Below are 144,179 nucleotides of genomic sequence, written 5' to 3'. Positions count from 1 at the left end.
ATTGTGTTGGGTGTGTGGGAGTGGTGTTTGTATGTGTATCAGGTGTGTGTATTTGGAATTGTCCAATGTGGCGGTGTTTTGGAGATGTGTGTGTATTTTAAGCGTGGCGGTGTGTACCGCCAATGGAATACCGCGGTTGAAAGACCGCTGCGTGGATTCGTGTGTCGTAATAGCATGGGCGTGTTTCTGTTGGTGTGGAGGTGGAGGATTTGTTTCCACCAGTTTATCACTGACCTTTGGTGTGGCGGTGTTGTGTGGGTGTCTGAAATTCGGCAGATTCCAAGATGTGGGTCATAATAGCTGTGGCGGAATACCGCCGCCGCGGCGGTGTATTGGCGGTCTTCTGCACGGCGGTAAGCGCCTTTTACCGCCAATGTTGTAATGACCCCCATAATGTGCTACTGATGAACATTGAGCAACTAATATGCGCAGTGGTGAAACACAAAGTCATTGGTCAAACACAATTAATAGCATCACACCATGGTTGTGATACAGGCCGCAAACAATGACCTGGACCAGGTACTGGCTGCATCCATTCCTTTCACTCAGGTGGGCATGAACATCTTCAACTAACTCCAACAATGGAAGGAGATAACACCAGAAAAATGGGTGTTGGACTAAGTAAACTACTGTCATACATTGGAGTTTGTGCAGAGACCACCAAACCATCCTCTGGAAGGACCGCACCCACCCTGTCTCCACTTACTGTTGAAAGAGTTATTTCTCATGCTTTCCAAGAGTGTGATAGAGAAGGTTCCCCCTTATCAATGAGGATTAGGATTGTACTCCAGTTTTTTTTACTGGTGAGAAACAAGACAGGGGAATGGAGGCACATACTGGACCTCAGAAAATTCAACACATTTCTGCGCAAACAATCTTTCCATATGATTACTTCGTCAGGCATCCTTCATCTTCTAGACAGCGGAGATTTCATGACATCAGTGGATTTACAGGATGCTTACTTCCACATCCCCATTTGCCCTAAGCATCGCAAATACCTCAGTTTCACTATAGCCGTTACCCATTTTCAGTTCAAGGTTCTTCCTTTCAGACTATAGTCAGCCTCCTGAATTTTTATGAAATGTCTTACTCCAGTGTGGCTACACTTCACAAATAAGGTCAACAGGTATTTCCCAACCTAGATGATCAGCTGCTGAAAGCCTCATCACCGCAACAAGCATCCCAATCCACCACGGCCTGCCTTTCACTATTTCGCAGACAAGACCTCACTGTAAACTACCAAAAATCCTCCATCATGCCAACACAAAGGCTGACCTTCCTGGGTGCCAACTTCAAATCAATTGAAGACAGACAGTGAAGACTATCCAATCTGGCTTTACAAATCTCTAAAATAAAGTCAGTTTCTGTAAGACTATTCAGGTAGCTCCTGAGGATGATCTCCTCTGCAATAAACCTATTCCTCCAGCAAGACTAAAGATCAGACTGTTACAAGAGGAGCTACAGAAGCAATGGATCCAGTCTCAAGACTCCTTCGAAGACTTGATCAACATTATCCCCAGGATGGTGGAAACGCTAGCATGGTGGTCTCGCAAAAATAATTTCTCTCAAGGCTTGACATTCCTGACCCCAGTTTCAGACTTAGTCATCACGACCGATGCATCCCTAAAGGTTTGGGGTGGCCATTTACAGGACCTGCAGATCCAAGGGAAATGGTCCAGGCATCAAAAACGAATGTACATCAATCACCTGGAACTGAAAGCGATATAGGAACCAGGGCCAAGTCCTACATGCGGAGGCAGCCTCTCTCCAGTTGCACGCATGGCTCTTGAGTTCTATGAGTTATGAAACGTAACCATCAATCAGGAATGCAGAGATACATTATCCAGAGCAGGGGTGGAGAGTAAGAACAAAATTTACAGGCTAAAGTGGAAACAATCCTGTTCTTGGTGCCATCAGAATGACCTGCACCCATTTAAATCCTCTCCCAAACAGATCATACCTTATCTTCTTTCACAAGCGAAGTCAGGTCTTGTGCATGCATCAATTAAAGTTCACCTTGCTGCAATCTCAAGGTACAGGAGAGCCACACAAACCACATCTCTCTGCTCCACAAGACTCATTAAACAATTCATGAAGGGACTGTTCAGAACTTTCCCTCTAGTGCTAGCACCTCTCAGGAATGGCATCTCATTCTCATTGGTGTGGTTCTCTCACAATTAATGAAATCCCCTTTCGAATCACTTCATAAGGCTGAACTGAAGTTCCTCACGTGGAAGGCCGCTATACTACTCGCCCTCACATCTACCAGAAGAGTCAGTGAGTTATAGGCCTTCACGATCCTAGAGCCCTTCCTACGCTTCACAGACAAATTTGTCCTTCTTAGAGCAAATCCCAGGTTCATTTCAAAGGTTCCTTCCCAATTTCACCTCAATGAACCTATCATACTGCAGAAATGTTTTCCCAATCCCACCACACCGGCTGAAAGGACTGTCCACACTTCACAGACATCAAACAGTGTCTCAAGTTCTGCCTCCACCGTCTAAATAGATTCACAAAATGGATCAACTACTAGTCTCCTACAGTTACGGGCGTCAGGGGACTGCAGTGACGAAAGCCACAATATCACGGTTGATCTCAGCACAAATTCAGTTTTGCCTTTCTAAGGCTAACAAACCACTGAGGAGTAAAGCTAAGGCACTTCAACTGCTCTTTTAGCAGGCATCCCACTGGAGAAGATCTGCCAAACTGACACATGGAAAAGCACCCACTTGTTCACCAGCTCTACCACCGAGAGTCAACACAATGGAGTGACTCCGTCGTGGGACAGGCTGTGTTACGCCATCTATTCCAATAAGGTGAGCCTCTTTAAATAGATGTGTTTCTTCATATTGATTTTAATGTTTTTTTCACTCAACTGTATATTGCTGCTTTCTTGTTCCATTGACGTTTATTGATATACATGTTCAGACATGAATGCTTACATTTTCAAATGTATGTCTAGATACATAAAAATGGGTATGTTGTCTTGGCTATTATGAAGATGTTTTGCTTTTACCCACCATCCTCTAAGGGTACTTCAGTTATCTACAGTACTGCTTGCTATTATGATTCAAGCATGTGAATCAATAAAAGATTCAATATTTGATAATAAAACGAGTTACTTACCTGTAAATGCAGTTATCTAGAATTGGTATTTTTCATAGATTCACATGTGACCCACCCTCCTCCACTGAGAGGCTCTCCTTATAATTAAGGATGTGGGTTCCACTTGTTCTCGAAAATCTGAGGGAATCATCCTCTCTATTGGGAGTGTTCTAGAGGGTGCTAGCATCTGCCATTATGGTCTATTATAGTTCTTGCGTACTGCTTTAATATGGATTTTATAACAATGTATTTTGTTAATTGTTTTATGAGAAACCTAGTTGTACTATCAGCGCACAAGACCCCCAACCACTGAAATGGCATACATCCCCAAAGGGTCTCACTGAACCAAAGTGTCCTGTTATGGTGGGGGCCTCCATTGTGTGGCGCTTGTTGGAAATATTTTAAAATCATTTGAATGGTTCTTCAGGAAAATTTTGTTTATGAGGATCCTTCTTACAGACAATGCCACTGGAATTATACTAATCTGCTTTTTTGTATAATTATGGATTTTGCCTCATTTCCCACATATTTCATCACATGCTGCATAATCTACATAATTTAACAGAAAATTTGTTTGTAGCTCAAATGGATCAAAAGTTACTAAAAGCGTGGCAATGTGTTGGCACACATTGGAAGGCCCTTCACAAAGGTTAACTGGTCATCTTTCATTTGCTGTTCTATATTTAGTTGTTACACTGACGCTAATGAGGTGAAATCTTTGCAAAGACAGTATTACAATGTGTAAAAATGACAATAACAAACTTATGAATTAATACTGTTAAAAATGTTCTGCATGATGCCACATAATTTACCTTTTATTGCTGCATAATTTACTCAACTCTGTTGCATACTTTGGTGCTCCCTTGCCACATAATTTCAGTTCCTCTGCATATAGAGCTGTTAACATTATCTGTAGGTACACTCAGATTATTTTTGTGGTATTGCATTTAGTTATTGGGATGTTAAAGTTGTCAGTTGCCCCTCTCATTCCCAGGTCAACATGATTGAGCCATCCACTGCGAGCCCCATACAGTCTTTATCAGGACTGTCCCTAAAGTGACCACTCCTATACTACTACTCTTTCTCTAACTAGTGTATGGAAGTATGGGTACATGCGAACCAATATGAATACAAAAAATAACTCTCAAGTATTGGATCTTTCATAGATTTAAATGCTTGAATAATTCCTCTTTGTCGAAGTGAGAGTCCCACGGTACCATAATGAAGCAGTATATATATATATATATATATATATATATATATATATATATATGTCACTGCTATAGGCTATAATGGCAATGAAAAGTCAGTTTACTTGCATATTTATGTCCTTTTAGAAAGAAAAAATGACCAAACTTGAGCTATAACCAATCAGGCAACAGCACCCCTTAGAACACTCCCCACAAAGGCTGATTCCCCCAGATTTTCTACCGCACCTCATGTGATGGGAGTCTTCTTGAGCTCTGCTCATACTACTTGTTTCCTCACAGCTTTTTCAAAGGAATTTAGTTCCAGATTATCATCATTTCGTCTGCCTAACTGTGACTGGGCACTATGGGCCTCATTCTGACTTTGGCGGGCGGCAGAGGCCGCCCGCCAAAGTACCGCCGTCAGAATACCGCTGCACAGTCAAAAGACCACCGCAATAATTCTGAGTTTCCCGCTGGGCTGGCGGGCGACCGCCAGAAGGCCGCCCGCCAGCCCAGCGGGAAACCCCCTTCCATGAGGGTGCCGGCTCCGAATGGAGCCGGCGGAGTGGAAGGGGTGCGACGGGTGCAGTTTCACCCGTCGTGATTTTCAGTGTCTGCAGACACTGAAAATCTTGATGGGGCCCTGTTAGGGGGCCCCTGCAGTGCCCATGCCATTGGCATGGGCACTGCAGGGGCCCCCAGGGGCCCCACAACACCCGTTACCGCCAGCCAGGTTCTGGCGGTCAAAACCGCCAGAACCAGGCTGGCGGTAAGGGGGTTGGAATCCCCATGGCGGCGCTGCCTGCAGCGCCGCCATGGAGGATTCCCTAGGGCAGCGGGAAACCGGCGGGAAACCGGCGGGAAACCGGCGGGACATCGCCGGTTTCCCGTTTCTGACCGCGGCTTTACCGCCGTGGTCAGAATGCCCATGGATGCACCGCCAGCCTGTTGGCAGTGCATCCGCGGTCGCCGGCCCGGCGGTAGTCAACCGCCAGGGTCGGAATGACCCCCTATGTGCCAAAACACTAAACAAATGACTTTTCAGGGCCTCTAACACCTGTGGCAAGAAAAGACTTCATTCAGAGGACCCACACAAGGAATGCATATATTGCCTCCATCCAGAGCATAAGGTGAGGGAATGTAAAATCTGTTGCACCTTTTCACAGAAAGCTCTAAAGGACAGGGAAGATAGACTTTAACTGTGGCAGCAAAAGCTAAAAACCAGGGAGTACCCTTTATCTGAGAAAGAGAGTGATGACTCGTTGCAGACGTCATCTGCCCTTAAAAGACTTAAAACTGGGGAAACAATTACCTCAGAACCATATGCAAAGGTCATTAGGAAATTAAATCATGCTGAGATTGGGCACAAAAGGAGGCAGACGGACCATCCTCCATTCTCCAAGAAAGATAAAACTGCCCCACAAAGGACTCGCTCTGAGCCTACCACTTCTTCCCTGAAAGCAACACTTCCAAAGCATGTTTCACAATCTGTACCGTTGACCAAAATCCAAGAAAGATGTACCCTCGTCGACGAAGAAACCGTCGACGATGTACTCTGGCTGAAAAGGGGTGATACCCCAAAACCAGTCCCAGGTTGCTTGTTTCTGGTCCAGGGAGGACCTGGCCTGGCATTTCGGGCTGGAGTGTTCCCATGGGGAAGAGGGTGAAGACTGATTTGCATACAGCTGGGTCCAAACTGGAATGGCATGGTGGGCAAACAAACTGATGGATTATACCCAGATCTGTGACTGAGGGTGAATGTTTGATTTGGTCTACATTCTGTTCATCAACTGTTCTTTTTGCTACAGTCTATCAAGGCTGGCATTGATACAGCAAAATCCCTTGGTACAGTCCAGTTTCGAAAGCAGCCCTTTTAAGGAGCTAGAGGAAGAGGAAATTATTCCTTTAGAGGCAGTTACCAGCCCTACAGACAGTATCAGTCAGGTCAGACACTATACCACCCAAAATATGTTCAACAGCAGCATACATGCAACCTCCTAGTGGCTGCATATAAGCACTCTACCAGAGGAAAGTTGCTAGAGATACAGGAAAACAATGACCACATTGTGATACCGACTACCTCATCCTCCCTCACATCTCAGACTGGAGATCCAAAAACACACCATTTCCATCAAATAACATCACACAGGTGGGTTCTAGATGTCATCTCCAGAGGGCATTCCCTGGAATTTCTCTAAACACCCCACCGTCACTACCACCCTTGATTAAAACAACTCTTCAAGGAAATATCCAAAGTGATGTGAAAAGGAGTGATAGAACCAGTTCCAAAAGTCCAAAAGGGAATAGGGTTCTGCTCCCACTTCTTTCTCATCAAGAAACCCTCAGGGGACTGGCGTTCTATTCTTGACCTTCGAAGATTGAACAACTTTCTAAAGAAACAGTCTTTTTGCATGGTGACACTTCAGGATGTACTACAACTCTTGAACAGAAAAGATCATATGTCACTCGATCTCCAGGAGGCATACTTCCATATCCCAGTACACCCAAAACATCGCAAATTCCTCTGCTTCCAGGTAGCCAGTATCCATTTACAATTCATGGTACTACCATTTGGACTAAAATCAGCCCCCAGAATTTTTTATCAAGATGCTGGCCCCAGTAGCAGCTCATCTCAGTTAACAAGGAATCCAAGGTTCCCCATACTTGGACGATTGGCTCATAAAAGCTTCCACATCTCATCAAAAACAACAGCCACAGCCGTCTGCCTCTCGCTGTTCAACAAACTGGGTCTAACGCTCAACTACCAGAAATCTCACTTAGAACTGACAAAAAGGTTAACATTCTTGGGGACTATTCTAGACAAAGTAAAAAAACAAAGTTTTCCCTCCAAAGACAGGCAAAGGAAGATTCAACAACTTGCTCAGAGGCTATCCACAAAAAGGTCAGTTTCTGTTCAGATATACAAATCATTGATGGGAATGAGCTTGTCTTGTATCCCTCTGTCTCAAAAAATCGATTACATCTGTGTCTGCTTGAAGAAGAACTTGACAAGCAATTGCTGCAGACACAAAGTTCAAACAACACCAGCAATGAAAACAGCCATGTATTGGAAGACACAACCTTCAAATCTACCAGAAGGGCTCGGGCAGCTACAACACATTCCCAGCTTTATAATAACAGATGCTTCACTAGGAGGTTGGGGTGCCCACCTCCAAGACCTACAAATCAGCAGCAAGTGGAGCCTAGACGAAACAGAGCTTCACATCAATCAACTGGAGCTCAGGGCTATCGCCTCAGCACTGAAGGCTTACCCCCCAAGATTACACAATCATCGGTCCTCATATGAAAAGACAAGACCACCAACAAGCAAGGAGGAACACGTTCACCAGCACTCTCTGCTCAAGCACAGGACATCTGGAACTGGGCGCTTCAACATCAAAAATGGCTTAGAGCAGAACTCTCCTTGCAGACTCAATAAGCAGGATCACCATTCCGTACCACAAATGGGAAGTGAATCAACAGGTTATGGATGAACTCTTCCACCAGTGGGCCAGACTGAACCTAGATCTTTTTGCTGTGAGGGAGAACAAGAAATGCCCTTTCTTTGCAAGGTGGTATCCCCAAAAGGGGTTGTGGTTCGAATGCATTTTCAAATCGATGGTCAGGAATCTATGCCTATGCTTTTCCCCTGATCCCATTGATCCCAAAGGTAATCAACAAACTGAAGAGGGAATCTACCAGTATTTAGTGCCTGTAGCCAGCCGTGTTGATCCTTTCGTATAAAAAAAAAAAATGATCTTTGTGCAATTGTTTTGTAACTGGGGTCTCGGGGATTACCTGTCAGTATTGCCAAAATTATTTTGCTATCGATATGGGATCATATTCGAATCTACACATCTATACTAGCCTGCCTCATGGCCTATAGTACGAAACACAGATGAAGAGTTTGTGAATTTGTTATGCTTGCTTTAGCTGCAGCTTCTAAGGACGGTGCTGGTGTTACCAGAGTAAATTTCTGTCCTCGGTCTGGGGATCGGCCTTTAGTAATTGCAATCTGCAAGCAGTGAATATTTTTTCTGTATCTTAACCTCTTAAATGCGTGTGTCAGCCACTGGCCGAAGCCCACACTGCCTTCTTGGTGCGGGTCACGACCAGTGGTCGAAACCAGGAAGGGGTTTAAAAAATCCTCCGGTGTGTTGCACTGGAGGATTTGTTTTTATTTAAATACCCGTTGGGAGACACGTAAGAGCTTCCGTGTCTCTCACCTGCTCCCACCGCCTCTTTCTGACGTCAACGTGCCCGATGCAAGCTGACGTCACAATCTGTTTTCACCACCGCAGCAGGAAGCAGAGGTAAGGCCTGGTGTGGAAAACAGGCCCAAACGGGCCTCCCCACCATTCAGGAAGGCCTTGTATGAAAGTGGAGAGTCTCCCCTTTCAAACGAGGCCTTTCTGAAACGGTTTCCTGGCGCTGGATCGCAGTGCAGCTGTGATTCAAGGCCAGGAAACCCCACTGGACACCAGCAAATTCACGTTGGGGGGAGGGAGCCCCCCTCTGAAAACTGCCCGCCCACCCCCACAGGGGCATATTTTAAAAGAATAATGTAAGTTTACCCCGAGGGTTTAAAAAATAAAACAATAAAAATAAAAAAAAATAAAAAAAAAAATTGACAGGGGGTTGTCCATGAGCAGTAGTAATAAATAGTATACATATATATATATATATATATATATATATAAATATATATATGTATATATATGTATATATATATTTATTTATAGCGATTACTTTTGTCAGTGTGTGTGTGGTTTCACTGGGTGGTGCGAGTGGCCCCCAGGAAAACTACACTCACATATAAAAGTGATCTATTCACATAGATATATATATATATAGTCGCCACCAGTTCTCTTGCAGTTGCATCTTGTTTCTTCAAAGCAATGCACATACTTCAACTGTAGCTTTTAGGCAGTAATAAAAAAGTAAAGTAACTCTTGTGATTATGTTTCTGCTACAAATGGATCTAACTTTTGTCTAGTGGCACTTTTGATGCCATAAAGTAGCGCAGAAGGTTTATATGCCTACTGCAAAGATCAAATCTGTATTTTATGTAAATAGGTGAGTAGATTAATAAAGCCAGCCATTACCTGCGCTAAATTACAAATTAAATGTATGCGCGAGGGGGGCTATGGAGAGATGAAGGGCACTTTTGCTGGGTGGTAGTGAGGGAATCCATGGAGGAGGTCATGGGAGCATCAATAATGATTGTTGGACTGGGCGCCAGAGGCGCTAAGGCCCGTATTTATACTTTTTTTGCGCCGCATTTGCGTCGTTTTTTGACGCAAAAACGGCGCAAACTTGCAAAATGCCATTGTATTTTGTAGGTTTGCGCCGTTTTGCGTCAAAAAGCGGCGCAAAAAAAAGTATAAATACGGGCCTAAATACTGTGACGATTGTTAAGTGACAAGGTGAAGTAATAGTGTGTCTTTTTTGTTTTGTTTTTTGAGTTTCTTGAGAGAACGTGCTGATTGAGGGGAGAAGCGAAGGTAAGGTGACTGACTTTACTGTTACACGCATCACACACACACCCACCAGCAATTTTGTGACTGTCTACGTAGGCTAGTGTTTTAGAGCGAGAGATTAGTCAGTAGCAGAGATGGCGTCTAGTTGGATGTCTGCTGCTCAAGCCCTAACTCGGGTTATAGAGGACAGCTCTGACGTAGGATCGGAGACTGAGACAGCAGATACTGAGACAGCATCTGAGGGATAGGACAATGGCGCAGACTCTGGGAGTTATTTTTCCGACAACTCCTCTTCCAGTGATTCGGAGGGAGGTGATGAGGACAGTCCTGCTGTCCCTTCGCAAGCACAGTGTGTGCAGCGGGACAATACTGGGTTAGCCCAACCCAGAGAGCAGGTGCATGAGGCAGCAAGCACAGAGAGAGTGCTCTCTTGGGAGCTCCCCAATTTAGTTCAGTCCCAAATTCCACCACCCAAATCGTATTGTGGAGACATCAAAATTATCTATCACAAAACAACCTGGTTTTGTAAGGCAGGCACCTACGTTTTTGGTCCAGGGCTCAGCTGCCACATAGGGAAACCTCTCAAACCCACACATTTCTGAAAACTAGACACCTGGAGGAGTCTACAGAGGTGTGACTTGTGTGGATTCCCCAAAGTTTTCTTACCCAGAATACTCTTCAAAAGTGAAATTAATAACAACTCTATTTTTTCTTGCATTTCTGTCACACAAACTATAGGAATATACTAGGATCCACAAAATTCCTACCAAACAGTCTTTCCCCACTGATCCTGATAAAGACGCTACCCTACTTGAGTGCCTGTACCTAGTGCCTGCGTTAGGAATGGATCACCCCAGGGTCAACAGTTCCCTCATGTAAGGACTAACATTGACTGTTGTGTGATCTATTCCTGACACGGGCACTAGGCCTACCCACACAAGGGGGGATTGCTGGGTGGAAGGCAATTTGTGGCTCCTCTCAGATTCCTGAGCTTTCTAGCACCGAAATGTGAGGAAAAAGTGTTTTTTTGCCACATTTTGAGGTTTGCAAAGGATTCCGGATAACAGAACCTGGTGAGAGCGCCACAAGTTACCCCATCCTGGGTTCCCCTTGGTGCCTAGTTTTAAAAAATGCACAGATTTGGTAGGTTTTCCTAGGTACCAGCTGAGCAAGGGGCCAAAATCCACAGCTAGGCACTTTGCAAAAAACAGGTCAGTTTTCAATGTAAAAATGTAATGTCTCCATGTTGCGTTTTGGGGTGTTTCCTGTCCCTTGCACTAGGCCTACCAACATAAGCGAGGTACCAATTGTATCAGGAGACTTAGGGGAATGTTGGGTGGAAGGAATTGTGTGGCTCCTCTCAGATTCCCAAACTTTGCAGCACCGAAATTTAAGGAAAAAGTGTTTCTTTTGCCAAAGTTTGAGGTTTGCAAAGGATTCTGGTTAACAGAACATGGTGAGAGCCCCACAAGTCACCCCATCCTGGATTTCCCTAGGTATCTAGTTTTCACAAATGCTCAGGTTTGGTAGGTTTCCCTGGGTGCTGGCTGAGCTAGAGGCCAAAATCCACAACTAGACACTTTCCAAAAAACACGTCAGATTTTAATGTACAAATGTGATGTGTCCATGTTGTGTTTCCTGCTGCGGGTACTAGGCCTACCCACGCAAGTGAGGTACTATTTTTATCGGGAGACCTGGGGGACACAGAATAGAAGTGTTGTTGCCCCTTGTCTTTCTCTACATTTTTTCCTTCCAAAAGTAAGACAGTGTGTAATAAAGACGTCTATTTGAGAAATGCCCTGTAATTCACATGCTAGTATGGAGACCCCAGAATACAGAGATGTGCAAATAACCACTGCTTCTCAACACCTTATCTTGGCCCATTTTGGAAATACAAAGGTTTCCTTGATACCTAATTTTGACCCTTCATATTCCAGCAAATGAATTGCTATATACCCGGTATACAATAAAAACCCATTGCAAGGTGCAGCTCATTTATTGGCTCTGGGTACCTAAGGTTTTTGATGAATCCACAAGCCCTATATATCCCCACAACCACAACCAGAAGAGTCCAGCAGACGTAACAATATATTGCCTTAAAAAATCTTTCATAGATGGAAAAAGTCATAGAAGAAAAGAAGAAAACGTGGATAGAAATGGCTCTTTTTTTTCACCTCAATTTCAATATTTTTTTATTTTAGCTATTACTTTCTGTAGGAAAACCTTCAAGGGTCTACACAAATGGCCCCTTGCTGAGTTCAGAATTTGTCACCCATTTTTGTCACTAACTGGAAGGAGGTTGAAAGCACAAAAAATAGTACAAATGGGGTATGTCCCAGTAAAATGCCAAAATTGTGTTAGAAAATGTGTTTTCTGATTCAAGTCTGCCTGTTCCTGAAAGCTGGAAGATGGTGATTTTAGCACCGTAAAGCCTTTGTTGATGCCATTTTCAGTGAAAAAACACATGCTTTCTTCTGCTGCCCTTTTCTCCCATTTTTGTGAACAAAACACAATTTTAGCTGTATTTGGGCTAATTTCTTGGTCTCTTCCTGGGGAACCCACAAACTCTAGGTACCTTTAGAATCCCTATGATGTTGGGAAAAAAGGACGCAAATTTGGCATGGATAGCTTATGTGGACAAAAAGTTATGAAGGACTAAGTGCAAACTACCCCAAATAGCCAAAAAGGGCTCAGCACGTGGGGAGGACTGGGGGTGGGGGGGAGGTTGGAAGCCCAGCAGCTAAGGGGTTAACAACTCACCCTTCTGCTGTTGTATACAAGTATGATCTTTAGACAATGGGTACAGTCTGTCCTTCGTTGTATTAGATATAAGTGTATGCCAGACTACTGTGTACTTTCCTGATTAATAAATCAAGTATTATCTCATTTTTGTAAACGCACAGTTGTGAGCCTTTATGTAACTCTCTAAGAGTTTGTGTATGCTAATTTTTCAAGTCCTTCCTTCTAAATGTAGGAGTGGTCAACGGATACAGGGGATCTACCTTTTCTGCATAGTGTGGTAAATATGCTCTGCCAAAACTAAGGAATCCCATTAATACTTTTAGTTCTCTAAGAGAACTGGGTGGCTTAAGTGACACAAACATTTGTGAGAACCCAGGAGGAAGCCCTTTTCCTCCACTGGAAAATTCAAATCTTAAAAATATTACTGGCCTGCTTCAGCAAGCACTGTGACTAGTTAGGCTACTTATTGTAAATGCATTCAACTGTTATTTATGTGCTTTAAAATATGATAGTACACTCTGATCGCTCTGTAACAGTTCAGTCATTCTTGCTGAGAAATCCCCAGGGCCTTTATCACACCCCTGAGGTAACCCTGTAAATCTTAATTGGATTTTGCCTAATGAGAAGGATGTTAAATAATATGATTCTGGGGCTAAACTTTGTGTAAAAAAGACAAAATATTTCGATGTAATATGATCTTGTTTTTTTGCCTGTTAGTTGTATCAGTAATCAGTGATATAAATGCATTCTGTGCTGCATATGTTTTACAATGCAAGTTCAAGTTGCAATAGTCCTATACAATTCTCCAAGACTTATCAGAATTATCAGGTTTTAAAACTAGGGTAAACTGGAGTGTTCATTGTTGATGGTCAGGGGATGATTCTTCTGATGGAAACTTATACTTGCAGATTCCTCACCTGTTGATCAATCTCCAGGAATCAGACTGGATCCAGAAAACTTCAAAGATATGATGGCATCAGTAGAGGGCACTAGACTCATTCATCGTTGAAAGCAACATCAGGTGACACCTCCAAGGCCATAAGGCACTAGCTCTGGTGCATCGGCGACAGTTCCCTTTTTCTTGCCTTCGACATAGATTCAGTTCTTTGATCTCAGAGGACATTCCTCACACAGAAAACTTAACCAAACAGTACCGAAACGTCTCCTCCCAAAATATTGGGTTTTAAACCTTGTCAGGATTGTGAGGGACAGATGTCCATCATGGACCGCTACTCAATCAGTTTGTGATGTCTGGGGTCTGACCATGATTCGAAGGCCTGTTCCTCGTGTCTCAGCATAAACCCAAGGTCATTAAGGAGCAGGAGGCAAACCTCTTTGTGGCCAGGCCGAAGGATGACTTCCAGCAAAAAAAGCATTCCTGTCTGCCTCATCCACAAAGAGGTGGAAGCATCACAAAAAAAATGAAGAAGCACTCACAGTGCAAGTCACTCAGATATTCTCTGAGTCCCACAAGACCTTCATTCTCGAAGCCAGAGCTAGTTGAAATTCTGACTGAGGATCCTCCGTGCAGTCCTGCTCCCCTGAGTCCTGCTCCAGATCGACCTCTGCAAGGGCCCTTGATGGCCTGTGACGGCATTGATATCTTAATTCTGACTGAAGATCCTCAGCGCAGTCCTGCTCCTCTGAGTCCTGCTCCAGATCGACCTTTGTGTGCCCTTGACGGCACTGATATCTCATCCTTTGGTGCTGAAACTCCCTGAATTTTCAGCTCTGGGCTCAGATCCGCCAGGGTTCCTCAACACCTGTGTAGTATCTTTGCTAAGGCATCAACACTTTATGGAGCCCCTTTGGGTCCATTAGCTCCACCTCGACTTTCAATGTTCTTGCCATTCCATCCAAAGCCGATTAGTGCCATACTTTTAGATTTTATCTGGTGCTTCACTTTTTGGTGCCAATAATGGCTGTGGATGGTGCTGCCTATGCTGCCACTTCCACCATCACCTCCACCACTACCTTCATATACAGAGCCACCACTGCTGTAGTCCAATACTTCCTGGAAGAGGAAGCTTTTAGAACACACCTCCATAAAATTGTAAGCACACTACTCTGATCCAGTGGAGTGTCTATCTTATGATGACCTAGACAAGGACCCTGTTGAAGAATTTGAGGGTCTGTCATTGGCAAGTGGCCTGGGTACCACCCCAGATCCTGCCATGGAGTTCCTGAATGGATTCCCATCACCTGAGGTAGTGTTCCACATAGGATTATGCTAAAGGCTGCAGAGACGCTGGCATTGCAGCTCCCTTCAGCAGAGTGAAAACCAATGTTCTAACTGAGGTCATGTGCCATCATCAGCAACAGCAGAATGCTTGCTTCCCTTTAATGAGGCTTTACTAACACTTGTCCCGTGGCTTGGGAGAAGCCTTCCTCTGTGCCACTAGTGGACAGACTTATGGGCCGCCACTACCATTCGGCACCAGTTGACCCGCTGTTCCTTTACACACATCAGTTGCTGCTGTCCCATTTTCTTCTGGCAAGGAAGGCTGTTACTTCAGACCAGTGGGTCCTTCAGATCATAAAAAAGTATATCCTTCTCTTTCCTCAGGTTCCTCCCCATCCCAACTCCCCCCTCTTTCCCTCCTTAATCATTGAACCATCTTACAGAAGGAAACAGCAGTTTTCCTTCTGAAGGGAGCAGTGGAGTTGGTGCCAGGCAAGGAAATAGGCAAAGGATAATATGCACATTCATTCTTAGTGCCCAAAAAGGATGGCAGCCAGGTCCCAATTCAGACCTCAGGAGCCTGAATTTCTTCAAGAAGGAGACATTCAAGATGCTGATCTTAGCTCAAGTTCTACTGGCGTTGGAGCTTGGAGACTGGATGGTGCCACTGGACCTGCAGGATAAATATTTCCATTTTCCTATCCTTCAGTCCCATCAAACGTATGTGCAGTTGTGGTGGGTTCTAGTCACTGTCAATTTGCAGTACTACCCTTTGGATGGACCACCTCGAGTCTTCGAGAAGTTGATGGCAGTTGCGGCAGCCTATCTCCGCAGGTCATGGGTCCCCATTTTCCCGTACCTGGAGAACTGGCTCATTAAAGCCAGCTCTCAGGGGATGATGTTGCATCAACGGCATCTTTGCTCTTCGACCTGGGCTTTTTAATCAACAAGCCCAAATCTCACCTTCGATCCTCCCAACGACCAGTTCATAGGGTCAGTAATGGACATCACCCTCCTCCCAGACTTTCCTCCTCCACAGAGGATTGCAGACATCCAGGCAATGGTTCTGTTGCTTCAACCAGGTACAAGAACTCCAGTTCTGAGAGTCTAAAATTCCTGGGACCTCTAGCTTCCATGCATTCTCCTTGTCACACTTGTATGTTGACAAATGAGGTCCCTGCAGTGGTGCCGCTGCGTGTTGTAGCTCCAATATGAAGGGAATCTGTCAGACTTCATTACCATCTCTCCCAGATGTGCAGAAGTGGCTTGGTGGGGAACATGGCAAACCTGAACTACGGGATGGTCTTCACTTCCCCTCTGGCCTTGACAATGGTGGTGTCAGATCCCAGGTGGGGAGCTCACCTGGATGATCTGGAGATCGGAGGCCTCTGGTCTCTGAAGGAGCATGTTGTTAACATCAATCTACTGGGAGCGATTCGTCAGGTTCTCAAGGCCTTTGTCCCCTCCATTGTAGTGTGGTCTGTACACATCTTGACAGACAACACGACTGCCATGTGGTACGTGAACAAGGAAGAGGGTGTCAATTTTGTCTGGAAGGAATGAGGCTGTGTCTTGCTGCCAAGGGTTCTGGCACACCGCCAATCACCTAGTGGTGTCTCTGAATGTCTGAGCTGACAGACAGAGCCGGCATTATCATGCAGATCACATGTGGCGTCTTCTACTGGAGGTAGCCCAGAACATCTTTGCTTAGAGTGGACTCCTCAGGTGGGCTTATTTGCCTCCTTGGAAAATGCTCTCCAGTATCTGTTGAGGAGAGCGTTGGGGCAAGCGTGAAGGGCTATTTATCCACCTTCTCTGCTTTCTTCGTCTGCCCGATCAGCCAGTCCCTTATTGCCATATGTTTTCTTAAGGGCCTGACTAATTGCTTTCCTCCCTCTCTCTTCGTAGGGCCTCATTGGGACTTCCATATGGTTCTTAAGTTTTCGATGGGAGCTCGTTTGAGCCCCTACACAGTTGTACCATGCATATGTTGACCCTCAAAACAGTGTTTTGGGTTGCTTATGGAACCTCAAACTCTTGGTAAAGCCATCAAACAAAATCCCCCACTGGTCATGTGGACATTGGTTGACCACTTTAAGAGTTAAGAGGGTGCTAATATTGAAAATACATTTTCAATACCATAAAACCAATGTGACTTCACAGTATAAACAGAGAGGATGGTATTCAACTGTCAAGGTTTATTTCCCAAATGTTTGTCAAATCACAATGAAATTGGCAATCAAATATAAACACATTTCGGTATTATTAATCATTTCAATCGGATGATCATCATTAAAACTTAAATATTCAGTAAATGCGGTTGCAATTGTCATTATTCAACTGCATGTGATTTCTTAACAAGCTCAAGTGTTGTTACAAACTATAATTTTTATTAAAATGAAAAACATAGATTAATTAATTATGGCACACGTTGAATATATAGGTTACATGTAAATGCATATAAGTGATGTATAGAGGGTAGAGCCTAAAATTACGCTGCTCCATTGCCATCTTGTCTGCTACAAGGGTCAGTGAATTGCAGCCCGTTAGCTGTCGCCCTCGTTCACTACCTTCTTCCCAGACAAGATGTTATTGTAAACCAGAGCTGCTTCCCTTCCTAAGGTAGTCACTCCCTTCTACATTACCCAATCCATTACCTTTCCAACCTTTTACCCTCCAGCTCATCCAATAAAGAAGGAGGGACGTTTGCATCGGTTGGATCCTAGGAGGGCGGTCAAATACTAACCAGACCACACCAAGGAATACAGGTCAGATGATCAGCTCTTCGTGGGTTATTGTGGAGCCAAGAAGGGGAAGGCAGTTGAAGGAGTACCCTACTCCAGTGAGTCATCCTCTGCATTAAGATCTGCTACACCCTGGCCAAGAAGGTGCTGCCTGGTGGGGTCATGACTGGTTCCACTAAGATTAAATCCATCATTTCTGATCTATCTTGGGGTGTCCTGATTGTGGACATTTGTAAGGCAGCAATGTAGGCCTCCTTCCATATCTCTGCTAAGCATCAGTTTATTGATACGAAGGAGTGCAGTGACAGACACTTCACCAGATCCATCTTGCAGGAAGTTTTTGGTCTAAAATCTTCCATCAACCCTCCTCTTAGGCAGGGTACTGCTGAGAAATATGTTCTACAGGTGAGGAATCTGCAGGTAGAAGTATCTATCAGAATTCAAATTTGCTTATTTGTGGTAATGATCTTTCTGGTGGATACTCTATCTACATGCAGATTCTTCACCGACCCGCCTGCATTGCTGTTTGATGGATGTTTATAGGGAAAGTCAATAAGGTCCCAGTTACAACTTTATTGGTACTGCAATTTCTCACAAGTTTATTCTCCGGCTTGCCTAGAAGGCTTGGAAAAAATGGAGGGAAACTGACTTCGATGCACCAGGCCGGGCACTTTATGACCTTATAGTAATTGCCTGATGTCACTTCTGGCGCTGACTAAGTCCAGGGTCCTCTACTGGCATCACCATGTCTTCCAGATCTAGTCTAATGCCTGAGGATTGTTTTATAAGGGAAGAATCTGTAGGTAGGTAGAGTCTACCAGAAAGATCGTTACGACACTCAGATACGTTTTTCTTCCCTGGCAGTGTAATTCATTGACAATTTGTTTGAGCCTCTGGCTTTATTAGATATTGTTTCTGAATCTGTGGTTCATCACTAAAAGGAATCACATGTTGTGCTGCGCCTTTTATCATACACTTCCTAGTTTTTTGTATAATACTGCCAACTTTGCAGCATACCATTCCTTCTGTGGATGGGGTACAAGCAAAGAGAATAATTCCATTAAAACTTCCTCCCATTAATTATAACTGGGGGGAGGGTGATGCACTCTTGTTCCACAGGTATTATGTCAGTTGAGTCTACAAAATCACTGAGATTGTTCTTTGAGTACCCCCTTCGGTCACAAACTAAGTACAGACTATTCAGATGCCCATCTATATGTATGTAGTTATTAGTCTTCTCCACTGCTCAGGTGGTGTTTAAGTTCCTGGTGGGCTATAGTTATTTCCGCAGGACTATCTAGTACAGCCACTGCTTATGCTCCATTCATAACTACAAGCCTTTTTGGAGGCATCCTGCTTTCTTGCCAGAGGCTCACTTTTCATCTGAAAAAGCTGCTTTAGGTGTCCTGATCACTGATTATCTCCCTCCTGTATCATCATTTTCCCTGCTGGCATTTTGCCCCTTGTCAGGTCCTGGGGAAGATTAGACATCCTTTGCTTGACTAAAAATTCTTATCTCTTTGGACCTGTGAAGAATAAGAATATAGTCCTTCAAAGGACTGATATCTCTCTCCATCGCTCTTATTTCTCTCCTATTTTTTACATTATGATCTCCCACCTCTTCATCTTTCTCCTAGTTTTTTATAGGGGTTTGTGAGTTTCCCCTAAGCTCTCTCTCCAAGGAGATATTAATTTGAGATATTATTTGTAGTTGCTCCCCTTCTTTCTGATCTTGTAGATTTGTTGGGGGAAAACTGGAGTAAAGAGAGACAGGACTTCCCTTGCAAGGCAAAAGTAGTTTTAATCACAACGGTCGGGAGACCAGTCACCTCTGTAGAGCTGAAAAGCTGATCTCGACTGCTTGCAAGCAGCACTTTATATAGTCACAAAAATGCTGACTTCATACATATTCTCTTGAAATCCCAATAACAGGTCACAGAATAAAAAGTTAGTATACGTTCAAATTAACACCACACCACTTGCATCCCTAAACTTGTGACCTCTTCTCTAGAGTCCCCTTCTTGTGATCCTAACAGAGCTTTGATAAAACATTAACCTTTCTTCCCCGAGTATGTACGTGTTTATTGCTCTGTTCCCAAGACTTCTTATCTGACTCAGTACACTCTTGACTAAAGTTACCTTTGACCAATTGTAGGAAGTTGGCTCTGTATATACTATCTCAAAGTGAGAGACAGTGTGCACAGAGTCCAAGAGTTCCCCTTAGAGTTTGATAGTGGCAAAATTAGATAATACTAATGCTCTATTTTGTGGTAGTGTGGTCGAGCAGTAGGCTTGTCAGAGGGTAGTGTTAAGCATGTGTTGTACACACACAGGCAATAAATGAGGAACACACACTCAAAGACTTAATTCCAGGCCAATAGGTTTTATATAGAAACATGTATTTTCTTAATTTATTTTAGAACCACAAGATTCAGGATTTGAGGTAAGTACATAAAATGCAAGGTACTTCATACAGGTAAGTATAGAACTTTGATTTAAAACAGTAGTATAGACAGTTTTGGTTAAAATGGCAATAAGCTATTTTAAAAGTGGACACAGTGCAAAAATCAACAGTTCCTGGGGGAAATTAGTTTGATTAGGTTTATCAGGTAAGTAAAGCACTTACTCAGTCAGTCTCCTGGGCGTAGGCAGCCCACAGTTGGGGGTTCAAGGCAACCCCAAAGCCACAGCACCAGCAACGACCGTATCAACAACAACGCATGCAGCCACAAGGAGCTCTTCAACATCGTGAAGGAACTCTCCAACACCAGCTCCAACACCAACGACATCCTGCCATCTCAAGACCTCTGCGACTCCCGAGCCTCCTACTTCCACTGCAAGATTGCAGACATCCACGACAGCTTCAGCACCCAGACCCCCCCCGGCACCCACCAACACTACAGATTCACCTCTGACCAACCTCTTGCTCTCCTGGACCCTCATCAACGACAACAACACCATCGAAATCATGAACACCATCCACTCCGGCTCACCATCTGACCTCTGCCCTCACCACATCCTCAACAAAGCAAGCTCCGTCATTGCACCCCAACTACCGAAGATTATTAACAGCTCCTTTGAGTCCGCCACCTTCCCAGAGAGCTGGAAACACGCTGAGATCAACGCCCTCCTCAAAAAACCCAAGGCGGACCCAAAGGACCTCAAGAACTTCTGGCCTATCTCCCTGCTCCCCTTCCAAGCAAAAGTCATTGAGAAGGCCGTCAACAGACAACTAACCTGCTTCCTTGAGGAGAACTGCACCCTGGACCCTTCCCATTCCGGGTTCCGCAGCAACCACAGTACCGAAACTGCCCTCATTGCCGCCATCGACGTCATCAGAACCATACAGGACAACGGCGAAACCGCGGCCCTCATCCTCCTGGACCTCTCGTCCGCGTTCGACACCATCTGCCACCACAACCTATGCTCACGCATCAGCAATGCAGGAATCTGCGACAGGTCACCTCCTTTATCACAGGCAGAACCCAGAGAGTCCACCTCCCCCTATTCTGCTCGGAGGCCACCTAAATCACCTGCGGCGTACCCCAGGGTTTGTCTCTCAGCCCGACCCTCTTCAACGTCTACATGGCCCGCTCGCTAACACCGCCCGGTCCCACAACCTCAACATCATCTTATACGCCGACGACACCCTCCGCCAAGACCAACCTCCACTAAGAAATGAAGGCCATCACCGAATGGATGAAATACAGCTGCCTCAAACTTGATTTCGACAAGACGGAAGTCCTCAACTTTGGCTCTACTCCCTCTGCGTGGAGTGACTCCTGGTGGCCTGCCTCTCTCGGAGCCACTCCGACTCACACCGACCACGCACACAACCTAGGATTCATCTTGGAGTCCTCATTATCCATCATCCAGCAAGTCAACACGATCGCCTCCTCCTGCTTCAACACCCTCCGCATGCTCTGAAAGATCTACAAATGGATCCCCACCGAAACCAGAAGAACAGTCACTCAAGCCCTCGTAAGCAGCAAACTGGACTACAGCAATGCCTTCTACGCAGGAACCCTGGCCAAACTCCAGAAGAGGCTCCAACGCATCCAGAACGCCTCCATACGCCTCATCCTGGACATCCCCCGACACTGCCACATCACTGGCTCTGAGAGACCTGCACTGGCTTACAGTCAACAAGAAAATCACTTTCAAACTCCTCCCCCACGCTCACAAAGCACTGCACAACACAGGACCAGAATACCTCAACAGACGGCTCTCCTTCCACACCACCAACCCGACATCTCTGCTCCGCCGACCTCGCAACTGTAGAACTACAATCGGCGGCAGATCATTCTTGCATCTCGTCACCAAGACGTGGGACACTCTTCCCACCCACCTGTGTCAGACCAAAGACCTCCTTACCTTCAGGAAACTCCTCAAGACTTGGCTGTTCGAGTAGTAGCAGCACTCCCCTCCAGCCACCCAACTCAGCGCCTTGAGACCCTCACGGGTGAGTAGTGCGCTTTACAAATTTCTGATTGATTGATTATTCATACATAATTCTTTTGTTCCAGAATGATAGTAATTATTATGGTAATCTCTGCAGTCATAATATAAAACAAGGTGCAAATTAGAAATAGTGTGAAGACTTTATATCACACATTCATACTTCCTCTTTTAGATTAGTCTAGTCCCTACTATATATATACATGTATGTTATCAGCCTCATGGTTATTGCATTGGTGGTGTGGAAAGTAGAATAACCAATGTATGTCAAGCATTGCAAGTACACCTGCATATCTCCGAAGTCATTGGGTCTGCAGTCATATAGCACTTTGGCATGTCCCCTTCGCAATAGGTCATAGTGTCTGCCCACCCAAATCCTAGATACTCTTTATACCTTCTTCCCCAGTGATTCTATATGGAGTGGGGAGTCCAGAGCAGATTCTTAAATCATCAGAAGCATCTGGAAGGTAAGCTAATGTTGCCATTTGTATTTCCTTCTATGCCTGATCTGCGTGAGGCTACGTGCCTTGCAGCTCTAATCATATAACCCTGCTGCTGAATGGAATATTTCTGTTCTCTGTATTGTTAGCACAACCAATGTCAACTGTGGAAATAATGCTCGAAAATAATATGGTGCTCTCTCACGCACTATTAGAACTGCAATTCAGAATATTAGTTTGCTAGGTCCTTAGTTTGATGCACACACATAGAGAATACTTTCTTTTAACTAAAAGAAAAGCGCTGGGCTTTTGATTGACTTGAGTTCTGAGCTCTTTTCTACCACACTGCCTCTGTAAGAAGTATGTGCATGCTCGCCCGCTAACCTGAGACAATGCAGAAGGGGTGTACTTGGCTTGGCCCATTTCGCTGATCTGAGGTAGGGTGGATTCCAGGGCACCATTGGCAAAAGACCGTAACCAACATAATGAGGGCCCAGTAGCTCTTCTCTGCCCTTTAATTCCCCTGAATAGGATCCAACAAAGCTCATAACTAGGATTCAAGAACGCAGCAGTCCGCACAACGTCGAGTGACTTCGATTCATTTAGTTGAATTCGTTAGCATGAAGGAGAACTGTGGGTGTGCACACTGGCTATCCCGATAATCAATTCAGATTTGAAAAAAAACACATTTTGCGAGACAGTAGATTCCACAGATTTTTATAATTAGTGTGAGATGGTTTTCCTTAATGCTTTTCTCATACCACAATCCATAAATGACTATGCCTACTTCTGATGGAACTCTTTAGGAGAGTTGCTGCTTTGTGGTCCTTTGAGCTAATCATGATTAACGCCATTGCTGAATAAAAAATATTCCTTACTTCAAAACTGATGCTTAGAATGTAGATGACATTAAAATATATATCACTGCCATTTGAAGGCACTGCCAAAGCATCAATTTCTGGACTTCAAACTTTTTTTCCCCAGAAAAGCTAATTACGAATGACTGGTATTAGAAAGAGTATTTGATTTTGGCTTTCACCTCAAAACACTTTACCATTAATACGAGTATAATAAAATGAAAGCTAAATTCCACATTTTACCCCAGTTGCCGTGAGGTAGTTGCAATTATCACATTCCACTTTATGCTGCTTCATATATATTTATATATATATATATATATATATATATATATATATATATATATATATATATATATATATATATATATATATATAATGTAGTACATTTGGACCCTTAATAAAAGGAGATGGGCAGACGGCTTGGAAAATAATTAAAGACTGTAGGTCTGGTCTAGTACCCCAATTTTCACCAATAGATACGTAATGTTTCCTAATGGCGAAAATACAATACGCACGCCCTCATCTTTAATGTCAAAACTTCAGTGGAGTACTTGCGCCATCTAGTGGTGTCATCTGATCATTGGAAATATATTGTCTGCTGAAACACAAACAAGCATTTACAATTCAATGGGCCTCGCGTTTGCTCCAGTTAGAGCTATTCGCGGTGTGAATTCTTAACTGGAGTTTTCTTGCCACATTGCCACATAAATTAAAAATGTAAAGTAAAACAATTGACATAAGCAAGTCAATTCAAAGCGCCACAGCCTTCATGAGCGTGAGCGCAAAGGAGAGACACAAAAAGTAAAAGAAGTTCGCTCGCAGTCAAACGTATGGACAAAAGTGCAATTATCCATGTGACAGGATCGATGACCGAGGTGGTAACCAAACCGCCCCAGGGAGGGACAAACTTAAAGTATTTGTCAATGATAACAAAGGATTTTTGAAAGGTAAGCCCATGAACGAGTGAAAGTGATGGGCGTGGTTAAAAGCCCACATAGATACCAACAGTTAGAAAAGCAGCGCTTGTGCATTGCTATGCTCGACCGAAAAAGGGTACCATTGAGAAATTACTTATACCATACATGTCAACTGTTCTGTTCTGTAATTTATGCGTGCTCCGCGCAGCAATGAAAAAATAACCAAATAGCCTTGATCGCTTTCACATCGGAGCCGGGGGTCTAAAACTCGAAACTCCAGCGCTCTGCTCTTTATTTAAATTCCCTTTTTCCCCGGAAGTCCTTTCCCTTCCGGGTCCGTGTTCCGTGGTCGGTCTCGGAACAACTAGACTGTCACGGAACACTACATCCCTTCCCCACTGGATCAAAAGTTATGGTGCACACAAAGGCTTTCAGCTTCTGACTGGGTGGCGGATTGGGTCTCATACTTTACCTCCCCGTCTGGGATCTGGCCTCCCCGCGCTGGGTCGCTGGGGTAGCACTTACCGGTTGTCTCGAACAGCTTGGTCAAGCCGCCGGTGGCAGTTCACTCTCCCGATCTCGTTCAGGGCTCTCAGTGGTCAAACAGTCAGGGAATTGTTCCTCTGCTGCCTGATCCTCAGGAGGTTCCACAAACGTTGCTTTTTTAAACCACAAGATGTTTCGCGTCACCTGATCACTCCCTTTCTCTGCTGTCACCATGGTCCCGGACACCCCAGTCTCTGTCCATACTCCGGGTTCATAGGGTGTGCGGAATTTCCATCCAGGTTTTCGATCTTTGATGATTACTTGGTTGCCGATTCGAATGTCTCTTGCTCTGGCCCGCCTCACTCTGCTCACCTTGTCATTGGCTTCTTTCCTCTTGGCTTGTGTCTGCTCCGGGTGATAGGGAGTGGGTTTCCACCCGGGGGCAGTTGGAATAGTATCTCGCCTCGGTCCGGCAAGCATGAGCGACCAAGGAGTCTGGCTGGTTGTACAGTGAGGGGTTCCTCTATATTCTCGTAGAAATTGGTGAAGGCTGAGTTCCGGGTCAGTGGCTTCTAATACGGCGATTCGAAGGGCCTTGTTAAGTGTGCGCATGAACTGTTCGACCTCTCCATTGGCTTAAGGCCACAGTGGCGTGATTTTCCTGTGCCGGATGCCCAGACGCCTCATCATGTCCTGAAACTCATTCCCGTGGAAGGGTGGCCCATTGTCCGTCTTGATCTCCTCCGGGAGACCGAACATGGCAGAAATCCTTTTGAGAGCTGGACCCACCTGTGTAAAAGCAGTGGATGCAATGACCTCAACAACTGGATACTTAGAATACCCATCTATGAGCGCCAGGGTGGTCCTGCCGTCCGGAAAACATCCAAAGTCTAGGCTGACCTGGGCCCGGGGTTTTGTGCAGGCTTTGTCTGTAAGGATTGGGGCCGGTGCCTCCAGGCTAGCGGTTAACTGGCATACTGAGCATTGTCGCACACACTGGTCCACTCCCTCTTCGAGTCCAGGGAACCACACAATTTTTCTCTCATCCGTGCCTTCATTTTCGTCATTCCTTGATGCCCTCCATGGGCTAACAGGGTCACACGGTCTTGCAGTTGGCGTGGTATTATTGGCCGGTGCCCCCGAAGAAGGAGACCATCTGCTGTCGAGCTTAGCTCATTCCGGACTCTCCATAGTTTAGTTAAACGCTCCTGCTCAGCTGTGGTCTAATTGTCCGTATTCCGGAGGAAGTGGTGCCATGACCCGCCTTCCAGTGTCTGCTTCACGCACAGCAGCACTGCATCTTCAAGGATCGCTTCTGAGATCTCCTTCGTGTTCATAGTTTTGGGGCAACTCCTCTGGGCGACTGTTTCAGCCTCGTCTTGATTGGGAACCTGAGCCTGGCCTGGAGGGTTTCGAGATAGGAAGTCCACGGGGTTCTTGGCTCCTGGTCGGTACACCACCTCCATGCCATAGTGTTGCAGCTGGATGGCCCTTCTTTCGATCCGCGGAGGTGGATGTGGGGCACTCACCTTGAACAGGGGGACAAGTGGTTGATGGTCTGTGACCACCCAGAAGGGTCTCCCTTGAAGGTATAGGTGGAAATGCCTGCACGGCCACTTGATTGCCAGGGCCTCCCTCTCAGTCTGGGAGTACCGTTGCTCTGTTGGAGTCAAGACATTACTGGCATATGCTAAGGGAGCCCAACGGCCTGGTTCGCTTTCTTGGGCCAGCACTGCCCGAGGCCTACTGGACTCGCATCAACAGTTAGTTCGGTCTTTCTTTCCGGGTTGAAGTATGCCATCGTAGTGTCACACAGGAGAGCCTTCTTGAGTTCTTAGAACACTTCCTCTTCTCAGCTCCCCCAGGCCCACAGTGCGTCCGCTTTCGTGAGGGCTTGTAGTGGCTCTGACAGCGTGGCCAGTCGGGAGATAAATCTGCCACAATATGTTACCATTCCCAGGAAACTCCTCACTTCAGTCACTGTTTTCGGGGCACAGCTTTCCTGATGGAGCTGGGTTTTCAGGGATCTACTTGGATGCCTTCCTGGTTGAAAACATATCCGAAGAACTCGATTTCTGTTTGAAAAAAATGCACTTGTCCCGGTGGAGAGTCAGACCATGTTCCGACAATCTTTTGAGGGTGTCTCTCACTTGCCGATGGTGATCTTCAGCTGTTGTGGAGTATATCAGTATATTGAGGCAGCCAAGACCTGTGAACAGTTCCGGGAATTCTTTTAGCAGGTCATCAATTTGGCACGACCGTATACTTCTTGCGAATGTCACCAGACCCAGCTCCTCTGCAGCTTGGCTGCCAAGCAGAGTGTCCGCCTCTCTGTCGACCACATGGAACGTGGTGTCTGTTGTCCTTCCCTCCGCCTGCACTGTCACCGCCATGCGTCCCTTTAGCGGTAAAGGCGTGCGACTCCCGTAGGTGAATATCTTGGTGCTTGAAGGCGTCAATGGTGGAAGGGGCTGGAATCGGCGATATTGTTGCACTCCCATCACATTGACTGAGGCTCCAGTGTCTATGAGGGCTTTGACAGGGGACCCTGGCACTTCAATCATACACGTGGGCTGAGGTCACCGGTGCCTTTTTAACTCATTTGTAAACGATATTAGAAACACTTCTTCCTCTTCGTCTTCTTCTGGGGATGAGTCCTCTAATGTATGACGCGATGACGGGTAATTTGCCCCTCGAGTCATCTGGTCATCTAGTGATAGTAGGAGTGTGCCTCCCTCTTGATCCTCTTCTCTCTCACTCCTCCTTTGCAGACAGCTGCGAAGTGATTCAATTTTCCGCAGTTGGAACATGTCCTCCCTTGCGCCGGACAGTCTCTTGGGTTGTGTTCATCTCTCCCATAGTACTCACATCGTCGTCCTGACTTGGCAGGGGCGTATGGCCTAGTTTTCCTCCTCGTCTGTGACAGCTGGACCGCGTCGGCACGTTCTGTCTTGACCACCGGAGTGCTCTCTGGTGTATGTGATATTGCCATGTCCATCTCAGCCGCTCTTGCTGCTGATAGATCATGGGACCGTGCCATGATTAATATCTCCTCCAGAGTGATTTTGGTTGTCTCAGTATTAGCCCTCTTAATGTCTTATTTCTGCATCCCTGTATTATTTGTGCCCGTACCTCTTTCTGTTGATCATCGTCGGTGCATGTACTTGCTAGTTCCCGGAGACAAGCATAAAACTGGTCGATGGACTCTCCTTCTCTCTGTCTTGCTTTTCGCAGTTTGAATCGTTCGAAATCTGGGTTCAGCTGCGGATCAAAGTGTGCATTCAAGGCCCTTACCGCCGCCTCGTAGGCGTCATGGGCACCTGTGTTTGGTAGGTGTCTGAAAAGTTTGTATATTTCATCTCCTACAAAGTGTAGGAGCAGCGACCTCTTAACTTCTCCATACTTCTCACGGGTGGCCACAAAGTAGTTCTCCAGGCGCCCAACCCACACCTTCCATCTAGGTGCTGCTGTGGCGGGATCTGCAAGTTCACTGAACGGCGGTAGTGCACCTGTCATTGTGTGTTGTGGCAGTGGATGGGTGTCTGGCGCTGGTTCATTGGCCATGCTGGGTGCTCTATTTGTGCTCGTTGTCTCAGACTCACCTCTCTCAGTCTGTTGTGTCGCGGTGCGCCCCTCCTGCACTCACGTCGTGGTCCATCACGGGCTGTTGACGTTCTCATTGGCGCAGTGTCACTTTATGGTCTGCTGGACTATGATGTTCGCTTTGCTTCCTCCTCCTGGATTTTGTGTTGGTTTGTCACACTGATGTGGGTCCTGACACGCCCTCTGGCCTCTCCCTGGCAGTCATTCATGCACAGCACATGATTTCGAACCTGGGCGTCCTGCACCCTATCTGGATACTTGCCTGGGCAGCTGGCTCACAGTTTCACTGCATGTAGCCCAACGAGCAGCAGCAGGTTCCCTTGTGGGTGGTCTGGCCTTCTCTCAGTCCCTATGCCTCAGCGCTCGTCCAGCGCATGTGGGCAGTTGTGCCAGAGACCACCCTCGTCGCCAGTGTTCTGTTCTGTAATTTATGCACGCTCCGCGCAGCAATGAAAAAATAACTAAATAGCCTTGATCGTTTTCACATCTGAGCCGCGGGTCTAAAACTCGAAACTCTCGTGCTCCACTCTTTATTTAAATTCCCTTTTTCCCCGGAAGTCCTTTACCTTCCGGGTCCGTGTTCCGTGGTCGGTCTCGGAACAACTAGACCGTCATGGAACACTACATCAACATTTCAGACGAGGATAGTGGAAATTAAAAAATAAATAATCTGGAGAATGTATTTCACCAATTGACTTCATTTGAAGCGAGGCAATTTCAAGCGGGAGACAACCTTAAATAATGCCATTTTTGTCTTCAGAAATCGGGAGTCCCCTGCCTGAACTGGGTCTGTTGGCATGCATACTTACATCTATAAGCGTGGGGCCTAATTGTGTGACCCTGCATGATATCACTATTTCAGTAAAAGAAGCTGTTGGCTCCGAGGCCTCAGGCAATAAGTCACAGTAGTTGTCTTGGCCATCTGCGTGCCTTGTACACCACAGTGATGGCCAGATAGGCATTTTTGTCAAACCCCGCCTGGGCCTAGCAGCCTCCACACACACCTTCCCTTCTGTCCTTCGCATGGTTATAGCCCCTCTCTTGGAGCCAGGAGTGTTTGTTCCAATGGCCATGAGGAAATCTCTCTCAGTAGATATAGACCTGCACCTCCCTGCCCTAATGATGGCCTACTTGTGTGCCTGCATAGACTTAAATGTGGGGCACTCCAACTGGCACCTGCCCACTTGAAATTAGTGGTGCTGTTTTCACGCCACTGATGTTCTGTGACACTGGTGACCTCCTGTCTGCCCCTGCACCGTATAACCGGGCTCCCCCAGCAACATGACTAGGCCGCTTTCACCCTGAAAAACTATTCCCGTCTGCTGCCAATTTGCGTGCGCTGAGGGCAGGACATAATTTGCTAGCAAGCATGCTGACACATGCACAGCCCTGATGAACACCATTTACAAATGCTGCTTACCAATGCAAAGCCTGGCCATCCCCGTCGTCGAACCTTTGGCACCCCTTAATGTGTGGACCATTCCTTCCTTTCCGCCCATCAAGCCATTATCCCTTACAGGGTCTCCGTCCACGCAAGCTGCCCGGTGGAATCCTTGGGTAGAATGCCTGGAGACCTATTTTCCGGCCTTGGCCATTGATGACAGCAGCAAATGTCAGCTGCTCCTCCACCTGGAGGGGAAGAGGTATACAGCTTCACCAAGAACGTCATGGAGACAGGACTGCTGTTCACCTACAACACCCTGAAAGCAGTCCTCAAAGCCCACTTCAAGCCATTTGACAACTCTGACTATGAGAGGTTCCTCCTATGACAAGGTTACCAGGGTCCCAAAGAGTCGGTGGATGCATTCTATGCTTGTCTCTGTGAGATGTGCAGCACATGTATGCTACCAAATAAGGAAGATGATATCGCTGCAAATCACAGAGGGCTGGGCATCGATGAAGGTGCGAAAGGGAATCCTGGGTTCCCCAGGCAGTCCATGCAAAACATACTTAATTTCGGACAATCAAAGGCACTCAAGAAAGTGTGATCATCCCATATGAAGGCAGCTCTGTTATGCCCAGTCAAGACAGAGTCGGTCAACCTCGTATCCAGAGGACCTCGAGAGGAAAAAAGAGATAACAAGGAGACTCAAACCACCGACAAAACTTGCAGATGATGCGCTCGGCAGTTCCCCCACACAGGACAATACCCAGCATTCAGAAATAAATGTTCCGTGTGTGGCAAGCTCAAGCATTTCTCAAATGTCTGTCAGTCAATCCTGGCCCCAAGGAAGCCCTCAAAGAAAGGTGTAAACAGCATCAACATCCCACCTACAGCCCTGCAGGAGAGTGACATGGATGATGACTAACGGACAGGGCCATCCGTATCACCCAAACAGTGGAGCCCCGGAAGCGCCAAAGTTTTAAATTCCGGGTCAAGGGAAGTCACTAACAGCCTTGACAGACACAGGGGCATCAAACAACCTCATATCCCAGGAACTGCACCACTCCCTGTCTGGCCCACAAAAGCTGAAAAAAAACAGGTCTGGGTGTGTGCCTTTGGTAATCACACACCGCTGATACTCACTGGAGTCTTCACAGCGGATGTCCACTATCAAAGTCACGTGGTGCGTGCCAGGATCTAGTCACAGAGGAAGGATCAGGCTTCTTTCTCACTTGCTACATGGTGTAAGAGCTAATTTCAGTCCACTTTACACTCAGCATCCACATGACAGGGGTAGAAACACTGGTGGAAGAATTTGTGCCTCTTTGCTAGAGAATTAGCTGCCTAAAAAGTAAAATGGTACGTCTCCATATCAACTAGTCGATAAAACATGTTGCCTTGTGTCACCGGTAGGATGCATTCCATCTCTGCCCTAAAGTGAAGAAATAACTCAGAAAGTCAGAGGAAGCTGATATAATTGAGAAAGTTGATGAGCCCACATCCTGAGTGTCCCTAAACCTAACAGTGAGAAAACTAAAACACCCAGAGAAGTCAGGATTTGCTTTGACATGTACATCCCACACCTCAGCATCAAGCGGGTGCGCCACCTAACCCCCATGGTGGATGGCATTGTGAATGAACCGGCCAGATCCCAGGGGTTCTCAAAAATGGACCTGAGGTAGGGGTATCACCAAATCCTGCTTGACAGAGCATCACAATATGTCAGAACATTGTCAATGCACACTGAGCTCTGCCATTATTAACAGCTCATTTTTAGCATTTCCAGTGCCACGGAAATCTTCCAGAACATCTTGTGGGAAATTTTGCCAATGCTCCCTAGTATTCTAAATTTCGGCGACAACATCCTAGTGCAGTCCTCAAACTTGGAAGAACACTTCAACATGCTCAGAGCCATCTTTAACAAACTAGATAGTGGGCTAACCCTGCACTGCAAGAAGTGCAAGTTCAAAAAATATATTGTTTTTTTTGGGTACAATTTTTTCCTGCAAGGAGTCGCACCGACCCAGCAGAGGTAAAGAACATCCAATCCTCTCATATCACTGCAACTATAACCACAGTCATAAGCTTCATAGGGATGGCTACCTATTGCGGATGATTAACCAAGAACCTGACCAATGTTACAGCCCCCTTGCAAAAACTCACAGAGCGTACACACTGTGAGCCTGGGACCCCAAGCAAGAGCAATCATTACAGGACACACAAAAAGCTCTGCCTGAAGCTCTGTCTGGCATATGCTGATCCCTGTAAAGAGTCAGAACTGTCACTTTGCACACGCCCTTCAGATCTTGGAGCTGTGCTGTTACAGAAATAAGCCTGTGGAGAATGGGCACTCATTGCATACACCAGCTGAGCCCTCATACCAATGGAATAAAGATACTCACACATAGACGAAGAAGCAATTGGCGATACACTGGGGAAGCAGACACTTCCATCTTTATCTGTTTGGCCATCTGTCCACCGTGCAAACTGACCACAAGCCTCTCATACTGCTCTTTTGATGGCCGGCTTCCAGACCATCTCAGTGGATAGAGCAGTGGATCCTGCAACTCCAAGTATACCATTTCACCATAGAATACAAATCAGGATCACAGAACCTGGCATGTTACTTCTCCTGGCATGCACAACCAGCAACCCACAGAGTAACAGGAGACTGCTCAAGACAAAGAAGAGCATGTGTGCCTGATCCTGGACCGAGCCTGACCGCTACTGAAGTTATTGTCTGAAAACGTAGAGGCCACCAAAACAGATGACTGTCTACAGCTAGCCATCTCCATAGTCACATCCAGTGACTGAAAGACTCACTCAACATATGCTTCCCACAGGGCTGACGTGGCATGGAAAATGCTGCAATAACTGTACCAAGTACGGCACAAGCTCTCTTTCACAGAACAAGTCTGGTACTTCCTCAAAGCTTGACATGATAGGCTGTACAGCTAGCTCACAGATCCCACTAAGGCATGGTCAGAACCAAAAGCAGGAGCAAAGTGCTGTTCCCTTGACTAGATGACCTCGTAGAAGAGACCACCAGGAGCTGCAAACCATGCCAAGTGACTGGAGCCCTGAGCCCTCAGCTCCAATCAGGGAGGTGATTTTGAGACCCCATGGCACCGGGCCAGCCCAGACTTTGTCAGTCTCCCAGATTGGCAGCATATGCTTGTCATTATTGACAACTACAAATTTCCCTATGTCAAGACTGTAACATCTACAGTGACCTCAGGGGTCCTACCAAAGTTCTAAAACATAATAGTGACCCTTGGCCTCATTAAAGAAATCTGCACAGACAACAGGTCCTGAGTCAGCTGCCAAATGTGATCAGAATACAGTGCACCAAGCACTGCTGAATCGCACCAAGATGGTCTCAATCAAACAGGGAGGCTGAAAAGTTCATGAGTACACTGGCAAAAGTCAACCTAATTGCTGATGCATCAGTGGAGAGTGGAGACTGAGCCATCTACAATTTTCTAAGAGAGGACAGTCTCCCCATGTGACCACCAGAGTGGTCTCAGTCGGCTCTTTCTAAGCCGAGCCATACATGACACCATCCCACATCATCCTGTTTGGGCTGAGAAAATCTTTGACTCGTCAGGCGGTCTCACCAGAATGCCTCAACAAGCTGATACCAACGTGCCAGACCACAACAGTTCCCAGTTGGAGATAGGGTGCTAGTAAAGAACTACCAGCTCAGTGGGAAATTCCGACTCCTTTTTGAACTTCGACCCGAGGGTTGTCACTGGCATCAAGGGCATGATGATAACTGCCGGAAAGAAGGGGAAGTGTTTACATGAGACATCTCGTTCTTCAAACAATTCCACAATTCTTCCCTTGACCACTTACCCACGTCTGATGATCTTAGTCCACAAAGAAGTGAAGACCAAAGAGAGTATTCTGATGGCTGCTTGTCTGATGTCCCGAGCCTGGATAGCCAGCTAACACTCAAACCTAAGGGTCAACACATGGTGGTGGGGGAAGTGTCCAATCTGACCAACGGTCCACTGAGACAGGCTTCACATCTGTTGACCTAGTGATGTGGCACCACAAGATACCAGCTACAATCCAACCCCACCTCATTACAGCAATTCCGAGACTTTGTGCTGTAGTGATGAGAGACAAATATGGATCAATAGCTCCTTCAAGATTCTGTGTTAAATATGTTTCTGTCAGTGTCTATGCATGTCTTGTTTAATCGTCTCTTTGTCCCTTTACCTACCCCCACTGTTTGGTTTGTTCGCAGATAAGGAGGAATGTAATGTTGTGTGATGGATAGTCCACGAGGGGCAAGAGGGGACGCCCGTCTTACTCCTAGAAGCTTGGGGCCAGATGGCATGGACCTGTGAAACATCACACCATCAATTAAAGAGCCTGTCAGCCATGATAAGTAACCCTCAATAATTGTCCCAGCTCTCATTTGCTGTCTGTGGCTTTGCCTTATAGAGGGACCTCTAACAATATTCTGCATGGAGGCTCCATCATTTTGTTTTATACCACTGCCACTGTCCACACAAAAAAAAAATATTGAACCATGCTTAGATTGGCAATAATTGAAAACTCTAACTTGCACGAAAAAATAAATTATTGGAAAAGAAAAAAAGGAAGGCAAACTGGGAAACACTTCAATAAAAGCTTTATTGCAAAGCAAGGCCAGCACATACTTTTAACATCTCTGTGTAGTGGTGATGCCCATCCTTGAGTTGGTAGCATAATGTAAAATGATAGGACATTCCTCCAGAATATGATTAGGTCCCCCTGAGTCACCCATATTGTCTCATAGATGCTCACAAGTTGTAGGAAGTTGGCTCCGTATGCACTATGTCAAAGTAAGGGATAGTATGCACAGAGTCCAAGGGTTCCCCTTAGAGGTAAGATAGTGGCAAAAAGAGATAATTCCAATGCTCTATTTTGTGGTAGTGTGGTCGAGCAATAGGCATATCAGAGGGTAGTGTTAGGCATTTGTTGAACACACACAGGCAATAAATGAGGAACACACACTCAGAGACAATTCCAGGCCAATAGGTTTTTGTGTAGAAAAATATATTTTCTTAGTTTATTTTAAGAACCACAGGTTCAAGATTTACAAGTAATACTTCAAATGAAAGGTATTTCACTTAGGAACTTTAGGAACTTTGAATTAGCAAAATAGCATATACAGTTTTCACACAAAGGGCATATAGCTATTTTTAAAACTAGACACACTGCAATTTTCAACAGTTCCTGGGGGAGGTAAGTGTTTGTTTGTTTTTGCAGGTAAGTAAACCACCTACGGGGTTCAAGTATGGGTCCAAGGTAGCCCACCGTTGGGGGTTCAGAGCAACCCCAAAGTTACCATACCAGCAGCTCAGGGCCGGTCAGGTGCAGAGGTCAAAGTGGTGCCCAAAACACATAGGCTTCAATGGAGAAGGGGGTGCCCCGGTTCCAGTCTGCCAGCAGGTAAGTACCCGCGTCTTCGGAGGGCAGACCAGGGGGGTTTTGTAGGGCACCGGGGGGGACACAAGTCAGCACAGAAAGTACACCCTCAGAGGCACGGGGGCGGCCGGGTGCAGTGTGCAAACAGGCGTCGGGTTCGCAATAGGATTCAAAGGGAGACCAAGGGGTCTCTTCAGCGATGCAGGCAGGCAAGGGGGGTGCTCCTCGGGGTAGCCACCACCTGGGCAAGGGAGAGGGCCACCTGGGGGTCGCTCCTGCACTGGAGGTCAGATCCTTCAGGTCCTGGGGGCTGCGGGTGCAGTGTCTTTACCAGGCGTCGGGTCTTTGAAGCAGGCAGTCGCGGTTAGGGGGAGCCTCGGGATTCCCTCTGCAGGCGTCGCTGTGGGGGCTCAGGGGGGTCAACTCTGGCTACTCACGGTCTCGTAGTCACCGAGGAGTCCTCCCTGTGGTGTTTGATCTCCACAAGTCGAGCCGGGGGCGTCGGGTGGAGAGTGCAAAGTCTCACGCTTCCGGCGGGAAACGTGTGTTGTTTCAAAGTTGCTTCTTTGTTGCAAAGTTGCAGTCTTTGGGGAACAGAGCCGCTGTCCTTGGGAGTTCTTGGTCCTTCTAGATGCAGGGTAGTCCTCTGAGGCTTCAGAGGTTGCTGGACCCTGGGAACGCGTCGCTGGAGCAGTGTCTTTAGAAGTGGGGAAACAGGCCGGTAGAGCTGGGGCCAAAGCAGTTGGTGTCTCCGTCTTCTCTGCAGGTTTTTCAGTTCAGCAGTCCTTTTCTTCTTAGGTTGCAGGAATCTGAGTTCCTAGGTTCTGGGGAACCCCTAAATACTGAATTTAGGGGTGTGTTTAGGTCTGGGGGAGTTAGTAGCCAATGGCTACTAGCCCTGAGGGTGGCTACACCCTCTTTGTGCCTCCTCCCTGAGGGGAGGGGGGCACATTCCTATCCCTATTGGGGGAATCCTCCATCTGCAAGATGGAGGATTTCTAAAAGTCAGAGTCACCTCAGCTCAGGACACCTTAGGGGCTGTCCTGGCTGGCCAGTGACTCCTCCTTGTTTTTCTCATTATCTCCTCCGGCCTTGCTGCCAAAAGTGGGGCCGTGGCCGGAGGGGGCGGGCAACTCCACTAGCTGGAGTAGCCTGGGGTGCTGTAACAAAGGGGGTGAGCCTTTCAGGCTCACCGCCAGGTGTTACAGTTCCTGCAGGGGGAGGTGAGAAGGACCTCCACCCAGTACAGGCTTTGATACTAGCCACAGAGTGACAAAGGCACTCTCCCCATGTGGCCAGCAACATGTCTGGTGTGTGGCAGGCTGCTAAAACTAGTCAGCCTACACGGATAGTCGGTTAAGGTTTCAGGGGGCACCTCTAAGGTGCCCTCTGGGGTGTATGTTACAATAAAATGTACACTGGCATCAGTGTGCATTTATTGTGCTGAGAAGTTTGATACCAAACTTCCCAGTTTTCAGTGTAGCCATTATGGTGCTGTGGAGTTCGTGCATGACAGACTCCCAGACCATATACTCTTATGGCTACCCTGCACTTACAATGTCTAAGGTTTTGCTTAGACGCTGTAGGAGCATAGTGTTCATGCACTTATGCCCTCACCTATGGTATAGTGCACCCTGCCTTAGGGCTGTAAGGCCTGCTAGAGGGGTGACTTATCTATACTTCATAGGCAGTGTGAGGTTGGCATGGCACCCTAAGGGGAGGGCCATGTCGACTTACTTGTTTTATCCGCACTAGCACACACAAGCTGCCTAACAGTGTGTCTGTGCTGAGTGAGGGGTTCCCAGGGTGGCATAAGACATGCTGCAGCCCTTAGAGACCTTCCCTGGCATCAGGCCCTTGGTACCAGAGGTACCAGTTACAAGGGACTTACCTGGATGTCAGGGTGTGCCAATTGTGGAAACAAAAGTACAGGTTAGGGAAAGAACACTGGTGCTGGGGCCTGGTTAGCAGGCCTCAGCACACTTTCAAATCATAACTTGGCATCAGCAAAGGCAAAAAGTCAGGGGGTAACCATGCCAAGGAGGCATTTCCTTACACAAGTCTTTTGCTTGAAAGGGGCCATCTAAAGGGATGAAGTCCCCTGAAGGGTTGGAAGCACCCCATGTGCCTCAGCGGCTTGCGTTATGCTCCTGCCACTAGTCCCAGTAGTTATGATGAGGACGTGAAATAGTTTGCAAGGACATGGGGTCCAACTTCTCACAATGATGTGTTGAGTGTGCTCCCTGAAGCTAGGATCCATCGAATGATTTGTAATGGGAACATGATGTAACTGGTGCTCTGACTTCCCTATCCCCCTTAGCCTCCTCACAAACATGTAAGTTGACAAGCTGTGATTGATTTAACTTTTCACCTAAGTCCTTCTTTCTGATGACTTTTTGATCATCTTATTTCATAAGCTCACTCTCCCCCATCAATGGCCCTAGTTGGTTCACCCATTACCTTAGTTGCTTTCCAGTTTGATGTCTTAAGCTTGTCTTCCCCGTCCTGCCTCATCCTCTCAATGTTTTGTTAACATTTTTGGACCTGGAACAATTTCTTTTTTTACCTCCATTATCCCTAAGATTTGTAGAAAATTGAGATACAATTATTCATTTTTAAGGCATTCTTCAAAACACATGAATACAGAATTGTAAGAAATCGGAGTATTAGTTGATGGGGCTGAGAATTCACCACAAATAATAATCACAATTGTTGTCAAGTTGAATCTTAAAAGTCACTAAATAAACCCGTTGTGAGGATTGGGGTGTGCTATATGATATGGCTGGGAGGTCGTATCGTGCAGTACGCTCACAAATACTATCTTGAGTTCAGTCAGGTACATTTACTTAACCTTAAGGTCAACCCTGGGCAGCTGTGACTGGAAGCAGTAAGGCTTAGCAAAGAAACAACCTGTAAAGCATTTAAAAGCACCAACAACAGAATGAGAATGTCACACAACACAAAGGAAACAAGACATAAACTTATTAAAATAGATAATATTTTTATGAATTTTGAGATACCTTAAGCATCAAAATCCAGTGTAGGGTTCCAAAAACACAAATTTTAGAAGTAATAAATAACTTTTATATCAACTGCAAGCAAGCATTGGCCAGCAAAAAGTTTGGAAACTTTTGAAAAGTTTTTAAAAGTTAGTTTGGCAACTCTGGCCAACTAAGTCTGACAGGAAAGAGGTCGGTGGGGGCAGAAAGGATACCTGGCCATCAGAGTGTTTTTAAGGCAAGATCCAAACTTTACAGGACGAGCACCATAGACATCAATGGAGTGCCCCTGATGCTGAGGGATGTAGGCAAAAATATGCTCAAAGGATGCTCCGGTAGTGGTGCGATCGACAGTGGGAGGGAGGGGGAGCTTTGTGGGTGTTCCTCGGTCCATGGGTGAAGTAGGGAAAACTTGGACACAGAGGTTGGGATCTCTTGAAGTCCTCTTTGTTGCAGGTGCAGGCCAACCGATGCTACACATCAACAATGAATGTAATATATATGTATATATATATATATATATATATATATATATATATATATAGATATATAGTGACTACGTATTCATGCATGCACACCACAAAGCTAAAAATAAGAATTAAAAATACATCACCATGGGGCTTGAATCCAACATCATCCCTTGTGTGCTAACTTCAGATTGTAGAACCCTGGACAACCAAGACAAAAGAGAACCACCCTGATGGGATTACTCTCTGGGCAATGCATCCATTCCGAGAGATGGGTTCCTTCTTCTCCCAGTTGTCAAGCTTCTCCACATTCTGGCCCTCATTCCGACCCTGGCTGTTTCAAACCGCCAGGGTGGAGGGCAGAGGAAGCACCGCCAACAGGCTGGCGGTGCTTCCTGGGCCATTCTGACCACGGCGGTAAAGCCGCAGTCAGAAAAGGGGAACCGGCGGTTTCCTGCCGGTTTTCCCCTGGCCCAGGGAATCCTCCATGGGGATTCCGACCCCCTTCCCGCCAGCCTGTTTCTGGCGGTTTACACCGCCAGGAAGAGGCTGGCGGGAACGGGTGTCGTGGGGCCCCTGGGGGCCCCTGCACTGCCCATGCCACTGGCATGGGCATGGGCAGTGCAGGGGCCCCCTAACAGGGCCCCACAAAGATTTTCACTGTCTGCTTAGCAGACAGTGAAAATCGCGACGGGTGCCACTGCACCCGTCGCACCCCTGCAAATCCGCCGGCTCCATTCGGAGCCGGCTTCCTCTTTGCAGGGGCTTTCCCGCTGGGCCGGCGGGTGATCTTTTGGAGATGGGCAGTGTGCTGATGTGAAGTGGATGGCTGTTGGGTGTGTGAGTGCCTGCATTTGTGTCCTTTAGGAGGAGGCGACAGACAGGGTGGGAGAGGACACAGAGGACGTGTGGATGGATGTTGTGGAGGTGTCTGTTAGTGAGGTGTGTGTGCTGCTTGATATGGTGATGCTTGTGGTGGATGTTGAAGCAGTACATCCAGGTGTGAGTGTGGACGTGACTGTGAGGGAGGTGGAGGAGAAGGAGGGGGAGACAGTGGAGGCAGTGGATATAGTTGTGTGTGCAACTGTCTGGTGTTTGCGTGAGTGCTTGTGGACTGAAGTGTGCTGCCTGTGTTTGACTGTGCCACTCTTGTGTGATGTCTTGTGTGCATGCTTGACTGTATGTGTGCATGGGATGCGTTGGGGTTGAGGAGACTGGGACTGGAAAGTGGTAGTTGGAGAGGGGACGGTAGGAACAGGTACAATGGCTGCCATCAGAGAGGAGTCCAGAGCCTGAATTGATCTCTGTTGGGCCGCCAAACCACTGTGGATGCCCTCCAGGAATGCATTGCATTGCTGCATCTGGGATGCCAGCCCCTGGATGGCATTCACAATAGCTGACCGCCCAACAGAGATGGATCTCAGAAGGGCAATAGCCTCCTCCCTCAGGGCAGCAGGGCTCACTGGGCAGGGCCTGAGGTGCCTGGGGCGAAGGAGGTGTCCACCCTCCTGGGTGAGTGGGCGCAGGCAATTCGCTGAGGGGCTACTCAGAGGGCAGTGCTGGTATGGGGTGGCAGCTGTACCTGCAGCTGGGGTGGTCACAGAAGTATCCACCACCACACGGGAGCTTCCATCGGAGGAGGTATCTTAGTTAGTGTTGTCACCTCCTGTTTCCGCCGTGGTGCTCCCCTCGCCCTCCATCCCTCTGGTTCCCTCGGCGTCGGTGGACTTTGCCTCCTGGGTCCTGTGGGATGCAGCTCCCTCTGTCGCCGGTGCCCCTGCTCCTCTGCCAGATGATACTAATGTACACATGAACAACATGAAAGAAGGAGAAAGAGGGGAGGTAGAAAAAGGGATCACTGGGTCGATTACAGCACCAACACCACAGTTGGCATACACAGTACCGTCACACACAGGGATCAAGATTGAGCACTAAGCATTGCACTGGCATTCAACTGGCTACATGCCACAGCAAGATGAGTGCCAAACACCGCCAACTGCACCCACCCTGGGACCCACTAAGCCCTATCTGACATGGAATGTGACCTAGCTTAGTTACCTTGTTTTGCTATACACGCATTACCCTTGAGCTGCATCACGCTGCAATGTCTGACCTGGCATTAAGTGGCACCGACTAACTCACACCCACCATCTGGATCCCATGCCACCTACCAATTATTGTTGTAATGCCCACAGTACTCACCCCCTTGTGGCTGCTGTGATGCCCTAAGAGCCCATCCAGATCTGGGTAGGCCACCGCCAGTATGCGGGCCATCAAGGAGGTCAGGTTCCGACAGGCACCTCTTCCTCATGGCCATCCCCAGCTTGGCCTCCGCAGTCTTCCGGGACCAGCGTCTCAGGTCCTCCCCCCTTTTCCGACAGTGGGTGCTCCGCCTGCTGTAGACCCCTAGGCCACACAAGTCCTTGGTGATTGCATGCCGAAATCCCTTCTTTTGATGGGCGCTGACCTACAGAGGTGATGCAGAGGCGCGGATACCATTACACATACAATCCAGCCTGTCACACTTATGCCCCACCAATCCCATTTTCATCTCCACTGCCACACACATCGCCCGGTGCCCACCATATACACTACCACCAGACATCCCCCATGACAAGATGTTTATACACATATCTCCATGCATCCTTTCCACATGCATCGTGCCCAAGGTGTACTCACCTGTTGGTCTGGAGGCCCATACAGCAGTCCATACTGGGGTAGGAGCCCATCCACCAGTCGGTCCCACTCCACGAAGTGAAGGCAGGGGCCCTTTCCCCGGTCACACAGGCCAGGGTAGGTTTCAGACACAGGTCACAGCAGCACAGTTGTTGTCCTGTGGAAAGTCAGGAAACAAGTGAGGATTTAAATAGGAAATGGCGGTCACGTCCACGGCGGTGTACACGGGCACCGCCGGCGCTGATCCCCATTGGCCACCACGCCCAACGTTGGCGGAGTTACCTCACTTCCACCTGTCCAAAGTTACAAGACAGGCGGTCGCCATTTCATGGTGGTGGACAACGATCAGATTATCAATAACTTAGAACAATGGTAGTGCACCACCACCAATAATATAAAATGTCAAATTCTTTGATTTGAAATTATACAAGTCTTCTTTTTATTCTTTTTTTTCTTATCCAATAGTACATGAATTAATAGCAGCAACAGCCAACGCGTTTCGTCCTTTCACATAGGACTTCTTCAGGGCTGTAATGCAACACCTATGACACACATTCATTAAAACACATAACACAACAAAATGTCCACAAATACACTATTACATAAAAGGACAATAGACCACAATAATATAATAAATACATTGTACCCTACCTTGAAAGTGAAGAAACTGAGAAGGGACTGTTGTAATTATCCTAAAAGACACTAATATCCAAATATAATAACTACATATAAAAAAATACATATAAAAACACACATACATTGACAAATATACAAATTGTTATGACATCATCACAAATTATCACAAATAACATCAATACAAAAATGTATATTTATAAGATATATAAAACATATATATATATAAAAAAAAAAAACATCATCATTCTAAGTGTTACCAATGACAACCAACATTAGTGTGGCACAATCCATTTGCCAAGATAACTTAAAACCAATTGTCTAAACCTTATAATTATATAATTATATAATTGTGAAAGCACTACCCCTATAATAACCATATCATAAGCCATTGGTACTTCCAAGGTAAGCATCTAGTGTGAGGGAGAAAACATTATGGTGGTCATTCCGACCTAGGCGGGCGGCGGTTGCCGCCCGCCCGTCGGAAGCCGCCTGAATACCGCCCCGCGGTCAATAGACCGCGAGGGGTATTCTGACTTTCCCGCTGGGCCGGCGGGCGATCTGAATCAGATCGCCCGCCGGCCCAGCGGGAAAGCGCCTTCCACAAGGAAGCCGGCTCGGAATCGAGCCGGCGGTGTGGAAGGCGTGCGACGGGTGCAGCAGCACCCGTCGCGCTTTTCAGTGTCTGCATCGCAGACACTGAAAAGCCTAGTTGGGCCCTGTTAGGGGGCCCCTGCAGTGCCCATGCCATGGGCATGGGCACTGCAGGGGCCCCCAGGGGCCCCAAGACGCCCGTTCCCGCCGGCCAGGTTCTGGCGGTAAGAACCGCCAGAGCCAGGCCGGCGGGAAGGGGGTCGGAATCCCCATGGCGGCGCAGCATGCTGCGCCGCCATGGAGGATTCCCCAGGGCAGCGGGAAACTGGCGGGAGACCGCCAGTTTTCCCTGTCTGACCGCGGCGTTAGCGCCGCGGTCAGAATGCCCTTAGGGGCACCGCCGGCCTGTCGGCGGTGCTCCCACGCCCCTTGGCCCTGGCGGATTGTATCCGCCAGGGTCAGAATGAGGGCCTATGTCACCTATCTGGATAAAACAATCCTCATTCCCAAATGTTACCCAAACGTATTTCAATTATAACACCCAATGATACCATTATCAGTAAAAATGCAAATGAAAGGACCTTCGGCCTCCTGAAGGTCAGGTTCAGGTGCCTCCATCTGATGGTGGATCCCTGTGCTACACACCCGGGAAGGTCTGCCAGATAGTAGTGGCATGCTGCATGTTGCACAACCTGGCCCTCAGAAGACATGTGCCTTTTCTGCAGGAGGAGGAGACTAGGGATGCCCCTGTGGAAGCAGTGGACCCTGAGGACAGTGAGGACGAGACGAGGATGTGGACAACAGGACATCATTTATACATCAATACTTCCAATGTCACACAAGTGACACAGTGGAACTGATCATTCCTCTGACTACTGATTTCATCTGTGTGACTTTAGCATGATGGCATTCACTTCCTTTGCATCTCAACTTACTGTCACATGTGGCTTGTTATCTTACAGGTGTTCATGATATGACAACCGTGTCCTGATGTGATTACTACAGACAGATACAGGCCATGCTATCACAGTGTTCAGATCATTTGCACTAGATGTAACTGTTCCCCTAAATGCACATTCTCAACACATAAAATACTAACAGTCAAGTTGTGTTCAAGGGTATTGTAGTGCTATAAAATTGAGGGAAAAGTGCAAAGCAATGGGGTGATGGTAGAGGAAAGTCCAGGGTATTGTTCCAGTCTGTTTGTAGCACAGGTCCAGTGTCCAAGGGGCCATAGGAAGGGGAGCAAAGGCAGTTCAAAGTGGACAAAGTGGCATGGTGGGACACAAGGGGGACAATCATTAAAGTCTCATTTCCTGGTGGTGGTCATGGTCTTGGCAAGTGTCTCTGGCTTCTGTCTGGGTTGCAGGAAACATTTACAGGGTGGTTCACCTTCTGCATGGGGAGGGGTGCTGGTGGACTGTGGGTCCTGTGGCGGGGCCTCCAGTCCACTAGCTGCAGTGGAAGTGGAGGGCTGGTCAATAGACTGGCTAGTGTTAGGGGCCCGCTGCTGTGCTGTTGATTCCCTCATGATGTTGGCCAGGTCTGCCAGCACCCCTACTATGGAGATGAGGGTGGTGTTGATGGCCTGCAATTCCTCCCTGATCTCCTGATGGTGGTCCTCCTGCAGCCGCTTGTTCTCCTACATGTTGTCAAGGATCTGGCCCATCATGTTCTGGGATTGTTGGTAGGACCCCAGGATCTTGGTGAGTGCCTCCTGGAGAGTCGGTTCCCTGGGCCTGCCCTCCCACTGGTGCACAGCGGTCCTCCCAGTGTCCCTGTTCCCCCGTGCCCCTGTCCCCTGAATGGTGTGCCCACTGCCACTGACCCCATGTCCCAGATTGTCTTGGGGGCGAGTTGTGGACTGGGGTCCCTGTACAGGTGGGCACACTGCTGATTGACGTGTCCTGGGGACAAAGGTGTGGGAACGCTTGGTGGGTGCTGTGGTGTTGGATACTGATGGGGAAGGCTCTGTGGTGGACTGGGAGTGGGCTGGGGTGACCGACTGTCTAGTGGTCCCTGATGGGCCAGGTTGTTGATCCAGATATAGAAGTTCAGAGTTACTGTCATCACTGGGGGCATCTTCTGTTGAGGGACTGGATAGTCGTGGCACCTCCTCTCCGCTGACATTGGCAGGGGCACCTGCGGGGATGTAAGTGATGTATTATGCGTCATGCCTGTGACATATTGTACATCCCTAGCTTCCCTTCTATTGTTGTGTTGCATAGCCATTTTAGTTCTATATTCATACACGTTATTTTAGCGAGCTAGGCCTGCCTCAGTGTACTTGAACCTAGATATATTTTATTCAGCTTTGTTTAATATTTTACCAATAACCACATTTGCGGTCTTGTTTTATTTCTCTCTATCTATCTGTTCTTTGCATAGGCCAGCACTGCGTTCTCAAACAAGACATTCCTTTCCCTCTGTGCTTTCCTCAAGGCTGCAATAAGATAGGTTGCAGGTAAACGTGGTAACGCTTTGTCTCTGGTGTTCATAGAAACATACACATCCTTTTGTAGGGGCATTTTCTTAGAACATCTGCTGTTTTATTATAAAGACACTTATTTGTCCCATACAAGTTTGAGGGAGATTCCAGCCAGATGACCACGACTGTATGCTGATTGATGAACGCTTTGCTACAGCTGCTTATGCTGACTACAGGCCTCTTGCTCAGGTATGAGGGATGATGTCTTCCCAGGGGAACCGGAAGGGCAGAACTAGAGCTAAACATGCTGTGCTCTAACATTGCTTAGGTAGGAATTATTTCATAGCTTCTAGTGACAATATGGTAGCGTTATTTTTATGCTTTACTCTCCTCCTCACTATTTTAATCCTGTCATGCTTCATCATCCTGGTTATTGCAGTTCATGCTTTATTATCTAAGATGCAGGTGCTTCATTAAACTCTTATTGAAACATATGCTGCCTCTGATTGTCCTTGTATATGTGAGACTAATGTAATGGAGAGAAATGGATGCGATCTGAGTGACCACGATTTTCTGAGGAATCAATTGTGTCATGCTCTTGGCTGCCCAATCATCCCTGCTCTTGGGTGGAGAGGAGGCACTGCTAGTTATCTGGAGCAAAACCCAGATTAGGCCGACAGGTGTCACCTGTAGTGGGTTAGGCTCAGTCCCCCACACTGCAGGCGATTCTGCCGCTCAAATCCAGTAGTCTCATTAGAATAATGAGAGCCTACGTGACTGTTGCTGTTGTCCTGCCACCTTTGATTGTGTATAGTGATGTATTGTTGGATTGTTAGCTCCCCTATGCTGTGCATGCTTTGGTGATGGGTGTCCAGTCAGGGGTGAGAGGGCTGTCCATGCATTGATATAGCGTGCAGGGCTTGGCTCTAGGATTAGTCATATGTGTAGGTGCAGTGTGTGGGATGGAGTGGAGTGATGGGAGTGAGGGTGAGGGTGTGAGATGGCATGCAGGTAGGGGAGTGATAAGTAGTAAATGTTGACTTACCAGTGTCCAGTCCTCCGGCAACTTCAGTGAGTCCCTCAGGATGCAGAAATGCCAAGACTTATTCCTCCCATGATGTGAGCTGTTGGGGAGGAGTTGGGGCCTACTGCCAGTCCTTTGTATGGTGAGCTGGTGCCTTGCTGCCATGGAACGTACCTTCCCCCGTAAGTCGTTTCACCTCTTCTTGATGTCATCCCTTGTTCTTGGATGCTGTCCCACGGCGTTCACCCTGTCCATGATTCTCCACCATAGCTCTATCTTCCTGGCAACAGATATTTGCTGTACATGTGCTCCAAACAGCTGTGGCTCTACCCTGACTACTTCCTCCACCAAGACCTGCGACTCCTCATCTGTGAAACGGGGGTGCCTTTGTGGGGACATGGGTGTTGTGTGGTGTGTGTAAGTGTGTAAGTGTGTGGGTATTGGGTACTGTGGGTGGGTGTGCATAGTGGGATGCATGAGGGATGTATGGGTGTGTGTGTCTAGTTGTCGCAGTGGTCTTGATGTCAGTCAGATGGCAATAATTTGTATTTGTAAAGGTTTGTGGGTGATGTGGGTGTGTGTTTTTTAGTGCTGTGGGTGGGTGTGGTGTGTGTATCAATGTCAGGTGTGTGTTTTTGGTGTTGGCCATTGTTGTGTGGTGTCCATTCTGAGCACGGCGGTGTGTACCGCCAATGGTTTACCACCATTGAATGTCCGCCTTGGTGATTCGTGGGTCATGATGTAGTGGGCGTTGTTGGCATAACGGTATGGGTGTTGGTACTGCCAGTTTAACACTGACATTTGGGCTGGCATATTTGGGTATGTGGCAGTATTCTGTCGGATTGGTGTGTGTGTCATTCGCCACCGTGGTGGTATATTGGCGGCTGTCACCGTGGCGGTAAGTGGGATTTACCGCCAATGTTATGATGAGGGCCAAAGTCTCGTTCAACAATGAAAAGGCATCTCTCTCCGCCCAAGACCACAGCTATGCCTAAAAGACACGTAAGACATCAGTAACTCCATTCTTGATGCCGAGAGTCACTCAAATACACATTTCTCCTTCTCACTGGTCAGAATCATTACAATGGTCAGAACCTCCATCTCCTGTACAAGACACAGGTCTCCCACCAATCTGTCCCATAATTCCAGCTATTGACCCTGTGCAGGTTCATTTGCAATCTACATCTGTCTCCACTGCAACAGTTATCCAGGGCAACACCTATGTCACCAATCCGGAAGTGAAAGGCTCCTTCCCCAGCTAGAATTCATTCCCCCAGTAAATCCTTGACTCATTCAACAAGACCAAGATCTCTGGCTACTTCTTATGACACATTTACCCTGATGTCTACAGCTCAGTCTCCAACTAGGGTTTCCCCAATGGATGATATTATCACCTTCTAGGATCCACTAGTCAGAGGAGCTCCTTAACTTAACATCCCTGTTGACATTCCAACTTTCAGTGCCTGTAATCTTGGAGACCTTACAGCCTAGAGCAACCCGAGACCTCTTCTTCCTCTCCTTCTAAGTCTCATGGACTTTGTCCAAGAAAAACTCTTGACTCCAGTCACAGTAAAATCTGTGACACCTACGCTGTTGAAAAAATATACCCCTGCCCAAACAGGATTCTGAGTTTCCTAAATCTGATCCAAAACCCGATTCCATCATAGTTACAGTGCGGTGTGATGGAAACATGCATCAGCTTTGGAAACCATAGTGCCGCCCACCGGACGGAGATAGAAAAAGGATAGTTGCCATTGGAAAGAAAATGTGTGGCACTGCGTCACATTTACAGGATGCAAATACAGCAGCACTATTGGGCAAGTATCTTCGTGAACTTTGGGAAGGCATGAAATCATTCATGGATGATCTACCATCTCATAGGCAGCAAGATTACCTTGAGATGATTAATGAGGGTACCCTGATCTCAAACCAATCAATCAGTGCTACAGTGAACTCGTTAGAGCTTTCGGCCACTGCCTTTTCTCATAGTATTTCACATTGATGTACCGCTTGGCTAAGACTTTCATCTTTGAAGCCAGAAGTGCAATTGAAGATTGCAAATTTACCTTCTTCTGCTTCCTCTTTTTTAAGGCAACACAGAAGAAGAAATGCTTTGTATGAAGAATGAAGCTGAAACACTTACAGCTGTTGGCCTGGAGGAAGAAAAGAAGGCCTCTAAGCAGCAATACAAGCCCAGAATCTGAAGATACTACTACCATAGGGTTCAAAACCATAGGTGGCCTTACCAGTATTAGTAACAACACAGACAGTCTCAAACCAGAACATCTTCCCACAAAAGCCCTCGTAGACTAAGGGCAAAAGCTCTTCTCTAGCAAAAGAATGAGATAAACACACCCTCTTGGAAGAGTGGAAAAGCATAACTATGAATTAAATGGGCCTTAAACATTATTCTAAGTGGATATGCGCTCTGCTTCACAAACATTCCACCATCAGTCCCTCCACAACAAGTCACGTCCGCCCATTTAAATAACCTCAAGCAGGAAACATTCAATGTAGTTTAGAAGAAGGCAATAGAAAAAGTTCAACTACATCAACAGAACCAATGGGTCTACTCGAGATACTTTCTTGTCCAAGAGAAAAATAACTCCAATCAATTTTTGTCAATGCTGGATCTCTGGCTCCTCAACAAATTTATAAAGAAAGAAAAATTCAGAATGCTGTCAGTGCACCTAATATTCCTGCAGATAAGAAAGAGCGATTGATTTTGTGTAGTAGACCTCCAAGACGGGTACTTTCACATTCCTATAATTTGCCGTCACAAGTAGTTCCTGAGATTTGTAGTAGGAACTCACTACTGTACTGCTGTACTGCCTTTCGGACTAAATTCAGATCCCCAAACATTTTCCAAATGCATGTCAGTGGTAGCGGCACAGCTAAAGAAAAAAGGTATGTTCGTATCTATCCATACCTCGGAAACTTGCTAATAAGAGCAGACTCTTTAGACAATTTGAAGAAGGACTATGCTAGCACAACATCTCTTCTGTCAAAACTGGGTCTACAGATCAATTCAGAAAAGTCAGTTTCCACACCAGTACAGTCTCAATTTCCTAGGAGCAACTTCTGCAGCACAAAAGGCCAACAGTTTGCAAGGTACCATCTCTTCTAGGATCAATGGCATCCTGCTTATCCATACTTCCACATGCTTGTCTTTATATAAGACTTCTCCAAATGTGCCTAACGTATCAGTGGTAACAAAGAACGGATCTCTGGGAAGATCGGATTCTCCTAACAGACAAGATACATCAGTCATCCTCCTGGTGGACCAACCCCCAGAATCTTCTTACAAAAGTTCCTTTTCAGATGGTAACACCATCTCAAACCATTATCACAGATGTCTCAATGACCGGATGGTTTTCTTATATGGACCACCTGACCATCCAAGTTCTTTGGTTGTGAAAGGAACAATCCTATCATATCAACTTGTTAGAACTGAAAGCTGTACACCTGGCTCTCAAAACCTTCCTACCGTCGCTCAAATCTCATGATTAAAATAGAACACCACTACAATATATTACATAAACAAACAAGGTGGAACAAGTTCAAGACAATTGTCTCTCCAAGCTCAAGCAATGTGGCATTGGACTTTAGCAAGAGGGATTTTCATCACAGCTTTTCATATTCCAGGAGCTCAGAACATAGAGACAGATTTTCTAAATCATTTCCATAAGGAAAATCACAACTGGGTCCTCAACGAAGAAGTAGTCGACTACATCTTCAAAGAATGGGGCACTTGAACAGTAGACTTGTTTGCCATTACCCAATACAAAAAATGCTGAGACTACGCATCCAGTGGTCCAGAGCCATAGTTTCTGGGCAATGCCCTTTTGATGGACTGGTCGACTCCATTTTTGTTGCTTTTCCACCAATCCCACTCATTCTGCGAGTGATTCAGAAACTGATAAGGTCACACATCACACTGATACTGATTGCTTAAGATTGTCCAAGACAGTGGTGGTACACAGATCTCCTTCACCTGTCTATAGTCCATCACAAGCTTCTGCCACCTAGCCCGGATCTCCGCTGCAGGCTTCCGGGGAGAATATTACATCCAACGATCCAATTGTTGAATTTGGCAGCATGGCTTCTGAGGTCACCCAGTAAGGTCATTTGAACCTTCCAGAAGAGGGCATGAATATTTTAAAAGAAGCTAAGAAACCATCCACATGAGCTTGTTCTGCTTTTAAGTGGAAATGTTTCTGCGTATGGTGTTGTGCTAAAACAATGGCCCATATTTATACTTTTTTAGCGCTGCAGTTGCCTAATTTTTTTACGCAAAAGCGGTGCAAACTTCCAAAATACAATTTTATTTTGTAAGTTTGCGCTGCCTTTGCGTTAAAAAGTGGTGCAAATGCGGTGCTAAATAAGTATAAATATGGGCCTACATCTCAGTTACTGTGCAAGAAAATGTTAATCTCCCTTACTTGTTGCATCTCATTAAGCGAGGCCTGCAATTATCTTCTATCAAAACACATTTAGCAACGATTACTGTATATCAGAAGTCACTAATGCAACAATCATTTTTCAAGATTCCCGTAGTGAAGGACTTTTTAGAAGGACTAAAGAAGGTACTCCCCCTCTTTAGGAATTTAACTTAGTATTATCAAAATTGCTAGGCCCTCCTTTTGAGCCTATCCATAAGGCAAAGCTGCAGCACTTGTTATGGAAAACAGAATTGTATAGGATTTACTTTGGTTCGTAGTTAGTGAATTGCAGGCTGTATCGCCAGTAGAACATTTCACTGCTTTTCACCATAATAAGGTTGTTTTATGTATGCACCCTTCTTTTCTGCCCAAAGTGGTATCAGAGTTCCATATCAACTAATCTATTTCTCTACTCACTTTTTTCCAAAACCAACTTCTGCAGCAGAGAAAACATTACATTCTCTTGACGTCAAAAGAGTACTATGTTTCTATTTAGATAAATCCAAATCAATTCGAAAATCTATACACTTGTTCATAAACTATGATTCTTTGAGACAGAGATTAAAAACCTTCAAACCATCCATAGCTAGATGGATAGTATTTTGTATTTCTTTATGTTGCCAGATTGCAAACAAGCCTTTACGAGGCAGGACTAGGGCCCATTCTATACAAGGAAAAGCTGCAACTACAGATTAGATTAGACAAGTACCTATCCTAAACATTTGTAAAGCAGACACTTGGAGGTTTCTTCACATGTTCACAAGACACTACTGCCTAGAAGCTGATACTCATGCCGAATCTAGATTCGGGCAAGAAACACTAAGAAATATATTCAAATAGTTAATTTTATCCCCCTGGGCCTGAACTCCTTAACTTTTCATGTCTTAAATCAGGCACATTGAGCATTCACAGGAGATAGATGACTGACAGCCACTGTAAGGTGTTTTTTCTCTTAGCTTGCTACTCTATTCAAGGATTATGATTATCAATGAAGATCCTACTATGTAGAAAGAAAAGTCACATACCTGTAGACAGCGTTCTGCGTCGTAGGTATCTTCATTGAAGTCCTAAACACACTTCCTCCTCTCCGGCTGTCAGGTTCCTGACCTGTGACCTGCGCATCATGTAAATAAGAACTGACCCTCTCTGACAAACTGCCACTGCAGTGCATTGTGGGATGGGATCTCTCTAGGGTCCTTAAAGGTACAGATCCTTTTTTCTGAGCTATCCAGTGCAGCCTATAATGCTGTCTTTTTCTCATCATGATGTCTTTAGTATTGGGCAGCCCTTTCTATGACAATGTCTTGCAAGTGTCAAAAGAAAGGCCTTTTTAGTATATACAACCTGCTTTTCTGCTCCAGTATTCTCCAGAAAAATACATCTCTGACAGTCTAACCCGTGACTATGTGGAAAATGACTTCCAGTGATGAACACTATGCAGTTATTTTCCTGACCTCTGTAGGAAGCTGGCCCCATGTATGGTGGACACCTATGGTGTTACACCTTATACAGGGTCCAAGTGAACCCCTATTAGTTAGAGTTACAGTGTCTAGCTGGCCAGGGCTCTCTAGGGTAGCTGTGGTGAGCAGCCAAGACTTAACTAGAAGGCATGTGATGCACTTGCAATACCACAGTGGTCACACAGTAACTTATCATACATGAAAGGAACCACACAGTGTTGCAAAAATAAAGGTACTTTATTATAGGCACACAAACTAGACTACCATTGGTATACCTCCCTCTCGAGGTATGAACACACGGGATATACAAAGGTGAGTACTTGGGAAAAGCCTAAATCAGCAAGGGCCCTATGGGGGGGCCAAACCATATACAAAAAAAAATGGAATGTGAACACATGTCCCCCACCAGAGTGTATAGAGAAGTTAGACAAGTGCTGGGGGAAAGTGGAAACCCAAAAGGTAAGTACCTAAAAGGCCCCCAGCGACCCAGTGCAGAGAGATAATTTACCCAGGTTGTCCATAGGTTAACTTGGGGACATCGCGATTGAAGAATGCAGAAGCAGGACTGGACCAGTGAAACCCAGGGGCTGATTCTGGGTGAAGAAGACCTGCAAAAGAAGAAGACAGAGACCAGTCCACGCAGGAGTGTCCAGGTGGAGCAGGAGCCCATTTCCATCCTTCTCCAGCTGAAGATCCAGGTTGATGTTGATGGACAGAGTCCAGCTACGGGGTTCAGAGGCTGCAGAGGAGTCCCTGAAGTCACCTACGAGCTGTTCCTCGACGGTCGCCTGATTGCAGATGGGTCAGTGGTCAGGAGTACCATTAACAAGCACAAGCAAATGCAAGAGGCGTTGTTGGTCATTTTGCAGAGCTGTGGAGGACCAGCAAAACCCTGGGGACTCAAACCTTGGAGGGGAGTCCAGGCTGACACCCGGAAGACAGGAGAACCAGCAGAAGCATTTGGAGCCCCCACAGGCAACCCACTGGCAACAGGCACAGTAAGTTGCGGTCAGCACACCTGAAAAGAAGTCCCATGTCGTTGGATCAGCAGAGAGGAGACTGTCCTTGCGGAGGTAGAGTGCTGGGGTTTGGGGCTACTAGGACCCTGAAGATCCCAACAAGCCTTTGTTGGTGCAGCAGTGCGGTGCACAGGGATTCTGTCCCAGTGGTAGAGACAAGGGCTTACTGTCTCCAGCATTGGACAGAAGGCAGAGAGGACCCAGGGAATCCCTCAGAACCACCAACTGTGTTGGAGAATCTTCACAGATCTGGAGGGCAGAAGATCCCACCAGCCGGACGTCATTGCCTTAGGTGCCTGTGGATGCAGGGGAGTGACTCCTTCACTCAAGGGAGATTTCTTCTTGCTTCTTGGTGCAGCTGAAGTCTTGCTGACCCCAGGGGATGCACAGACGTAGAAATGTTGAAGAATGCTGACAGGAGCCACAGAAACAATGTTGTAAGGAGAAGTCTTCTCAGGCATTGCAGTCTTGTTCGGTTCCTGTGTTGCCCCATAGCTGTTCAGGAGGCCAGAAGCAGAGGATGTCTTTGCAGAGAGGTCCAAGTGGAGTCTTGCGGGATGAATCTGGGGACCCACCATTAAGTGATTCCCTAAATAAACCAAAAAGTGGGTTTGATCAACCTCTGGAGTGACCACCTATCAGGAGGGGCCTCTGACATCAGCAACTGGCCTACCCAGTCAGATGCTCCCAGAGGCCTTTCTTGGTTTCAAGATGGCAGAACCAAGTGGCCACCTGGAGGAGTTTTGGGCACCACATAGGAGTGGAGCTGGACAGGGGACTGGACACTCCTTTATCCTTTGTGTGTTTCTCGCCAGAGCAGGGACCAGTGGTCCCTGGACTGATGCAAACTGAGTTATGCAAGGAGGACACCAAATGTGCCCTTTCAAGCAGTTCAGTGACGTGGGGAGGCTACCCCTCCCCAGCCCAGTAGCACCTTTTCCAAAAAGAGAGGAGGTTGCACCACTCTCTTACATTAAATCCTTTGTTCTGCTGTACCCTTTTTGAGCTGGTCAAGCAGCAGGAGCGCAGAATCATGTCTGAGAGGCTCCAGCAGCACAGGCTGCCTGCAGTCCCTGGAAGACTGGTAGGAGCTGATCTGGGGATCCTCTAAGGAACCCCCAGGGTGCATGGAATGATGCCACCAATACTGGCATCAGTATTGGGGTATGATTCTGACATGTTTGATACCAAACATGCCAGGGTCGGAATTACCATTATGTAGCTGGATCACAGGTTGTGACCAGTAGCCAGTACATAGCTAAAATGGCTTAGCCGCACTTACGAAGAATTGGAACTGGAGTTTGTAGGGGGACCTCTGCTCATGCAGGGGTGCCCACACACCCTGGGACCTGCACACTGCCCTTTGGGCTGAAAGGGCCTATCATAGGGGAGACTTACAGTGACCTGGTGTAGTGACCCATAGTGTAAGGGTGCATGCACCTTTTCACACAGGCTGCAAACGGCAGGCCCGCAGACACAGTTTGCGTGGGCTTCCTTGGGTGGCATAATACATACTGCAGCCCATCAGGGACCCCTGGTGTACCAATGCCCTTGATACCTAAGTACCATCTACCAGTGACTTGGAGGAGTACACCAGTATGCCAATTGTGAGATGTAAGAAGTGCCAAGTCAACCAAATTTAGAGGAGAGAGCACAATCACTGGGGTCCTGATTAGAGGGATCCCACTGAAAATAGTCTAAGCACACTGACATCAGGCACAAAGTGGGGGTAACCATGCCAGAAAGAGGGGACTTTACTACAACCTCTAATATATATATATATATTGAAGAAGGTGTTCCAGGGTCTCTGAAAGCAGCACAGAATTATTCAAGGTTTTTAACTTCAAGGAAGATTCCTACAATGCAGAACTATGTCTACAGGTATGTAATTTTTTCTTTTACTTAACAAAATACAGCTCCCTGCTATACAACTCCATAGTCCTTCTTTAGGGGAGACCTATATATAGTGTTAGGGAATGGGTGGGGGGGGGGGCTTTGCCAGTAGTTTCAATGGCAATGCCAAACTGTCAGTAAACCACTGCCCTTCCAGCCTGCGGTGGCAGGCTGGGACCCATTTTGTACCTTATTACATGAAGGGTGGCACAAGCTGCAGCCCTGAGTGGATACTCTGTCTTTCATGCCCTGGGTTGCCTGGGTGCCACACACTAGGGACTTATAAGTACATCAGGCCCTGCCAATTGGGTATAACCAATTCAACACATAATTTGTATAGGGTTAATACACTGGCATTGGGATCTGGTTAGCAGGCCTCAGTGCACTCTCAGAGTTTAAAAACAAGCAGCATCAGTCCAAAAATGTGAGGGTGAACATGCAAAAAAGAGGCATATCCTTACACCTGTGTTCAACCCCATTGTAGCTATGGCACAGAGAAGCCAGGCTTAAGTTAGAGGCAGTGTATAAAGTATTTATGCAATACTCAAACTTTAATGAAGCAAAAATACAACACAATTAAAATCACAAGCCAATTTAGAAAAATGGAGAATATTTGAATAAATAAAATGACAAAAGACCAATTAGTAGAATTGAAGTTATGATTTTTTAAAGTTTGTATTTAAGAATAACACCAAAAAACACTAAGCTCCAACTGCGGGCAACTAGACGCATGGGAGTGGGAAAAGTGTAAGACCTAAGGCCTACTATGATGGAGCACGGTTCAGCTACAAGGAATAGGTCCCATCATATAGGTACTTTTTCACCCAGACACTTTTAAAAAGTCTTAAGCGGGTTAAGACAGCTAACTGGATTCAAGGAAGGGCTCAACGATGATGAAAAGTCGTTGCAAAGCTGTTCGTTGTCAGGCCCGGTGAAGCCATAGAGGATGATTGCCAGTGTTGTTTGGGAACTGCTCGTCATCGATTGTTGGATGCTGCTCTGCATTGAGTTTGGGGATGCCATTAATTAGGGGCTGCACGGTGTTAAATAAAGTCAGGCTATCAACAAAAGTTATTTTGAGAGGGGTACTAGGATGCCACATTAATGCCCATTGCCAGGCTGTGCCAGTTCCCAGAGGTGACCCTACTTGCTTTTTCAGCATGTCCCGTGTGTTTGATTGTGAAGTATCTCACAGTGCCAATCTCTGCCTAAATCCAACATGGCAAGATCTTCTTTCTCTTAGTCAGAGCTCCCTTGGCACACCCAGAGGTGTGGCCAGGGCAATGAGCAGACCCACCATTGTGGTCCCTCCAAACAAGTTCAAGGGCAGTTCCCCTCCCACTGATTTTAGAGTCAAGCCGACTACAGGGACAAAGGAAGGGGGAAGGCCTGGCGTCAGGTTCATCTGCTTCTGAAAGATTAGACCTCTTTGAAGTGTAATTAGCTCTTGGGCACAGCCTCTAGGCCATCATGTCAACGGAAGACCAACCCCTTACCATACTCATGCTGTTTGTCCTCTGTCTGGAAGCAATTGACATCTCACAGCAACTAACCTTTCCCCAGAGTAAAGGGCTTTTTTGGCCTTTTAATTGTCAGGGCAGTGTAACATTAATTTCTGCATGTCCTACCATTTAATAACATGCACCCAACCTTATTAAGCAATACGGCCTACCTTAGGGGTGACAAAAATATTTAAAGGGAGGTTGAGGTCTGTCAAAAGAATAATTGTTACAGGTCGAATTGGCAGTTTAAAAACTTCACAGCCAGGCTGCAGTGGCTTGCATAGAAATATGTTTTACAGTGCCTCTGTAGAGGGTGGCACAAGGAGTCCTGCAGCCCACTAGCAGTATTTAATTTACAAGCCCTGGGTACAAGTAGTGCTGTGTACTAGTGACTTATAAGTAACTTAAACGTGCCAATCAGGTGTTCCCCCATGTCAGTATGTTTTAAGGAACAGAATACTACTTTGCTACTGGTTAAGGGATAAAGTGGGCAGAATCCTAAAGCCAATAAAGTGCATGCAAAAGATGATCATTTAAAAAACGCTTGGAATGGTATGCTCTCCATCTACACAGATCTGATGATGTATAATATTTTGGCAGAAGTTGGGAACTACAATGTATAGTGTAGTGCCATTTTTTGAAAATAATGGGGCATATTTATACTCTGTAGGCGCCGGATTTGCGTCATTTTGTTTATGCAAATCCGGTGCAAACTTAACTCCATATTTATACTTTGGCGCAAGACCCATCTAGCGCCAAATTTATGGAGTTTGAGTCATTTTCTTACTGTGGAAACCTATCTTGCGTTAATGAGATGCAAGGTAGGCGTTCCAGGGCCAAAAATGACTCTAAGGCCTTTGCGCCTTATTTATACTCCTGTGAAAAAATGACGCATGGGAGGGGGAGGGCCTTAAAAAATTACTCTAAACCAGTTTAGAGTCATTTTTTAACACCTGGATCAGGACAGGCGTTAAGGGACCTGTGGGCTCATTTCCATGGTCTCTGACCATGGAAGCAGTCCACAGGTGCCCTTCCCTGCCACCAGGGACGCCACGCTCGGCCACCCCTGGAGGACACCCATGGATGGGGGGGGACCCATCTACGGTAAGTAGAGGTAAGTATTTTTATTTTTATTTTTTAAAGTGGCATGGGGGCCTCATTTGGGCCCCCCTACATGCCATGGTGTCCAATGGCCATGTCCAGGGGACAGAAGTCTCCTGGGCCTGGCCATTGGGCAGGGGGGCAAGACTCTTGTCATTGCTAAGACAGGAGTTATTTCCATGGGGTTGTGCACCGAAAAATGATGCTAGTCAGGTTTGAATCAATATTTTTTAGTCTAACCTGACTTGCACCATTCTTTGACGCACAACCCCCATTCTTCCCTACACCTCTGCTGCCCGGTTAGAGTAATTTATTTTGATGCTAACCCGGCCGCAGCGCCGGCTAACGTCATTTTATAAATAAGGCACCCGGCTGGTGCATTGGAATGGCGTTAGCCGGTGGAAAACTTTTTGACGCAAATCTGCGCTAGCACTGATTTGCGTCAAAAAGTATAAATATGGGCCAGTGTTTATTAACAAGAGATTGTATTGGCATTTCTGAAGGGATATTAATGAATTCTGCCAATATATAGAAAGTTGTGTTAAATAAATTGTATCTTTGCCATGAGAGCGTGGGATGGGTGATTTACCCTGTGAAACCTTCAGTGGCAGTTGGTGAACCTGATAAGATGGCTGTTAGAAATGATATATCCACCAGTTAATTCCTTAGGACATGTTGAACCAGGAAATATCTTTATTGCATGTATCGGAAACGAAAAACCATAGCGACAAGACATATACAACAATGCTTTTTAAAACCTAATGTACACTGTGACAAACACATTAAATGCTCCAATGTCCTGAAGGTAAAACTACTGCCCAAAAACATTAGTGAGCGATAAATAAAAACAACAAATATCGATAATACCAATGTGAAGTCAAGCATTACATTTTACGGTTACAGGCCTGTTACTTTACCAGTTACTCAACTATAGAAAGGAACTTATCGATAAATCATTTGGAGGTATGTTCTGTAACAGAAGACTTTGGCCAATTTTTGCTGGACAACGTTAAGTGATCTATTAATGGCAGCAGTTCTCTTTTACGAAGAGGTGAAGATTTGTGGCAGAAAATCATAAAGTGTAGTGTAGTCTCTTTCGTACCTTGGCCACAGTCACAAAGCCCACTCTGGTACTTAAATGGATAACACTTAAACCGGTATTTCTGTGTTGGTAAACTGCTGAGGTGACATTTTAAATAACCAGCATGTCTGATTTCTGCCCGGATGTTATCCAAATAAATTTCACAGCTTCTCTGTGCTTTATGTTTCAAAGAGTTTGATGTCAAGGGAACCTATGTCAATGGGTGCTAAAATGCGCTTATGTGCTGACATGTTTTTCTGTTGTCCCTAGCAAAATGCTCAAAATCTTGTGTAAATCTTTGCTGGTCATGTTAACCACAGGCTAGTCATCTGTGCAATATTTTCTGGACGTGTTCTACATCATAGATTCCATATTATTTTTCAAAGCTTTCAATGCTTTTGATTGGACTTTAACATTAAGTGTAATTGTCTGTTTCATACAGTATCTGAATTCTAAACACTCTGCTGCTTTCTGGAGTAAACATTGATTGTTCGACGCATTGCTCTCAGTGAATCAAATGGACAAAGGGAGTAACTTTAATATCCAATCGGAGTGGAAATGTACCTGAAGCCCTAAGACACCATTGGTAAAGTACTGAACCCTTAATTCACCAACTACGCCATGAGCAAAGCCTACCAGAGTTGTGGATCATACTAGATTATCTAGTAAGGAGGTGTTGTGAGCCTTTTGTAGAAATTGAAGTAGGCTTCCTCAATTCTCAGATATACAAAGAAACATTTCAGAAGCGAACACAGGGGGCAGGGCCCCCTGTGCTAAATATTTTATTTATCTTTGTACTGTTAGCAAGTGTAGTAACGTTGATGTTGCCATTTTTTTCCAATGCTTACTGTCCTCTCCGGCTTCTTCCAGTGGTGGTAATGTTGGCACTTTTGGTTATTTCCCAAAACCTTTGCTGACCAGTGTGTTCCCTAGGCTTGCACATTTGAACCCTGCAAATAGTTGGGACCTTGTCATTCAAGAAGAAGTCTACGGGTGAGTTGTAGGACTTACGTTTGTGAAGACTAGCTTAAAACTTGTCCCTTATGAGCCCTGAATTACCCTCTTATCTACCCAGTCACCTTACTGTTGTGTCTTGCATTATTTAGAATGGAACCTTCTCCAGTATTGGATCTTTCAGAGGTTTACATGCTTGAATCATTCCCTGTCATCGAAGTGGGAGTGCCATGGTACCATAGAAAGTAGTAGAGAAAATTCTACATCGAGTTAATGTTAAACATTCACTTTAATAGCTTATTGGTGTCGTTTAAAAAGACCCAAAGTCCAGCCAGTCAGGCAACAGCACCCATTAGAACTCTCACCAAAGAGGCTCTAGTCTCTCAGATTTTCTACAGCAAGTTGTGTGATTGGAGCCTCCCTGAGCTCTGCTCAGTTTCTCTTTCACAGAAGCTACTTCAGGAAGATTTCTCCTCAGGTCAGAGCTATCTCTGTATATTTATATGGCCTTAGATTTCCTGACCATGTCAGATAAACCTAAAAAGAGTTTATTGAGGCCATGTGGTACTTGTGGCAAAAAGAGATTGCACTCAGATGACCCTGATAAACAGTACATTTACTGTCTTCACCCTGGACATACTGTGAATGACTGCAAATTTTGCAGCACTTTCACTCACAAAACTCTCAAAGACAGAGAGGGGAGATTAATATTTTAGTGGCAGAGGCTAAAATCTAAAGAAGATCCTCTTTCTGAGAGAGAAAGTGATGACTCTCCTATAGTTGTTAATTCCTGCAAGAGGGATGGACCTCATGAAAAAGACACTTCTGAACCACCTAAAAAACCTTCAAAGAAAACTCATCATGAGTCCTCTAGGCACTATAAAATAATCTGAAGAACACCTACCACTGGCGAAAACAGAAAAAAATTCCTTTAAGGTTCTATCTGAACCTTCAACTCCATCTATTAGGGAAGTTTCGGTCAGGAGACCTTCAAAATGTCTACTAGCATCTGCAGAAACCTTTTCTGATCCTAAATTCAAAATTTCGTCAACATTCTCACCGTCGTTGAGAGTGTCGTCAATGACATATACTACTACAATGTTGACATTTACCCCAGCACTGTCTCCAGTGATAATGTCTTCCTACGCAGCAATGTCGACGACCATTATTTCTTGCACATTATTGTCGATGACAGCACAATTTTCAAAGAAGGTGCCTCAGAAACTACAATCATCAGCCATGCTGTTGCTATCACCTTTGACAAAGACAAAGATACCATCGATGATGACACTGTCAAAGTCAACCCAGTCAACTAGGACACCATCGACGAAGACACTGCCGCCGACGACCACCTCAACATCGACACCACCAGCCAAGGTAACATGGTCTAATGCAACTAAATTCAAAGAAGCATTACCACAACCTACAGAGGCACCATTAACATCATTGATGCCTGTTCCTATAATACAAGTGGATGAACCATCGGATAAGGATGTAATTCTTCCCACTCACACATCTCCAAGCAAAGTTTTACCATTCCCACCGGCCCATTTTCTTGATAAAAACAACTCAGATGAAATCAGATGAGAAAGGTCCTTTTGGGGTAGCTCTATGCCTTTAGGGCTGGAAGGGCCTACCATAGGGGTGACTTACAGTGACTTAGTGGAGTGACCAGCAGTGAAAGGGTGCATGCACCTTTTCACGCAGGCTGCAAACAGCAGGCCTGTAGACACAGTGTGCATGGGCTCCCGTGGGTGGCATAATACATGCTACAGCCCATGGGGGACCCCTGGTGTACTAATGCCCTGGGTACCTAGGTTTCATGTACTAGGGATGTAAAAGGGTATACCAGTATGCTAATTGAAGAGTTTAAAGGGTACCAAGCCAACCAAATTTAGAGGACAGAGCACAATCACTGGTGTCCTAGTTAACAGCATCCCAGTGAAAACAGTCTAAGCACACTGCCAACAGGCAAAAAGTGGGGGTAACCATGCCGAAAAGAGTGACTTTCCTACAACTACCATCAATGGTCTTGAGTACATCTATCTGACTTTTCTGTTCCCACGGAATACCATAGCAAGAAGCGAAGGCTCGATCCATAAAGTTCCAAGCAGCCCCAGAATCTACAAGTACTGGAATTCTACCGAGCCCCCATTCCAGGTCAAAAAACAGATGACAGTAATGTTGTATATAAGATGTATGAGCTAGTGTTTTTGAGGTCAAATCAATCTGTAATCTTGGAACACTTGCTTTCACAGGTTTCAAGTACCTTAGTTTCCAAATTCTGCCTTTTTCTTGGGTTTCACAGGGCAATCACGTAAAAAATGGCCTTTGTTGCCACAATAAAGACAAAGTTTGAAAGCCCTACATCTCTGTTTTTCGTCTTCACTCAGTCGTCATCCACGGCTCACTATCTGCATGTGCTCAGGTTCTTTAGGTTCTTCAGTTTTTTCTGCTTCTGGTCTTTTTTCTCTGTGAGCCACCAACTTAGGGGGTCATTCCAACCCTGGCGGTCGGTGTTAAAGCGGCGGTCAAACCGCCAACAGGCTGGCGGTAAAGAAAATGCAATTCCGACCCTGGCGGAAACCGCCAACAGAGACCCCCACTTTAACACACCGCCCGCCACGGCGGGACAAACAAACAGCGCAGCAGTCACCGCCAACAGACAGGCGGGAGATAATGTACCACCCACCCTATCACAACCCACCAATCCGCCACCTTTTCCAGGGCAGTAGCCCCGCCGATAAAAACACGGCGGAAACAGCCATTTCAAATGGAAAATGCTCACCTCCATACACCCCACGAGGAATCTGGACAGCATGGAACCCGAACTACACATCCTACCAGCCATTGTCTTCCTGCTCCTCTACCAGGAGCACGAACGCCGGCGCAGAAGACAACGGTGAGTACTGCACCTACAACACAGGGGAGGGGGAGGCAAAAAATTACGGGGACACACATATGCGACACACCCACCCTCACCCTCAACCACTACAACACACACATCAATGCATAGCAACACATCACAGTTACACCCCCAAACCCCCCGGAAGAATGCAAAGGCAAAAGGAAATGATTATAAATATAGAATTATATTGTAAGACCGAGTATAAAATATATCACACATCTATAACTTTATATACATAAATTGTCCAGTCCGATATGTCTATCAGCCATTGTTCGTGGGCCACTGGGCCAAAACACATGGGCAAAGCCCACACAGGATACCTGCCTCCAACGGAGAGAACACTGCAGGGGCATCAGTTAGGAAAACTACAGGCACCTCAGGGGGAAGGGAATGGGGGGCACCTCAGCCAGATGAGTCCACGACGCCAGATCCACGAGGGGCCTCCATGGCCACTGTGCCATCCTGGGGAGTGCAAAGCCACAGTCTCTCAAGTCTCTACAGTGGGTGGCTTGCCCACTGCCATATCCTGGGGAGTGCAAAGCCACAGTCTCTCAAGTCTCTACAGTGGGTGGCTTGCCCACTGTGCCATCCTGGGGAGTGCAAAGCCACAGTCTTTCAAGTGGATAACAGTCTCCACTGGTACTGGAGGGGGACTAGTGCCCAGAGTGCTTCGTGCAGCCCTGCCCGACACAGATGTGGGCCTGCCCCTTCCGCCAATGGGCCAGCGGTGCTTGAGATGAAGGGCCCAGTTCAGCGGTGCTTGAGATGAAGGGCCCAGTTCAGCGGTGCTTGAGACGGTGGTGCCCAGCGGAGCAGTGCTTGAGATGAAGGGCCCAGCGGAGCGGTGCTTGAGATGAAGGGCCCTGTTCAGCGGTGCTTGAGACGGCGGTGCCCTGTTCAGCGGTGCTTGAGACGGCGGTGCCCAGCGGAGCAGTGCTTGAGATGAAGGGCCCAGTTCAGCGGTGCTTGAGACGGCGGTGCCCAGCGGAGCAGTGCTTGAGATGAAGGGCCCAGTTCAGCGGTGCTTGAGACGGCGGTGCCCTGTTCAGCGGTGCTTGAGATGAAGGGCCCAGTTCAGCGGTGCTTGAGACGGCGGTGCCCTGTTCAGCGGTGCTTGAGATGAAGGGCCCAGTTCAGCGGTGCTTGAGACGGCGGTGCCCTGTTCAGCGGTGCTTGAGATGGCGGTGCCCTGTTCAGCAGTGCTTGAGACGGCGATGCCCTGTTCAGCGGTGCTTGAGACGGCGGTGCCCTGTTCAGCGGTGCTTGAGACGGCGGTGCCCTGTTCAGCGGTGCTTGAGACGGCGGTGCCCTGTTCATCGGTGCTTGGGATGAAGGGCCCAGTTCAGCGGTGCTTGAGATGGCGGTGCCCTGTTCAGCGGTGCTTGAGACGGCGGTGCCCTGTTCAGCGGTGCTTGAGACGGCGGTGCCCTGTTCAGCGGTGCTTGAGACGGCAGTGCCCAGTTCAGCGGTGCTTGAGATGAAGGGCCCAGTTCAGCGGTGCTTGAGACGGCGGTGCCCTGTTCAGCGGTGCTTGAGATGAAGGGCCCAGTTCAGCAGTGCTTGAGATGGCGGTGCCCTGTTCAGCGGTGCTTGAGATGAAGGGCCCAGTTCAGCGGTTCCTGAGACGGCGGTGCCCTGTTCAGCGGTGCTTGAGATGAAGGGCCCAGTTCAGCGGTGCTTGAGATGAAGGGCCCAGTTCAGTGGTTCTTGAGACGGCGGTGCCCTGTTCAGCGGTGCTTGAGATGAAGGGCCCAGTTCAGCGGTGCTTGAGACGGCGGTGCCCTGTTCAGCGGTGCTTGAGATGAAGGGCCCAGTTCAGCGGTGCTTGAGACGGCGGTGCCCTGTTCAGCGGTGCTTGAGACGGTGGTGCCCTGTTCATCGGTGCTTGAGATGAAGGGCCCAGTTCAGCGGTGCTTGAGACGGCGGTGCCCTGTTCAGCGGTGCTTGAGACGGCGGTGCCCTGTTCAGCGGTTCTTGAGATGGCGGTGCCCTGTTCAGCGGTGCTTGAGATGAAGGGTCCAGTTCAGCGGTTCTTGAGACGGCGGTGCCCAGCGGAGCGGTGCTTGAGATTAAGGGCCCTGTTCAGCGGTGCTTGAGACGGCAGTGCCCTGTTTAGCGGTGCTTGAGATGAAGGGCCCAGTTCAGCGGTGCTTGAGACGGCGGTGCCCTGTTCAGCGGTGCCCTGTTCAGCGGTGCTTGAGACGGCGGTGCCCTTTTCAGCGGTGCTTGAGATGAAGGGCCCAGTTCAGCGGTGCTTGAGACGGCGGTGCCCTGTTCAGCGGTGCTTGAGACGGCGGTGCCCTGTTCAGCGGTGCTTGAGATGAAGGGCCCAGTTCAGCGGTGCTTGAGATTAAGGGCCCAGTTCAGCGGTTCTTGAGACGGCGGTGCACAGCGGAGCGGTGCTTGAGATGAAGGGCCCTGTTCAGCGGTGCTTGAGACGGCGGTGCCCAGCGGAGCGGTGCTTGAGATGAGTGTCCTGGTCAGCGGATCCGGCCCAGGCATGGATGTCACTCGCCACCTGACATGCCTTCCTGCCCATCTGTCTGGTGGCTTGCGGGGCCCTCCTGGGCTGCAGTTCTCAGCCTGTGGGTGTCCTCCTGCCCACCTGGGACGTGGCTTGCGGGGCCCTCCTGGGCTGCAGTACCGGGCCTGTGTGTGTCCTCCTGCACACCTGGGATGGGGCTGGTGGGGCCCTCCTGGCCAGCTGGCCTGCTGCCGGACTTGTCGGGCGTGCTGCCCTTCCCACCCTTCCCTGCACGCTTGTGGCCCTTTCCCACCTTTGGCGGTGTGCCAGGTGGCACCCCACTTCCTGACGGAGCCAATGTAGGGATTTTTGTCCCTGGGGTCTTTGGTCGCTCGCGCCGGGCACTGGCAATCTTAGGATGCTTTTCCGTTGGTGGGCTGGCCGTGCCTTGGCTCCTAGCTGAACTGGATGCCCTTGAGGGTGGGGGACTCCACAGTCCATGGACAACAGTCTTCACAGGTCCCGGTTTTGTGGTGGCTGAGGTGCTGATTGGAGTCTTATGAGATGGACGGGGTGGGGGAGTTGTTGGAAAGAGGTTAAGGTTGGCAAGGAAAAGCAATTTGGAAAGAGAGGGATGGGTAGGTGTAGTGGGTATGGGAGTGGAGGAAGAGGATGTGGTTGGAGGAGTGTGAAGTCTGGGGTCTTTGGGTGCAGGTGCTTGGGCTGGAGGCTGTCGTGAGGTGGATGGCTGTTGGGTGGGTGGCTGCCTGCGTTTGTGTAGTTTGGAAGAGGGGGTGACAGACACACTGGGAGAGGACACAGGGGACGTGTAAATGGTAGTGGGGTGCTGACTGCACGTGTGCGGAGTGTTCTGGTGGGTGTGCTGGTGATGGACGTAGTGGCTGAAGATGTTGTGCATGCAAGTGTGAGTGGAGACGTGACAGGGAGGAAGGAGGGAGACGAGGAGGAGGGGGACACAGTGGAGGCAGTGGCTGTTGGTATGTCTGCATGTGGATGTTGCTTGTGTGAATGCTTGTGTGATGTGTGGTGCTTATGTTTGGATGAGCTTCCCTTGGGTGTTGAGGTGTGTGCAGGCTGGTCTGATGGTGTGTCTGGGATAGGCAGAGGTACAGGGGATTGGGTCTGGGTGGAGGGAGTTGGAGGGGGGAGGCTAGAGACAGGGACAATTGCTGCCGTCAGTGCTGAGGCCAGAGCGTTCAACGATCGCTGATGGGCAGCCTGACCCGAATGAATGTCCTCCAGGTATGCATTACTCTGGTGCACCTCCCTTTGTACACCCTGGATGGCATTCAAAAGGGTAGACTGCCCAACAATGATGGTCCTCAGGAGGTCAATGACCTCCTCACTGATGGCAGCAGGGGTGACAGGGGCAGGGACTGAGGTGCCTGGGGCGGAGGAGATGCCCACCTTCCTGGGTGAGCGGGCACGGGGCAAACGCTGAGGGGCTGCTGGGAGGGCGGTGCTGATGCGCTGGTTGGCGGCTGTACCTGTTGTTGTGGGGGGCACGGATGTTGCCACCACCACAAGGGAGCTCCCTTCAGAGGACGAGTCGCTGTCACTGACATCAGCACGAGTCCCCGCTGTGGAGCTCCCCTCGCCCTCCGTCTCACTGGTGAAATCCGAGTCAGTTGCATGGCCCGCCATGGCCATGTGAGATGCAGCTCCCTCGTGCTCCGATGCCACTTCTCCTCCGCCTGATGATGCTAATGCACACATGAACAGGAAGACCACAAAAAAGGGGGGGAGGAGAAATAAAGACATGTTGAGTGCATGGATTACCGCTACCGTTGGCGAACAAGACAGACACAGAAGCCCCCTGCACTACGCCGCGCACTTGGGGTCCACTACGCAATCCGTGGGACATGGCCTACAAGCCTATGGACGACAACTGCACACATAGATGACACAGGGCCATGGATACCTGTACTTGGCACCCTACAGAGGTGGGGGGCGGGGGCACAGGGCCATGCCTTACGGAAGGGCCTAGCCTACAGAAATCACCCTGGCCTAGGGATACCCACAGCCCTCCTCCCCCACCCAGACACCTCCACTGCGCGCAAAGTCAGCAGAATGTATTTGTACTCACCCCCTTGTGTCTGCTGTAATGTCCTCACGCGCCCATCCAAATCGGGGTAGGCCACCGCCAGGATCCGGGACATCAGGGGGGTCAAATGACGACTGGCACCCCTCCTACGTTGGGAGGCTATCCCCAGCTGAGCCTCCGCCGTCTTCCTGCTCCAGCGTCGGATGTCCTCCCACCTCTTCCGGCAGTGGGTGCCCCGTCTGTTGTGGACCCCCAGGGTCCGGACGTCCTTGCCGATGGCACGCCAAATCGCGACTTTCTGGTGGGCGCTGACCTATGTGACATGTACAGGGAGAGAAAAATTGTCATCACCTTCTGCATGCTCGATGTGAGTGGCCCCCCATCCCCACCCTTGCCATGTGGCACATGCTCTCATCTGTCGTTTGATGCATGCCTCAATCGCACCCCTCCCCACCATCTTTCATCCACCCCACTCAACCCAGGCATTGCTCACTAAGCATGGTCCCAGTGTACTTACCTGTTGGTCTGGAGGACCGTAGAGTAGCGCATACTGGGGGAGGACCCCATCCACAAGTTTCTCCAACTCCTCCGCAGTGAAGGCAGGGGCCCTTTCCCCAGTCGCATGAGCCATTGTCTCTTCCAAACCGAGGTCACAGCAGCACTTGCAGTGTAGGTCCTCTCCTGTCGAAGATCAGGTATCGAGTGATTAAGCAGATAGAAAATGGCGGTCACGCCCGCGGCGGTGCGTACCGCGGCGGTGCGTACCGCGACCGCCGGCGCACATCGTCATTGGCTCCTGAGACCCATAGGGTTCAATGTTAACCAATGCGGCTTAGCGCCGCGGTCTTCGACCGCCTACCGCCGCGGTGTGCCACGCCAGCGCATTGACCTCACATCCCACTGTCGCACTTCACAGATCAGGCAGCCGCCATTTCAAGGGCCCACATGGCCTAATTACCAACTGCGTCACACATACCTAGGCCATGCACCAACACTCATACAAGCCATTCAATGCATTGGGAATCGTGCTATGTGCAAGCTGTGGTTACGTACCTGTGGGTTGCTTGACTCTGTGCTCGCTGTTGTCCTTCATAGGCACCGTCCGCTGGGACATGCGAGGAGATGGAGGAATCTTCCCGTGTACAGACCGCTGGTGGACCTGTCGACAATGGAGGAACGACATGTCATACTGATATACAGGCTTGACCGAGCCACTATACAGGAACTGTGTGCCCAGCTGGAGCCAGACCTGATGTCACCCATCCGCCAACCCACAGGGATCCCCCCTCTAGTGCAGGTGCTGTCAGTACTCCATTTCTTAGCAAGTGGGTCATTTCAAACAACAGTGGCCATATCATCAGGGATGTCCCAGCCTATGTTTTCCAAGGTGTTGTCCAGAGTGTTGTCTGCCCTGCTGAAACACATGCGGAGCTACATCGTTTTCCCTGAGGTGGGGGATTTGCCTACAGTGAAGGGTGATTTCTATGCCCTTGGACATATCCCCAACATCATAGGTGCCATTGATGGGACACATGTAGCTTTGGTCCCCCCCAGCAGGAGTGAACAGGTGTACAGGAACCGGAAGAGTTATCATTCCATGAATGTACAGATGGTGTGTTTGGCTGACCAGTACATCTCCCATGTTAATGCCAAGTTCCCTGGGTCAGTGCATGACGCCTACATCCTTCGGAATAGCAGCATCCCGTATGTGATGGGTCAACTCCAGAGGCACCGGGTGTGGCTATTAGGGGACTCTGGTTACCCCAACCTGTCCTGGCTACTGACCCCAGTGAGGAATCCCAGGACAAGGGCAGAGGAACGGTACAATGAGGCCCATGGGCGGACTAGGAGGGTGATCGAGCGAACCTTTGGCCTCCTGAAGGCCAGGTTCAGGTGCCTCCATATGACAGGTGGATCCCTAATGTACTCACCAAAGAAGGTGTGCCAGATCATCGTGGCCTGCTGTATGCTTCACAACCTGGCTTTGCGCCGCCAGGTGCCTTTTCTGCAGGAGGATGGTCCAGATGGTGGTGTTGTAGCAGCTGTGGAGCCTGTGGAGAGTGAAGAGGAGGAAGCCGAAGAGGACGACATAGAGAACAGGAACACAGTAATACAGCAGTATTTTCAGTGACACACAGGTAAGAGTAGACACCGGCATATTACATTTACTTAATGACTCCTACCTCTCTACTGTCTGACTTTTTCCCCCAGTGTATGGTAACTGTGTTGTGACTTTCCCTTCCGTTTTCAGAGATGTGGGCCCCACTGTGTGACATCTGCTTTGTTTCCCCAGGGACTACAGCTGTGTGACAGCGGTTTGTTAGCATCACAATGTGAATGAACATTTTGGCACGGTCATGTCTAATACATTTGTTCTAAATCACAGCCAGACTCCAGATTGTTTTGTGCAATAAGTGTTTTTATTCAAGTGCTCTAAATTGGATGGGTGGTTGCAAATCGGTGAGGGGTGATGGTGGAGGATTGTCCATGGCAGAGTCCAGACTATCAGCTTCACAGGTGCATTGTCCAAATGCCTGTGGGAAGTGGAGCAGGGGCAGTTTAAGGTTGGACAGGGTGACAATGTGGGACAGTGGGATGACAATCAGGGCGGTATCCTTTGCTGGCGGAGGTCTTGACATCTTACTCTGTCTTCTTCCTGGATCTCAGGGCCCGCTTGCGGGGTGGTTCTCCTTCTGCAGGGGGTGGGGTTCTGGTGGCCTGTTGGTCTTGTGTCGGGGCCTCCTGTCCACTAGCGCCGGCTGAGGTGGTAGGCAGTTCTTGGGGCATGCTAGTGTCAGGGGCCCTTTGAGGTGCCACAGTGTCCCGCAATGTCGTGACTACCTCATTCAGGGCCACTACGATGGTACCCATGGCGGAACTGATGTTTCTTAGTTCCTCCCTGAATCCCATATACTGTTGCTCCTGCAGAAGCTGGATCTCCTGAAACCTGGCCAGGACCGTCACCATCGTCTCCTGGGAGCGGTGGTATGCTCCCATGATGGAGGAGAGGGCCTCATGGAGAGTGGGTTCCCTGGGCCTGTCCCCCCCCTGTCGCACAGCAGCCCTCCCAGTTCCCCTGTTTCCCTGGGCCTCTGTCCCCTGGACCGTGTGCCCACTACCACTGCCCCCAGGTCCCTGTTGTTGTTGGGGTGGTGGGTTAGCCTGGGTTCCCTGTAGTGGTGGACACACCGCTGATTGACGTGTCCTGGGGACAGAGGTATGGGCCCGCTGGGTGGGTGCTGTGCTGGTGTTCCCAGAGGGGGGAAGGTCTACTGTGGCCTGTGGCTGTGTGAGGGGAACCGACTGTCCCGAGGTCCCCGATGGACCGGGCTGGTCATCTAGATCCAGGGAGACAGAGCTGCTGTCCTCACTGTGGGCCTCTTCTGGGGGTGGAGGGGACATTTGTGGACCCTCCTGCGCGGTGACGTGGCGTTCGGGTCCTGCAGGGGTATAAAAGTATGGTTATTGCTTCTGTGTGTGTCATAGCGTACAATGGGTGGGTGCCCATGTACCCCAGTGCTGGCATTCCTTTGTGGGGGCTGTTGTGACGGTGGTTGGGGGGGGGTTGTATGTGTATGTGCAGTGGGCATGCTTAGGTGATGGGTGTCCATGCTTTGTGGACGCATGCAGGGCTAGGTGTTGGGATGGGTGGGTTGTGATGGAGAGACAGTTGCAAGGAGTAGGATGTGATGGGGGTGAGGGTGAGGGTGGGGGTATGAGTTGGCATGCAGGTGGGGTGGGGGGAAGAAGTAGTTAAGATTTGCCTTACCAGAGTCCATTCCTCCGCCTACTCCTGCGAGGCCCTCAGGATGCAGGATGTTCAAGACTTGCTCCTCCCATGTTGTAAATTCTGGGGGAGGAGGTGGGGGTCCACCTCCAGTCTTCTGCACCGCGATGTTGTGCCTGGATACCATGGAACGCACCTTCCCCTGTAGGTCGTTCCACCTCTTCCTGATGTCGTCCCGATTTCTTGGGTGCTGTCCCACAGCGTTGACCCTGTCCACTATTCTGCTCCATAGCTCCATCTTCCTGGCAATGGTGGTGTGCTGCACCTGTGCCCCGAACAGCTGTGGCTCTACTCGTACAATTTCCTCCACCATGACCCTGAGTTCATCATCAGAGAACATGGGGTGTCTTTGCGGTGCCATGGGGTGGTGTGAGTGATGTGTAGGGTGGATTGTGTGGTGCTAAGTGTGATGATGTGTATTGTTGTGTTGTGTGAAGTGCGTGCAAATATTGCTGGGTGACAGTGAATTGGGCGTCTGGGTGCTCGGATGTCTTTTCTCGTGTTCACGAATCTCTAGGAGTGGAGGTTTGTGGGTGATGTGGGTGTGTATTTTATATTTAAGTGGGTGTGTGGGAGTGGTGTGTGTATGTGTCTCAGGTGTGTGTATTTTGAATTGCCCAATGTGGTTGTATTTTGTAAGTGTGTGTGTATTTTGAGCGCGGCGGTGTGTACCGCCAATGGAATACCGCGGTTGAAAGACCGCTGCGTGGATTCGTGTGTCGTGATAGTGTGGGCGTATTTCTGTTGGCATGACGGTGGAGGTTTGGTCATCGCCAGTTTCTCGTTGCCCTTTGGTGTGGCGGACTTTTGTGGATGTCTGTATTTTGGCGGTTTGCCTGTTGTGGGTCAGAATGACCGTGGCGGTTTACAGCGGCGGTGTTATGGCGGTCTTCTGAACGGCGGTAAGCACCTTTTACCGCAGAGGTTGGAATGACCACCTTAGTCTCAGATCGTCCTTTCTCTCATCGACGTTCCATCAGACGATTTTTCTAATTTCACTATTAGGTCTATCAATTCACTACAATTTTCTGTGGGGTCAACTACTTGAGCCAGTAGATCTTTCAGTTCATCCTGCAAACTCCTATAAGACAAGGAACCTCTTTTACTCCAAGGCCAACCAGACTCTGCCACTAATCTATTGAATGTAGTTATGTATGTCAGGAGATCCTTGTTTCCCTGCCGCAAATTCATTAAGACTGTGTCTACAGATTGTATAAATGTGTGGCGATCAAACAGCCTTTTTAACTCCACCTTAAAGGCAGAATAATTGTATAACAATGGATCCTTTCTCTTAACTAAGGGTATTCATCATGTAGCAGCTGCACCTCTCCCTAAGACAAATAAAAGCAATCTTAGATTGGTCATCAGGGAAACAGGCACACTTACACATAAAGGGGGTGATTATGACCTTGGCGGACGGCGGAGGCTGTCCGCCAAGGTACCGCCGCCAAATGACCGCACCGCGGTCAAAAGACCGCGGCGGCCATTCAGACATTTCCTCTGGGCCGGCGGGCGCTCTCCAAAAGAGCGCCCGCCGGCCCAGAGGAAATGCCCCTGCAACGAGGACGCCGGCTCAGAATTGAGCCGGCGTAGTTGCAGGGGTGCGACGGGTGCAGTTTGCACCCGTCGCGTATTTCAGTGTCTGCATTGCAGACACTGAAATACACAGTGGGGCCCTCTTACGGGGGCCCCGCGGCACCCCCTACCGCCATCCTGTTCCTGGCGGGAGACCCGCCAGGAACAGGATGGCGGTAGGGGGTGTCAGAATCCCCATGGCGGCGGAGCGCGCTCCGCCGCCATGGAGGATTCCCCCGAGCAGCGGGAAGTCGGCGGGAGACCGCCGACTTTCCGCTTCTGACCGCGGCTGAACCGCCGCGGTCAGAATGCTCGTGGGAGCACCGCCAGCCTGTTGGCGGTGCTCCCGTGGTCGGTGGCCCTGGCGGCCACCGGCCGCCAGGGTCAGAATGACCCCCAAAGTGTACTTGAGACTGATAAAGGAAAGTTTAAACTTGGGCCACCGAAAAAGCGTTTAGGAGGGGCCAAGGGAATATCAGGAGGAGTAGTGACCCATTGGGCCAGTCACAGCTCCTCAGCCGCTCCACAGCCCTACTGCCTGCCGCTGACAGCTCCGCCTGCATTCCTGAGCCCCATTGCGACAGCTTCGCCCACATTCCTGAGTCTGATTGCAACAGCTCTGCCCACATTCCTGAGCCTGATTACAACAGCTTCACCTGCTTTCCTGAGCCTGATTGTGACAGCTCTGCCTGCATTCCTGAGCCCGATTGTGTCTGCTGATGCCCCTGCTGATGCCTTTTTCACGCCACTGGCGCTCCCGCCCTCCCGCCTCCTACTGTGGCCCCTCCCACCTCCCAGGATATATAATGGAGGCCGCAGCAGGGCCGCATGCAGCTTGCATGCCAAAGGTGCGCTGAGGGCAAGCTCGTCTGCACCCATCCGCATCTGGACTGTGCCCAGTGCCAGGAGCCCTGGTCCTCTGACCCCCTACTGCTACACCACCAAGGAGCTCCAGGTCTTGAGTGTCAGACACCCCATCAACAGCTACTTCACGGCCTCCTCACGCTCAACCAAAGAACCCTTCACCTGCCTACACTGCTGTTTCTCATGCAACGCAGCCAACCTGCGCACATTAATGCCCACACTGCACCCACACAGAAGACTAAGAACAACCAAGCACCACTTCAGTGCATTCTGCTAAACGCCCACTCCTTATGCAAACACTCCATGGAAATCTGGGACAACATTACCACCCACGACCCTCATGTCGCTTTCAGCACCGAAACTTGGCTAACACCCTTCTCAAACTCTGACATCGCCATGGCCACCCTTGATGGCTAAAAGGTGATACACCGAGACTGCACCAAAAAAACTAGGTGGGGCATTGGCATCATCTTCAAGGAACTGTCCAATGCACAATCACTGTTGACGACCCAACGCCCCTCATGGAGCACCTCAACTTCGGACTCTAGACCGATGCCAACACCACATTGTGAGACACCCTCGCATACCGACCTCCAGGACCATGCCCAGCCTTATGCAATGCCATCGCCAACCTCATCTCCCCCCTCGCCATCGACTCCCTCCACTATGTCCTACTTGGTGATCTCAATTTCCACCTTTATGACTCCAATGACACCAACTCCACTTCCCTCGTAGAGGACCTTAGCAACCTCAGCCTCACCCAAATGGTCATCAAACCCACGGACAAGGCTGGACACCATCTTCACTTCTAGCGACAGAATCAGTTTCACCAACGTGGCTGAACTCACCAGGACAAACCACTTCATCGTCCACTTTATCTTCTCCAGTTCCAAGCACACCACCTCCAAGCACCTCAGCACTCCCCACCAAAGCTGGGGCAAGGTAACCAAGACCCATGGGCACAGGTTCCAGGCACTGTACAACCTAAGCCCATGGCAGACCTCAACCTCAACCAGGCTGTCCAAAACCTCACCACCTGGATCACCAGATCAGCAGACGGAGTCGCCTGGCTGAATCCAACTAAAACGAACAACACCTCCAAGCCAGCAAGTTGGTTACGCACTCCACCCCTTGAAGAAGCTGCTACAATCGGGATGCCGCACCCATTGTGTGCCTGACAGCCACAAGATTATATTAGGAGGTTTCCTGAATCAGCAACAGCTGACTCTACATCACAACCATAGGCGCCTTTAAGAACTGCAATTGGAACCCTCATCCACGCACTTCACAATTGCAGAAACTCGTCACCAACATCTCTCACTATAGTGGATCCACCAGCCGATGATCCACCTACCTCAGATGAAGATGCAGAGGAAGGGGGGATAAAAGACTTGGCGTCAGTGCCTAGAGAGTTGGATGACTGCTTGATCCAGACACATCCCCCCATACCAACACCAATTGACTCACCACCAGTTCACATTGGTGGTTTCCATAACATAATGGAAAGAGCAACAAAGAAGTTTAAACTTTCTATTACCTCTAAACAGACCAACTGTTTTTTGTACAACCTTAAAGAGCCGAAGGAAAAATCAGTAAGGTACATACCCATAGTGGATTTTGGCCCTCATTTCAACTTTGGCGGGCGGCAAGCGCCGCCTGCCAAGTTGAAACCGCTGCACTCCCGCAGTGTCTATTTGGAGATCCCCGCCGGCCCAGCGGGGATCTCGGCCGCAACACGGGAGCCGGCTCCAAATGGAGCTGGCGGTGCTGCGGCGGTGCGACGGGTGCAGTTGCACCCGTTGTGCTTTTCACTGTCTGCTTTGCAGACAGTGAAAAGCTCCATGGGGCTGTGGCAGGGGGCCCAGCGACTCCCCTTTCCGCCAGCCTTTTCATGGCGGTTCCCACCGCCATGAAAAGGCTGGCGGGAGGGGGACTCGTAATCCCCTGGGCAGCGCTGCAAGCAGCGCTGCCCTGGGGGATTAAAACCGCCGGGACCAATGTGGCGGGAAACTGCCGGTCCCGGCGGTGCGACAGCAGCACTGCCGCCCCGGTCGTAATCCCCTGTGAAGCACCGCCAGCCTGTTGGCAGTGCTTCCGGCAAAACAGCCCTGGTGGTCTTTAGCTGTCAGGGTTGTAATGAGGGCCTATATTTGGTAAGAGGGACTAAAAATCCTAAAAACCCAGCAACTGTCCTGGTAGTAACACCCAGACTAGACAAATCCGGATGACTCTCGGGCATGTCTAGTGTGCCACCCTAAGCTGGATTCTGTTATTACAGAAGCTGCACAAAGGCGTTCTGAAATCCATCAACACCTGTCACTGCCCCACTGAATGGGGATAGATGCTGCTTAGATAACATCTACAAACATTGCTCTAATATGGCAACCATCACAGTTTGAGTAGCCAAGTCTTTATCGATCCTAGGGAGATTCGTCAGAAAGATATAGTCTGATATGGCGCAATTTGTAGACCTCCTACCAGAAGATGCAAGGGTGAATGCCAAGAAGATTCGCCAAGAGGAAGAATGGGCCTCAGCTGAAATTATTGACTGTGCCATAGACATTTCATCAACAGTGTTCAGGCAATTAGCTGGAGCGGAAATACTTCGTAGACAAGGCTGGCTGAAAGCAACATCTTTCAGACCAGAGGTTCAAAGTAATATTGGACATGACGGAGAAGCCTTGTTTGGCAAACATATTAACAATGCATCGCAAAATAATAAAGCTGATGTGGACACCCCAAAAGTCTGTAGGCACTCTGCAAATGCAAAGGAAACCCTTTCAAGGAGCTAGAGGCAGAGACTCATAATCTTCTCAAAGAGGTTTCCAATCCCACAAACTGCAATTTCAACCATTCGAAATGCAATATTGTTCCCAATATGCATAGCAATACTGCCAACCTGCATAGGCGGCATACAAACAATTAACAAGAGGAAAACAGCCCCCCCGAGGGTGGGATGCAACTAGAAAACCGTGACCCCTCCTTAGTTTCGGTTGCCTCCCACTACCATACAAAACAACTTGGGGGCCACATATACAATTACCTTGGTCAATGGTCCCTCATCATTACAGACAAGTGGGTCCTGGATGACACAGTCCGAGGAACACACTCATATTCATCAACAAACAACCAAATGTTCCCCCAAAAGGGCCCCCATGCCCCCTTCTCAAACAACTTTTGATGGAAATATAAATCATGCTAGCGAAGGTCCAATAGAAGAGGTCCCGAAGCCTCAGAGGTGAATCGGTTCCTACTCCTGTTTCTTTCTCAAGGAAAAAAATCAGGATATTGGCACCCTATCTTGGACCTTCGGAAACTCAACAAATACTTGAGAAAAGCAGTATCTTCACATGTTCACCCTGCAAGACATTTTACACATTCTCAACCACAGGGACCACATGATGGCCCTAGACCTTCATGATGCATATTTAAATGTACTGATTCATCCAAAACATTGAAAGTTCTGAAGATTTTCGGTTGGCGGCAGCCACTACCAGTTCAATGTCCTCCCCTTTGGCCTGAAATCAGCTCCACACATTTTCACCAACTGTCTAGTCCCAGTAGCAGCCCACTTGAGACAGGAAGGCATCTAGGTATTCCCTTACCTGGACGATTGGCTAATAAAAGCACCAATGTCCCAACAAGGCGCAGCACATATAACACGATGCTTCACACTTTTCAAGAATCTAGGCCTCACAGTAAATGTGCAGAAATCCTCTTTCATTGCGACAACAAAATGTATTTTCTTAGGTGCATTTCTAGATACCATCCAGGACAAGGTATATGTTTCACAGGAACGGTAGCACAAAGTTAAGCAGCTGTCCTACAACTTCAGCAAAAGAAATTCTGTTTCAGTTCAGCAACACAAATTGTTCCAGGGAATACTGCCCTTCTGCATTCCACTGAATCCAAATTGCAGACTATGTATGCATCCACTACAAGAGGAACTAGACAAACAATGGACACAGTTCAAAGGGGCATTCGACTTAATCATCCAAGTCACCATGGCCATGGTACCATCAATGAGATGGTGGTCTCTCTGTGGAAACATTGCCCAGGGCATAACGTTTCTCTCCGAAATACCAGACTTTGTCATAACGATGGATGTACCATTATAGGGATGGGGCGCTCACCTCCAGGATCTCGCCATCAGTGCAAATCAATTGCCTAGAACTTACGCCATACCACTCACTCCGCTATCATTCCTACCCAGAGTAGCATGCTCATCTGTCCTCATTCGCACATGCAATACCACAAGCATGCATTACATCAACAAGCAGGGAGGCAGAAGATCATCATCCCTGTCAAAACAAGCAGAGACAATTTTGGAATGGGCCCTCCAACACCACATAACTCTGAAGGCGGAACATGTCCCTGGGAACATCCAGTGTGCTAGCAGATACATTAGCAGAACATGTAACAGCTGCCACAAGCGGAAACTCGATCAACAAACTCTAGAGATCATATTCACCTTCTGGAGCAAACTGAAGTGAAATCTGTTTGCAACCAACAACAAGCAGAAATGCTAATAAGATGCAAGCTGGGCCCAACAGAAAGAGTTGCAGGGGAATGCATTTCGATAAGATGGTCAAGAATCTTTGCGTACACTTTTTCTCCAATGCCTTTAATACCAAGGATTCTTACAAAGTGAAGAGGGAACCATGCCTGTTGATTCTAATAGCTCCCAGATGGATGAGGCAGTTCTGGTTCACGGAACTCCTTCTTTCGGAACAACCACATATTCAGCTGAAACCCATTCCAGCATTACTAGAGATGAACAGCGGCCAAGTACTTCATCCCAATCCGACTTCACTACATTTATCGGCTTGGCTTGTGATTTCCATGAATTAACACTTAAACATCCCAGCAGAATAAAAATGTACATCTGTTCTCTTCTGGCCCAGAACAAATCCTACCATAATGCTTACATTTAGGAGAATCTGGACTTTCACATTCATCCTTTTAGGTACATCTGGCAGCTATATCTCACTTTCAGAGATCAGATAAATAACCGTCACTCTTGTCAGTGAGAATCATAAAGCAGTTTCTCAAGGGGCTCTTCAGAGTGTTTACACAATTTAGAGAGCCTCCTCTAGCTTAGCATCTCAATGTGGTATTGAGCCAGTTAATGAAACCCCCTTTTGAGCCAGTACACAAAAGTGGTTTTAAACACCTTACTAGGAAAACAGCAATACTTCTCCAACTGACTTCAGCAAGAAGGGTTAGTGACATTCAGGCATTTACAATAAAAGAACCCTTCATCCAATACTTAGAACAAATCCCAAATTCATACCAAATGTACCTTTGGATTACCACCCATAGTGAACTCATAGGCCCTCATTCTGACCTTGTCCCGCCGTCAGATTACCGTTCCGCGGTCGAAAGACCGCGGCGGTCATTCTGACTTTCCCGCTGGGCTGGCGGGCGGTCGCCTTCAGACCGCCCGCCAGCCCAGCGGGAAAGAGGCTTCCACGATGAAGCCGGCTCGGAATCGAGCCGGCGGAGTGGGAGCTGTGCGACGGGTGCAGTTGCACCCGTCGCGTATTTCACTGTCTGCGCAGCAGACAGTGAAATACATGTAGGGGCCCTCTTACGGGGGCCCCTGCAATGCCCATGCCAGTGGCATGGGCACTGCAGGGGCCCCCAGGGGCCCCGCGACCCCCCCTACCGCCATCCGGATCCCGGCGGTCCGACCGGTAGGGGGGGTCGGAATCCCCGCCGCCGTGGAGGATTCAATGGGGCGGCGGTACACTGGCGGGAGCCCGCCAGTGGTGCCGGTCCGACCGCGGCTTTACCGCCGCGGTCGGAATCCCCATTGGAGCACCGCCGGCCTGTCGGCGGTGCTCCCGCGGTCCTCCGCCCTGGCGGTCTTTGACCGCCAGGGTCAGAATGACCACCATAGTGTTGAAAACATTCTTCCCAGTACTCAAACAGGGTCAGAGAGATTTCTTCACACTCTTTCTAGATGCCAAAAGAGGTCTAAAATATTATCTACACAGAACAAAACAGATCCGGAAAATGGACCAATTATTTGTTGCATGTGGAAATTTGAGAAAAGGATTTCTAGTATTCAAACAGTCTATAGCAGGGTGAATTGCTACCACCATTCAGTTCTGCCACAGACAAGCAGGAAAGACCTTAACACACTAGGGCCGTCTCAACTACAAGGGCTCTCTTTGTTGGTGTGCCCATTCAGCAGATATGTCAAGCAGCAACATGGTACAGCAAGCATCCTTTAACCAGCATTACTGCCTTGATGTGGCTGAGAGAAGATATGCAGCAGCGGGATAAGCAGTTTTAAGGCATCTAGTTCAATAAGGTAAGCTAGTTTTAATTTCCCATCTTCCGCAATGTAATTATAGCATGTTGTATTTACATATGCTTACTGCTGCCTATTCTGATTCAAGCATGTGAATCTATGAAAGATCCAGTACTGGAGAAGAAAATAAGTTACTTACCTGTAACTGTAGTTCTGCAGTATTGGTATCCTGCCTCCCCATAGAAGCTCACCTTCTTAACAGGTTATATACATCTCACTTGTACTCGAAAATCTGAGAGACTGGAGTCTCTGTGGTGAGGGTTCTAAAGGGTGGTGTCGCCCAAATAGCTGGACTTTGGGTATTTTTAAATGACACTAATAAGTTATTAAAGTGAATGTCTTTAACATTAACTCTTATTTTCTCTACTGTGTTCTATGTACAGTGGCACTCCCACTTTGATGACAGGGAATGTTTCAAGCATGTGAGTCTATGAAAGATACCAGATAAGTAACTTATTTTCCTTCTAGCTCCCTGTGGATTCCGTATCAGTGTGACAGATTCACTAGAATAGAATGTAATGAAAGCTTGGTTTAGAATGTTGGAGTTCACAGGTACACGCAAAGTAATAAAGATGTGTGATTTACAGCTCTGTGTGTGGCCTAGTCCCCAGGCTGGGCAGATTGCGGCAAATGACGATGAGGATGGGATAAGTAACCAGAAGAAGAAAGTGCTCTCCTGGAGAGTTTGCCACTTTCCAAGCAAACTGCTTGTGTGTTCCATGTGTGCCTTCGTCTAAGTGTCAAGCTGACGGTTGGCGTATATGGAGTGGAAGCACAACTCCAGTTGATCTGAAGCGTGTGAATGGAAAGAGCTTCACACAGAAAAGTCTACACATCATTGAACAAGAAACTATGACCAAAATCCTACAAAAAGGTACCACGCTGCCACCCAAAAGAATGTTAGACATTGTACGGAAACATAACACTGAAGGCAGATACAACCAGGCTTATAAAGTACAGAAAAGGACAATCATGAGTTGCCATATATTACTACAAATAATCTGACAGAACAAGCAGGGCATAAGCTTACTGCTATTACTCTTACCTGATTCTTAATAAGTGGAGCATTACAACCTCAGCACCGGGTGAGGAGACATAAGAAGAAGCCTTGAGGTTGTGCTTACTGAGCTGTCACATACCTGAAGCAGCACCTCATCAAAGCTGCCGAACAACTCCAGAGGTCTCCTTGAGTGACGGGGCTCAAATAGAGACCAGGAAGAAAGTCAAAACTCCAAAGACTTTCATGGATGACCCAGAGGCTGAAACATTGTTGGACCTCAGTGATGATGCAGACTCCAAGGGACAGTTGATAGCATTAAACAGAGCTCCACCTTTGACGCCACCCATGAACAGTGATAATGCTGCCACCTTCATGAAACCACCACCACCATTTGACACTGCAAAAAAAGCAAAATATTGGTGCTAGATGGATGGCCTGGATAGCAACATTTGAAGATTTAATTGAAGCACTTGAAGAGACTGATAAGACGAAGATTATCAAATATCTCAAAAATCTTGCTGGTGAGCTGGGCTGGTGCTGGCGGTCCTGTCCTGGGCAGCTGGGCTGGTGCTGGCGGTCCTGTCCTGGGCATCTGGGCTGGTGCTGGCGGTCCTGTCCTGGGCAGCTGGGCTGGTGCTGGCGGTCCTGTCCTGGGCAGCTGGGCTGGTGCTGGCGGTCCTGTCCTGGGCAGTTGGGCTGGTGCTGGCGGTCCTGTCCTGGGCAGCAGGGCTGGTGCTGGCGGTGGCCTCCTGGGCAGCAGGGCTGGTGCTGGCCTCCTGGGTAGGAGGGATGATGGCGGTGGCCTCCTGGGCAGCGGGGATGATGGCGGTGGCCTCCTGGGCAGCGGGGATGATGGCGGTGGCCTCCTGTGCAGCAGAGCTGGTGTTGGCGGTGGCCTCCAGGGCAGCGTGGATGATGGCAGTGGCTTCCTGGGCAGTGGGGATGATGGCGGTCTTTTCAGCCGTGCTGCTCTTCCCAGACTTGCTGAGTTTCTTGTGCCCCTTCCCCACCTTGGAAGGTGTCGCAGCTGACTCCACACTCCCACCTGTACCCCTGGGAGCGGCTTTGGTGGCTGGAGTCTTCCCCCTCTCCCACCGGGCACTGGCCAACTTTTGATGCTTGACAGGTGGGGGACTGTCCGTGCTGTGGCTGCGTGCCACACTGGCTGCCCTGCTGCCCGGTGCACTCCAGATTCCGGTGACTACAGGCACCACTGGTCCCGGAGATGTTGTGGCTGAGGTGCTAGGTTGGGACCTGGAGAGTCGGGCCCTAGGAGACTGACGGGGTGGGGGAGGTGAGGGAAAGAGGTCAAGGGTGGACAGGAAAAGTTTCTTGGGAACACTGGGACGGGTAGCTGGAGGGTGTTTGGGAGTGGAGGAAGAGGTTGTGGTTGTAGGAGGTATTCGTTTGGTGACTTTGGGTGAAGGTGCATGCACTGTAGGCTGTCATGAGGTGGATGGCTGTTGGGTGGGTGTGTGGCTGCGTTTATGTATCTTGGGAGGTGGCGTCACAGACACACTGGGAGAGGACACAGGGGACATGTGAATGGTAGTGGGGGTGGTGACTGCACGTGAGCGGGGTGTGGTGTGTGTGTGCTGGTGATGGAAGTAGTGGTTGTAGATGTAGTGCATGCAGGTGTGAGTGTAGACGAGACTGGGAGGGAGGAGGGAGACGAGGAGGAGGGGGACACTGTGGAGGCAGTGGATGTTGGTTTGTCTGCATGTGTGTGATGCTTGCGTGAGTGCCTGTGGGATGTGTGGTGCTTATGTTTGCCTGAGCTTCCCTTGTGTGTTGACGTGTGTGCATGCCGGTCTGAAGGTGTGCTTGGGATAGGCTGAGGTAGAGGGGATTGGGTCTGGGTGGAGGAAGTTGGAGGGGGGAGGCTAGAGACAGGGACTATAGCTGCTATCAGTGCTGAGGCCAGAGTCTGAAATGCTCGCTGAAGGGCCGCCTGACCAGAATGAATGCCCTCCAGGAATGCATTTGTTTGTTGCAACTGCCTTTCTACACACTGGATGGCATTCAAAATGGTAGACTGCCCAACAGTGAGGGACCTGAGGAGGTCAATGGCCTCCTCACTGAGGGCAGCAGGGGTGACTGGGGAAGGGCTTGAGGTGCCTGGGGCGAAGGTGATGCCCACCCTTCTGGGTGAGCGGGCACAGGACAAAGGCTGAGGGGCTGCTGGGAGGGCGGTACTGGTAGGGGGGGTGGCGGCTGTACCTTTAGATGCAGGGGGCACAGATATGACTGCCATCACAAGGGAGCTCCCATCAGAGGACGAGTCCGTATCACTGGTGTCAGCTCATGTCCCCGCCGTGGAGCTCCCCTCGCCCTCCGTCCCACTGGTGAATTCCGAGTCCGTAGTCTCGCCCTCCAGGGCCATGTGGGATGCAGCTCCCTCCTGCTCCGGTGCCACTGCTCCTCCGCCTGATGATGCTAATGCACACAAGAACAGGGAGACCACAAAAAGGGGGGCAACGGCAAAAGAAAGACATGTTGAGTACATGCATTACCGCTACCGTTGGCGGATACGGCAGACACAGAAGCCCCCTGCACAACGCCGCGCACTTGGGGTCCACTGTTCAATTCCTGGGACATGGCCTACAAGGCTATGGCCGATATCTGCACACATGGATGTCACAGGAGCCTGACTAGGTGTACTTGGCACTGTACACAGGTGAAGTGGGGTGCCACAGGGTCTGCCAGAACAAGGGGACCTAACTAGCACACTCACCCTGGCCTAGGGAAACCCACAGCCCACCTCCCCCACCCAGACACCTCCACTGCGCGCAAAATCAGCAGAATGAGAGTGTACTCACCCCCTTGTGGCTGCTGTGATGCCCTCAAGCGCCCATCCAACTCCGGGTACGCCACCGCCAGGATCCTGAACATCCGGGGGGTCATGGTGTCACGGGCACCCCTCCCACGTTGGGAGGCCATCCCCAGCTGGGCCTCCACCATCTTCTTGCTCCAGCAGCAAATGTCTTCCCATCTTTTACGGCAGTGGGTGCTCCGTCTGTAGTAGACCCCCAGGGTCCGGACTTCCTTGGTGATGACACACTAAGGCCCTCATTCGGACCTTGGCGGGCGGTGGAGGCCGCCCGCCAAAGTCCCGCCGTCAAAATACCGTACCGCGGTCGCAAGACCGCGGCGGGTATTTTGACTTTTCCCCTGGGCTGACGGGCGGCCGCCGAAAGGCCGCCCGCCAGCCCAGGGGAAAACGACCTTCCCACCATGAAGCCGGCTCGTAATCGAGCCGGCGGAGTGGGAAGGTGCGACGGGTGCTACGGCACCCGTCGCGTATTTCACTGTCTGCTATGCAGACAGTGAAATACTAGCGGGGCCCTCTTACGGGGGCCCCTGCAGTGCCCATGCCATTGGCATGGGCACTGCAGGGGCCCCCAGGGGCCCCGCGACCCCCCCTACCGCCATCCGGTTCCCGGCGGGAGAACCGCCGGGAACTGGATGGCGGTAGGGGGGGTCGGAATCCCCTCGGCGGCGCAGCTAGCTGCGCCACCTTGGAGGATTCCAATGGGCGGCGGTACACTGGCGGGAGACCGCCAGTGTTGCCGGTCCGACCGCGGCTTTACCGCCGCGGTCGGAATGCCCATTGGAGCACCGCCGGCTTGTCGGCGGTGCTCCCGCGGTCCACCAACCCGGCGGTCATTGACCGCCGCGGTTGGAATGAGGGCCTAAATATCCTTCTTCTGGTGGGCGCTGACCTACAGGAATAGTACAGGGGAAAAGGAGAAGATATAACCGGCCGCACCGTCACAGTCATTGACCCCCATCCCTACCCTTGCCATGTGGCACATGCGCTCACCGTCTTTCATCCACCCCACTCCACACAGGCATAGCCCATACAGCATGCTCCCAGTGTGCATACCTGTTTGTCTGGAGGACCGTAGAGTAGCGTGTGCTGGGGTAGGACCCCATCCACGAGTTTCTCCAACTCCTCCGATGTGAAGGCAGGGGCCCTTTCCCCAGACGCACGAGCTATTGTCTCTTCCAGACCGAGGTCACAGCAGCACTCGCAGTGTAGGTCCTCTCCTGTCGAAGATCAGGTATCGAGTGATTGAACAGATAGAAAATGGCGGTCACGTCCGCGGCGGTGCGTACTGTCACCGCCGGCGTACATCGTCATTGGCTCCTGGGACACATAGGGTCCAATGTTAACCAATGCAGAATTGCGCCGCAGTCTTCGACCGCCTACCGCGACGGTGTATAACGCCAGCGCAGTTACCTCACATCCCATTGTCCCACTTTACAGGTCAGGCAGTCGCCATTTCAGGGGCCCACATGGCTTAATTTTTAACTGCATCACACATACCTAGGCCTTACCTTAACACCCATACAGGACAAATTTCGGATTATGATTCGTGTTCTGTGTAAGCTGTGGGTACGTACCTCTGAGTTAGTTGACTCTGTGCTCGCTGTTGTCCTTCATAGGCACCGTCCTCTGGGACATGTGAGGAGATGGTGCCTCCGGTGTACAGACCGCTGGTGGACCTGTCGTCCATGGAGGAAAGACATGTGATCATCACCTACAGGCTTGATCGTGCTACAATCCTGGAACTGTGTGCCCAGCTGGAGCCAGACCTGATGTCAGCTATCCGCCATCCCACAGGAATCCCCTCTCTAGTGCAGGTGCTGTCAGTACTCCATTTCCTTGCAAGTGGGCCATTTCAAACAACAGTGGCCATAGCATCAGGGATGTCCCAGCCTATTTTTTCCAACAAGTTGTCCAGAGTGTTGTCTGCCCTGCTGAAACACATACGGAGCTACATCGTTTTCCCTCAGGTGGAGGATTTGCCTACAGTGAAAGGTGACTTCTATGCCCTGGGACATATCCCCAACATCATAGGTGCCATTGATGGGACACATGTGGCTCGGTACCCCCCGCAGGAGTGAACAGGTGTACAGAAACTGGAAGAGTTATCATTCCATGAATGTGCAGATGGTGTGTTTGGCAGACCAGTACATCTCCCATGTGAATGCCAAATTCCCTGGCTCAGTGCATGACGCTTACATCCTGCAGAATAGCAGCATCCCTTATGTGATGGGTCAACTCCAGAGGCACCGTGTGTGGCTATTAGGTGAGCACCTGGAAGCAAGTCAGTGGGAATGGTTGTCTGGGTCTGGGGATATCCCTAGAGGTTAATGTGTGTCTAACAGTTGCCCTCGCCATTTGCAGGTGACTCTGGTTACCCCAACCTGTCATGGCTACTGACCCCAGTGATGAATCCCAGGACAAGGGCAGAGGAACGCTACAATGAGACCCATGGGCGAACTCGGCGGATTATAGAGCGGACCTTCTGCCTCCTGAAGGCCAGGTTCAGGTGCCTCCATATGACAGGTGGATCCCTATTCTACTCACCAAAGAAGGTGTGCCAGATCATCGTGGCCTGCTGTATGCTTCAATACTTAGCTTTGCGATGACAGGTGCCTTTTCTGCAGGAGGATGGTCCAGATGGCGTTATTGTGGCAGCTGTGGAGCCTGTGGACAGTGAAGACGAGGAAGCAGAAGAAGAGGACATCGACAACAGGAACTCGTTATCCTGCAATACTTCCAGTGAAACACAGGTAAGAATACAAACCTGCCTACTACATGTACTTTAACACTACTGCCTCTCTACTGTCTGTCGTTTTCCCCCAGTGTATGGTCACTGAGTTTTCACTTTCCCTTACGATTTCACAGATGTAGGTCCCACTGTGTGACATCTGCTTTGTTTCCTCATGGACTAGAGCTGTGTGACATAGGTATGTTGACATTACAATTGAATGAGCATTTTGGCACTGTATTTGCTACCACACTATTTCAAAATCACAGACAGACTCCAGATTGTTTTGTGCTTTAAGGGTGTTTATTTCAGTGCTCAATATTGGAGGGGGTTGTAAAATGGTGAGGGGTGACGGTGGAGGAATGTCCATGGCAGAGTCCAGTCTATAAGCCTCACAGGTGCATTGCCCAAATGGGCATAGGAAGTGGAGCTGGGGCAGTTTGAGGATGGACAGGGTGACAAAGTGGGACAGTAGGATGACATTCAGGGTGGTCTCATTTCTTGGCGGGGGTCTTGGCATCGTTCTCTGTCTTTGTCCTGGAACTCAGGGACCGTTTGCGGGGTGGTTCTCCCTCTGCAGGGGGTGCTGGTGTGGTGGTCCTGTGGCGGTACCTCCTGTCCACTAGCACCGGCAGAGGTGGTGGGCAGTTCATCGTCCAGGCTAGTGTCAGGGGCCCCTTGTTGTGCCACAGTGTACCTCTTGGTGCTGAAGACTTCCTTCAGCATCCCTACGATGGTCCACAGGGTGGAATTGATGGATCTGAGTTCCTCCCTGAAGCCCAAATGCTGTTTCTCCTGCAGGCGCTGAGTCTCCTCTTCAGTTGGTGGTGTGGACATGTGTGGACCCTCCTGTCCGGTGACGTTGGGTAGGGGTCCTGCAGGGGTATAAAATGATGTTTATTACATCTGTGTGTGCCATGGTGTGCAATGGGGGGGGTGACCGTGTACCCCAGTGCTTGCATTCCTGTGTGGGCCCTTGTGTGATGGTGGTTTAGGGGGGTGTATGGGTATGTGCAGTGGCCATGCTTTGGTGATGGGTGTCCATGCTTTGTTGTTGCATGCAGGGCTTGGTGTTAGGATTTGTGGTTTGTGATGTTGGGACATTTGTGAGGAGTTGGAGTGATGCGGGTGAGGGGGAGGGTGGGGGTATGTGATAGCATACAAGTAGGGTGGGGGATGTAATAGTTAAGATTTGACTTACCAGAGTCCATTCCTCCATCTACTCCTGCGAGGCCCTCAGGATGCAGAATCGCCAAGACTTGCTCCTCCCACGTTGTTAGTTGTGGGGGAGGAGGTGGGGGTCCGCCGCCAGTCTGCTGAACCGCAAGGTAGTGTCTTGAGACCACGGAACCGTAGGTCGTTCCACCTCTTCCTGATGTCATCCCTATTTCTTGGGTGCTGTCCCACTGCGTTAACCCTGTCCACTATTGTGCGCCATAACTCCATCTTCCTAGCTATGGAGGTGTGCTGCACCTGTGATCCGAATAGCTGTGGCTCTACCCGGACGATTTCCTCCACCATGACCCTGAGCTCCTCCTTAGAGAACCTGGGGTGTCTTTTCCGTGCCATGGGGTGGTGTGGGTGATGTATGGGGTGGTGTGTGTAGTGATAAGTGGGGTGATATTTAGTGGTGTGTTGTGTGAGGTGCGTGGAAGTTATGTGGGTGATGGTATTATGTGCCTGTGGATGCTTGGTAGTTGTTTGTAGTGTCTCTCTCTGGCCTTCTCTCTGTAATTTTGTCATAGGGGTTTGTGGGTGATGCGGGTGTGTTTTTTATATTGTAATGGGTGTGTGGGAGTGGTGTGTGTATGTGTATCAGGTGTGTGTATTTGGAATTGTCCAATGTGGTAGTGTTTTGTAAATGTGTGTGTATTTTGAGCGCGGCGGTGTGTACCGCCAATGGAATACCGCAGTTAAAAGACCGCTGCGTGGATTCGTGTGTCGTGATAGTGTGGGCGTATTTCTGTTGGTGTGACGGTGGAGGTTTTGTTTTCGCCAGTTTTTCACTGACCTTTGGTGTGGCGGACTTGTGTGGGTGTCTGAATTTTGGCGGATTCCGAGCAGTGGGTCATAATGACCGTGGCGGAATTCCGCTGCCGCAGCAGTGTGTTGGCGGTCTTCTGCATGGCGGTAAACGGCTTTTGCCGCCAATGTTGTAATGACCACCAAAGTGTACCACTTTTGCCAGCAACCTATCTTTACTGCAGCCTGGAGAAAAGCACAGAGTGAAAGAAATGTCTTGTTTAAGAATGCAGTGCTGGCCTAGGCAAAGAACACCTAGATAGAGAAAATAAAACAAGACCACAAATGTGGCTATTGTTAAAATAATAAAAGGAAGCTGAATAAAATATATCTAGGTTAAAGTGCACAGAGGCAGGCTTAGTTTGCTAAAATAACGTGCATGAAGCTATAACTAAAATGGCTACACAACAAACCTTTCCAAGTAGTGTCTACCCAAGGACAGATGGTGACTGCCCAGTGCCTTGGGAAGTCTATTACCAGAGGCTCTTCTCGCTTCAGCCCTGTATTTCTTCACTATTCAACTCAAGATGGTGACAAATGATTGATTCTGATAACTCGTTGACTGTTGCAATTCCTTACTATCTTCAGCGATTTCTGACATTAAAGATTACAGTTTACAGTCAGCTTCCACTAACCAGATTGGATCAACTCATCAGAGCACCTAGAGGATTAATTTAGGAGATACAGTTGTCCAGTGTTTCTTTATGTAAATAATTGTGCATGTTCAATGATTTTCAAAAACAATTGTAATTTTTCATTTAACAGAAGGGTAGATGTAGTGTTTTGCATGATTTACAACAGAACCTTTATAGCTCCCTCAAGACTCCATATCACTGTGACATAGGCCCTCATTCTGACCTTGGCGGGCGGCGGAGGCCGCCCGCCAAAGTCCCGCCGTCAGGTTACCGTTCCGCGGTCGAAAGACCGCGGCGGTAATTCTGACTTTCCCGCTGGGCTGGCGGGCGGTCGCCTTCAGACCGCCCGCCAGCCCAGCGGGAAAGAGGCTTCCACGATGAAGCCGGCTCGGAATCGAGCCGGCGGAGTGGAAGCTGTGCGACGGGTGCAGTTGCACCCGTCGCGTATTTCACTGTCTGCGCAGCAGACAGTGAAATACATTTAGGGGCCCTCTTACGGGGGCCCCTGCAATGCCCATGCCAGTGGCATGGGCACTGCAGGGGCCGCCAGGGGCCCCGCGACCCCCCCTACCGCCATCCGGATCCCGGCGGTCGGACCGCCGGGATCTGGATGGCGGTAGGGGGGGTCGGAATCCCCTCGGCGGCGCAGCAAGCTGCGCCGCCTTGGAGGATTCAATGGGGCGGCGGTACACTGGCGGGAGCCCGCCAGTGGTGCCGGTCCGACCGCGGCTTTACCGCCGCGGTCGGAATCCCCATTGGAGCACCGCCGGCCTGTCGGCGGTGCTCCCGCGGTCCTCCGCCCTGGCGGTCTTTGACCGCCAGGGTCAGAATGACCGCCATAATCTCTAGAAAAAATTGTAATGAAAGTTTGCAATTACAGTGATGGAGTGCACAGGTACATGCAGAGAAATAAAGACGTGTGATTTACAGCTCCTTGTGTGGCCTAGTCATTCAGTGGGCACCGGTCTGGGAAGTACACTACATGTAAAAGTTCGAATCGGAGTGAACTGTGATAATTACATGCTTAATTATTTTTAATACTAATTGTTTTACTGTAATAACATTGAGGACTTAGTTACCTAACATTGTGTGACTAAACTTGCGTTTGAAGATGGTTCTGGTAGGTCAGTGGACTGAAGCATCCACTCCTGAGATCTGCGTTTGACAATGATGACAGATTAAAATCATGGAGGGTCCACTTAGAGATTTCATCCTGCTGAGGAAGATAAAATGAGGACTATTGGGTAGAGTAACAATAAACTTCCCTTACCTGTCATTGCTTTAAGAGACCTTCCTTATGCTCTGCAACTACGTCTGCTATCAAGAATATAGCTTTAAAAAAATGTCCAGAATTTTTTTTAACTAAAAATCAGATAGGAAGGGGCGTGTCTACCACAAATAAAGCAAAATGTACGGTCTTGTGTTCCAGAGCCTGGCCCTTCTGAACCCCCATTAATTCTTTATACTACGGGATCCAGTCATACTGACAATTAGATAGAGTGCCACTGGAGCAGCAGGAGAGGAGTTTTTTCAAACCCTACTGCGTACATAGACAGTGCAAACAAAACTGTGAGGTCCTGATGCCTGAAATACAAAATGTAAAGCACACAATGTTCATGGAGTGTTCACAATGTTCATGGAGGAATCATTTGCATACACATATTTCAGCGACATTTAATACTATTATTGTTGTACTTAACCATAAATCAAATTCCATAAATAAAGAAATCTTCGTTTCTGGAAGAATGAAGAATTTTTATATATTCACTAATGATATATTCAGCAATATAGCAAAGTGATAAAGAGCATTTTTAGTGTTTTCATACAAACGCACTAGTGACCCCATCTAGTCCCCAACCCCTTTACATCCAAGGGACAGAGGGAGAGGGCCAACCCTCCTGACTCTCCAACCACAATCGATTTGAGTCCTATACCCAGTCTTTCAAACAATCAGAAATCACCCCTATTGACTCCAGCAGCTCATGCGATGAATTGCGTCCTGGAGAGTATAAGGTCAAAGTTTGGGTCTCCCAAGACTCAAACCATCCATGAGACCATCCTCAGGACAATGTGTCAAAGTAGGTTAAATCACAATAATTGTTGCTCTACATCACAATAAATAACCCACATTAATAAAACACTATGCAATACTAAAAGGCAGCAGAAAACCAAACCACATTGTACATACAAGTGACTCGCCCACCTAAAAGGCACTCCCCAAAATCAGCCTAAATAAACCTAAGGGTAAAACGTGCATTTTTCACATCACCATAACATGCAACACCAAATTTACACCAAAAAGAGTGTGTATATATATATATATATATATATATATATATATATATATATACATACAAACATACTTAAAATAAAATATAAAATCACCACCACTGCTCCTCAAACAACTGACAAAAGGTAAATACCCCCAAGCAAAGTCAACCAACTACTGCCCAAAACCAATTCTAAAAACAAGTCAACACAGCATATTAATACTTGCTTCAACATCAACTTACTAGAAAAGTACTGCTTAATCCTTTTCCTCCAGCACATCCAACTAAACATAAAACATACCAAGTCAAGAGTAAAGTTCGAACATCCAATCTACAGTAGCAGGACTCCCACAGGGCCATGCTTACCACTAGTCAGTTACTCCAGTATAAAGAAAGGACGATGTAATCTACATGAAGACAAAATAAAGGCCAACCCATTAACCAGATTCCCACAAACACACTCAACTTCAGGTCACTATGGAACATAAATTCATTAGACACCAATATTACTTACTTCACCACAGATACGTAAGCTTCCATCGGGCTCGAATCAATCATAAAGTTCAGGCACGCAAACAAACAGTCCCTTTTAACTAAACCCCTGGAGGGCATGGCCCCTTAGAAATCACATGACCTCTCCACAAAACTGCAGTGGCCATCTTGGAACAGAATATCCTTGATCAAACCTATTGAATTCATGATCCGTCTTAACATTCAGTACAAAAAATGGGCAACAATATGATGCATTCAAACATCAAAGTGAGTGCAGAACTTATTAAACACAGATATACCGTCATAACTACTTTGGTGGTCAAATAGTCCCCCCTAACCAAACGCTTGGAAGGCCTTACCCCTTAAAATTACATGACCAGGCCACAAAACTGCGGTGGTCATCTTGGGACTGAGTATCTTTCATCAGATCTAATCAGGATGGACCATCTAACAAATTCCTAATCGGTCCAAAACAAACAATACAACAAATGGCCAACAATACTGTAGGAAGCTGGTTCTGTATATACTATATCACAATAAGATATAGGCTCTCATTACAACCCTAGCGGTCGGTGATAAAGGCCAGCGGTAAAAAATTTGTAATCATGACCACGCCAGAAACCACCAACACAAGCAGCCACTTTAACACACCGATCGCCACGGCGGTAGCAACAAACACTGCGGCGGTAACCGCCAACAGCCAGGCAGAAAACAATGTACCGCCCACTGCATTACAACACGCCTGTCCGCCACCTTTTCCGGGGCGGTACCAATGCCATCAAAAGCACAGCAGAAACACTACTCTGAAGGGAAACGACTCACCTCTCGACACTCAAGGAAGAACCACAATGCCATGGAGTCTGAACTGCAGGTGTTCCCCATGCTGGTGTACCTTCTCATACACCAGGAACAGGAATGCCGGCAAAGACGACCACGGTGAGTACTGCACCTAGCACACAAGGGAGGGGGAGAGGAAAAAGAGAGTGACACACACACACAACACCCTCAACCCCACCCCCACCCCAACACCATACACACAAACAGATGCAACAACATTACATATACACCCCATAACCCTCAGGAATAACGCAAAGACAAAAGGAATGGAGTAAAATGAGTGTAATATTATACATTTTGAAAAATACGTTCTTAAAGCAATAAACAGTATGTACAATATATTCAATATATACAAAAGGAGGGACAATGTCCACTCCAAAATGTCCATGGTCCACTGGGCCAAACCACATAGGGCAAAGCCACACTTGACTCCTACCTCAATACGGAGAGAACACTGCAGGGGCATCAGGTCGAAAACACACAGGCACCTCAGGGGGACGAGGAATGGGGGGGGCACCTCAGCCGGAAGATGGTACAACGCCACTGGCCTGGAGGGGGCTCCATGCCCACTGCTTGGTCCTGGGGAGTGCAAAGCCACAGTCTCTGAAGTGGGTGGTTTGCCCACTGCTTGGTCCTGGGGAGTGCAAGGCCACAGTCTCTCAAGTGGGTGGTTTTCCCACTGCTTGGTCCTGGGGAGTGCAAGGCCACAGTTTTTCTAGTAGATGTTTTCTTCCACTGGTTCTGGAGGGGGCCTTGTGCCCAGTGTACTTCATCCTGGCAAGGATGCGGTGAATGGATGCCTTCTTCCACTGGTTCTGGAGGGGGCCTTGTGCCCAGTGTGCTTCATCCTGGCAAGGATGCAGTGAGTGGATGCCTTCTTCCACTTGTTCTGGAGGGGGCCTTGTGCCCAGTGTGCTTCATCCTGGATAGGGCAAGGTCACAGTCTCTCACCTGTGTGTCACACTGACAGGTGTTGCAGGGGCCAGGACGCACTGCAGCCCATGTAGTCACCACTACACAGTGCTCGCCGGCGGTGACGGCTGCTCAGTGGATGCCAGTTGCGCTGCAGGTGGCGGTGCTGGCAGTGGTAGTGATAGCCTCCAGGCCTTAACCTGCAGCCTCGAATGGCTGCCCACTGGGGCTGCTGCTGGTGGCGGGACATGTGGCGGTGGTGGCGGCGGAGCATGTGGCAGTGCTGGACGCGTTGCAGATGGCGGTGCTGGCAGTGGTGGTGGTAGCCTCCAAGCCTTCACCTGGAGCCTCGGACGGCTGCCCACTGGGGATGCTGCTGCTGGCAGTGGTGCTCCTGGTGGCAGGCAAGTGGCATGCTGGCGGCGGTGCATGTGGAGGTGCTGGCCGCGCTGCAGGTGGCGGTGCTGGCAGTTGTGGTAGTAACCTCCAGGCCGTCACCTGCAGCCTCGGACGGCTGAAGTGCCATGACTGGTGTTGTGTGCCCCTTCCTGCCCTTGGCAGATGGTGGTGCCTCCTTGCTTCTGCCAGCTGGTGTCTTTTTCTTGCCCTTGCTGGCTGGTTGTGCCTCCTTCCCCTTGCTGGCTGGTGTCCCCATTTTGACCTTGCTAGGTGACGGACCCTTCTTGGCCTTGACAGGTGGTGCTGGCACACTGGCTGGGCTGACAGGTGCCTCCTTGGAGCCTCTCACACCTGAATTAGCTGCAGAAACCATAGTGGCAGTGGACTGGGTGGCTGAGGTGCTGGGCTGGGTTATGGCCACCCTGGCCCGTGGTGAAGGGGGGAGGGGTAGGGAATAGGTCAATAGTTTTGAGGAAAAGATTCTTAGGGACACTGGGGTGGGAAGAGGGTGAAGGTTTGGGAGTGGAGGAAGAGGGAGTGGTTGTAGGAGGTGTCAGTCTTCTGTGTTTGGGTGCAGGTACATGGGCTGGATGCTGTTGTGATGTGGATGGCTGTTGGGTGTCTGTGTGCTTGCGTTTGTGTACTTTGGGAGGAGGGGTCACAGACACAATGGGAGAGGAAACAGGGGACGTGTGCATGGATGTGGGGGTGGTGACTGCCGTGAGGTGCGTGTAGTCATAGGCGTGATGGTGATGGAGGTAGTGGATGAGGATGTTGTGCATGCAGGTCTGAGTGGAGACACTGCTGGGAGGTAGGTGGACAAGGAGGAGGAGGGGGACACAGTGGAGGCAGTGGATGTTGTTGTGTCTGCATTTGGATGGTGCTTGTGTGAGTGCCTGTGAGATGAAGTGTGGTGCTTGTGTTTGCCTGAGCCACTTCTGTGTGTTGATTTGGGTGATTGCTGGTCTGAAGGTATGCTTGGGATAGGCTGGGGTTGAGGGGATTGGGACTGGGTAGAGGAAGTTGGAGGAGGGAGGCTGGAGACAGGGACAATGGCTGCCATCAGTGTGTTGGCCAGAGCCTGGAATTCTCTCTGTTGGGCCGCCACGCCAGAGTGAATGCCCTCCAGGTTTGCATTTGTTTGTTGCAAATGCCCTGCTATGCCCTGGATGGCATTCAGTATGGTTGACTGCCTAACAGAGAGGGATCTCAGGAGGTCAATAGCCTCCTCACTGAGGGCAGCAGGGCTGACTAGAGCAGGGCCTGCGGTGCCTGGGGCGAAGGAGATGCCCACCCTCCTGGGTGAGCCGGCACGGGAAACACACTGAGGGGCTGCTGGGAGTGCGATGCTGGTACTGGGGTGGCGGCTGTACCTGTAGTTGGGGTGGGCACAGAGGTGTGCGCCACCGCCAGGGAGCTGCCATCAGAGGAGGTGTCGCTGTTGGTAGTGTCCCCTCCTGTCTCCGTCGTGGTGCACCCCTTGCCCTCCGTCCCACTGTTGCCCTCACCGTCGGTGGATTCGCCCTCCAAGCCCATGTGGGATGCAGCTCCTTCCGTCACTGGTGCCTCTGCTCCTCCGCCAGATGATGCTAATGCACACAAGGACAGGGTGACAAAAGTTACCAGTTAGAATGCTAGTCACTAGGCCATGGGGTACAATGCCTAACGCCATTAGCTGCACACCTGAAACCCACAGGACCCTGCCCAGTAGTAGATACCCACTAACAATATTGTTATTGGAGTGCATCTGAGCTTGCCCATCATTGAACATACCCTGCCATGTTCACCCTGGCCTAGGGGCACCTACAGCCCACATCCCCCACCCAGGTAATACCTTAACACGCGCAAAGTCATGATTCTGAATCTGTACTCACCCCCTTGTGGCTGCTGTGATGTCTTCAAGCACCCATCCAACTCCGGATAGGCCACCGCCAGGATGCGGAACATCAGGGGGGTCAGGGTATGATGCGCACCCCTTCCTCGTTGGGAGGCCAGCCCCAGCTGTGCCTCCACTGTCTTCCTTGCCCAGCAGCCCAGGTCCTCCCACCGTTTGCAGCAGTGGGTGCTCTGCCTGTTAAAGACCCCCAGGGTCCACACCTCCTTGGCGATGGCACACCAAATACCCTTTTTCTGATGGACGCTGACCTGCAGGAAAAAAAACAGCAGAAAAGGTATTAGTCATACCGTCCGGAGTGTTATACTCATGGACCACCATATCCCCCCCATCCACTTACGCACATACATTGCCCACCATATATGCAGCACTCTGCCCAGGACCCCTCAGACCCGCCCCCCTACACAGGGCTTACACACACAGCAACCCATACATTCATGGCCCATGCATCATGCTCACAGTGTACTCACATGTTTGTCTGGAGGACCATAGAGTAAAGTGTACTGGGGTAGGACTCCATCCACCAGTCTCTCCAACTCCTCCGAAGTGAAGGCACGGGGCCCTTTCCCCAGACACTCGAGCCATTGTCGCTTCCAGACAAAGGTCACAGCAACACTTACAGTGTAGGTCCTCTCCTGTTGAAGGTCAGGTAGCAAGTGAATGCACGGATAGAAAATGGTGGTCATGTCTGCCGCGGTGCATACCGTCACCACCAGTGTACATCGCCATTGGCTCCTGGAACCCATAGGGCCCAATGATAAACAATGCGATGTTGCGTGGCGGTTGTTGACCGCTGACCGCAACGGCGCGCAACGGTGCACAACGCCAGCGTAATTACCTCATTTCCACTTGTCTCTCGTCACAGGTCAGGCAGCCACCATTTCAGGGGGGCACAGGCCATGGCACCTAACTGCGTCACAGAAGACATTGGCACATCAACTAAATTATGACTTCACATAGTGTTTCGGTAAAGGAAAAATTGCATATTAATTTTGACATATGTGTGAATATGACCCTCTGCTCACCGTTTTTCACCCTAGAGTTCAACCACTGAGGATGAATAAGAGATGGAGACATCCCCCTTGTACAGACCCCTGGTGGACCTGGTGACAATGGAGGACAGGCACATTATCCTGACCTACAGACTTGATAGGGCCACAATCCAAGAACTGTGTGCCCAATTGGAGCCAGACCTGACTTCAGCTATCTGTCACCCCACCCGGATCCCCCCTCTAGTGCAGGTCCTGTCAGTGCTCCATTTCCTGGCAAGTGGTTCCTTCCAAGCGACAGTGGCCATGGCATCAAGGATGTCACAGCCTATGTTCTCAAACGTGCTGACCAGAGTGTTGTCTGCCCTGCTGAAACACATGCACAGCTACATCGTATTCCCCCAGGTGTAGGATTTGGCCACAGTGAAGGCTGACTTCTATGCACTGGGACATATCCCCAACATCATTGGTGCCATTGATGGTACACATATTGCATTTGTCCTTCCCCGGAGAAACGAACAAGTGTTCAAATATAGGAAAAGCTTTCACTCTCTAAATGTGCAGATGGTGTGTTTGGCAGACTAGTATATCTCCCATGTCAATGCATAGTATCCTGGCTCTGTGCATGATGCCTTTATCTTGTGGAATAGCAGCATCCCATATGTGATGTCTCAACTCCAGAGGCACCGGGTGTGGCTAATAGGTGAGCCCATGGTCCCCACCCAGTTGATTTAGGTATATGGGTGTGTGTTTGGCCCTAAGGTTGAGTGTGTGGCTAACAAGTATCCCTCAAATATTTGCAGGTGACTCTGGTTACCCCAACCTCTCATTGCTACTGACCCCAGTGAGGAATGCCAAGACAAGGGCAGAGGAACGTTACAATGAGCAACATGGGCGAACAAGGAGGATCATTGAGAGAACCTTTGGCCTCCTGCAGGCCAGATTCCGGTGCCTCCATCTGACAGGTGGATCCCTGTACTACTCACCCAAGAAGGTGTGCCAGATCATCGTTGCATGTTTCACAACCTAGCCTTGAGACGCCAGGTGCCTTTTCTGCAGGAGGATGAGCCTGGAGATGGTCGTGTAGCAGCGGTGGAGCCTGTGGACAGTGATGAATAGGAGGCAGAGGAAGAAGATGTGGACAGCAGAACTACACTAATTCAACAGTACTTTGAGTGACACACAGGTAAGACACTGTAACTTCACCTTCCATTGCAGTTTTGTGTTTGACATTAAACATGGCAGTCTGATTTCCCTATTTCTATGGCCACTCACTGTACCCTTTGGCATGTCTATTTTCAGATCTCTGTGCCCCAGTCTGGCTCCTAGTGTGTTTACTGCTGCCCACTACAGGCCATACCTATGTAAATATTACAGTACATTTGAATTGCAATGTCGACAGTTTGTGAAACTAATACGTTTGTCAAACAACTGACAGACTCCATATTTGATTTTGTTACAAGGGTGTTTATTTCTGGAATGATAAGTGTAGGGGGTATTGCAATGGGCTGGGTTGCTGATGGAGGAAAGTCCAGGGTAGAGTCCATTCTCTTTGGATCACAGGTGCATTGTTCCATGGGGGCATAGGAAGGGGAGCAATGGCAGTTGAAGGTGGACAGGGTGACAGAGTGGGACAGAAAGGTGACAATCAGGAAAGTCTTATTTCCTGGCGGGGGTCTTGGCAATGTTCTCTGGCTTCTGTCTGGATCGCAGGGATCGTTTGCAGGGTGGTTCTCCTTCTGCAGGGGGTGGGGTGCTGGTGGCCTGCTGTTCCTGTGGCAGGGCCTCCTGTCCACTAGCGTTGGCGGAGGTGGAGGGCTGTTCTCGATTTGGCTAGTGTCAGGGGCCCGTTGGTGTGCCACTGCCTCCCTCATGGTGTTTGCCATGTCAGCCAGCAGCCCTGCAATGGTGACCAGGGTGGTGTGGATGTCCCTCAGGTCCTCCCTGATCCCCAGGTACTGTCCCTCCTGCAGCCATTGGGTCTCCTGCAGCTTGGCCAGTATCTGGCCCATGGTCTCCTGGGAATAGTGGTATGCTCCCAGGATCTTGATGAGTGCCTTGTGGAGAGTCGGTTTCCTGGGCCTGTCCTCCCCCTACGCACAGCAGTCCTCTGAGCTTCCCTGTTGTCCTGTGCCTCTGTCCCCTGAACTGTGTGCCCACTGCCACTGACCCCAAGTCCCTGATCGTCCTGTGTTTGTGGGGTTACCTGTGGTCCCTGTAGTGGTGGACACACTGCTGATTGACATGTCCTGGGGACAGAAGGATGGGCCCTGCTGGGTGGGTGCTACGGTGGTGTTTCCGAGGGGGGAGGCTCTGTGGTGGGTTGGGACTGTGCCTGGGTCACCGACTGTCCAGAGGTCCCTGATGGGCTAGGTTGGTCATTGTGATCCAGGCGTACAGAGCTGCTGTCATCACTGTGGGCCTCTTCGGGGGGGACTGGATGTGGCTGGCACCTCCTCTCCGGTGACGTTGAGTGGGGGTCCTTTGGGTATGTAAATGCAGAGTTATTGTATCTGCATGAGCCATCTTGTGCATGGATATGTTTCCCTCTATGGTTGTTATTAGCAAGGCAACTTTGGCTTGTGTGAGTTGTGCTTGGTTTGGCTAAGTGATTGTCACTAGTGTGCATGCTGTGGTGATGGGTGTCCATGCAGGTCTGTGATGGGGGTCCATGCATTGGTGTTGCATGCAGGGCTTAGTATTGGGATGGGTGGGTTGTGATGGTGGGGTATATGTGAGGTGGTGGGGTGATGGGGGTGAGTGTAGGGGTTGTTGTTTGTGATGGCATGCAGGCAGGGTGGGGGATAAAGTAGTAAAGATCTGACTTACCAGAGTCCAGTCCTCCTGCTACTCCTGCCAGGCCCGAGGGATGCATGATCGCCAAGACTTGCTCCTCCAATGTTGTTAGTAGTGGGGGAGGAGGTGGGGGTCCACTGCCAGTCCTCTGAACTGCTTTGTGGTGTCTTGCTACCACGGAATGCACCTTTCTCCGTAGGTCGCTCCACCTCTTCCTGACATCATCCCTTGTTTTTGGGTGCTGTTTCACGGCGTTGACCCTGTCCACGACTCTCCGACATAGCTCCATCTTCCTTGCAATAGATGTCTGCTGCACCTGTGATCCAAATAGCTGTGGCTCTACCCGATGATTTCCTCCACCATGACCCTTAGCTCCTTCTCTGAGAACTTAGGGTGTCTTTGTGGTGCCATGGGTGTAGTGTGAGTGGTATGTGTGAGGGTGTGTGGGGTGATGTGTTGGGGTGTGTGCTGCGAGGTGCGTGGATGGTGTATTGGTGATGGTGTTTTGTGGCTCAGATTCAGTGGGTGCTCCTGGCTTGTCTCTCTCTCACTTGCCAAAACACTTTGGGTTGTAAAGCGTTGTGGGTAGTGTGTGTGTTTTATAGTGTTGTGGGTGTGTGGGTGTGGTGTGTGTATGTGTGTCAGGTGTTTGTAGTTTGAATTGTCCAATGTGGTGTTGTTTTGTATGTGTGTGTGTATTTTGAGCGTTGCGGTCTGTACCGCCACTGGTTTACCATGGTTGAATGACCGCCGCAGTGATTTGCGGGTCATGATGCTGAGAGCGTATTTCTGTTGGCGTTGGGTTTTGGTACCACCATTTTATCACCGACCTTTGGGCTGGCGGATTTGTGTGGGTGTCTGTATAGTGGCAGATTTCTATGTGTGGGTCATAATACAGGTAGCAGTATACCGCCGCGGTCACGGTATGTTGGCAGAAGTCAGCATGGCGATAAGTGGCACTTACCACCAATGTTGTAATGAGGGCCATAGTGTGCACAGAGTCCAGGGGTTCCCCAAGAGGCTTGACAGAGGCAATAATAAATAATACTAATGCTCTATTTGTGGTAGTGTGGTCGAGCAGTTAGGCTTATCAGCGGGAAGTGTCAAGCATTTGTTGTACACACACAAGCAAAAATAAAAATTATTCTTTTGTTAATTTATTTGTAGAACCACAAGATTAATTTAGCAGGTAAGTACATTAAGTGAAAGGTACTTTGCACAGTAATACTTAGAACTTTGAATGGAAACAACAATGTACACAGATTTCTTTAAAATGGCAAAAAGCTATTTTAAAAATGGACTAAGTTGTCAACATCAGGACAGTGCGCGCTCTACGGGCAACAAAAATGCAAAGACCCAGCCTTTATGCAAGAGCATAATTCATGCATTGTGTTTATAATCAGTATGTTAACCTTTTGCATTGCAGACTTTAACCTTGAAAAACACTATTAATGATGGTTGCAATAACTGTTCATTTGCAATGTATTGCTGCAGGCTTACTTAGTGTGTTAGGGTGTGGTCCCTTTCTAGGACCTTCTAGAAGCTTTCCCTGCAGCATGACTGGGTGTGGTTTGTGGGCTGGGTCAGACTCTATATAAGGGAGCCAGCCCAGCTCCACGTGCTCTCTACTGAGAGGTCCCGCTGCAGAGCAGCAGTGTAAGGAAATGCCTCCTTGGCATGGTTACCCCCTAACATTTTGCCTTTGCTGATGCTAAGTTATGATTTGAAAGTGTGCTGGGACCCTGCTAACCAGGCCCCAGCACCAGTGTTCTTTCCCTAAACTGTACTTTTGTCTCCACAATTGGCACAACCCTGGCACTCAGGTAAGTCCCTTGTAACTGGTATCACTGGTACCAAGGGCCCTGATGCCAGGGAAGGTCTCTAAGGGCTGCAGCATGTCTTATGCCACCCTAGGGACCCCTCACTCAGCACATGCACACTGCCTCTCAGCTTGTGTGTGCTGGTGGGGAGAAAATGACTAAGTCGACATGGCACTCCCCTCAGTGTGCCATGCCAACCTCACACTGCCTGTGGCATAGGTAAGTCACCCCTCTAGCAGGCCTTACAGCCCTAAGGCAGGGTGCACTATACCACAGGTGAGGTCATATGTGCATGAGCACTATGCCCCTACAGTGTCTAAGCAAAACCTTAGACATTGTAAGTGCAGGGCAGCAATAAGAGTATATGGTCTGGGAGTTTGTCAAACACAAACTCCACAGTTCCATAATGGCTACACTGAAAACTGGGAAGTTTGGTATCAAACATCTCAGCACAATAAATGCACACTGATGCCAGTGTGCAATTTATTGTAAAATACACCCAGAGGGCATCTTAGAGATGCCCCCTGAAAACATACCCGACTTCTAGTGTAGGCTGACCAGTCCCTGCCAGCCTGCCACACACACCAGACATGTTGCTGGCCACATGGGGAGAGTGCCTTTGTCACTCTGTGGCCAGGAACAAAGCCTGTACTGGGTGGAGGGGCTTCTCACCTCCCCCTGCAGGAACTGTAACACCTGGCGGTGAGCCTCAAAGGCTCACCCCTTTTGTTACAGCGCCCCAGGGTATCCCAGCTAGTGGAGATGCCCGCCCCTCCGGCCGCTGCCCCCACTTTTGGCGGCAAGGCTGGAGGAGATAATGAGAAAAACAAGGAGGAATCACCCACCAGTTAGGACAGCCCCTAAGGTGTCCTGAGCTGAGGTGACCCCTGCTTTGAGAAATCCTCCATCTTGAGTTTGGAGGATTCCCCCAATAGGATTAGGGGTGTGCCCCTCCCCACAGGGAGGAGGCACAAAGAGGGTGTAGCCACCCTCAAGGACAGTAGCCAGACCTAAACACACCCCTAAATTCAGTATTTAGGGGCTCCCCATATCCCAGGAAATCAGATTCCTGCAACCGGAAGAAAGAAGAAGGACTGCTGACCTACAAGCCTGCAGAGAAGGAGAAAGATGACAACTACTTTGGCTTCAGCCCTGCCGGCCTGTCTCCAACTTTGAAAACCTGCTCCAGCAATGCATCCGACAGGGACCAGCGACCTCTGAAGCCTCAGAGGACTGCCCTGACCCCCAGGACCAAGAAACTCCTGTGAACAGCAGCTCTGCTCAACAATCTGCAACAAACTTTCAACTCTTCAACAACTTTAAAGACTTCACGTTTCCCGCCGGAAGCGTGAGACTTCACACTCTCCACCGACACCCCCGGCTCGACCTGCAAAAAAGCAACACCTCAGGAAGGACTCCCCGGCGACTGTGAGCCCGTGAGTAACCAGAGACGACCCCCCTGAGCCCCCACAGCGACGCCTGCAGAGAGAATCCAGAGGCTCCCCCTGACCGCGACTGCCTGTAACAAGGGACCCGACGCCTGGAACCAACACTGCACCCGCAGCCCCCAGGACCTGAAGGAACCGAACTCCAGTGCCAGAGCGACCCCCAGGCGACCCTCTGCCTAGCCCAGGTGGTGGCTGCCCCAAGGAGCCCCTCTCGTGCCTGCCCGCATTGCTGAAGTGACCCCCGGGTCTCTACATTGTTTTCAATCTAAAACCCGACGCCTGTTTGCACACTGCACCCGGCTGCACCTGCGCTGCTGAGGGTGTACTTTCTGTGCCTTCGTGTGTCCCCCCTGGTGCTCTACAAACCCCCCCTGGTCTGCCCCCCGAGGATGCAAGTACTTACCTGCTGGCAGACTGGAACCGGAGCACCCCTCTTCCCCATAGGCACCTATGTGTTTCGGGCACCTCTTTGACCTCTGCACCTGACCGGCTCTGAGCTGCTGGTGTGGTAACTTTGGGGTTGCCTTGAACCCCTAATGGTGGGCTGATTAGGCCAGAAACTTGAGACTTGTAAGTGTTTTACTTACCTTCAAAACTAACCTTTACTTACCTCCCCCAGGAACTGTTGATTTTTGCACTGGGCCCACTTTGAAAATAGCTTATTACCATTTTTACAAAGACTGTATGTGAAATTGCTTTTATTCAAAGTTCCTAAAGTATCTAAGTTAAGTACCTTTCATTTAAAGTATTACTTGAAAATCTTGAACCTGTGGTTCTTAAAATAAACTAAGAAAATATATTTTTCAATATAAAAACCTATTGGCCTGGAGTGAGTCTTTGAGTGTGTGTTCCTCATTTATTGCCTGTGTGTGTACAACAAATGCTTAACACTACCCTCTGAGAAGCCTACTGCTCGACCACACTACCACAAAATAGAGCATTAGAATTATCTGCTTTTGCCACTATCTTACCTCTGAGGGGAACCCTTGGACTCTGTGCACACTATTTCTTACTTTGACATAGTATATACAGAGCCAACTTCCTACAAGCAGCAACTTCCTGAGCTCCTGTTCCGGAGGCATACCTTGATGTTACAGGCCTGCCCCGCATTATATTGGTGATCCTTGAGCAGGGTGGTAAGGCGGAGGTCGGGCTAGGCCCCTGACCCCGTTCGCAAAGACTCTTCAGTTTTGGGCCTACTAGTTAAACTTTCAGAGTGCGTGATTCATTTCCCGCATGTGAAACTTAATGTTCAGATCAGCAAAAGCTTGCGCGATCATTTCATGGCATTTTCATATTCTTGTTCGTATCGGAAGTGTGCGCGATTCATTTCCCACATGTAAAACTTGGTGTTCTGATCGCCAAAAGCTTGCGCGATCATTTCATGGCATTTGCATATTCTTGTTCGAATCAGCAGTGTGCGCGATTCATTTCCCGCATGTAAAACTTGGTGTTCAGATCGGCAAAAGCTTGCGCGATCATTTCATGGCATTTGCATATTCTTGTTCGAATCAGCAGTGTGCGCGATTCATTTCCCGCATGTAAAACTTGGTGTTCAGATTGGCAAATGCTTGCGCAATCATTTCATGGCATTTGCATATTCTTGTTCGAATCGGCAGTGTGAAGGATTCATTTCCCGCATGTAAAACTTGATGTTCAGATTGGCAAAAGCTTGCGCGATCATTTCATGGCATTTGCATATTCTTGTTCGAATCGGCAGTGTGAAGGATTCATTTCCCGCATGTAAAACTTGATGTTCAGATTGGCAAAAGCTTGTGCGATCATTTCATGGCGTTTGCATATTCTTGTTCAAATCGGCAGTGTGCGCGATTCATTTCCCGCATGTAAAACTTGATGTTCAGACCAGCAACAGTGCACAAGATCATTTAATGGCAATTAAAACTTTGATGTGTAGTGTTTGTTGAAGTGTACACATTTATCCTGGGCTTTTGGATTTTCTGTGTAGACGCTAAATACAACAGTGACATTCTTTGTGCAAATTAAGTTCCTAGTACAATTCCTATTGTTTTCCTGGGAATGTTTCAGATTGCCTTTGTCCTCATGTTTTAAAATGCAATGTTTGTTCTGAAACATTATTCTTGAAGGTTCTTGTATTCCTTCCCAGCTGTTCCCTACCTAATCACCTTTTTCCCCACTTGGACTCTCTCCGGCTCTGTGACACTTCTATCAGAGTTTTGGAGCTGTCTAGTGGTGGACATGTTGGGAACGTGCACAGGCCCAGAGGATCTGGTCTCCCTGACAACAGTGCAATTTTCAACAGTTCCTGGGGGAGGTAAGTAAAGTACAGTTTTTGAGGTAAGTAACAAACTTACGGTTTCAATCTCTGGTGCTTTGGTAGTCCACCACTGGGGGTTCAAGATAACCTCAAACACCCAGCAACACAGGGCTGGTTAGGTGCAGAGGTCAAACAGGAGCCAAAATAACATGGGCCCCTATGGAGACAGGGGGTACTCCAGTTCCGGTCTGCTTGCAGGTAAGTACCTGCGTTGTCAGAGGGCAGACCAGGGCGGTTTGGAGGAGTACTGGAGGGGCCCCAAATAGTCACTAAAACCACACCCTCAGCGAAACAGGGGCAGCCGGGTGCAGTGTGCAAACAGGGCGTTGGGTTCTCAATAGAACTCTATGGAGGGACATGGGGGTCACTTAGGTGCTGCAGGCAGGGCACAGGGGGACTCTTGGGCAAGCCAGAGACTGGGCAAGGGTGAGGGCTGCCTGCTGGTCCTTACTGCACCAGGGGTCAGTTTCTCTCGGGCCTGGGGGCTGCGGGTGCAGTGCTTCTCCAGGCGACAGATATCTATGTCCCGGGCAGTCGCGGTCAGGGGGTCATAGGGATTACCTCTGCAGGCGTCGTCGTGAGGGTGTAGAGAGGTCAGCCCAAGGTGGACACGTCATTGGAGTCACTTGGGGATCCTCTCTGGCTATTTGGTTTCTCTGTACACGGGCGGGGGCGTTGGGTGCACAGTAGTTGGACTCACGCTTCTGAAGTGAGGTGAAAGTCCCTTTAAAGATGGTTTCTTAGTCTTCTTTTTGGACAGGTCCGCTGTCCACAGGAGTTTCTTGGTCCTCGGTGATGCAGGCAGACCCCTGGAGGCTTTTCAGGGGTCGCTGGTTCAGCAGAACGTGTTTCTTCTTTTCTTTCAGCGTTTTGAAGCAGGAGATGGGCCAGTGGGGCTGGGGCAGAGTCAGTTGGTGTCTCCTTCTCTTCTCTGCGGGGTTTTCAGCTCAGCAGTCCTTCTTCTTTCTTGAGGTCATCAGGAATCTGAAGAGCTGGGTTCAGGGTCGCCCCTAGATACTAAATTTAGGGGTGTGTTAGGGTCAGGGGGCAGTAGCCAATGGCTACTGTCCCTGAGGGTGGCTACGCCCTCCTGTGCCCCCTCCCTCTGTGGAGGGGGGCACATCCCTATCCCTATTTGTCCTAATCCTCCATAGCAAGATGGAGGATTTCTCAAGGATAGGGTCCCATCAGCTCTGGACACCTTAGGGGTGGTCCTGGCTGAGGGTGTGACTCCTGCTTGTTTTTCTCATTATCCTTCTAGACTTGCCACCTGCATCGTCTGGGGGGGGCAGGCATCTCCACTGGCTTGAGTGCCCTGGTGTACTGTAACACCAGGCTTGAGCCTTTGAGGCTCACCACCAGGTGTTACAGTTCCTGCAGGGGTAGGTGTGAAGCACCTTCACCCAGGGCAGGCTTAGTTTCTGACCACAGAGTACACAAAGGCACTCACTCCATGTGGTCAGAAACTCATCTGGAAGTGGCAGGCCTGCATAGACCGGTCAGCCTTACACTAGCAGTTGGGCTAACCTACAGGGTGCATCTCTAAGGTGCCCTCTCTGTGTAGTTTTCAATAAATCCCACACTGACATCAGTGTGGTTTTATTGTGCTGAGAAGTTTGATACCAAACTTCCCAGTATTCAGTGTAGACATTGTGGTGCTGTGGAGTTGGCATGACAAACTCCCAGACCACATACACAGTATGGCTACCCTGCACTTGCAATGTCTAAGAATTGACTTAGACACTGCAGGGGCATAGTGCTCATGCAGCTATGCCCACACCTGTGGTATAGTACAACCTGACTTAGGGCTGTAAGGCCTGACTTTTCATAAGAAATATCACTACTAACTATTGGTTATACCCTACACTAGTAAGTTCAGGAACTTCTAAACTTTTGCTTGGGTAGTCAAGGGTCTAGCATAGCCCTTTCTCCAAATGTTTATAAGTTTAGAACCTTAGAGTAGGTAGGCGCATCAAATGGTTTATCCTCCCCATCCCCACCTCCCCTTGCCTCAGCATCTGCTGTTGGCACTGTCCACTTTAGCTCAGATGAGAGATCCCTAGATAGGATATTTAGCTTGCTGAAACTTGAGAAGGCCAAACTCAAGCTGAAAAAAGCTGCAGCTGTCTCTGGAGAGAGAGGCCCCAGAGATGGAAAGTGAAAGAAATAATTTGGGGTTAGAACCACATGGTGGCAGCATAGGGTCCAGGGTCAGAAAGACACCTTTGATACCAGGAATCTCAGCAGGATAATCTCTCCTTACAAGGCTGGGAATGACATCCATAAGTGGATCACTGCTTTAGAGAGAGCCAGTAAAGTTCAGAAGGTCCCTCAGAGGCAGTGGGCAGCTATCCTGTGGTTCTCCTTTGCAGACAAAAGCAGAGACAAACGTTTGATTGTTAGGGAGAAATATGCAGATAATTACCAGGTTTTGAAGAAGGGCTGATTGATGTGTTTGAGCTCATAACTGAGGAGTATAGGATCAAGTTCAGGGAAACTCAGAAGGAGTCCTCTCAAGACTGGGTAGATTTTGTGGACTGTTCAGTTAAGGCTCTGAAAGGCTGGTTACATGGTAGTAATGTGCAAGACTATGAAGGGCTGTACAATCTAATCATAAGGGAGCACATCCTTAATAACTGTGTGTCTGAAAAGGTACATCATTTCATGGTGGACTCAGATCTGACCTCTCCCCACGAATTGGGAAAGAAGGCAGACAAATACGTTCGCACCAAGGTGAGTAAGAAAACTCACAGTGGTGGTGACTGAAAAAAGAAGGGTTCTTCTAAGGCCCAGGAGAAAGATGGGGAAAAATCTACTGGAAAGAAGAACGTCTCTTCATCAGACCCACAAAATTCACATCACTAAGAGCCACCCCATGGCAACTTTAGCTGGGGGGGTGCCTAAAAAGTTGTAGTGTCTTCTTTTACACCTTTAGAGTGTCTATTGGGCAATGATTTAGAGATCAGCCTGGGCTGAATTGCAGCTACAGGCCCATACAGCAATGCTGAACAACCCTGAAAGTGTTTTTGTAGCTACAAGGGCACAGGCCAAGAAACTGTCGTAGTTGGACTCTTGCTCTAGGCAAGACTGTTGGTTTAAGGATGACAGTACTTATGTTTGTAGGCGACTATGCCAGTCCTGCAACAAGTCGCAACTGGGGAGTCATGGTTAAACGGAGATTATGGGGAATAACGGTTTATTAATTGCAGAGACACAGTGCTCAATTACTCCCTGGTACTCAAGCTGAATGAGGATCTCCGTCACTGGAGCTTTTGCTTCATGTTTAACAGTATATTGTGGCTGAGGTTGGGGTGTAGACCTGATAGGTATTACACGACAAAGAGAGTCCTTGCCCCAACCCACATGATTCCGTACAACGCAGGGGCCTGCGCTAAAGCCCAATTGACAGCGTAGGCTTCTTTTACCACCTCCGGAAGAAGATCAGAGAAAGAAGGCAAAATGACATCTTCCCCATGTGGGAGCTTATGGACGTGCTCAGATGGCCAGTCCCTTTCGGCCAGCAGGATATCACAACAAAGTTCATCCCAAAATATCACACCAATGGTGCGCTCCACGTTTCCCTTCAATTTGGATATTTAAATTATAAACCCTGTCAGGTGGGAGTACGGGGCGCCCGCAGTCTCAATTGCAATGAAATCTCTAGTTGCTGTTGCATTCGTAGGGTTTTTCATACTCTTGCAACATATCGTGACCTCTGCTGTGCTGTCTAATAGTGTCACTGCCCACATCTTGTTCTTCAGCAATGTTTTCAAGTGTACTGGCATTTTTAGTCGACAGTGCTGCCACCTTTTTTGTTTTAAACTGTGGCTTTTGCTGTGGGGACTTATCTTCTTTTTTTGCTGAAGACTGTGGTGAGTCTTTCTTCTGTTTCACGTATTCAGGACGTCGTTCAGGACGGCCCCCTCTCTCGCTACGTCTATCCGATGGTCCTGAAAGAAACGAGAGGGACATGAATCAGTATATCTATCATATACTCATCATATATTCTCTAGTTCTGAGAGTGTATCTCCTTTCGGAGTTCTCCGGATGTGGAGAATCTGATCTCTGATTTCGTCTATCTTTAAATTGTTTCTGCTTATCTGAGCGCTTTTTAGAAACCTCCTGTGTTTGTTTAGTACCTTCCTTAGGGGTGGTACTCTGTAATTCGAGTTTCTTTGGCTTGGCTCCCAAACTATCCCGTCCTATACTAGTATAGGTGTCGGAAATCATTTTCGGTAGCTCTTTCTCCCGGTCCAAATGTGGAATCTCTCGGAGACACTGGCGTATAGTCAGTGCTACCACTTCCCCTTCAATGTTACTGAGTATGATCGAGGAGACTGCGTTGAAGTTACGCATTAATTTCATCCCCAAATCTAGGGCTGGTGCAGCCCTGTACTCATTCTGTATTTGTTTTAACAGTTCTGGAAAATTGGCAAGTGTTGGGGTACCATGTGTGGTAGTGTATAGTGTAGCGCAGACTGTACCCCATGTGGCGGGGTAAAACCGAGGGAACCATCCCAAAGGGCAAGCACATTGTGAGAATTCTATGTTTCTCCTTTGGTCTCGTATGGGGAAACACAGCTTCCAGCTGATTTGTTTTCTGGGCTATCCAGAACAGGATTTTTTCTCGTTCTGTGGGTACCTTACCCATGATAGTATGCACTGTTTGTGGATTAATCCCAGTAGCCAATTGGTATCCAGCAGGTGCTGGTAGTGCTGGACGCGCTGGTGTAGTGTTCAAATTTCGCATCACGAACTGAACTAGTCGCCTGTAATTCAAGATATAAGTTTCGCAGGTTTGCTGCCTGCATCTTTTGTATACCTGGGTGAGGTGTGTATGTGGCAATCATAGGTCACGTTGGTCCATCATTACTTTAGGGACCTAATTTCACGGGTTGTATTACATGTGATAGGGCGCCTTCAAACCAGTTCTGATGCTCCTAAGTGAGCGGTATTTCATGACGCTGGTATGCTTGGTCCCGTATTGGTACGTTTGCAATTCTGTATGTTTGGAATGTGAATGTAGTGTTGTCTTCCTTGGGAAAGTGTACCCAGGAATAAAATGTTCCTGTTTGGTAAGCTTCACTAGCTTCCACTATGAATGTAACACCCTGCCCTCTTCTGTTAAGCCATGCCCTACTAAATGTAAAGTTAAAGCTTGTCTAGCATTCTCAGGAATGTCTATGGCGTTAGCCATATTGTATTATGGTTATGAGAAATGTGGAATAAAGTCCTTTTATGAGTTCAAGCTCGAACAACCTACAGCCTAATTAGGTGCTCCCTGTTCAGCTGAGGAGGATCTTCCCCAAGATCACAGACCTATCCATATAATTGTACTTAGGGTACCAGTTGTCTATGAGACAGTGATAATCAGGGTATCTGTAAATTAGTGCCTAAACACCATCGTTGGTGGCGCCATGTTCTAGTTGGACTCTTTCTCTAGTCAAGACTGCTGGTTTAAGGGTGACAGTACTTATGTTTGTAGGCGATTATGCCAGTCCTACAACAAGTCGCAACTGTCGCCCCAATCCCTCCCGGCTCACAAGCAGCATCTCACCAAAAGCCCCAACAGTAAAAGGTGATTTATGACAGCATTTATGCATGGACTCAAGAGTGTGACATCTCAGGGAATGTCATGGTGAAACGGAGATTACCCCTTTCTCACATAAACATCATGTCTCAATCAAACACAGGCAATGAAGAAGATGCAATAAGGTTTCAATAGGTTTTATTTAGCAAGACTGCATTCTTCGATAAGTTGCACGGGCTGCAATGATTAGGATAAGGAACAGTGCAAGAAACAGAATGGTAAAGACAAGAGTCATTAATACAAAGACACCCACCATCTTGCAATAATATGAGAAGACATGAAATATGAAATATATCCTAATACCCTAGCATGATAGGCCTAACCTCTAACGTAAAAGAGAGCTAGGTATGTTAAACCTAATCTGCCAATGCCATGTCCATGAGAAGAGCCCCCAAACCTCGTTACCTTGGAATGAGGTCTCTAGCTCAGACTCCATAAGGACACGAAGACTGAGTCAGCGTCAAGTCGACATGCTGCATCGATAGCAGCGATGGTATCTGATCAGAATCCATCTGACTATCTGTTTTCGTGAGGAGTATTTATACAGACCTGCCGTAGGTCTTTTCCCAAACAATAGATAACAAGGCATGCTTGGGACGGTAATTTATATTCCCTCGAAAGCGTGAAGAGGAAAAGTAGCTCAAGTGAATACCTACAATTTGTTTATCTGTGTCGTTTGATATTGATACCTTAGCACAGTGGCACTGATAACACAAACTAAAATATTGTCCTAACTAAAAACAAGGCAGCCATCTTAAAAGATGTAATTAAATAAAGGCGCTAAAACATAGCAAGCTAAGTAGGGTAAAGGTCACTAGGTGACGGGGCATGAGTCTGCAAGCCAAATACTAAGCTAACTCCTGTATACCATTAAAACAAACTAGGATTCACTACACCCTCCCCATTGCCGTAACAAGTATAATGCCATAACTTGACGCCACTGAAGGTGAATTAATCCAAATGTTAAAAAATGCTCTGAACTAAAAGCTAAAAGCGTAAAAATGAGATAAAAATCACATTTAAAAACATGTTAAAATCAATGGCTAAAAACATACAAAGAGATCTAATGTCGACCATGACAAGCACAGCTGCCCAAAATAAGGGCAATAAATGTATACTTTGGATTTAGTGTAATAAGCCAATCATCAAATTGTTTAACAATAGTCATGATCTTGAAGAGCATCTTTGAAGCCATTGAATGGAAAGGTCCTCAATCAAGAAGCCACATCATCAGATGTTAGATCGATCACAGGATGGGCAGACGGATCCACAGAGCAGTAGTGTGTAGTAGTCTCTTGTGCTGGTCCACCTGAAGTAGTGCCATCATCCATAGTGCAAAGAGCCAACTTGTTCTTCAAGGAAGGCTTATAAGTGGCCTCACGAATCAGCCTTAGTCTCAAGGGGCACGACCGTGAATGAACTCTCATCGGGGATATCAGGAGTTCTGGGTCGACAGGAGGCGCTGGCGTAACAGCAAGACACACTGTAGGCAAGTGTTTGAAGAGGCACCATACGTAATGAAAGAATGGTTGTACGCACCATAGGAGTGGTCGGTATGACAATGACCAATCAGGCTCCAATTGCTCCAGCAAGGAAGTATCGAAGATCTGAACCATGCGTTCACGGCACAGTTAAGCTAGTGGCAGCGGCTCCATTGCTTTGCGTAGCTGGAAAGACACAACCACTGCGAATCAGAAGAAATAGCAGTAGTATTCCGCCAATGAATGCCAAAATTATAGGAAAGCCGCCAAACATACTTGAAAAGAGTGAATGGATAGCTGATGGGATGACTCCGAAGACAGTCTGAAAGAGGGACACAAATCCAGACCTGACAGCCTTAAAGATATGGACAATCTCAGTAGCGCTTGAGGCGTTGAATAATCTGGATACCAGTTCTCCAAAGTGCTTGGGGAAGTTGGTATTTAATATGGATTGTATCTCGGCTGATGATCTCGCTATCTGGAAAGCATACGTCTCTCTAGCTGATGTCAACGTGACTTCTTTTTGAAACAGTAGCACCTTTAGTCTACTCAGCTTCTCATAATTTACACGTAATGACATTAGAGACTGAAATTGCGTAGGCAATTCCTGGTCGCATACTGCAACAGGTTTGGTTGCTCAGCACCACATAACTTCCATTTGAAAGCACATGAAATGCTGGTCGAATTAAAGGGACAGGAGTACCCTTCAGAAAACAGGCCAAGTTTGCGGCCCCCGCATTTTAAAGGCGATTAAGTGGCTCCTGCTTGCAGATCATTGAATGACTAACAGTAGTCTCACATTTGCTTCCGCTAATAAAGGCCTATGTTACGCCATTCAGACATTTATTATCAAAGGGCAACTCCCACTCTTCTTTAATATAGTTATCGCCTAGTCGCTTGTACCTGCCCACGGCAAGATGTTTCAGGCATTTCGAAACACGAAAAGTGGAAATGGGCAGATTAATATTGCCATGTAGAAGCCATACTGTGGAAGGACTCTCTGCAACTGTGAAAGGCAACTTTTCCAGCTTCTCTATATGAAGCATGGTGAAACTCACTTTCCTTTTGGCCATTGTCTGTTGTTCCCTGCATAAAGTAAAGGTGGTGAACAATTCACTACTGTTAATGTGCTTCAATGGAATTTGGCCATTTTTCAAAGTCTGTAACGTCCAACCTAGCTGCATGATTGAACGCAGCTGACTTTGCCCATGATATAAAAGGGACATGTCTGTCTGAAATATATCTATCGCAGACAACACTATGTTAGTCAGTGAATAAATTCTGTTGGACAGAGTGTTCATGCCGTTATCGACAGCAGCTAAAGCCATTTCTAAGTTTTCCTTATCTATGTGCCTTAAATGTGCAGCAGCTTCTATCTGCGAAAGCTTCCAGATCTCGTTATACATAGCTTATATGAATCTTTTAGAGCGTGGCTTTCTGGGACCTAGCAAAATGTCCTGCAAGTCTACATCCTCAGAAAGAGTGTTAAGATGTTCTTTAACTGTGGCTAACGTGTTAGACTGTACCCATTGTTGGCACAGTTTACCCACACTGTACGTTGTAACTATACCCGTGTGTTGACCCGAGACAAAGCGAGGGTCTGGCCGGCTAATCTTGAAACCCCCTGAGGAATTCAAAAAGCGTGCCTGACATCCATTGGTATCTATTGGCCAAATAAACCACCCCGCAGGACTGGAAAGTGAAGAATTATAGGTCCCAGCCTCAACCTTTGCATCTAGCTCTTCCTTGGTCACATTCAGGGAAAATTGTCAATCATTATACTTCATCAGTGTGGGGATACTGGGCGTGTTCATTTCTTTTAGTTTTGCTAACCCCAGACAGGACGTCTCTTAAATGGTGTCATTTAAAAAGATCATTTGAACAGGAATCAAGCATGCTCTAAATAAAGCTTCCCTATCCTGTATTTGCCAATCTTGTGTTCCTCACACACTCTTTAAATCAACAGTGTTCTTCCAGTATTCATAACCTTCAACTGCAAGACGGGAAACAAAGGAGTCTGAATAAATCAGCCTTGTATCGGTTAGAAACATTTTCCTAATTTTGGCAGGAGGTGATTTGAAATAATATGACTCAGGATTTTTTATGTCATGCCCCAAAAAAATAACTAAACTTATCTGTATATTGTTTTGGGCACCCCACAGGTGGTGTGCAACAGTGTTCCCACTGTGTGTATTTAAGTACTGGTCTGTGTCTAGTGGCATGGAGCAGGTAATAACATCCCCAAGTTATTATAACAGAACATTTCCCCATAATTCATTGCATGTCTATATACATTATCACTTTCAAACACTGAATAGTCCTTCATTTCAGTTAACATGGAATCAACTGTCTGGACGTCCCAATCGTCAGATACAACACCAGGTGCAATCACATCTGTCATAGAAATTTTAAATACATATGGAACTTGAATAACCTCAGCAGGCCCGTATATATAAAATAGAACGTTGTCCCACACAATCCCATCAGGAATTGGCACAGCTGAAATGTTCACAAGGGACAAGACCCTTCGGACCTTATGAGAGGAATGATATGTAGTTAAGACTTCATCCACAAGCCCAACTGAGGAGCGTTCAGGAAGGTAATGACCATTTATAAGCAAAAAAAAACAGTCACAAAACCAATCCATAGGAACAATGCAAAAAATGTCAAGCAGAACCATAAATAGTTCCATGGGTTTAATAAATAGTTATTTTTAAGCCATAGATACAGCTTACGTGTCTTTGAAACATTTTCAATCACTGTAGTGGATGAGTCTGAAGAAAAGTCATCAATGTCGATGAAATAACCTGAGGCAGTCTCCGCAAACGCGGGAGCAGGTGCATTAATGGTGGATGGATCTACTTCACGCGGAGGCTCACAGTAGACGGTGTCATGAGTCTGTGTAGTGTTGGTGTAAAAAACAGCCAAATCTTGGACAGGTGCTGTCGTTGGAGTGGTAACTGGGATCAGCAAGAGCTCATTTTCCGCCCTCCCCATGGTCGAGGAGGTATTTGTAGCATCGTTGGACATTGTTATGTAGTCCGAAGTAGTGTTGTTAATTCTACTTTGAAGAGGTATGTCCTGTTGGGTAGTGAGAGGTGATCGGGAACTACCCAAGGGATGTCTGGGTTTACTGTGCAGGATCGGCCACATGGTGATCTTTGACGTCATCAATGGAAATTAATCTGTTTGCTTTGGAACCGGTAAGATGACAGTTCTGGTATCTTGTATTCCCAGGGCTGGGACTGGTGCTCTGTATGATGGACCAAATTCCTTCTTCACAGCGATCTTCTCATGAACCAGATCCCCGATTTTAGGAATCCAGCCAGTGGAAGTTGTTGATAAATCCCTTATTCCTAAAATGGCAGCACTGGCGGATGATTTATCATCACAAAATTGCTGAAGCTCCTGTAAAACAGTGAGATGTTCATTTATGTGAAAAGGTGTGTCTGCTGCCACCAAACCAGGGCCATCAAGATCTGGGACATTCGTAGGTATCCCAAAGAGAACCTCATAAGGAGTGCATCCCCCCAAGGACCGCCTTGGAAGATTGTTCAGTGCTCTGTGGACCCCATACAGGTGATGAAGCCAACTGCGGCCAGAACCTAATACTCTAGCTGTTAAGGACTGCTTTAGATCACAGATCCGCCTCTCTGCAACCGAATTTCCCTCAGGATGGTATGGTGAGGAGTAATGGAGTTTAACACCCATCGTCCCCATGGTGTCCCTGAATGCCTTAGAGGCAAATGCAGGGCTCTGGCCCGAATGGAATGCTGCAACCGCATATGTACCGATAAAGATCAGCAAGTCTTTTAATACAGTTCTAGTGTCAGCTGACCACTGAGGCGATACCCACACGGATCTAGAACAAGAATTGACAGCGACTAAGATGTATTTGTATGCACCATCAGGTTGGAGTGGACCGCAATGGTCCAGGTACACACATTGTAAAGGCCTGCTGGACACTAAGAGGTATGTCTGTGGTGGGTGTGTGATATTAGAGCCCTTGATTTGCTGGAAAATGTCATAACAAAGGACGTATTATTTTGTCTGTTTGTATAGACCTGACCACCAGAAGTATTTCTGTAAGAGTGTTACTGTGGCCGAGATACCAGCATGTGCAGAAGTGACACCCTCATGCGCTGCTTTTATTAGATCTAATCTCTGGTCTTGATTGGGGATCGCTTGATCTCCAACCCCAGGAAGTGTTGTGTAGGCAACATTCTGTGCACTGATATGGGAAGAATATTTTGTGGGGCATGCTTTTGGGAGAGACTTGCCCTCAGCCAAAGCTTTCACGGCAGTCAGAATTTCATTATCCAGTCTCGTCTGGGAACAAGTCACTGCTGCCACTGAAGCCGTAGCTACTGAGGATTTGGCTGCCTCGTTAGCCAAAGTGTTGCCGATAACGTGTACTCCTACACCTTGGTGGCCCAATGTATGTACTACATGGACACAAGGTAGCTTATCCTTGAGATCAGCCACCCTCCCCCACAATGTTTTGTGTTTTATGGTGTTCCCCTTGGAATCTCTAACCTGTTTAGCTTCCAATGATTGAGATAATCATTGTAGGACTGGACGCAATAGTATGAGTTACAAACAATTAAAGTCAGCAATCCTGGCTCTGTGTGTTCTAGCGCTAGACGAAGGGCTTTAAGTTCAGCCAGCTGAGCTGTGCAGTCCCGTAGGGTCTGCGTGTAGGTATTATGAGGGTGAAAAACTCCATCCTTCGTCACTCAACTCACGGCAGCGCAAGCGGCTGAATATTGATGTTTGGTACCTACAGCTGGTTGAGCTGAACCATCAGTATAAATGACAGTATGGTGCCTGTCAAGGGGCAAAATATCTAGAGGAGTGGGTACTCCTGTTCGTATTTGAGAAATTCTTGTCTGAAGTTTTGGATCAAAGATGTAGTCAACATCCGTGGCGGTCAGGGAGGTTTCCCACTGAATCCAACGTGGATGGTATGCTTGCTTTGGTGACGGCCTCTAAGGCTGGCACCGGGGTAACGACAATGATGCATTTTCCTTGGGCAAGTGGCCTCTCCTTAATGACAGCCATTTGAACTACAGTTAAAAAAAATTCTGTGGGTGCAAAACGTTGTACTGCATTGGAGTATAAATGTGATTTATATGCAATGGGCACTGTGTCGCCCTTGTTAAAGGTTATATAAGTAAACCCAATGGCACCAGCAATTATTCTGATGACCAAATTTCTTTTGTTGTCATGTTTGTGCAAGTGTTTGGCTTCTAGCATGTCCTGTTGCAATTCCCTAAGGGTGCCTGTGTGTTCAACTGTCCAGTGTTTGCTAGAAAAATCTGGGTGTATTAAGTGATAAAGTGGCTTGATACGTTGTGTATAGTCAGGAATGTACGTTCTGCCAAAATTAAAGAAAGCAAGTAAAGACTGTAGTTTCTTGAGAGTGTTAGGTGGTGAGGTTGGGCACATTTCTCTAGAAAGTGCGGGCCAGGCTCTTCCCCCTGTTTGATAGCTCGTATTCCAGGAACAGTACGCTTAGAAAGGCTATTTTAGTTTTCCTAAAATTGATTTGTAGCCAAGGGCTGCAAATCCTAAGGCTATCCAATCGACACTGGCAAGATGAATGTTGAGGTCGTCATCTGTGAGATAGATGTCATCCACATAGGACAACGCCTCAGGATCAATATCATGTAATATTTACTTGGGCTGAAAACAGCCCTGGGTTGTTCTTATAGCCTTGGGGCGAACGGCAAAAGAGTTTCTGTGAGCCAAATGAGAATGCACTCAGGTCTCGGCTTTCATGTGCTAAATTCTGGCAGAAAAACCCGTTGGAAATATCCAACGTTGTTTTGGATTTTTACGCATTATATTGTTAATCAGTTCTGTGCAAATTTTGTATAGCATATGTACGTGTATGACTGTTTAAGTGTCTGTAATCTAAGACTATTCTGTAGGAATGGACTGGTTTTGCAACGGGGAATAACGGGTTATTAATTGCAGGGACACAGGGCTCAATTACTCCCTGTTACTCAAGCTGAATGAGGATCTCCGTCACTGGAGCTTTTGCTTCATGTTTAACAGGATATTGTGGCTGAGGTTGGGGTGTAGACCTGATAGGTATTATATGACAAGGAGAGTCCTTGTCCCATCCCAAATGATTTCGGTACAACGCAGGGTCCTGCGCTAAAGCCCAATTGACAACGTAGGCTTCTTTTACCACCTCCGGAAGAAGATCAGAGAAAGAACGCAAAATTACATCTTCCCCATGTGGGAGCTTATGGACGTGCTAAGGTAGCCAGTCCCTTTCGGCCAGCAGGATATCATAACAAAGTTCATCCCAAAATATCATACCAATGGTGCACTCCACGTTTCCCTTCAATATGGATATTTGAATTATAAACCCTGTCAGGTGGGAGTACGGGGCCGCCCGCAGTCTCAACTACAATGAAATCGCTAGTTGCTGTCGCATCCAGATGATCTTTCAGACTCTGACAATATATTGTGACCTCTGCTGCACTGTCTAATAGTGTCACTGCCCACGTCTTGTTCTTCAGCAATGTTTTCAAGTGTACTGGCATTTTTAGTCGACAGTGCTGTCACCTTTTTTGTTTTAAACTGTGGCTTTTGCTGTGGGGACTTATCTTCTTTTTTTGCTGAAGACTGTGGTGAGTCTTTCTCTTGTTTCATGTATTCAGCACGTCGTTCAGGATGGACCCCTGTCTCGCTACGTCTTTCCGGTGGTCCTGAAAGGAACGATAGGGACATGAATCAGTATATCTATCATATACTCATCATATATTCTCTAGTTCTGAGAGTGTATTTCCTTTCGCAGTTCTCTGGATGTGGAGAATCTGCTCTCTTATTTCGTCTATCTTTAAATTGTTTCTGCTTATCGGAGCGCTTTTTAGAAACCTCCTGTGCTTGTTTAGTACCTTCCTTCAGGGTGGTACTCTGTAATTCGAGTTTCTTTGGCTTGGCTCCCAAACTATCCCTTCCTATACTAGTGTAGGTGTTGGAGATAATTTTCGGTAGCTCTTTCTCCCAGTCCAAATGTGGAATCTCTCGGAGACGCTGGCGTATAGCCAGTGCTACCACTTCCCCTTCAATGTTACTGAGTATGATCAAGGAGACTGCGTCGAAGTGACACATTAATTTCATCCCCAAATCTAGGGCTGGTGCAGCCCCGTACTCATTCTGTATTTGTTTTAACACTTCTGGCAAATTGGCAAGTGTTGGGGTACCTTGTGTGGTAGTGTATATTGCAACGAAGACTGTACCCCATGTGGTGGGGTAAAACCAAGGGAACCATCCCAAAGGGCATGCACATTGTGAGATTTCTATGTTTCTCCTCTGGTCTTGTATGGGGAAACATAGCTTCCAGCTGATTTGTTTTCTGGGCTATCCAGAACGGGATTTTTTCTTGTTCTGTGGGTACCTTACTCATGATAGTATGCACTGTTTGTGGATTAATCCCAGTAGCCAATTGGTATCCAGCAGGTGCTGGTAGTGCTGGACGCGCTGATGTAGTGTTCAAAGTTCGCATTACGACCTGAACTAGTCACCTGTAATTCAAGATATAAGTTTTGCAGGTCTGCTGCCTGCATCTTTTGTATACCTGGGTGAGGTGTGTATGTGGCAAACATAGGCCACGTTGGTCCATCATTACCTAAGGGACCTAATCTCACAGGTTGTATTACATGTGGTAGGGCGCCTTCAAACCAGTTCTGATGCTCCTGATAAGTGAGCGGTATTTCATGATGCTGGTATGCTTGGTCCTCTATTGGTACGTTTGCAATTCTGTATGTGTGGAGTGTGAATGTAGTATTGTCTTCCATGGGAAAGGGTACCCAAGAATATAATGTTTTTGTTGAGTAAGCTTCACTAGCTTCCATTATGAATGTAACACCCCTGCCCTCTTCTGTTAAGTCATGCCCTACTAAATGTAAAGTTAAAGCTTGTCTAGCATTCTCATGAATGTCTATGGGGTTAGCCATATTGTACACCAAAAATGGGGAATAAAGTCATTTTATGAGTTCGAGCTTGAACAACCTACAGCCTAATTAGGTGCTCCCTGTTCAGCTGAGGAGGATCTTCCCCAAGACCACAGACCTATCCATATAATGGTACTTAGGGTTCCAGTTGTCTATGGGACAGTGATAATCAGCGTATCCGTAAATTAGTGCCTAAACACCATCGTTGGTGGCGCCATTTTCTAGTTGGACTCTTGCTCTAGTCAAGACTGCTGGTTTAAGGATGACAGTACTTATGTTTGTAGGTGACTATGCCAGTCCTACAACAAGTTGCAGCTGTCATCCCAACCCTCCCGGCTCACAAGCAGCACCTCACAAAAAACCCCAAACAGTAAAAGGTGATTTGTGGCAGCCTTGACGCATGGACTCAAGAGTGTGACATCTCAGGGAGTGTCATGGTTAAACGGAGATTACCCCTTTCTCACATAAACATCATGTCTCAATCAAACACAGGCAGTGAAGAAGATGCAGTAAGGTTTCAATAGGTTTCCATTCTGCGATAAGTTGCATGGGCTGCAATGATTAGGATAAGTAACAAGAAACAGAATAGTAAAGACAATAGTCATTAATACAAAGACCCCCACTATCTTGCAATAACATGAGAAGACATGAAATATGACATATGTCTTAATACCCCAGCATGAATGGCCTAGCCCCTAACCTAAAAGGGAGCTAGGTATGTTAAACCTAATCTGCCAATGCCATGTCCATGAGAAGAGCCCCCAACCCTCGTTACCTTGGAAGGAGGTCCCTAGCTCAGACTCCGTAAGGACATGAAGACTGGGTCAGCGTCAAGGCGACGTGCAGCATCGATAGCAGCAATGGCATCTGGGCAGAATCCATCTGACTATCTTTTTAAGTGAGGAATATTTATACAGATCTGCTGGGACCCCTGATGTAGGTCTGTTCCCAAACAATAGATAACAAGGCATGCTTGGGACAGTAATTTATATAAACAATTATCTTGAAAGCGTGAAGAGGGAAAGTACCTCAAGTGAACACCTACAGATTGTTTAGATTTGTAGCTTGATATTGACGCTTTGCGCTGTGGCAGTAATAACGCAAACTAAAACATAGGCCTAACTAAAAACAAGGCAACCATCTTAAAAGATTTAATTAAATAAATGCGCTAAAACAGAGCAAGCTAAGTAGGGTAAAAGTCACTAGGTGACGGGGCATGAGTCTGCAAGGCAAAGGCTAAGCTAACTCCTGCATCCCATTAAAACAAACTAGGATTCACTACAAAACAAGGAGAGCAAGTAGTACTGGAGCCTGGAATAATGGTCAAGGAAGCTCTCAGAAAGAGAGGCAGGAGGGGTAAGAAATAAATCTCGGCCTAGGGTTCATGTGAGGAGCAATCTTCTCAGGGAGATGATCTTCCTTCTTGTAAGAAACTTGCATCAGAGCAGCTGACACAGCAGAGCTCTTGGGTTCAGGGGGGCCCTCCAAGTAAGAATTGAGTTTGGAGCAGAAATACTGCCCCTCTCTTAAAGGCCTCATCCCCTTCTTGGATGGGGCGGCCACATGGGAGAGGTGGCGATCAAAGACATCTGGGGGTATATTTTCCTCAGTTTGCGCCGGAATTGCGTCGTTTTTTTTTACGCAATTCCGACGCAAAACTAACTCCATATTTATACTTTGGCGTTAGACGTGTCTAGCGCCAAAGTCCATGGTGTTTGCGTCATTTTTTAGCGTGGACACCTACTTTGCGTTAATGATATGCAAGGTAGGCGTTCACGTCTAAAAAATCAACTCCGAGGCATGTGCGCCGTATTTACACTCCCGGGCAAAATTCATGCCCGGGAGTGGGCGGGTCAAAAAAAATGACGTACGGCCGCTTTTGCGCTGTTTTTTAGCGCCTGGAAAAGGCAGGCGTTAAGGGACCTGTGGGCTCTGAAGGAGCCCAGAGGTGCCCTCCCATGCCCCCAGGGACACCCCCTGTCACCCTTGCCCACCCCAGGAGGACACCCAAGGCTGGAGGGACCCATCCCAGGGACATTAAGGTAAGTTCAGGTAAGTGTTTTTTTTTTTTTTTTTGTGGCATAGGGGGGCCTGATTTGTGCCCCCCTACATGCCACTATGCCCAATGACCATGCCCAGGGGACAGAAGTCCCCTGGGCATGGCCATTGGGCAAGGGGGCATGACTCCTGTCTTTGCTAAGACAGGAGTCATTTCTATGGGGGTTGGGAGTCGAAAAGAATGGCGCAAATCGGGTTGAGGCGAGAAATTTGCCTCAACCTGACTTGCCCCATTTTTTGACGCCCAAGCCCCATATCCCCCTACGCCGGCGCTGCCTGGTGTACGTCGTTTTTTTCCACGCACACCAGGCAGCGCCGGCGGCTAACGTCATTGATTAAATACGGCGCCCGCATGGCGCTTCAGAATGGCGTTAGCCGGCGCTAATTTTTTTGACGCAAAACTGCGTTAGCTTTGCGTCAAAAAGTATAAATATGGCCCCTGGTCTCTGGCAGAGTCTGAGCTCTATATCAATATTTTGGAGCTCAAGACGATCAGGCTAGCATTGAAAGCATTGCTTCCCTCCCTCAAAGGTAAAGTGGTGCAGGTGTTCACAGATAACACCACAGCCATGTGGTATTGCAACAAACAGGGTGTGGTCGAGGACCCTTTGTCAGGAGGCTCCGCGCCTCTGGACATGGCTGGAACATCAGGGCATATCCCTGGGGGTACAACATCTGGCGGGCTCTCTGAACACCAGAGTGGACAAATTCAGCCGCCAATGCCTTGTTGATTACAAATGGTGTCTCCATCCGAAGGTGGCGCAAGGTCTCTTTCAGCAGTGGAGAGAACCTTGGTTATATCTGATCCCCTCTGTAGAGAACGCACAATGTCCAATAACTGTTCTTTTTGCATTTGTCGCCCCAGTGGAAAGGGTATCTCCAGACATGGGTCCCGTGCTCACTATGTCACTAGATTCAAGTTAGCCTGACTAATGTGGGGTAATACCCCGAAACCGGTCCCAGGATGCTTGGAGGACCTGGTTTGGCAGTTCGGGCTGGACTGTTCCCATGGGGAACAGGGTCAAGACTGATTTGCATATGGCTGGGTCCAAACTGGAATGGCATGATGAGCAAAAAAAACTGAGGGATTAAACCCAGATCTGTGACTAGGGGTGAATGTTTGATTTGTTCTGCATTCCGTCCATCAACTGTTCTTTTTGCATTTGTCACCCCAAGTGGGAAGAGTACGCCCAGACGTGGGTCCTGTGCTCACTATGCCACCAGATTTAAGCTAGCCTGGCTGAAGAGAGGTGATACCCTAAAACTAGTCCCAAGATGCTTGTTTCTGGTCCAGGCAGGATCTGGTCTTGCAGGTCAGGCTGGACTGTTCCCATGGGGAACAGGGTCAAGACTGATTTGCATATGGCTGGGTCCAAACCGGAATGGCCTAGTGAGCAAAAAACGGATGGATTAAACTCAGATCTGTGACTGGGGGTGAATATTTGATTTGTTCTGCATTCTGTCCATCAACTGTTCTTTTTGGAGTTTCCAAGGGGGCACTCTCTCAGTCACGCTTTTAATCTCGAGTGGAACTTAGGCCTCCCTTACGCCTTTCCACCAACACAATTTCTGCCCAGAGTTCTCAAGAAGATCAAGAACGACTGGGCCCAAGTCATTCTTGTGGCACCAGACTGGGGATGAAGACTCTGGTATCTTGAGCTACTGAATATGGCCATCGATCCTCCAATCAGATTGGTCCTTCGGGAAGATCTTCTGTTGGAGCAGCAGGGGACACTTCTCCACTCGAACCTGTCCAGTCTCTGCCTTCTCGCATGGAGACTGAGTGGCAACAGTTGACAGCTTTTGACATTCTGCCTGTAATCTGTAATGTTATCTTGTCAGCCAGGTATCCTTCCACCAAAACGGTATACGCCTTTTGTTGGAACAAAAGGACAAGTCTGTTGACCCCCCTCTCCACACCACTCTCTGAAGTTCTTTTGTTTCTTTTTTCTCTGGCCCAGAAGGACTCTGCTCTGAGTTCCCTCAAGCATTATTTGTCTGCCATCTCTGCTTTCCTCAGATTGCCTGACCAGCCCTCCTTGTTTGAATCTCCCAATGTCGGAAGATTTCTAAAGGGTCTTATCAATCTGTTTCCTCCTCTCCATTCATAATGGCCCAATGAGATTTGAACTTATTTACTTTTCTGATGTGTGCTCCTTTTGAGCCAATTCCCAGCTGCCCGTTCGACTTCTTACTCTGAAGACAGCCTTCGTTGTAGCCATCATTTGCCCGCAGAGTGAATAAGCTTCAGGCTCTTTCATCTAAGCCACCCTTAATCTCCATCCATTCTGACAAGGTGGTGCTGTGTACTAGGGCTTCTCTTCTACTGAAAGTGGTCATGTCGGCCAATCCATCACTTTGCTTACATTCTTCTAAGGAAGAGGAGAAACTCCTCTGCCTGGACCCAAAAAGAGCATTGGCGTTCTATCTTGATCGTAACAAAGAGTTCTGGGTGGATGTTCAACTCTTTGTGGGTTATGCCGGTGTGAAGAAAGGTCAGGCAGTGTAGCAGAGAACCATCTCTAGATGGATTGTTCTCGCCATTAGCATTGGCAAAAAAACTACCACATGTTTACATGCAGAGTTCCAGTCTTGGACATCTGCCAGGCAGCAACTTGGGCAACCTTGCACACATTTACCAATCACTACTGCCTGGACACTGAGGTCCGAAGGGACAGGTACTTTGTCCATTCTGTCCTGTAGGCCTTCCTAGGATGATCTTCGTTCGAAGACCCTCCTTCAGGAATTGTATTGCTTGGGTATCTATTCTAAGGTAAGGAATCTGAAACTAAAAGTCTCTACCAGATGAACAAGTTACTTACCTTCAGTAACAAGTTATCTGGTAGATACATGAGCACTGAATCGGCACACAAAGCAGCCTGGGATGATCTTAAAACCACAGTCGACCGCAATGGAGTTGCTATACTACTTCTCTTGGACATCTCAGCTGCCTTTGATACTGTTGACCATGACACCCTAATTCAAAGACTCCACAAAGCCGCCATAGAAGGGACAGCTCTAGACCGGATTACATCCTACTTTCAAAACAGAACTAATATTATCTATTCTCCCTCCTTCTCGTCCAAACCCTACCTCACAAAAACAGGGGTCCCCCAAGGATCAATCATCTCACCTATGCTTTTCAACATCTACATGATGTCATTACCAGAACTGATCAATGATTTTCAACTCACATGCTACAACTATGCACTTATTACTTAAATTGGAATGCCCCAAAGACATTGAAAACTCACAAATCTTCAGTTGCCTCAGAGCTGTTGATCAGTGGATGACTTGGAGCCATCTCAAACTGAATGCTTTCAAAACAGAAATACTCACATGTGGCGACTGGAAACATTATAACTTACTGTGCTCCTGACGATCTGGGACTGCCTCCTCAAGTGTCCAAGGAAGTTAAAAACCTTGGAATTACCATGGACTCCAAGTTAACAATGAAAGCCCAAGTAGACAAATTAGCACGATCATGCTTCATCACCTTGAAGACTCTGCGACGCATCTTCCCTCACCTCAGATTTCCACACAAGGTGCAGGCTACCATCTCTCTTGTACTATCCACACTGGATTATGCCAATGGCCTCTACCATGGATCATCTCTATCTAGTATGAAAAACTACAACGTATTCAGAACTCATCTTCCTGCCTACTATTACATGTGAAGTCACAAGCCCACATCTCCCCTTCCTTGAGAGCACTACACTGGTTACCCATTGCCAGAAGATCCACTTTCAAGCTGCCTTGTATAACTCACAAAGCTATACATGTAAGAGGACTGCTTTTCATCAGAAACAAAATAACCAAATACATTCAACAAAGAAACCTCCGCTCAAGATTGTCACCCTGCCTTAAAAGACCACCATGCAAGAAAAAGACAATAGGTGGTACATCCTCTGTTCAAGCAGCCAAACTATGGAATTCATTGGCCCCAAATATAAGATCCAGGGATAACTATATTATTTTCAGAAGATTACTCAAGAGTTGTCTCTTTCCTTCATAACCACCAAATTCAAACAGCAATGGACTGCATATTCCTGTGTTGATAAATATTTATAATCGGATTATGTGTATTTTCTAGATATGTATAGTTCTTTACGAAATATGTATAGTTACTATTTCATAATAAAAAAATTATACACATACTCTTTAAGCCTGTTTAACAAATGCATATTTACTCACGGTTAAATAAACATATGTGTATGTGTGTGTGTTCATATGTGTATGTATATATATGTGTGTCTATGCAGATATATGTGTATATTATTCTATGCTTAACATGTTCATTGGTCATTGCATAGCTCCTAGGTAAGTTGCTATATTGGATACTTATGAATCCCTGCTTTCTTTTTTTATATCATAATGAGCAAATGTTATCTTAACTATTTAACAGCAAGCATTTCGCTATTGAAAAATTGAGGAACGATAAATGATTGTTAGAAAAGTACACTTATTAATTAACATCAAATACTACAAATCTTGAAAGTCTGTGTCTATACAATACTACTTTTCTTCTTATATTATTATACCCATTATTATATTCCTTGCACATATATTCCCTTACTATGTATTTCCATATCTGTTTATTTATTACTCTAGTCCTACTGTACTAGATAAAAAATAAATACAAATAAAATAAAATTCAAAATCTAAATAAGTAAATTAAAGATATATATATACATACAATAATAAATAAATAAAAAATAATATAAATTTTACTCTCTCGTAAGCTTTACTCCGTCTCTCCATCACTCTATGTCTCTATCAATCCATCCTCCATCCCCACTCTGACTCTCCCCAAACCCAGTCTACTACTTTCATCTCCAAAATAACCCTGCCTAAGCTCTTCCCTCCTCTACCACATCTAGCTCACCCCAAACCTCAGTTTACTACAATGATCTCCCAAACAACTCTACTAAATTCCTGCTCATTTATCTCACCTTTGACTCATCCAAAACCCCTCCTGCTACTAAGATCTCCCTAACCCCTTTCCACAGACTATTCCCTCCTCCATTTCTCCTTTATTCATCCCAAGCCTCATCCTTTTACTATAACCTTCCAATTAACACTTCTGGATTCTTCGCTCCTCTATCCCTCCATTACTCTAGTCAGTCTAACTAACAAACTCACAAATCCTCTGCTCGAATTAACTCCTAAAAATAATATTACTGTACCTATATTTCTCTATACTAATCCACCACTAATTCCTCTTGGCTTCCGGAGTAGCGTGCTACTCACCAAAAAGCCGTTTGATGCCTCATCAGGGATAGTAAGAGCTATATAAATACAATTAGAATACTCTAGTTGCATATTCCTTACCGACCCACCCATCCTCTCTGCTCTGCGAACTGATTTATAGGGACAGGGCCCTAGTTCTGGCGCTCCAGGTTCAGTGTTCTTCATGGCTCTGCACTTCTGGTGTAGAAAGTCGTGAAAAGAAACTGTCAGTGCACCGAGGTGGTACCTATATATGAAGTGCGACATCTTATCTAACGCCAATGACGAACATGGAGGCGACCGACGCCACCTCACAGTGCGCAGGGGTACTGCTCGAAGAAAAATCTCCGGATCCAGACCGATGCCTGGGGGAAATTCTAAGGTAAGGAATCTGCAACTAGAATATGTCTCTACCAGATAATTCATTACCAAAGGTAAGTAACTTGTTCGTTCACCCAATTGCCATTTTATATATATTTTTTTCACCACTCACCTATTAGTTGCATGCTCGTATAACAGTACATGATCAAGTCGATCGGTTGCTAGGCAATGATACAAAAAATGTTTTGTATCATTAAATCTATCTTATTGGACTGCTGTGGTAGAATTTGTCGGGTTCGAGTTTTTGATTTTGCCATTACCATATGCTTTTTTGATTTATGTTATGTTTTTAAAACATGTTAAGTAGCCTGTGGTGCTCCAATAATTACGCAAAGTGCATTGTAAAGTCTGTTTTCTGTATCTGTGGTGACGCTGTGGGTTAAAGGGAACAAACGCACCAATCATAGTCATGGGCTTCAAAAAAGACCAATCTGGTCGAAACGCGTCAGCCTTTCTATTAAACTTTCACGGATATGACTTCTTGAAGTGCGGGCTCTTTTCTGTGGTAAACTGTGACGCAGTGCTGCATGGTTTATTTAGTGGGTCCTGTTCCCACTGACCTGCACCGACCCTGACAGGGGGATGTGTTCCAATAACTGCAGGGCATCGTGTGTGCCAAACACATGACGCATGCCACCACGTCTTAGCATCCACACTCTCGTCCCTCAAACGGAAGAACGGCACTCCACAAGCGAAGAAAATTCGAAAAGTAATTTATTGACGTACAGGAACGCGTTTCGACATTGCTGCCTTTGTCAACCTAATAGATGCCCTTTTTTTTTTTTTTATACCATCACATGATCACTTTAGCGAAATAACACACAGACAAAAGCAGAGAAAAACATATATTTCCCACTACAAAATAACACATTATATTATATACCATATTTATTTAAATAATTTAAATAAATATCTAATATTATTTATGATTTTTACTTCATTTATATACACACACACACACACACACACACACACACACACACATATATACACACACACACACACAAACACACATACATACATACATATATATAAATATGTGTGTGTGTGTGTTTTACCTAGAGGCAATCACCACTAGGTAGTTACAGATTTACCATTAGGTGCCCTTTTCCAAAGAAAGAGAGTTGTTTTGGTTTGCTAATAACTTTGGCCCCATTTGATGAATCTTCACAAAACTTTCCCAATTTTTTTTTTATCCACCTCAGCTCCTTCTTGGAAAGTTTTGGGATGATCCGTCAAGTGAAGACCGAGAAATAAGGGAGGTCCCAAAATGCAAAACCCCATTCATTTCCCACAGACTTCTTTAAGATGAGCTACAGCAAAAACTGCTGAACGGAATTTCACCAAATTCAGCTGAAAGCTAGATCCTGGTCCACAGATTGTGTTTTTTGACGTAAATCAGTTCAGTAGGTTTTGAGAAAGTAAGGGTAAAAATATATAGATATCTGGATGGTTCAGCCCCCGAAAGTCTCGATGGTTTCTCGCTCGAGCGCCAACTTCAAAATGGAGCATTCTGATTGGCCCAGGGAGCCTTATTTCCCTTTGGCCATATCGCTGTGGTGGGAGTCAGACTCTCGTGACAGCGCACACTCTGTTTGGCTGCCAGCAACATGAGAAAAATGTTGCTGGCAGCCTTTAGAGGGCTTGGTACATACGTTCCCTGTCCTGAAGTCACAAAAAATAAAGACATATAGGGGAAGCTAATCCCCCACGACCCATGACCATTACAGGATTCAGGAACTTAGACCCTCACTAAAACTCTGGCGGTCAAAGACCACCAAGGTTGAAGTGGCGCTCGTACCGCCAACAGGCTGCCGGTACAATTCGCCATATTTTGACTGCGGCGTTTTCTGCCATGGTTTTCCCGGCGGTTATAATCCCCAGGGCAGCCCTGCCCTGGGGATTATGACTCCCCTTCCCGCCAGCCTGTCCATGGTGGTAGAGACCGCCATGGAAAGGCTTGCGGGAAGGGGAGTCACTGGGCCCCTGGGGGCCCCTGCACTGCCCATGCACTTAGCATGGGCAGTGCAGGGGCCCCCAGGCACAGCCCCGTCACGATTTTCACTGTCTGCCTGGCAGACAGTGAAGAGCAAGACGGGTGCTGCTGCACCCGCCGAACCGCAATATTGCCGCCGGCTCCATTAGGAGCCGGTTGCAATATTCCAGGTGACACTCTGTTTCCGCCCGCCGGCCCAGCGGGGATGTCCAAATGCAGCCGGAGGGGTTTCTGGCCGCATGAGAAGCTGTCTTGCGGTACAACCTTGGCGATCGGCCTCGTCCGACCGCCAAGGTTGTAATTAGGGCCTTAGTCTCCTGTCCTGCAGTTTTAAAAAACATAAAATTATATGAGAGCAGTGGATACCCTGACCCCCCCTTGGGCCAAAAAAGAAAACAAATGCCAAAAAATGCCACAATCCCACAAGATTTATGTAGTATAAAAATAAATCTCAAAATGGTAGCCAGACCGCATTTAAATATATTATGCCCCGGGGATCCTACCCTCGGGTCTGAGTTCATGATTGGGAGGGAGGCTGGGTGGCCCCTCCCCCGATCCTGCAGAGGCCCTGGGGAGCCCACCCCGGGGATGAAAATAGTTTATTTTGGGAAAGAGAGCCACCGCCCGCCCTCTCTGAACTTCTATAGGCCCCAGGGAGCCCCCCCTGGGGACAAAATTACTTTCAATGGGAAGGGGTCGGCGCAACCCCCTCCCTGAGCCTCTGGAGGCCCCAGGGAGCCTACTCAATATGGCTGAAAAGTCCTTATATTTGGAGGGAGGCCTGAGGCTCCCCTTATTGAGCCTTTAAAGACCCCAGGGAGCACACCCTTGGGCTGATTACTTTAAGGGGGGTGCTGCCAGCCCCCATCCCTGAGCCATTAATGGGCTGGCTTGCAAGCTGTGTCCCAGGGAGTCCACCCCCATGGGACATGGCGTTTTCTCTGTCCACACTTGTGTGGGCAGGGAAACTGGTGTTTGCTTTCTCTTGAAGGGAGAATTTTGAAACTCTCCCAAAGCAGCAGCAAACAAAACTGCTCCTGCCTGCTGCGAGCTGACTTTAGAGCTATTTTGCTGCCCGTGCAGATGCGGGCAAAGAAACAGATCTAAATATAGCTCTCGTCGACGAGGAGGGGAATAAAAAGCTGTTCCCTGCGGGCGAGAGATCAATGCTGGCTCCCTCTGAATGGAGGGACCCAGTTGGGAATACAGCCCCCAACAAAAGTATGGTAGGTGTCCTGGATGGGCACCCACCATTTAGAGTGCAGGCCCCAGGGGATGGGGTCCCCAGGGCAAAAAGCAGTGTGGGGAAGGGGGCTGTCCACTCCCCTTGCCTTGCAATATTTACCAGGCACCTAGAAGGTAGGGTCTCTACTGCCGTAATTGGCCTGTGCAGGGGGGCTGCTTTCCTCCTCAGCCTGAAAAATGCACCGGGCCCTGGGGGATGTGGTCTCCAGAACCAAAATTATCCAGGGGGGCTTTGTGTCCCCTTTCCCTTCGACAGAACATTGGGCCCTGGAGGATAGGGTCCTGAGAGACAAAATCATCCCAAGAAGGGGGCCACATGTCCCCTTCCCCTTCTACATAACATCATGCTCCGGGAGATGGGGTTCCTGGGGCCAGAATCGGTATGGGGAGGGGAGCTGCATTCCCCTTTCTCCATAAGTTTCATGCCAGGCCCTGGTGGATGGGGCCCTGTAGAGTGAAGTTTGCCTGGTGAGCGGGGCCACAGAGCCTCTCCTTCCCTTAAGAAAATACACAGCCCTGGGGAGTAGGGTCCCCAGGGCCTAAAGAGGCTTGGGAAGGGGGACTGCGCCCCCTCCACTTTATTTAAAGAAGTGGCTCCAGATGATGGTGTCCTCGAGGCCAATAGTGGCTCAGGGACTGGGACTGCGTGGCCCCTTCCCTTTATTTTTTTTAAATGGCCCTGGGACAATGTGGTCCCTAGCGCCTAGTAAGGCTTGGGGAGGTGGGGCTGTGCGGCCCCAGCTCCTTCAATTAAAAAGCAAATGGCCCCATGTTCAAACCCCCACTGCGCACGGTCGAAGGCCATGTGCAGTGTGGGGCTGGCTTATCGGGTGTGTCGGCTGCAGGGTCTTGACACAGGCCATGTCCTATGATGAACCCTACAGTGCTCACGGCCAAAGGCATTTAGGTATGGTAATTAGGTATTAATTCAGGTTTAAAAAAAATACCTTAGAAATTCACTGAAAAAAACAAAGGTCAAAGTAAAGTTATATTTAGATTTAATGGGATGTGGTCACACCGGCGTCCAAGATGACCGCACAGCAATGAGGCTCCGGGTCATCGGGCCCATATTCAGCAGGAATTGGGCCTAACACCACATCAGTTGCCATTAATACTCGGCTGCCCTAACTCCCAAAAATGAGGGCATGTAGCGAGTAGGATCAGTGGTGCCAGCCCACATGCAGACAGCTGATCACTGGCAGATGGGCAATGGCTTGGTGCTCACCTCCGAGGCCCTGCGATGACAGGGTCCACGGGCGAGCCTGAGGCCACCAGGCCTTGCTGAGCCACCGGCACTACTCCGCTGAAGATTTGCAGCCCAGAGGAGTGAGGACAGCCTTGGAAGACATCAGCAGTGGGCAAATTAATTTGCCGATGCGGGCTGGATCTCAGCCCTGGCCAGCCACATGTACGGCTCCCAGGTGGTGGAGTGAGAGGGGAGACAGCACCTGCCCCACTGCTACTACCAAATGACTGTCTCTCCTGGCTCCAGGTAAGGTGTGCGACGAGAACTCTCACTGACCAAGCAAGGGGGCCTGTTCTCCCCTTGTCGTATGTGGCCTAATCAATCCAAGCTTGGTAAGGAAGGGCAGTGGACATCCTTCATGCCCCCCTCACCCTTCTTAGCATTGTGCTGCAGAGGAGCTTGATGGTGCATTACCCTGAGAACCCACATTCCTCACGGACAGCTCATGGTGAACTGCTTGCCCCAGGGCCTGACTATCTCTCCACTCACAAGCAGAACTGATTAAGTGCCAGTTGAGTCTCCCCTGGAAACTGAACTATTAGCTGTGTCTGCTGGGACACAGTCTGCCGGTGCTGTGGCAAAACCCGGTAGGCGAGGAAGAGATGAGAGAGCTCGAGACCTGGCCGCACTGCCCCTCCTTTGCTCCCATTTGAGTGCCCTAAAGGATTATGATGGCAAGATACCCACACAGAAATAGAGGACAGAGCCACTGGCAACTCGGACCCGGAGCACTTGACCAGGGCGGCAGGCATTATGGCAAAGCTGCATATGGGCTTCCGTTCCATAGATACCCACTTCGACTCACTTACCAGTAGAATTGATCGCATGAGGTAGAGCCTAGATCAACTAAATGCCCGGATTGGTGGCATGGAAGAGAGCATATCAGAATAAGAGGACAGCGCGGCAACCACTACGGAAAGGTTGGAGAGAGTCAAAGAACTCCTAAAGACGTGGGGGTTAAAAATGAAGACTTAGAGGCAAGATCCCGCTACAATAATATTCACATTCTTGGCATTACGGAATCCACTGACATGGGCTGACCAGATTAGTTTGTGTGACACCTACTGAGTAAACTATTAGATTGCCAAAGTTTCACAACTATGGTTGTTGTGGAAAGGGCCCACTGCTCTCTGAGCCCACCCCCACCCCCTAGTGCCCCGCCCCATCATCACTTGAATATTAAATTTCCGGGACACTGTCCTTCACCTGGAATGGGACAAAGGCCTGCAACAATATAAAGAATCAGCTATATCCTTCTATCTGGACCCCACAATTGTAGTCCAAGATACATAATGCAAATTTGCAAATGTCAAGGCCCACTTTCATGAACATGGCTTGAAATATGGTATGCTCTACCCGGTCTGCGTCCGGTTGAGCTGAATGGGAAGGCCTGCTTTTTTGACACACCTGCAGATGCAATGGTTTAATGTTCACAATATGGCAAGGAACACTCCTCCAGTTGCCGCAGCACCCCTGAACGGACACTTCTGGCTACACAGGCCTCAACCATCATGGACCTTTCCTGCCTGAATGTTTATCCCTCCTGAACCCGGTTCCAAGAATGTCCCTCTGTTGTTGGAACTGCTTCCAACACTGCCACATGCTCAGAAGATCTTCACAAGTGCTGAGCTGTTGCCTTACCTACACTATCCCCTCCTTCAGTGTCCAATTCCTAAGCTATCAATGTTATGCCTCATTTCCAAATGGGGCATGATTGCTGCAGCATTACTTATATCCCATGGTATATACTGACTTAGAATCTGTTAGAGTTTTTGTTTTGTTTGACATTGTTTACAGGATTCACTGAGTAAAGATGTACCTAGTGTTTGTAGGGTCTGTTGTAGGGAATGCTTATGTTAACTATGTTCGCTTACCCAAGTGATGCCTCTGCTACCGACATATACGTACATACCTGCATTCCCACTATTAGATGACAGCACCACAAATAGGAAAGGACCACACTGCTAAATTCACTTAATGATCCCCACAAAGGCAAACAAGTGCTTTCTTGCCTTAGTCGCCAAGATATTAAAATTGCATTTCTTCTGGAGAAGCATATACAGCATCTCCCCTACCTATGCATCCACTGGGGGCCCCAATAGATGTTTTTCTAGTTACAATACCTAATCACACTGGGTCTGCACAGTCATACATAAGAACCTCCCCTTCCACAACACTGATAGTGTTATAGATGAGGGTGGGAAATACATCATAGTAGCAGGATCCATGACTAGATATTGCTTCCTCTTGGTCAATATATATGCCTCTAATACATACTCCACAGAACTCTTCCATGACCTCTTGCTTGCATTGGGCTGCACAGAGCCTGATATTATTCTGTTGGGAGGGGAGCTTAATATGACCATTGACTACCTGCTAGACTCCACTGGCAATGTGAAGGGTAGCAAATCACAAGCCACCTGGGTTTTTCTGGGAGATCATTGACTCATAGCTTTTGTAAGACACCCGGTGCCTCAAACACGCATCCACTCCCAGTAATAGCTTCTATTCTGTGCCCCATAATGTGTGTACACGCATTGATTACTGGTTCCTACTGGTAAATGCCACACTGTGGTTGGTTGATGTGAAGCACCTCTCATGCACCTTGTCGGACCATTCACTGGTACACTTAGTTCTGGAGGCATCATTACGCGGGGGTCTGGAATGTCAGTGGCAATTTCCGAGCATGGCCGTGCACAACGCATTGTTAATCGCTGAGACTTATGACTCCATTGTGGAGTACTTTGAGCTAAACGAGGACACAGCTGTCCATCAGGCTACATTGTGGGACTCACTTAAGGCCCATATAGGGGAAGTCTGCATTTCCAAACATAGAGGAGTGCTGCAAGATATTCATAACAATCTAGCCTATATCAAATCTGAGCTTATGGCTATCGATAGCTCAGACTCTCAACACCTGTACAAGCCACAGCTGTATCGTCACACAACTCTGCTGGATGAATATCGAGACCTGGCTGAGTGCAAAACAGCTTATCTAGAGAAACATGGCAGGGCCCACAGGTACCGGAAGGATCAGCGCAGGGTTGCATGCTTGCATGCTTGCAAGACTACTCTTTCCCACACAGGAGCTGCATAACTGAGTTGCAACAGAGGATGGTGGATGGGTGGCTGACAACCAAGGTGTCCTTTCTGAACTTCTCTGTTACTATGCTCAAATATGCACTTCAAAAGCATGGTTGGATGAGACAGCACAAACAGCATATCTGTCTGAGGTCGCAATGGTTTGGCTTACTGAAACTCAGAGACAATTTGTAAGCGAATCAATCTCCAGCGAAGAACTCATTCAAGCAATCAATTTCCTGGATGGGTCCAAGCCCCTGGCCAGGACGGACTTACTGGGGTATTTTACAATACGTACAAGCTCTTACTTGTGTCACACCTTCTAGACATGTACGCTGAAGGTTTGGATTTGGGAACCCTACTGCCTTACCTGAATGAGGCAGTGATTACCCTTTTACTAAAACCAGGTAAGGATCTGCTCCATTGTACCTCATATCTCCCACTGTTGTTACTAAACCTTGATAACAAAATACTTGCTAAAGTCTTTCCTACCCAAGGAACACTGGAAGCAGAGAAGGCATTTGATTCTTTAGAATGTCCCTTTCTATGCACCATACTGCATAAACTGGGGATTCCACGCAGGTTTATCTCACTTATCTTGCTCTTGTACTCACACCCAGTGGCTAAGCTGTGGGTAAATGGCTCCTTCTTGGACACACTTGCTGCAACTAGGGACATGAAGTAGGGATTCCCCATCCCCACTCCTGTTTGTCACAGCCATGGACCCTCTGGTCTGTCATTTACAGGAGAAACACCTGCATCGTGGACTGCAGTTCTCTCCTGGTCCTCTGCTCATATTCCTCTGTGCAGATGATATTTTGCTGTTGCATGGATTCAGCGGGTTCTTCAGCCTCCATATCAATTGGTCCACATCCGAGTTGTTCTCCCTCACAGATGACACTACCCCAGTTACCTGTGACTATCCCCTTACTTGGTTTTATGGGCCTAGTTAAATATCTCTGCATTATATTACATTGTGAAAAGCAACAGGTGACCCAGCTGAACTCTGGCCCTGCCGGTTATAGGTCGACTACTCAAGTCAAGCAGTGACTTTGACTTCTCTCAATGGCAGAGTATATCAGTATTGTTAAAATGGTAGTCCTCCATCAATTTCTGTATCTTTGTGAGTTTACCCATTCCTCTCACAAATAGTTTCTTCGACATCTTATGGAATCTCTTATCGTGGCTAATCTGGGCAGGCTACAGACCCCAATTCAGGTTCCGCACATTAGTGAGAGGAGCTTCGGAGTGCCTGATTTCACCTGTATTATCTTGCCCCACCTTGCCATTTCGCTTATCATTGGCACCATCCAGATGCATGTCTACTGTACACCAGGCCCTAAGCGGTCCATAGAGCCTAAACTCCATTGAAGTCCATCCTCCTGAATGGCCTTATACTGGACCCTGCTGAAATCCAAACCTTGTTGACCACCAACTGGGCCTGGACAAAACTCAGCTGATTATTCGGGCTGATCTCCGGCTTGGTGTTGGCAAAAATTTTGCTGGCTCCCTGCTTCCCAGGAGCTGCTGGTACACAACAAACTTCTACAATATAATCTCCACACATTTGGGGACCTTTTCCCAATTGGCCATGCTCATTCTCATTCTGGCAATGCCAGATTTGCAAATGCAATCTTTATGGATCTCTGTGTGTTAAGATGACTCCATAGCGCATTTTGTGCATTGGTTCCCTCATACCAACTGGCCCCAGATGAGTCTCCCCCTTGACTCTAGTGGTGACTGATACCGATGAGGGGAGGCTGACCTCAAGACTTCATCGGGACGTGTGGCTGTGCTGCCAGCACAGGACGGGAGGTCTGGGAGCACGACCTGGGTCATCATTTGCTGGACAAGACATGGCACGTCTGCTGCAAACAGACCAGACAGACAGCCTCCCCCAACCACAAACACAAACTCCTCCGCTATAAATTCCTACACAGGGTGTACACCACGCCTGTTGCACTGGCCAGCATAGACCCAACTGAATCCCATAATTGTCCCAAATACCAAGGGGATGGAGTGGACTTTGCCCATTTAACACGGTCTTGTCATTATATAGTGGACTACTGTAATGAAAATATGTATGGTTGACCACTGACTTTGTGTTGCACCCCTTTGCATCTGGATTAGTTGTTCAGTGTTCACCAATTGCAGATTGCATTTTGTATTCAGTTTAGCTGCCTATTGACTTTATCGTGGTGTTAGACATTGCAGTTGAGACCTTGTTAAATGCAGCTGTGTTTTTCTATGTGGTAAACTGTGCTTGTTCTTCATATTCTTTCTCACCGAACAGTTAGTCAGTCAGCATGATAAGAATGTTCATGTTTTTTCAGTGCAAGGAACGGTTCAGCTTTGGGAGGAGGGCCTTGAGATATTGGCCAGTTCTCAATGCTTTTCTTCCAACTCTGACCTACAGTAGCCAGCATGTTTGAATATTTCTCTTTCATGGAAGGGGTTCTCTCCAGAAAGCCCTTTTGGTTCTTTAAGATACAAAAAGGTGGCCCTGCTCAGTCGGGGTGGAATTTCCAAAACCTCGGTCAGGATTAGACGTTGAATGCCTGACACACACTTGTCCCGTGAGGGTGGATATCTCTTTCCCGCAGTTGAACGGGGTGGTCTTCTTGCTGCCATGAGAAAGATGAAGAGCTTGGCAGGCCCTACAGTGATGAATTTTTACTTTATTCTTTGCTTTGCAATTATGCTATAATATAATTACATATATTTGCTGTGTACATTGCAGTTGAGAATCATTTCTGTGACTATTTTTAAACGTGTGCTTTCCACATACTAATCTCTTTTTAGGAACCTCGTGGTGAAATAATAAGAAATGTCTTCTTTGAACTGAGAAGTTAATTCCAGAGATTTTTGTCAGCTCAGTCATTAGTGAAAGCAAAACATTTTGGCGTATATTGGTCAGTCTAAAAGGGAAGTTGGAAAGGTTGAGAGTGCATGATTTAAAAGTGTAAATATGTTTTTGTTCACAGAATTAAAGGAAGCACCGCAAACCATGTTTGAAAATGCATGTGAAATTAAAATGTCTTATGGTGTTGTGACAAACATGTTTTCTTGTTTATCAGGACTTTCTAAGTTTAGGGATGGGTGCTTGGATAAAACAAAAGTGTTTTCATGTTTAGAAAAGGTGCTTTATGGAAGGAATGATGTCCCTTTTGTTTTTGACAGGAGGGTTTGGATACTTTTGTCTGCTTACAGAAAAATGCATGAGAGATGTAAACAGTTAGAATATGGAAATAAGAAATTAAGTGAGCAAGTTAGCCAGAACAAATTATTTCAAGATAAAACTGAAATCTACCAGGCTGTTACAGGAGAATCTGGCTTTTGACATTCCAGTAATGAGAAGGTTAAAAAAGGTAGGGGCCAGTGTGAGCTGCATGAGCACAGCGTAGTTCGTGCCCAGAGTAGCCCACAGTTTTTGGCAGGAGTTGAAATGCATTCTTTAAAAGATTACACTGAGCAAAAAGTTGGCGATGTTACCTGTATACTCAGACCACTTTTGCAGAGTACGATGTGTATAATTAATTCGGACAAGAGTCAGGTACTGGCGCAAAATGTGCAGTTTCGGGGAATTTAGTGGAATCCAGAACATAGAGAGATGTTGTTACAGGTAAAACAAAAGAAGTTGGAGTTTCTTACTCTTTGCACTAAGCAAGAGACACAGAGGTTCATGAAATTGTGTGATTTTTGGAAACAGTATAGCCCTCATCTGAGTAAAATCTTAACGCTTTGGTACAAAGTAACTAGGAAAAAACATGAGTTTGAATGGAGTGAAGAGCAGCTGTGTGCTCTTGATTTGGCAAATGAAATAATTCAACAGACTTTAGACTTGTGTACAGTGCAAAAGGGAAACATTGAGTTACATGTAACTGTTCAGGGACAATATGCAACTGGAGGATGTGGCAGAAACAGGGGAGGACGAGGGTGCCCCTAGGAATTTGGATTAGAAAACTACCTGACTTTGGGGAGCTCTATACTCCTTTTGAAAAACAGCTTTTGACTTGTTATTGGGCTATAGTGGATACTGAGCAAACGACACTAGGTTATAATGTAATTCTGAGACCTGAAATATCAATCATGCATTGGGTGATGAGTTCACCTAAATCTCACCATATAGGACATGCACAAGAGGCTAGTATCATACACTGGATCTGGTACATACAAGACAGGGCTCGAGTAAGACCGGCAGGCATAGCAGCCCTACATGAACAGGTGTCAGAAGCCCCTGTACAGGATGAGGAGAGAGTGCAGGAGGTACCACAGGTAAAAGAGTCACCAGTAAAATGGAGTGCACTATTTGAATTCTTGTCCCCTGAGGATAGGAAGCATGTTTGTTTTACTAATGGTTCATCGAAATAAGTGGGTACTTGTTAGACCTGACAGCCTTAGGCTAGTCACCCCTAACTTTTTGCCTGCCTCCCTCCACTTTTTGGACACTGTTTTTGCTGGCTTTTAGACTCTGCGCACTTTACCACTGCTAACCAGTGCTAAAGTGCATATGCTCTCTCCCTTAAAACATGGTAACCTTGAATCATACCTGATTGGACTATTAATTTACTTATAAGTCCCTAGTAATGTGCACTGTATGCGCATAGGGCCGGTAGATTAATTGCTACTAGTGGGCCTGCAGCACTAGTTGTGCCACCCACTTAAGTAGCCCCTTTTTTCCTTGTCTCAGGCCTGCCATTGCAAGGCCTGTGTGTGCAGTTTCACTGTCACCTCGACATGGCATTTAAAAGTACTTGCCAAGCCTAAAACTCCCCTTTCTCCACATATAAGTCACCTCTAATGTGTGCCGTAGGTAACCCCTGGAGCAGGGTGCTGTGTGGATGAAAGGCAGGACATGTACCTGTGTACTTTACATGTCCTGGTAGTGTAAAACTCCTAAATTCGTTTTTGCACTACTGTGAGGCCTGCTCCCTTCATAGGTTAACATTGGGGCTGCCCTCATACAGTATTGAAGTGGTAGCTGCTGATCTGAAAGGAGTAGGAAGGTCATATTTAGTATGGCCAGAATGGTAATATAAAATCCTGCTGACTGGTGAAGTTGGATTTAATATTACTATTCTAGAAATGGCACTTTTAGAAAGTGAGCATTTCTTTGCACTTAAATTTTTCTGTGCCTTACAATCCACGTCTGACTGGGCTTGGTTGACAGCTCCTTGTGCATTCACTCAGACACACCCCAAACACAGGGTACTCAGCCTCACTTGCATACATCTGCATTTTGAATGGGTCTTCCTGGGCTGGGAGGGTGGAGGGCCTGCTCTCACACAAAGGACTGCCACACCCCCTACTGGGACCCTGGCAGACAGGATTGAACTGAAAGGGGACCTGGTGCACTTCTTAGCCACTCTTTGAAGTCTCCCCCACTTCAAAGGCACATTTGGGTATAAAACAGGGCCTCTGCCCTACCTCATCAGACACTTGCTGGAGAAGAAACCAGAACCAGAAACTACATCCTGCCAAGAAGAACTGCCTGGCTGCTCAAAGGACTCACCTGTCTGCTTTCTATAAAGGACTGCTGCCTTGCTGTTGGCCTGCTGCCTTGCTGAACTCTTGTCTGGCTGTGAAAGTGCTCTCCAAGGGCTTGGATAGAGCTTGCCTCCTGTTCCCTGAAGTCTCAGGACCAAAAAGACTTCTCTTTTTCACTTGGACGCTCCGTGCGCCGAACATTTTGACGCACAGCTTGTGCCGCGGCGAGAAAAACGCCGCACACCGACGCTGATCGACGCAACACTCTTGGGACGTCCGGAAATCCGACGCACGGCTTCGCAAGGACAACTCCGCCCGACCTCTAGAGGAGAAATCGACGCCACGCCTGCCGTGAGATCGTAATTTCGACGCGCAGCCCCGCAGAACGACGCGCAGCCGGAAAACAAGCAGGAAAATCCACGCACAGACCCGGGACATCTGGTAATCCCCGCGACCCACAGAAAGAGACTGTCCGCGCGCCGGAAAACGACGCACGACTTCCCTGCGTGGAAAATAACGACGCAAGTCCGTGTGTGCTGGGGAGAAATCGACGCACACACCCTTTTTCCACGCACCTCTTCCTTTGTGGCCCTCTGAGGAGATTTTTCCACTCCAAACCAGGTACTTGTGCTTGAAAGAGACTTTGTTTATACTCTAAAGACTTAAGACACTTTATATCACTTTTCAGTGATATCTCTACAATTTCCCATTGCAACTTTATTCTTTTGACCTACAATTATCCTGATAAATATTCTATATTTTTCTAAACACTGTGTGGTGTATTTTTGTGGTGCTATATGGTGGTATTGTATGATTTATTGCACAAATACTTTACACATTGCCTTCTAAGTTAAGCCTGACTGCTCGTGCCAAGCTACCAGAGGGTGGGCACAGGATAATCTTGGATTGTGTGTGACTTACCCTGACTAGAGTGAGGGCTTTTGCTTGGACAGGGGGTAACCTGACTGCCAACCAAAAACCCCATTTCTAACATTGGTGATCAGCGGTGAGGATAGGACTTGTATTTGTGCAGTGACATACAGTAGCTAAGTATTTCACTACCTACCCACAGTTGAAGGTCAACTTGGTTTTTATCTCTTTTTGCAAATCTGTTTTTTTTTCCTGACAATTTTCAAAAACTAAATCCTCACTCAACATGTCTCTGACTGGGTCTCAGACAGGGGACTTTGACCTAGTCCAGTTGGATACATATACGGTCAAACAACTAAGAGGATTCTGCAGGGCAATGAGGGTACCCACCTAAGGGGCCTCCAGAAAGGAGGACTTTCAAGTGGCGCTGAGGGCCTGGGCAGAAGCCCATTTAGAGGATGATGAGGAAGAGGAGCCAGAAAATGGCCCCTCAGAGGAATTTTCACTATCTGTGGATGGTGTTACCACTGCAATTGTGCCCCCTTCCAGACCAGGGAGCAGTGTCTCTGTGCAAAGCCTGACCGCAGAGGAAAGGAGAGAAGAAAGGGAGTTCCAATTGCAAATGGCAAAACTGAAAATTGAGGCTCAACAGGAGGAGAGAAGGGCAGAAAGAGAAGCCAAGCAAGCTGAGGCTGAAAGAGCAGCCAAACAAGCTGAAGCTGAAAGAGCAACCAAACAGGTGGAGGCTGAGAGAGCTTTGGCTGAAAAGAAACTATTGTTGGCTCATGAACTGAGTCTCAAGGAGCTGGAGATCAAGGCGAGACAGTCTGAATCCAGCAATAATGGTGGCAGCATACTGACAGGACCTGCTGGAGAAAAGAAGGTTCGTATACCCAAAAATGTGGTGCCCAGTTTTGTGGTGGGAGATGACATAGATAAATGGTTAGCTGCTTATGAAGTTGCACTAAGGGCTCATGAGGTTCCTGAAGGGCAATGGGGGGTAGCTATGTGGGGTTATGTACCGCCATTGGGGAGGGATACACTCCTCACATTGGATCAACCTGATCATAACACATACCCACTTCAGAAAGCCACTTTACTTGCCAAGTTTGGGCTGACCCCTGAGGGATACCGTCAGAGGTTCAGGGACAGCACCAAACAAACCACACAAACATGGGTAGATTTCTTTGACTTCTCCAGTAAGGCACTGAATGGATGGGTGCGGGGCAACAAAGTAGCTGATTATAAAGGTTTATATGACTTAATTCTGAGAGAGCATATGCTTAATACTACTTATACAGAGTTGCGCCAGCACTTTGTGGATAGTAAGCTGACTGATCCCAGGAAGCTTGCTGAGGATGCGGACCTCTGGGTTAGCACCAGAGTGTCCAAGAAGGTACCTGGGGGGGACTCCCACAAAGGTGGTCAGGGTTCCCAACAGAAGAAAGAGGGGGGAGATAAACTTGCAGAAAACAAACTCTCCAAAGGCCCCCAAAAGAATTCCCAGGGAGGGGGTGGCAACCCTTCCTTTTCCAGATTTGGGAAAAAGCCAGGGACATATGACAAGTCAGGGAAATCTAACCCCAAGTGCATGGAGTGTTACCAGTATGGTCACTATAAAGGCGATCCCCAGTGCCCCAAGAGGGCACCGTCCACTACCGGACAGGCACCTGGGTTGACTAGTGTAGCGCTCGGGGGGGAGATGGACCCAGATAGCTTTGGGGAACAGGTAGAGATTTCCCTAGTGTCCCTGGGAGAAGGAGAAATGGTGCCCAAGGCCCACATGCCCAAAAATACTTCCAAGTACCGGCAGTGGGTCACCATTGATGGGCAGAAGGTGGAGGCTCTGCGTGACACAGGAGCCAGTATGACTACTATCAAAAGTCAGCTGGTGTCAACAGAGCAGATAGTCCCTAATACATTCCACCAGGTCATATTCGCTGACAATCGCGAGAGTCACCTACCGGTGGCTCTGGTTCCCTTTGAGTGGGGGGGGGGGTCTCTGGTACTCTGAAAGTAGCTGTGAGTCCTGCCATGCCTGTAGATTGTCTGTTAGGCAATTATCTTGAGCATACTGCTTGGAAAGAAGTGGAGCTCAAGTCTCACCTGGAGATGTTAGGGTTACCTGAGTGGGTCTGCATGACCACACAGTCCATGGCTGACCGAGAGGGAAGTCAAGGGCGTCTGGAGCCTGGAACGATGGCCCAGAGAGCTGCCAAGAGGAGGGACAAGGGGCGTGGGAAACCGTCCCCAGAAGTTCCCGCAGTGGCTGACGGGGCTCCTGAGGAGGAGGCTCCCGAGCCAACTGGGGAAGACATTGCCACCCTAGGTGACTTACCTGAGCTTGCTGGCTGGCAAGTTGAGGGTGGACCCACCAGGGAGGAATTCTGCAAGGCGCAGAAAGAATGTCCCACTCTGGAAGGTCTGAGGAAACAAGCCTCAAACCAGGCAGCGGGTGACGCCTCTGGCAATCACCACCTATATTGGGAGAATGATCTCCTCTACAGTGAGCCTAAGGTTCCGGCCTTTGGGGCAGCACGTACGCTGGTGGTCCCCCAATGTTACCGAACCTTCCTACTGAGTCTGGCTCACGACATTCCCCTGGCAGGACATTTGGGGCAAGGCAAGACCTTTAACAGGCTTGTCACCCACTTTTATTGGCCCAAAATGAGGACACACTCAGATAAGTTCTGCAGATCTTGTCCTACCTGCCAGGTCAGTGGTAAAGCAGGAAAAAGGGTTAAAACCCCCCTGATTCCACTTCCTGTCGTTGGCACCCCCTTTGAAAGGGTGGGCATCGACATTGTTGGTCCCTTGGATCCCAAAACTGCCTTAGGCAACAGGTTCATCCTGGTTTTGGTGGACCATGCCACCCGTTACCCAGAGGCAATCCCTCTGAGGACCGTA

This window comes from Pleurodeles waltl, chromosome 2_1 (assembly GCF_031143425.1).
Source record: "Pleurodeles waltl isolate 20211129_DDA chromosome 2_1, aPleWal1.hap1.20221129, whole genome shotgun sequence".
Classification (NCBI taxonomy): domain Eukaryota; kingdom Metazoa; phylum Chordata; class Amphibia; order Caudata; family Salamandridae; genus Pleurodeles; species Pleurodeles waltl.
The sequence above is the reverse complement of the archived record's forward strand: the minus strand, read 5'-3'. Positions refer to the sequence as shown.